Source organism: Medicago sativa, chromosome 3 (assembly GCF_051527215.1).
Source record: "Medicago sativa cultivar Bolivia chromosome 3, Bolivia_mono, whole genome shotgun sequence".
In the NCBI taxonomy this organism is placed as follows: domain Eukaryota; kingdom Viridiplantae; phylum Streptophyta; class Magnoliopsida; order Fabales; family Fabaceae; genus Medicago; species Medicago sativa.
In genome coordinates this window covers 93,237,472-93,373,190 of record NC_140751.1, presented here as the reverse complement: position 1 = coordinate 93,373,190, position 135,719 = coordinate 93,237,472, and the positions used below count along the sequence as shown (strand labels likewise).

The 135,719-nt window shown below is 32.2% G+C and overlaps 12 protein-coding genes and 2 long non-coding RNA genes across 27 annotated transcripts; 7 read left to right on the top strand and 7 right to left on the bottom strand.

Moving 5' to 3' along the window:
* Positions 1-4,174: 4,174 nt before the first annotated feature.
* On the bottom strand, positions 4,175-5,479 carry LOC146942085 (uncharacterized). The gene is made up of 2 exons (XR_015033545.1): positions 4,908-5,479; positions 4,175-4,817 (listed from the first exon to the last, which is right to left on the bottom strand). It is a non-coding gene; the product is annotated as an uncharacterized LOC146942085 (long non-coding RNA).
* A 3,116-nt stretch (positions 5,480-8,595) lies between these two features.
* On the top strand, positions 8,596-14,527 carry THO5 (THO complex, subunit 5). Its single transcript, XM_085756051.1, has 8 exons — positions 8,596-8,940; positions 9,028-9,318; positions 10,141-10,477; positions 11,720-12,057; positions 12,170-12,420; positions 12,766-13,336; positions 13,417-13,551; positions 13,833-14,527. Exons 1-8 carry the CDS (start codon positions 8,695-8,697, stop codon positions 14,094-14,096), a joined length of 2,433 nt encoding a protein of 810 aa, XP_085612177.1. The 5' UTR covers positions 8,596-8,694; the 3' UTR covers positions 14,097-14,527.
* Positions 14,528-17,568: 3,041 nt separating this feature from the next.
* Positions 17,569-22,395, bottom strand: ABF2 (abscisic acid responsive elements-binding factor 2). Of its 10 annotated transcripts, none has more exons than XM_085756049.1 (5): positions 22,154-22,395; positions 20,436-21,596; positions 19,558-19,629; positions 19,407-19,436; positions 17,569-17,949 (listed from the first exon to the last, which is right to left on the bottom strand). In XM_085756049.1, exons 2-5 carry the CDS (start codon positions 21,564-21,566, stop codon positions 17,875-17,877), a joined length of 1,308 nt encoding a protein of 435 aa, XP_085612175.1. In that variant the 5' UTR covers positions 21,567-21,596; positions 22,154-22,395; the 3' UTR covers positions 17,569-17,874. The 10 variants fall into 10 exon arrangements, 2 of the variants coding, with proteins under 2 accessions (XP_085612175.1, XP_085612176.1); XM_085756050.1 differs by having other exon boundaries at positions 22,221-22,395; XR_015032572.1 differs by lacking the exons at positions 17,569-17,949; positions 19,407-19,436 and adding an exon at positions 19,815-19,912 and having other exon boundaries at positions 19,562-19,629.
* A 17,439-nt stretch (positions 22,396-39,834) lies between these two features.
* On the bottom strand, positions 39,835-49,585 carry LOC146942082 (DCL-like protein). 2 transcript variants are annotated; one of them, XM_085756048.1, is made up of 4 exons: positions 49,022-49,585; positions 47,492-47,606; positions 41,708-41,779; positions 39,835-40,169 (listed from the first exon to the last, which is right to left on the bottom strand). In XM_085756048.1, exons 1-3 carry the CDS (start codon positions 49,420-49,422, stop codon positions 41,729-41,731), a joined length of 567 nt encoding a protein of 188 aa, XP_085612174.1. In that variant the 5' UTR covers positions 49,423-49,585; the 3' UTR covers positions 39,835-40,169; positions 41,708-41,728. The 2 variants fall into 2 exon arrangements, with proteins under 2 accessions (XP_085612174.1, XP_085612173.1); XM_085756047.1 differs by lacking the exon at positions 41,708-41,779.
* Positions 49,586-51,711: 2,126 nt separating this feature from the next.
* LOC146942081 (Polyketide cyclase / dehydrase and lipid transport protein) lies at positions 51,712-55,176 on the top strand. Its single transcript, XM_085756044.1, has 4 exons — positions 51,712-52,146; positions 52,685-52,880; positions 54,153-54,284; positions 54,640-55,176. Exons 1-4 carry the CDS (start codon positions 51,842-51,844, stop codon positions 54,760-54,762), a joined length of 756 nt encoding a protein of 251 aa, XP_085612170.1. The 5' UTR covers positions 51,712-51,841; the 3' UTR covers positions 54,763-55,176.
* Positions 55,177-55,975: 799 nt separating this feature from the next.
* LOC146942080 (Thioredoxin superfamily protein) lies at positions 55,976-57,730 on the bottom strand. Its single transcript, XM_085756045.1, has 3 exons — positions 57,081-57,730; positions 56,747-56,800; positions 55,976-56,427 (listed from the first exon to the last, which is right to left on the bottom strand). The coding sequence occupies exons 1-3, from the start codon at positions 57,534-57,536 to the stop codon at positions 56,299-56,301; spliced, it is 639 nt and encodes a 212-aa protein (XP_085612171.1). The 5' UTR covers positions 57,537-57,730; the 3' UTR covers positions 55,976-56,298.
* Positions 57,731-72,222: 14,492 nt separating this feature from the next.
* LOC146942079 (Tetratricopeptide repeat (TPR)-like superfamily protein) lies at positions 72,223-75,061 on the top strand. Its single transcript, XM_085756043.1, has one exon. It carries the CDS (start codon positions 72,270-72,272, stop codon positions 74,451-74,453), a length of 2,184 nt encoding a protein of 727 aa, XP_085612169.1. The 5' UTR covers positions 72,223-72,269; the 3' UTR covers positions 74,454-75,061.
* Positions 75,062-85,751: 10,690 nt separating this feature from the next.
* LOC146942078 (Vacuolar import/degradation, Vid27-related protein) lies at positions 85,752-89,162 on the top strand. Its single transcript, XM_085756038.1, has 2 exons — positions 85,752-87,483; positions 88,633-89,162. The coding sequence occupies exons 1-2, from the start codon at positions 85,852-85,854 to the stop codon at positions 88,912-88,914; spliced, it is 1,914 nt and encodes a 637-aa protein (XP_085612164.1). The 5' UTR covers positions 85,752-85,851; the 3' UTR covers positions 88,915-89,162.
* Positions 89,163-89,412: 250 nt separating this feature from the next.
* LHCA5 (photosystem I light harvesting complex protein 5) lies at positions 89,413-91,115 on the top strand. The gene is made up of 6 exons (XM_085756039.1): positions 89,413-89,690; positions 89,795-89,927; positions 90,244-90,356; positions 90,461-90,565; positions 90,692-90,780; positions 90,868-91,115. Exons 1-6 carry the CDS (start codon positions 89,470-89,472, stop codon positions 91,008-91,010), a joined length of 804 nt encoding a protein of 267 aa, XP_085612165.1. The 5' UTR covers positions 89,413-89,469; the 3' UTR covers positions 91,011-91,115.
* Positions 91,116-91,862: 747 nt separating this feature from the next.
* LOC146942076 (protein WEAK CHLOROPLAST MOVEMENT UNDER BLUE LIGHT 1-like) lies at positions 91,863-98,231 on the bottom strand. 4 transcript variants are annotated; one of them, XM_085756034.1, is made up of 4 exons: positions 98,173-98,231; positions 97,844-97,981; positions 95,898-96,802; positions 91,863-94,040 (listed from the first exon to the last, which is right to left on the bottom strand). In XM_085756034.1, exons 3-4 carry the CDS (start codon positions 96,762-96,764, stop codon positions 92,163-92,165), a joined length of 2,745 nt encoding a protein of 914 aa, XP_085612160.1. In that variant the 5' UTR covers positions 96,765-96,802; positions 97,844-97,981; positions 98,173-98,231; the 3' UTR covers positions 91,863-92,162. The 4 variants fall into 4 exon arrangements, with proteins under 4 accessions (XP_085612160.1, XP_085612163.1, XP_085612161.1 ...); XM_085756037.1 differs by having other exon boundaries at positions 95,898-96,785; XM_085756035.1 differs by lacking the exon at positions 98,173-98,231 and adding an exon at positions 97,005-97,428 and having other exon boundaries at positions 97,844-98,104.
* A 6,975-nt stretch (positions 98,232-105,206) lies between these two features.
* Positions 105,207-109,962, top strand: LOC146942075 (laccase-15-like). Its single transcript, XM_085756040.1, has 6 exons — positions 105,207-105,473; positions 105,805-105,956; positions 106,045-106,289; positions 106,397-106,525; positions 108,377-109,327; positions 109,601-109,962. The coding sequence occupies exons 1-6, from the start codon at positions 105,342-105,344 to the stop codon at positions 109,729-109,731; spliced, it is 1,740 nt and encodes a 579-aa protein (XP_085612166.1). The 5' UTR covers positions 105,207-105,341; the 3' UTR covers positions 109,732-109,962.
* Positions 109,963-115,848: 5,886 nt separating this feature from the next.
* On the bottom strand, positions 115,849-116,740 carry LOC146942074 (uncharacterized). Its single transcript, XR_015033544.1, has 2 exons — positions 116,371-116,740; positions 115,849-116,284 (listed from the first exon to the last, which is right to left on the bottom strand). It is a non-coding gene; the product is annotated as an uncharacterized LOC146942074 (long non-coding RNA).
* A 9,253-nt stretch (positions 116,741-125,993) lies between these two features.
* On the top strand, positions 125,994-129,417 carry LOC146942073 (laccase-15-like). The gene is made up of 6 exons (XM_085756041.1): positions 125,994-126,149; positions 126,421-126,572; positions 126,666-126,910; positions 127,017-127,145; positions 128,025-128,975; positions 129,229-129,417. The coding sequence occupies exons 1-6, from the start codon at positions 126,054-126,056 to the stop codon at positions 129,357-129,359; spliced, it is 1,704 nt and encodes a 567-aa protein (XP_085612167.1). The 5' UTR covers positions 125,994-126,053; the 3' UTR covers positions 129,360-129,417.
* A 343-nt stretch (positions 129,418-129,760) lies between these two features.
* TIC22-IV (Tic22-like family protein) lies at positions 129,761-133,584 on the bottom strand. The gene is made up of 9 exons (XM_085756042.1): positions 133,182-133,584; positions 133,032-133,094; positions 132,357-132,431; positions 132,044-132,091; positions 131,627-131,686; positions 130,938-131,009; positions 130,385-130,420; positions 130,108-130,292; positions 129,761-130,029 (listed from the first exon to the last, which is right to left on the bottom strand). The coding sequence occupies exons 1-8, from the start codon at positions 133,494-133,496 to the stop codon at positions 130,203-130,205; spliced, it is 759 nt and encodes a 252-aa protein (XP_085612168.1). The 5' UTR covers positions 133,497-133,584; the 3' UTR covers positions 129,761-130,029; positions 130,108-130,202.
* Positions 133,585-135,719: the final 2,135 nt, after the last annotated feature.

Genomic DNA, 135,719 nt, shown 5'->3' with positions numbered 1-135,719 from the left:
AGAACGAGAAGATGCTAATCTATGGAGGACTAGTATAGGTTCAGATATGTGGAGAGATAGAGAACATGAAGTTATAATATTACAATGTAGAAAGTAATCAATCTCTTTGGATTTTTTTTTTTTTTACAGAAAAACATTAATCACTTTGTTAGTAAAATAATTTTCTATTGGTTTTATTTTTCTTTATTCAAACACAATTTATTTGTTTACTATTTTTATCATTCACAGTTGTAAGTTTGTTCTTTTTCCCCGAAAATTCATTGAGTCCTTTGAAATATTAAAATCCCATAAAATCCTTTGAAATCCTTAAAATTCAATGTGATAAATCCATTAAAATCTTGAGTGTATAAAGTCGTTTACATAAAAAGTCTTTTAAAATCTCACAGAATCAGTACAATCTCACAAAGTCTTTTAAAATCTCAAAGACTTTTTTTTTTTTAATTAAAATAGTCTTTTAAAATCCTAATCCAATACACCCTCTAAATTCATCTGTAGGACAACAATTTACAAGGACGGAAGCTGATGCCGTGGTAATGCATTCCATAATCCATTTAAGCCATAAGGTAGGAAAATTCATCTTTTTCATCACAACTTCAAGATAGGACCAATCTTTTTCATATTTAATGTTATTTAATGTAATTAATCTTTTTTTAGACCTTTCAAAAAATGTTATAAATCCTAAATTTTTATTCAATTAATTCTTTCTTTAGATTCTACTAGTATTTTTCAATAAGCATTTTATCATCATGGAAGCCCCTTTTGAACAACCGAAGTAAGTGGTGTATAGGGCACAACTATTTAATTTTCAAACTTATATTTATTATTTTCAGTTTTCACTAATCTCAACAAAAAAAAAAAAAAATTCACCGATAGAAACGTATAAGGCGGTGACATATTTTTAAGGGGGCGTTTGTTTCAAGTCATATTTGAAGATTCTTAATAATAGAAGATTCCTGATAATCTTGTTTTGTTCCTAAGGAAATTGAGAGGGATAAAGTTGTCATGAAAGTGAGAATAAAATCATTAATTACGATCCATAAATGTTAAGTTATTAGTTCATTCCTAAGAATACTTTAAATACTAACCAAATATATTTCCTCAATAAACCCGGGAATAAATTCTCATCCTTGTATTCCCAAAAAAATTATTTTTAGGATTATATTTTGTAAACTTGAAGCAAACACCCTAGATAATTAACGTATGCTAAGGAACCCGACTAGTATCAGTGCCTTATGTAATCGAGTTCCATATTAAATACAAAAGACACCTATCAAATACAAAAGGCATTTACTATTTTAATAAGGAAAATGCTAACAAGTGCCCTAAAGGCATTGTTTAAGCATCTAAAAGTAGCAATTTTTGCATTGAAAATTACTCCCTCTGGTCACATTTATAAGCAAAAAACACTTTTGTAGGTACATTGAATAATTGATGTATCTAACATATAAATGTGACTAGATACATCAATTATTCAATGTACCTAAAAAAGTGTTTTTTGCTTATAAATGTGACCGGAGGGAGTATACGGTTATGACTTTAAAAAGTGTTTGACTTGTATTTTCAAGACATAGTTTCTTTTTTTGGGTTCCTTAAACAATGCCCTTAGGACACTTGTTAGCAAGACCCTTTTAATAATTAGGGTATTTCTAACCTGTGCAAGATTGCACAGCTTAAGAAGTAATAAATGCCTAATTTTTTGTGTTTTTTCTAAAGTCTTATTGATGAGTCATTTAATTAACAATTTCTTAAAAACTGTTTTTTTTTTTTTTCCTTTTCTTTTCTTTCTCCTATTTTTCCGTGAAAGGCTCTCTCTCATTTTACAATTGCCAAAGAACCATATCACAGTACCTTTGCCATACATGATACATACAGCTCATTGAAATTTCAATTTTAATTAGTGATTCATGCAGGTTCCCATCAATCAATATATTACTCTACAATCAAATTCTAAATAAAATAAAATATTGTAAATTAGAGAGGAAAGAATCATAATCTTTAACATTGAGTAAAGAATCATAATCTTTAACATTGAGTTTTGTTTAATGGGCAAAAGAAAAACTGATGAAGATTAAGGGGAAAGGGACGAAACATAATTCATGGCAAATGCTAAAGAAAAATGACACAGAAAAATGGCAAAAGAAAAATGAAAAAGATTAAAACTGAAGGTCTGATACGTTACGACGTATTCCATTGGCAAATGCTAATATGAGAGAGAGAAAAGTAAGTTTTTAAAAAATGGTTAATTAAATGACTCATTAATAAGACTTGAAAAACCTCATAAAAATAAGCATTTATTACCCCTTAAGCTGTGCAAGATTGCATAGGTTAGAAAAACCCTAATAATTATAATATAATTACATCGACATAATTACCTTCATTTATCTATTAAAATCCAAGATCGATCTTATTAGAATTTTTAAAGGTTCATGTGAGCAAACATTATATATATATAAAAAGATATTATACAGCATATTCTTTCATCAGAGTGATTTATTCATCCTCCTCTTGAACAAAACAAGCTCTAACCTAATCATGGCGGAGATCCTTTCAAACAAACACACATCCACTTCTAACACTGCTGCTCCAGTGCCGTCGCCAAATCCACCGTCGTCGCCAAATGATCAGCCGAAGGAAACCTATACCATCATCCAACTGCCCTACAACCAAGTCTTTCGCACCCCTCCACCAGAGAATGCTCGTCTATTTGATGAATACACTCACCGGAAAAAACCTAGGTTCTGGTGTTGTTGTCTTCCCATTTGGACCTTTTGGGTCTTATGTGTTCTGCTTTTTATTTTCGGCACCGTTGCTTTTGTTTTTTTCTGGATTTTACCACGCATCGTTACTATCTTCGGTCTCGTGTCTTTTCATTGAAGATAACAGTAAGTTTAGATATTTTAGGCTTTTATGTTATTGGTTAATGGATAGCTTGAAAAAATGGTTTTTTTGTACTTGATCCGGTGATAAGAGCTGCTATCTTTTATTTTGTCCCTTTTATATTTTGAAGACTCATTTGTTTATCTGTTTATTTCTTACCAAAGATTGTTGCGAAAGAGAGGGTATAGGAGATATTATCCAAAAACAGAAACTATGAACGATTAGGGTCGCCTCTTTCGTTAGTTTGTATATCATCTCAATACAATACAACTTGTGTTTAGAAATTTTCTATGACATTTGCGATCCAATGTTGTTAGGGTTGTGTATTAATTATTAAAATTGATAGGAAAATTTGTTTACATATAAAATGAAATTTCTTATTCGCATGATACACGTATTCAATTAGGGACATGGCTAAAATGCAAATTCAAGGAAATAACGGATTCCACACTGATCACACGAGTAACTAGTATGTGGTAAAGAGCAATGCTATTTATCAAGAAAGATTTTATCAAGAAATTTAAGGGTGATTATTCTGTCATGTCATTCTTAAATTCATCAAGAAAATTCATTCTTGATATCTAGTATTTTCCATGTGGTAAATCTCTTGTTACAACTCAATTCTCGTGAAATGTAAAATGGCTGGCAATCCATTATTACTCCATGATCAAATTCTCTTCTAATTCCTTTTTTCTACTTTCTTTTTTTGTAATCTGAGCACATTTACACTTTTTTTGGTCAAGAGCACATTTACACTTCACACTGCATATAAAAAAAATCCACGAGTTACACTTCACATTTACACTTAACAGCTAGTATTCCCTTATGTTAGATTGTTAGTCGAGTAAATAGCCAAAACCCCCCCTGAAATTGCAAGGTTCATCAAATACACCCCTGTAGTTAACGAAACATCAATTACCTCCCTGAAATTATCTAGTGTCTGTCAATTACCCCCCTCCGTTAATTTCCTCCATCCAACATGCTGATGTGGCCGTTAACTGCCATGTGGCACTGCCACGTGGTCAGAAAAGTCGACGTCATGCCACGTCATAGGGGGGTAATTGACTATATATATTTTTTTTTTTTGAAAAAAATCTGATTTTTTTTTTGTTTTCAAAATTAACATTTGTGTCATCCACTGACCTTGCAAATACCCCCCCTGAAATTTAACATTTATGTGCAATTACCCCCCTCAAATTTAAAATTTATGTAGCAAATTGCGAAACCAGATTTTCTGCACAACACAGCAACGGTACCTTAACTTTCACAATTTAATTAAAATACCAAACAATATTCATTTTGAGCAAACAAACACTCGTTGGAAAGCTTAGGGTGTCAACAATACAGATATAATTTTTGTTTTGAGATTAAATCATCCAATTGGTCCAGTTTAACAAAAGAGTAGGTATTGGTACAGAAACAAGACTGAAACTTTCCTCAAACTTGTAGGTAGCTTTTCTCCTACTACACTTAATAGAATTTAACAATTCTTGTGTCTAAACTGTAGGGAATTTTGTCTTCTTTGTAATGGTTCAAGTCCCACTCCAAAACGAATCATGTAACAGAAGCTATGGCAGTTTTTCCAGCAACATGTCCATACGAATTTTAGCCAATTACTCATAAAGCTTAACTGTAACCAAACTAACAATAGCAATCAATTCAACAACAGCACCAGTTGAAAATACCATAACAACATTCTAGTTTAAGGTGTTTAGATCACTATTTCTTCCAATTATTACCAACATTAAATTCAACTCTATATTGTCAAATTCAAGCTTAATGGAAAACTCACCTCAAGAGTAGCTTAGCTTCCATCTCATGCCAAAGTTAAAAACTCTGTCTCTTTTAAAGCTGATTGCCATTCACTAATCCTTAAATATTGGTTCCTATTAACCCAAGTCATCCACTTCAGCACCGAACACCACATACAAAAACACAACCTAACCAAAAATATAGAAATGGAATTTGGGAAAGAAGAATAGTTTTAGTTCAGCTGAAAAAGGAAATAAAGAAGGAAAAATCGAGCTTACCTTCCTTCGATTGAAATGAATTGGCATGGGTACTCACAAATAAGGTTGATTTGTAGAAGAATTGAAACTTGAAGCTTTGGTTATTGTGGATGAAAGTTGACCGAAATTGGAGAAGGGGAAAAGATCAAGCTAGTTCTAGGCTCATCTTGAATCATAGTTTATCATTATGTATTTGCATATATAATTGGTGTTAGTTTTTGGTTTAGAAATTGATGATTGAGGGAAGGAGGGAGATGAGCGTGAGACATAGAAAGAGGAGAGGGAAGGTTCTGGCTTCAGCTAGAGAAAGGAAATGAGAAGAAATGAAGGGAAGTGAGAAAATGAAAGAAAATTGCTTTCTTTAAAATTTATGTAGCAAATTGCTTTCTTCCTAACCACCGCAACCGCCGTCTCTTGTTTCTCCGGAACAACAACAATTGCTCGATCATTTCCCTCACACGGCTCAGAATCAATAGAATCCACCCCCAAATTAGGAGGGTTGAGATTTAGGTCAGGGTTACAACCATTAACCAAATTCTCCATTGAAACAGCAGAAGCATTGTTGGAATCATCGATTCCCATAAAAGGGTAAAGCGAAGAATGGGGTTGTTGTTGAGAATCTTGGATTTTAAATTTGAGGGGGGTATTTGCACATAAATGTTAAATTTCAGGGAGATATTTGCACATAAATGTTAAATTTCAAGGGGGTATTTGCACATAAATGTTAAATTTCAGGGGGGTATTTGCAAGGTCAGTGGATGACACAAATGTTAATTTTGAAAACAAAAAAAAAAAATCAGATTTTTTTCAAAAAAAATTAAATATAGTCAATTACCCCCCTATGACGTGACATGACTTTTCTGACCATGTGGCAGTGCCACGTGGCAGTTAACGGCCACATCAGCATGTTGGATGGAGGAAATTAACGGAGGGGGGTAATTGACAGACACTAGACAATTTCAAGGGGGAAATTGATGTTTCGTTAACTATAGGGAGGTATTTGATGAACCTTGCAATTTTAGGGGGGTTTTTGGCTATTTACTCATTGTTAGTCCCTTACGATTTTTTTGCGATCGTATAACTTATTTCCCATTCATGTTTACGTCATAAAAAATCCGCAATCAGTGCAAAAACAAAATCAGTGCATTCAATTCATTTACTTGGCATCTAATTAAATGGAGTTTTTTTTTTTTTGGTATTATATTAAATGGAGTTTTTAATGGTATGTAATGTAGGCAAACAAAATCAATACTCCATTTAGAAATTGATTTTGGTAGTACAAAATTAAAAATGGAGTTTCAGCAATAAATGGAGTTTTTTTACCAAAGCAATAAATGGAGTATTTAATGGTTTACGATGAAATTAAAATTAAGGGTCTTGTTAATTCGTGTCCTCACGACAATGGTTAAAGAAATAAAAGTAGTAGTTTTACATTGGAAATTACAATTTTTTGACTTTTAAAAAGTTGAATTCATCATTTTTCAACAAATTATTTCTATTTATGTTTCCTTAACCATTGCCACAAAGGAACTTTTTAGCATTTCCCTAAAATTAATTTGTTCAAAACATTAAAACCGTGTGAATGCTTTATGGAAAATTGCTTTACTTCAAATCCTACAAACATTCAGCAATAACCACATGTGCATTTATATTGTTTTTTTTTTTTTAAGAAATTTATATTGTTGATATTCGTATTACTAACATCTATTTTTATTTTGTTTTCTTTAAATGCATTTTATAAAAGTACTGGTTATAAACAAATCTATATTCATCATCAAAATCAAAAGCATTATAAATTTTACAAATTTTTTAATTGATAAATTAGAATTACGTGTTTTTCGAGTTAAGTATTTTACATCAGAAAGTTATTTTAATGATTCAATTAAAAATAATTTTATAATAATGCTTTTCTGTTGCAAATATTGAGTATATCATAATGATTTTGTTATTTATTCCAAAGTTTCTAGACAATTTATATCTTACAATCAAAAAAATTATATGTATATAAATTAGTCACTAAATGAGTTTTTTTTTTTAAACAATTTTTTATCATTTACAATTATTATAACTAAATCTTATTTATCAAAAGTGTACTAAAAAAAATTCATTTTTCTAAACTTTTACCGCTAATAATAATGAATGTTGATTATTTTTTAAGATAAAAAATAAAATATTTAGTATGATTCTTTTCTTTTTTGTAGCATAAAAAAATTAGTATGAATTTTGTAGACAATGAAACAATATTTTTTCTTATAAAATGGTATTTCATAAAATATAAAAGTCGACAAATAAATAACTCTTTATATCATATATAAAAATAATTATTAATTTATTGATGAAAGAGAGTGAGAGTATTTGTACACTTTCAACCTGTGACCATATTGTAGAAGCTTTCGATTATTAAGAAAAAATTAACTTTTCTTTTTTATGATGACAAATGTCAATAATGAATTGTTAGATTAATATATACTCATTCATATGAGCTTGAACCAAAACCTCCTAGTCTCTGACACTTAGCTCAAACTAGTTGTGTTACTAAACACCTCAAAAAATTCAATTTTGTGACTATATATAAATATTGTTTTTTTTTGCTAGATAGACGAGATGGTAAAGCTATCATAAACAGACACAAGGTGGAGGTACCAAGGTTCGAACCCCGGTCATGACATCTGACCTAACAATTTCGGCATTTTTGCCAGTTGAGCTAGGACTTATGGGACTATATAAATATTGTTTTATTGTAACTAGATGGTCGCATGTTTGTTTATTATCCACTCACAACCCAACTTTTCTGAGGTTGCTAGCTCAACTAATTCAAATAAGAGCTTACTTCCCCAATTATTTTCTAACAAAAATACGCTTCTGAGTTTTCATCTCGGCCTTTTAACGAGTATTGTATATGTCTATTGGAATTGTCATCGTACATCAGTAGCACATGTTCATACATAAAATGGACTTTGCAATATCATTTATAAAGTTAATTGCAAAATCACTTCTCATGAGAAGCAAACACTCCATTTGCACTTAAAGACATGCAGTTCTGCATAAAAAAAAAAAAAAACAAGAAGTAAGGACTCGTTTGAAAGGACTCGTCTTCACAAACCATCATTTCGTCGACAACTATTTCCTCTTCTTCTTATCATTTAAAAAGTAAGGTTTTCTTCCGGTTATCCTCTTGTTGTAGTACCAGAGAATACACACAAGATGTAGAGAAAGACGAGATAAGAGTTGTTAGAAGCATAAATCCATGCATGATAGTCGATAGAGATCTAGGAGGTGTTGGGATGAGCCTCCACAAGCTCTCAAGGAAACCCTATGAGAGTTTGGTTGGAATTAGCAATGTACTCATTTTGTTTGAGAATCTTATATTTGACTATTTACACGGTACTTCCTCTAATCCTATATATAAATAAAAGTTGAATTAACAAAAAAATGATACAATTGACACCAATTATTTGTGTCAACCCTCATAAAACGAGACTATGGTAATTAGAGTTGTTGTGAGATAAATATAACTCAAATAAGAATTGTTTTATCCGAAAATCAAATTTAAAATTCAAGCTCTTCTAAACAATTCGTTTGTAGTGAAATTTATTAATCATTAGAGTTTGATCGGTCAATTAACTTACATCAATTTTTGTTGATTTATTTTGCAGTATTAGCAAGAGAGTAGTTATACTTATTGCATAATTTTATTTTATTTTTTTTTGTCGGAATTCAAAGCTTTTGCATAAGCTGATTTTTGCTTCAAAGGGGAAGAAGAAAGAAAAGGGTTTTAGGTCAAGCAGAGAACAAAACAACAGCGAAAATGGAAGACGGTGAGATAGAAGAAGGTTCAATCGCCATGGAAGAACAAAACGAACAAGCCTTTCCCAATTCCTCAGAAGATTCCAAATCGGATGAAGAATCACCCTACGAATTGCTTCAAAACAGTAAATCTTCCATTGAATCAATCATCTCCGATATCCTCTCCATCAAAAAAGAAGCTAAACCTAAACAACTCCTTCGCGATCTCGTTACTCAAATGTTCCTTCACTTCATCACTCTTCGTCAGGTACCTAGGGTTTATCCAATTTCACAATTCAACTAATAAATTACAGTTTCGATGATTTTAATTTTTGTTTTCTTCTCAATTTTATAGGCGAATCGTTCGATTTTGATCGAGGAGGATCGGGTTAAAATGCAGACGGAACGCGCGAAGGCGCCCGTGGATTTTACGACTTTGCAGCTTCATAATTTGGTGTATGAGAAGAGTCACTATCTTAAAGCTATTAAGGCTTGTAAAGATTTTAAATCGAAGTATCCTGATATTGAACTTGTGCCTGAAGAAGAGTTTTTCCGGGATGCTCCAAAGGATATAAAGGATTCGGTTTTGTCTAAAGATAGTGCTCATAATTTGATGCTCAAGAGGCTCAATTTCGAGCTATATCAGGTGAATATAAGATATTCTGTTACAAAATATTACCTTGAATATTTGGCATTTTGTAATTAGCTTAGAAGAAATGTGCATTTTATATAGGTCCTGTTTGGATAAACAACTTATTTGCAGCTTATAGCAAGTGCTTATCATGATTAGCAATAAGTGCTTATCTATATGAAATTTCTATATCAAAAGATAAAATAGTTAAATTATTTTTGTATGAGCTATAAGCTGTTTTCATAACCTATCTTAGAAAACTTATGAAAATAAGCTGAACACAACTTATGAACAATGCCATAAGCTGTTTTCATCAGCTCTCCCAAACAGTCTCTCAAAATTTATTCCAGCATATAAGCTCAAACAAGCCAATCCAAGCAGGCCCATAGTATTTAAATTTCAAAGAGAATGTGATATTGGCAAAAGTTTATATCGCATTTCTATACGCTTTTGTCCTCACCAAAAGATTTGTGTTGATAAGCCTGCTATTGTGTTAGGAAAGGATTGTAGGATAAATACAGGGTTGGCTTGCGTTAATCTATATTTTTCTAGACATGTACAAATTTATATCCAATCCAAAGTTACTTGATATGTCGATATTTTGTTGTAAAGTTAAAAGTGTGCATTGTGTGACCTGTCGATCAAACTGAATGTGGTGTTATATCAGGTTGGTTTGGCTTTAAGTATGCTGGTTGTGCTATTTTGAAGTTTAAAGTTTCTTACTCTCCTTCATTCATTCATCTTTTAGAGTTGTATTGATAATCTGATTTCTTTATGTTTTCATGCAAATTGCATTAAATATCCTTACAATTCTTCTTATATGCAAATTTGTATCAGCGTAAAGAGCTCTGCAAACATCATGCAAAACTGGAACAGCAAAAGAAAATCCTTTTGGAGACTATTGCAAACCGAAAGAAGTTCCTGACAAGTCTCCCTTCACATCTTAAGTCTCTTAAGAAAGCATCCTTGCCTGTACAAAACCAGCTAGGAATTACGCATACAAAGAAACTAAAGCAGCATCATTCAGCAGAGTTGCTTCCACCAGCTCTTTATGTGATTTACTCACAGCTATTGGCTCAGAAAGAGGCCTTTGCAGAACCTATTGATCTGGAGATTGTAGGAAGCCTGAAAGATGCTCAAGCTTTTGCTCGCAGTCAAGCCAATAAGGACACTGGTAAGTTATAGCTGATACGTGAATTTTAACATTCTCTGGATATACTATATGTTACCAGTTCTATTGCCGCTGGCAGTGTATATTCTGACACCGGATTATATTTATATAAATGGTGGATTCTAAGCTGAGGGCTCTATTAAATCCCTTGCCGGTGAACCAGTTAAAAAATACAATTAGATCAAATCTCTGGTCCATATATGTTACAAATTAAAACGAGAACAACCAAAAAATTCCACACATAATCTTACTCCCACATCTCTCATATGCGTGATTGTGTTCGTAGGAGTACCAGACCTTAAATCTCTAAACCTATTTTCCATATGTGGGAAAGTCGTCTTCGAAATTAAGAAACCCCTTGTCAAATTACTTCATCGTCTCATTGTAAATCAGTAATGCTCAAGTTTCCCTTGAAATTTAAATAGATTCACGGCATTTGCTTCATGTGGGGAACACTAGGTCTAGTGTGACATCAAACATTTGGGGCTGTTTTTAATAGTAGTCTTGAAGCTTCGTCAGAAATTAAATGCTTTTTTCTACTCAAAGTCTCTCTCTTTCCATCATGGACAAGCATATTTCTTCCCGGTAGAGGAGAAGCATGAATAGGAAACTTCTTGGAAAATACAAATAATTTTTATAAAAAAAATCAATTAATGTTTGAAGGAAGTTTTAAGAAAGAAAACAAAAAGGAGGAATGAAAAGGTTTTTTTTATCAATGTTGATGGATTCAATTGCCATTTGGTTAGCAAGATTGCAAGGTGAGAGAGAAAGAAAGTGATGAAGAAAGGAGAGGCAGAATTATTGTGGGCTGCAGTGTAAATATTCTCATTTTTTCTTTTAATAAATATAGACCATTGGTTCAATCTGACGGTGATTTTTTTCTGCTTCACCGGTGATGGACTTAATAGAGCCCTCACCCTAGAAGCCACCTATATAAACATAATTTTTTACTATTTAACTTCAAACAAATGTATCACTCCAAAGGTATTATCCAGCCAGGACATTGTTAGCTCTTGAAAGTTATAGATACTTGTAATGCTAAAATCAAAACAACAAGTTGAAGAAAGGAAGTTTATGCCTTCACTCTGTATGCAATCTTTCTATGCAAGTACATTATGTGGCTCTATAATTTCTTGACCATTTGAATATCTTAATACTGAATCTTAAATTTATTTGTTATTTTCTTTGACTCAACTGAAAGAAAAAAAAAAATCAATATGATGTGATTTTATTTTTACTACTCAGGCATTTCCACTGTCATGGATAGCTCCAAATTGGAAGATGATGTTCACGATGATGAAGAAGATGGTCAGAGACGTAGAAAAAGGCCAAGGAGGGTAGAAGTCAAGGAGAGCCCTGACCAAGGGGGTATATTCAAAAGTCACCCACTTAAAATCATTATCAATGTGTATGAAGATGAGTCTTCTGATCCTAAGCCTGCGAAACTCATTACGCTAAGGTTTGAGTACGTGGTGAAGTTGAATATTGTATGTGTTGGAGTAGAAGGATCTAATGATGGTCCTGACAATGACATCTTATGCAATTTATTCCCCAATGATACAGGGCTCGAGCTTCCACACCAGGTTTGAGTGCTTTCATGTCATGGGCATGTTCTTTATTTAGCTATCAGCGTATTTGATGAATTCTCCAACTCAATATTTATCTTCCATTTCTTTCATTTGAATGGTGATGCAGTCAGCTAAACTCTTTGTTCAAGATGCTATGGCGTTCAATACTCAGAGAACTTCACGTCCTTTCAAATGGGCTCAGCACCTGGCAGGAATTGATTTCTTGCCTGAGGTGTCTCCACTGCTTCCCGCTGATAACAGTGAAGCAGCCAAGAGTGAAGATGTTGTATCTGGTCTCACATTATATCGCCAACAGAATCGAGTAGAGACAGTTCTGCAGAGAATTCGCTCAAGGAGAAAAGCTCAGTTGGCTCTTCTGTGAGTCACGGCTCTAGCATGTTTTCAATATTAGAATTTTAGAATACCAATGACCTTTTCATGATGTTCAACATAAGATAATATATAACTTGATCAACCTAAGATTTTCTATGGCCTTTGTTTTGGTTATGTTTTCATTACTGACATCTTAGTAATGTTTCTTCGTTTGCCTCCCTGTTCTGAATCATTTTAGTGTTTATGCTGCATGTTAGATTTTTTTTTTTTTTTTCCAGTTCATTTGCAATAAATCCATTATATCTCCAAGAGTCCCTAGTTTATCTTGCTTATCGTTGTAGTTGGGCATGCTTAAGTTAAAATTTGTGGAATTCTTTGGCTGGCTTACAGGGAACAGCTAGAATCTCTTACAAAACTTGAGTGGCCTCTTTTGTCCTGCAAAAGTGTTCCATGGGCTTTGCACACTCCCTTGTGCAAATTGGATGGCTGGTCACCTATAAGAGCCCTACCTGTGCCTAGTGAAGTTTCGTCTCCGGCTATCATAGATAAAGAGGAGCATGTTCAGGAATCAATGGATGTTGATGTAATTGAAAATTCCGGTGTCACAAAAGGAGAACTGGATAGTATGACGGAAGATGGCGAGCTTCCAACTTTACTTCCAAAGAGGACTAAGTTTGATCATTCCAAGCAAGCTAGCTTAATTTCAAAAAGCATCATTCCTTCACTTAATAAAGTTAGGTCCCTGAGTTTCAAAAAAGGCGATGATAGTTCTGATTTCTTGCTGGATACTGATAGTGATTTTGATGATACTGCACAAATAGAAAGTGAACATGAACATAGCGTATCTGATTACTGTGCCACAAAGTCTCTTTCGTGGATGGATTCTGGTGTGAAGGAATTTTTCCTTGTTCTTAGCAGAAAAACCAACGCAGATGAAAGAAATGTGAATCTAGAAGCCAAGGTAAAGAATCATCCCTTTTTATCTACAAAATTTATTCAAGGATCTATTGGCGTTTCCACCTAGATTTTATTTTTTGACAGATCAAGATCAGTATGGAATATCCTCTAAGGCCTCCTCTTTTTGCATTGAGTTTTTGTGGTAGACCTTCTGGGGAGTACCATATTGAGAATGATGGATTGGAATGGTACAATGAACTTCGTGCAATAGAAGCGGAGGTAAGTACACAATGGTTCAAGATGTTACTCTGGTAAAATCATTGGACTGTATCTTGTGATATGATTTCTTCAAGGAATGGGTCTCGTATAATCACATGTTTTTTTGTTCTTGATGGGAGTCTGGAAGCCATTTTCCCCTTTACTATAATGTCCAAAGATAAAAAAAAGTTAAATAGAAGAGAAGAAAATCACCTAATATACCTGCATCATCACAAATGTTGCTGTTTCCTTGATTTCTCCAACTCACAGTACCTATTAATGTTTTCATTTCTAAATTGTAGGTCAATTTACACATGCTAAAGACACTACCTGTTACTGAACATAATTACGTATTGGCTCATCAAGTGAGTTGTCTTGCCATGTTGTTCGACTATTATTTAGATGACGGGTTATCATCTGAAAGGACAAATTGCACTACCTTGGTTGATGTTGGCTTATGCAAGCCTGTTAGTGGTGGGTTCTTGGGCAGATCTTTTAGAGGAAGGGATCACCGGAAGACGATCTCCTGGAAAGACACGAAATTTACTTCCAACTGGCCCAAGTAGTGGTAGGTTCCTGGCTAGATCTTTCAGAGGAAAAGACCACAATACCGATATTCTGTGAGGACATTGAGTGCACTTTTAGCCCGTCATCATTCCTTGACTTCACATTTTAAAAACTGGTCTGAGAAATTGCAGTTGCACGGATTTAAGTATGCTAGGAGGAATAAAAAAAGTGGAATTTCTAACTACCCTACCGTGATGAAAACTGTTGAGCTGCAGCGACCCTAGTAATAGGTTCATTCTTATTTATTAATTTTACTTCAATACGGCTTTCCTGGTACTAGTATTGTTTTTCACAAAAGATTCCATGATTGTGGTTTATAACACATACAAGTTTAGCTACATCATTGAATTTAGTCGGACAGCTATGGTAGGATGTAATGTGGATTTATATTTAAAATTCTTTACAATTGTAGTTTTTTTTTTTCTTAAAATACACCCCAATTGAGTTTTCATATCGATCTTTAGGATGTCAATCTTGTTTAGTTAACATTTGGATGAGCATTATCTAATACAAATTTGATTTTTTTTCTTATCAATTACAACATTTTATGTTTTTCTGAATGGATTCATAACCTGTTTGAATCGATCAACAAAGGAAAACATTTTAGAAACCTGCCAAACAATGGCAAATGCATTTTATCCATTAAAGAAAAGATATAATTACAATTAATATATAATTAATTTTAAATTTAAAAACTCAATTATCAATACCAGATAAATCACAAACAATCAATTTCTCTTATTCTCATGAAATGAACATGACTTGTATTAATTATTACTCTTGAAATCATCATCTTCAATCACGAACACCGCTACTAACACATGCATGAACTACCAATAATACTTATCTCACTCAATTTTCGTGTATTAAATATAACTATTTGAATCATGCGTGTCACGTGAAAATAAATATTATATATAATATATGCTAGAAATCTAAAATTGTTTTAAATTTTAACTCCTCTTATATTTATGTACTTACTCCGTTTTAAAATGAGTGTTGTTTTAACAAAAAAAACTGTTTCAAAATGAATGTCACTTGCATTTTTCAATGTATAATTATTAATTTACTATCAATTGTACCCTCTAATTAATTGAGTGCACACTACTTCCAAAACATTACATCAATAGTAAATAAAGCTAGTTTAGTAAAATTTTCATGTCATTCGACATTATTATTACATTTCTTAATTTGTGTTTAAAAACCTTAAACGAACGACACTTTTGAAACGGATGTAGTTTTATATACTTCCTCCACTCTAAATTATGTCATTTTACAATATCAAGGAATCATTAATGCTAATTTTCCTATTATGTCCCTTACTATTTATTACTTTGTCTTTTTCAATTCTCTTAATTTATGTTTTTCATACCTTTAATAAAGGATATTTTTGTAACACAACTGACAATTACTCTTTTCTACATAACATTAACTACATTTCTTAATCTATATGAAATTTCTAAAGTGACACATCATTTGGAACAGAGGGAGTACTACCTCTGTCCCTATTTATAAGACCCTTCTGACAAAATCACGGGAATTAAGAAAGTTGATATCTCTATTAAACTTGTTTGTAATTACTATTGTTTTTACCATTTTATCTTTAAGAGAGTTAGAATAAACAGGGGTATGTGTGTAAAGAAAGAATTAATGTAGTTGAGAATAACAAAAGTTCTTATAAAAAGGGACTTTTTTTTTTTCTTTCAAAAGTGTCTTGTAATCGGGGACGGAGGTAGTATCTATTTATCACCCCCTCTGTTCCTTTTTAATTGTCACATTTTGACTTTTTACACAAACCAAAACAACAAATACTTTTACTAAGGATAATAAAGGTAAAATAACATTTAATGATACTTTGGACTTTGAAAATGACAGTTAATTAGAAACAATTTTTTTGTGCAAAAGTGGCAATTATAACGGAACGGAGAAGTATCTATCAATTAACTGATTTTTTATTATAAGTAATCGCTTAAAATTTGTAATTTTCTATTATTTTATACACAAACATCAACATCATTAATTATTTAATTAATTATTTGTTCTCTCGTTTATTCATCTATTATTTTCTATTTTCTTATCTTTCTTTTATTCATTTAACACAAATGTGTAAAATAAAAAACATTTTACGACCACACAATTACAAAAAATATACTGTTGCTCATCTAACTCTTAACATACATTATTGTGTGCCCTACTATATATATTTATATATAGTATAATTTATGTATGAATTACTAAAAATATTTGGGACGGTCGCTCATCCCAACCGTGCTCAGGGCCACCACCGATTGAATCATATCCTACGTCAATAAACATGAAGTCATTGATTGGCGGTCGCCCTTCCCAACCGGGCCATCACTCATTGAAAATCAAATCCTACATAGTCATGGATGATGGATTAAGGAGAATTGTGTTCACCATAAACAAATATTTCACCTTCTCACAGAATTAAATACGGTGTAAAGGCATTTTGCACACCCTCTCACAGACGATCTCCTGCAAAGACACATGAAAGACTTTATGTACACCCCTCTCACGAAAGATGATCTTTAAAGGGAAAAGACCATAATCCTGATCTCTTATGATCTTGCGATGACATTTCACTTCAAATTGCTAACAATGCAATTAGAAATTAAAAAATATAATATTCAACCTACTATCATTCCTTACTTTACGGTTAAAAAACGGGTGGAGAGACTGGTAGATTTTGAAGGGTCATTTCAGGCCTAATGATGTTTTATACATAAATCCAAATGTGATTTTTGCTATTAACAATTATGATAAAGTTATTGATATTTTTCTGTAGCATAAAAGGGGCCGACCCCTCAACAAAAACTGGAAAGAAAAAAAAAACCTAAAAACCCTCAAAGTCAATAAAGCAACATAAGCAAAGCAATGAACAATTTCAATCACGATTGTCATAATCCATTCGAAACCCAAAATTTTGCAAAAGAATTAGCCAACTATTAAGCCTCTAAAAAGATATAAGATAAGCAAAGCGAGCAACAATTTTAATAAGACGATTGTCGTAGTGCATTTGACACCCAAATTTTGCAAAAGAATCAGCCAACTATAGCCTCTGAATGATATAAGAGATCCAGAGTTAACCCACTTGGGTTGACTTGGGATCTGTGTGCGCTCCTCCTCGAGGTCTTTGTCGCCAAACCATAACAAGGGTGTCTTATATTGCAACATTTATCAATGAGGTCACAACCCTATCCGAATTATATTTAACCATTCGTATAAACTGAACCCATAATTTGAAATGACCACGTTTCAGCCATAGGGCCCGTAGTGATGAAATATATCATGATTATTAATATGGTTAATCGGTGTAGTGACTAAGGTCATGAAACTGACAATGAATTACTCAAAAAAAAAAAAAAAAAAGGTTATGAATCTGATTTTATTATTGCCTGTGAACAAATTATACAAATTAAATATGTGGATTGATAAATAACTTGTAAGCCATTGGCCCAAACTCATGGATATGCATTAAATAGAAGAAGTACGTACAAATATTTCACTCACGGAATCAAATCCAGTGAAGTGTTCTGCACAAGATTGTCTAACCAATGGTGGCATGACTTTGGACGCAAACTGAAACATATTCTCACGTTACTGTGCATATCCTCCCTAACTATGCAAACTGTTAGCAAGACATCAAAGTTTTCAAGTGCTAATCTAAACTACAAAAGCCTCAATCTACAGAAAAACATGTATTTATGTGTATTTACAGAATGTTTTTAACTGCGGAATCATAATCCAATCTTCAATCTACCATGGACCAGTTTGTGTTCTTCTTAAGCATTTTCTCTTGACTTCTCGTTGCAAATTCATCATTTCTTTAACCTGCGATATCAGCAAATGCTAGACAATTCAGTACTAAGGTGGCATCAATTCCTAAATTAAGAATGTGATATGGTCCAAAAATATGTTTTAACAGAATGCAGATATGTAGGACGCTAAAACCATGATTCATGATATGTTGACCTGACTTGGAACTTGCTGCACATGTTTTGGAACGAGTGTAAATGGTCTAAAAGTATGTTTAAACAGTAAGAAGATGCCAAAACATTCATAAAAATATAGTAGACATCACATGCTAGCTCATAATCACTCCTACTGTTCTCATACTGAGAATGCAAAATTGAGCCTAACATATGCTAATATGACGAAACAATTAGAATTGTGAAAGTTAGCTATAGATATGCAAAAGGAAATACAAAAGAAAGTATACCCAAAATTGTGATTTCATGAGAAGGGAAACCCTAGACTAGTTCTGGAAATTCAGAAAGCCTTAATTCACATTTCCAGCTACAACTAACAGAAAGAAATATAACCAAAATTTATATGAGAAAAGCAATCTCAACCAGAAATGGGTTAATAGTAATGCCAATTTTGCTTTTGAGCATAAGGAACTAATTTTTATGGTTCGAAATCAATGAGCTAAAAGAATCATCTGCACGAAGGTTGGATTGATATTCTTTCTCTTCAAGTGGGTTTCAGTTTGGTAACATGATGTTATATCAAAACATAGGCAAACATTAACTAGTGCCCTTAGGCATTAAAAATATATCAAAAAACATGGATGCGTAAGGAATTAAAAATATGATTTGTGTTAATTGAAAACTGTAGCTTTTGAAATTACTAATGCATGAAAACTTGCTCTATACTGATTCTTTAAGGGCACTGGTAAGTGAGACCTTTGAACATATTTCTTACTAACTATGCAAAATGACCATCAAATCATTCTACAACCATCAAGTGAATACAAGACAGAAGATAAAAAGTGGCATAAGACAAAGGCTCAGTACTAGAGAAAAGCACTTACTACATTCTCGCAGAATATACGTCGATCGGTATTTAATCAAATAAAATATAGATAAATTTATTTTAATATTTGATGGCATGTGATAATCAAGAGTAGAACCTAAATTAGGTATCAGTTCAAACAGGTATATTATCAAATCACCACATAACACCAAACCGACCGTTCTTATTTTGAACCTGACAAGCACACAAAAGTGCCTTGATTAGCATAACTTCTGACCAAATGTTATCTTCACAATGACCTTTGTCGAACCCTCTATTGCTCTTGGCGGAGGGTGACAAATTAGCATGTTATATGAAGGAACCTATTCATGACTTCTTAACCGATTAGTCACAAAACAGGGCACAAGGACACTGCTATGTGTTCTAGAAAAACTAGAGACTTGTACAGTTAAGGTAAATTCAATCAAATGCACGCAATGACTTAAAACCAAGAACAAATGATTTTCGGCGATTTCTGTGAAAGCTGAACTTACTTGATTTTTCTGAAGTTCCATGATTTCTTCCTGCAGTATTCAGAATAATGGTCAATTAGAGAGTGTTTTAATACAATTGACCTTAAGCCACAAATTCATGTAGAAATGAAAGCCTGCGTCTGTATGTGAAATACGGAATAGCCATAAATACCTGCTTTTTCTGAAGTTCTTCATTCTCTTCTTTTAACTTTGCAACTTCTGCTTCCAATTCCATGGTATAAGCCTGTAATGAATGAAAATAAAAATGTGATCAGAACTTACAGCATATATCTTAATACATTTTTACAAAATTTCAAAACTGCACTTCATTCCCATGTCATGTTCCCACCAAAACCCATTAATATATGCTTTTGTGGATCTGATGATGATCGAACCGCAGTTAAGTTCCCCAGTCAGTTGCACCATTACCTTGTTAAAACCTGAATCCTTACAAATTGTCATGACTGTAACTTCCCAAAAATCTTTCACCTTTCATCAGGTCAGATCGCTATCATATTACCATTCTGCTGCACATACACAGCATGTTCACAGAGGATAAAAGCAGAATGTCAATGGCTGAGTAGTATTCCTTGTACTATAATCATAACATGACTAAAATCACGAACACATTCTTTTGGTTTTTGAATTGATTACATATTCACATATGTTACCAAACCCTATTAATAGTGAACTATCTATTATATTTTCACAATAAAGAGGAACTCTTCTCACCTTTCTGTTACTAGAAGGTAAAACCTACAGTCTGCACTGACTGACTTTCGATTGTATCGCTCAGACCAGTACATGGAGAATGCAGTTACAAATTTAAGTGACTAACAAGCACGGCTTGTCATCAATTTTCGATCTAGACTCTTTGTATATCGAGAGGAGTAGACATATATAAGGGAACAGATACTAGGAAAAAATAGTTGTATAAATTAGTATTCTTGAATCCACGTAATTGTTCATTTGAACAAGTTAAAGAACTTTGATTGCTAAATTTAGATCAATAAAAATCACAATAACAAGAACGTAAGTCAAAAAATTTACCTGCTTGCGAGCCCGGGATCTAGCAGCTGACTCCCTATTCTTGATCATTCTTCTCTGCCTCCTCTCAATTACCTTCTCCACAGCTCCATTACCTTTCCTCCCTCGCATACCACCATTAAAAACATAAGGAACCGGCGACACAGAAGAAGTATCACCGTTACTCTTTCCCATTTTATCACTAGATATCTGGTTAGCCGGTGAGACAGCACCGATTTGAACAGCGCCTGGTGCCAAACCAACCATACCAATCCCTCCACCTTGCACAAGATTACCATTCAATCCTTGATCAGGAGAAAGCCCTACAATTCCACCTCTCATTCCTTGATTATTAGACAAAGGCATCTGAGTTGCATAGTTCAAACCAGGTTGCTTTGGAAATATTTGCTGCTGCTGCTGTTGTTGATGCTGCTGTTGAAGTTGCTGAAGTTGTTGATTCTGATGTTGTTGCTGAGCCTGAGACTGTGAATTCTGCATCTGTTGTTGCTGATTTGTTGATCTAATCCCATTAACATTCAAAGGCAAATTAGTAGGACTTTGAAGACCAACAAGTGGATCATCATTACCATTAATTCTACTACCATTCCCCATAAAGCCAGCAACTTTATTCATCTGCTGAGCCTGAAAAGCCAAACCCAAATTACCATTATTTCCAACATTACCAAGATCAAGAAAAACACCATCATTTGGCTTAGCATCTTCTCTAACAACACCAGCTCTAACCAAAAACTCTTCCAAAGTCATCTCCCCCAAAGTTGGTTGTCTCTGAGTCATTGGTGCAGCCAAATTAGGACCACCATAATCCTTAGAAATATCCTTCCAAACCTCATCAACTGTTTTCTGACTAAGAGTTCGCGGCAGCGTCAACGAACCTTGTCTTTGCAAATGATTACTAATAGCTTCTTCACCACCCATTGTTTGAACCTCTTCAGCACTCCAAATATTCTTCAACAATTCATCCATGTTCATTGACCCAAAATCTTTTCCAGAACCTCCCATACTGTTCATAAATTCATCAACCGTCAGCGAATACACCGACGGTTGCCTCGTCAGCGGAAAATTCCCCGCCGCTATCCTCCCACCTCCGTTGCCGGCGGAGGCTCCTTGATCATTCCCAAAACCCTTGAAATTCATTCTTCTAATCACTTCCAATTTTCTTCAAATCTGAAGCAAAACACAACCATAACCTCATCTAAATCACAAATCTGAATCCCCTAATTCTCAAATTTCAAACATAAGCATAAAATTTCAAGAAAAAAAATATATTTACATCTAAGTGATTTTTTTTCTTCTTAAAAAAGAAATACAACAAAAAATTGCTGAGCTAAGATTGAACTAATCATAAAAATAAAAACAAAGTGCAGTGTAATTTAAACTAAAAATGCATTTTGTAGTTTTAAGGTAAAAACATAAATTGGTGTAGTGTTTGTGTTTGTACAACGTTGTAACAAGAGTCTCGAGATTCTGTAATTAAAAATAGACCAAAATTTGAACGCTAATGCAAAATATCTTTCTCGAGAAAATCTAGTGTTTATGTTACACAAGTTCACACAACACTTATTTATGTGTGTATTTTGGGTAAGGAATAAAATCAGAATATAAGAATTGAAGAACGAGAATGGAAAGAAAGTTGAAAATTAGGGGAAAACAAACAAAGAGAAGAGAAATCTGGAGAAAGAAAAAGGGATTAAAATTAAAGAGAGTGTACAAAATATACATACCTGTGCTGTGATATTATTTATTTTTTATTATATGGTTTTATTATTTGAATTTGTTTGTGGTGATTACCTGATTTGGTATGTATGTTTTTGGGAAAGTTTTTGTGTGGTGTGTGGTGGTGGATTTGGTTTGGCTGCGTTCCTTCTTCCTTGGTTTCAACACCTCTGCTTAATGTGACAAGTGTCCTAATGTCTCTTCACACTTTCTGCTTTCTCTTTTTCCACTTTTCTATTTCTATTTCAACACAATTTGATTTGGACCACATTTTTTTATACCATCATACTCATAGTTTTAATATTATTAGAATTAACTGGAACTAATTAAACTATGTTAGGGTCCCCTAACAAAAAATAAATAAACTATGCTATTGTTGTCATTGTGATTATGATTTTAACTTGTTACTTAAAATTAATACAAAGAATTGCTTCTTGTTTGTTTACAATGGTGGTTCTCTTTTGAGAATGCTCATCTATATAATGTAACGTAATATGAGTATGTTTCGTGTCTATGTTCATTCTTAGTGTAGTTTTTACCGATGATGAGAATTAAATTAAAATAAAAAAACATACGTAAACAACACGCTCTTGAGGTTTAAATTTTGTATGATTTTGGTCATGTGAAAAAGGATGAAGAAATTAAGGAGTTTTGTATAAAATATGAGAAATTAGGAGAAAAAGGCATAATAATGGAGGTTGCATACTGCCGACCAGGGTACGTGTACCAATGAAAATAGGTTGGAAGTTGGTAGGGGTATGATGTGACAGCAACCAATAATATTGTGCTTTCTGTTAGAATCCTAGCCGTACACGTTTCTCCTAAAGTTATGGTCAGCAATTCATGCTTTCTTTAGATAAACAAATTTTCTTCTTTAGAAAAAATCGAATATTCTCTACTATTTTTTTCTAAGGCAATTAATATAGAAATTATGCATTGCAAATTAGTGAAAAGTAGAATGTTTAATTTTATAAATGTCAAAAAATTGTTGTTTTTAATGAAAATTTCCTATTTTTGACATCCTTAACCATTGTCCTTAGGGCACTGGTTAACAAAAATCTTCTTTTTTATAGTGGTTTTAGTCTTTGTGTCATCGACTAAGGAGTAATTACAACGGTCTCTTAATGTATTAAAATTTTAAAATAATCTTGAATGTGCATTTCATTAATCAAAATAGTCCACGACATCAAAACACTTCGTCAATATTATTATATTAGTCTTTCAATATACTTGCTTTTTGTCATATCAGTTTTTATAAATACATGTTTATTGTCATTTCAACCCCTATATGAAAATAGTATTGTGAATATTGAAGGATTATTTAGGTACCATAAGCTCGAGGGATTAGTTTCAAAGTTATGCGCGCGGAGGATATCTGATTTACTACAAAATGACCAAAATTTTCTTCTCGTCGATGTAGTTCATATGATGAATATTTAATATATTGAAACCCCCGATTCATGTATTTTTAGTATTTATTAGGGTAAATTTTGCTACTAAACTAACTAATTAAAAATAGAGCGTATATTCCCTGGTCAAATTTCATTCCCTACTTTTGTAAGCATGGTAAGAACATCATAAGAACTTTTACCATGTCTTGTCAACGAGTTTTAATAGAAACTTTGTCTTGGAAATGCAAGACTTTACTTTTGTCTTAACACTAATAACACTGATTTTTAATGCATGGAAATGAAGACTTTATTTTTGTCTTAGCAATAATTATGCTAATTTTTAATGCAAACTTACCTATTAAAGAACTTTATCTAAGGTCTTAAGGGGCATTCGTTACCATATACACCATTCGATTATAAGCAAAAATTAACATTTTAGATTCATTTATTAAATAATGTATATAGTCTTTATTATAAACCACGTACATCATTTAATGAATAAATCTAAAATGTTGATTTTTTACTTATAATAGTGATCGAATGGTGTACTTTAAAATAAAAATATCGAAAATCTTCATTTCCGTTTTACACACTTAAAAACACTCCATCTTGAAAGTGTCACTTCTATATTTGGAATTTGTTTTTTATTCTTTGGGGAAGTCGCACTTGATAGAGCCAACATTGTTTTCTTAGGCAATATTATGTCTTTCACTCTTTCTTTTTCCTCAACAATTAGTTCTCTTAAATTTAAAACTTAACAAAAAAGTATGATTTGGGCTTGATTTCTTCAACATAAGGTCTGTGGGCCGTGACGGTAACATGACATCCTATATGCTATTGCTGGCTACATTTTTTTTATTAAATTGTGACAATAATTGTTTTTAAATGAATTAATTTTATAAAAGTGAGTTGAATTTCCTTAAAAATATTAAGTTAGATGTGAAGTGATTTATCTGTGTATTATTTAAGTAAAAGTTGATTGAACCGTAAGTTTAATGCTAAAATCAATTGTAGAAACAAAAAGTTACAAACTTTAGCTTCAAATAGAATTAATTCTACAAGAAAAACTTCAAAAAAAATTCTACAAGAAAAACCAATTAATTGAAATCAATTCAAACATGATAAAATCAATTCTACAATATTTAGAATCACTTTTCACCCTCCAAAATTGAAACCAAACATATGCTTAGTTTGTTGGAGATAATCAAATAGTATCACTCTTTGTTTTCCAATACATAAATGGATCATAATTGTTAGGTAGGATGTCGTAATCGAAATTCAACTTCAGCTCATTCATTTATGTGTGTGAATTTCCAATAACTATAGTCATTTCATTTATCTAAAAAATGCAAAACTATTTATGACCTTTTGTTTTTGAGGAATAATAGCTTTTCATTCCAACATTGGAGAAAATATTTTTATTCAATAGCTTTTCCATTCTTTTGATGTATTGATAGGTAGATAATTTCACCATTTTGCACAATTTTAATTTTTTCCTTCTCGTGAGAGAAAGGAAAATTGTTTTTCTGAATCTCATTATTATTTTTTTTACCATTTCTCCGTAATCAAATAAAGATATAATGTATTTTTTTTTCTTTTGTTGACATTAGATTTCAACTTTCATGTTAAATAAAATGAAGATAATGAAAGTTGTTTTCTCATAACTCACTAGATCTCACGGAAGAGGGTCATTGATCATTCATGGTTTGGTAAGGGGTTACATAAAATCCAACTTGAATCTTCCGATGATTTATTCTTTATAGATTTCGTCAACTACTTGAACTCAATCAATTATCACGAAGAAAATGAAAGAGAGTAAAAAAAGAAAAGAAACATAAGGTGAGATTTGCCAAGCATGATGATAAAAAAATTACAAACATTTTTTTTGGTCAAGCAAAAAAATTACAAACTTTATTTTAATTAAAAATGAGTTGAAATAAGTGTTTAGACGTACTCATGTATAAATAAATTGGATAACCAATTGAGTTTAAATCACGTTTGGAGGCAAATATTTTAATCCTCAACTTCAAACTAAAATCCAGTTCAAAAAGAAAAATTAGATCCATAAGAAAACAGTTAAACTCCAGCATAACAAAAGTTTACCAAAAAAACATAAAATTATTTCATCTCCTCTAAAAAATAAATAAAAAATACCATCTGTCTTGTAAAATTACCATTTCATTTTTAAATAAACTATAAAAATAAATGAATGAGTGTAATTAACTTTAAATAAACTATGAAAATAAATGAATAAGTGTATTAAATCTATCAAATCATCTCTATTTCCCTGATGCACGTAGTCAACCGCTGTTCAAGTAAAGTCATAGGGGTGTTCAAATCCAAACCGATCCAAAATAAAACCGCAAACCGATCCAAAAAAACCGAAAACCGCAAAAAACCGAATATATTTGGATGCGTTTGGATGTTGTTTTGTAAAAACCGCTAAGATCGGATCGGATTTCGGATCACTTTTTCAAAACCGAACCAAACCGAACCGAACCGCAAAAATAAATATTAATACTTATTTATTCTTTTATTAGTATTATAGATTGCATTATTATGTTGTTTGTTAAATTTTAATCTTATACATTGCACTAATTTAATCTATATTATTATTACTTCATATGTTTCAAAAATAATCGATAATTTTCATACTATAATTTTATTTTTTTAATATATTTTGCATCAAACCTATTATTTTACCGTGTTTGTGTAATATTAATATTAATAAAAAAATTATATTCTTCAAAAAAGAGTAAATAAAAAAATATATTTTGCATTTTGGACATCCAAAAACCGATCCAAATTAAACCGCATATATTTGGATCGGTTCGGTTCGGACTTTTTTAGAATACTCATCCAAACCGAACCGAACCGCATGTGATTTTTATTTTGGATCGGTTGACATTTTGCCTCAAAACCGATCCAAACCGCACCGCGAACACCCCTATAAAGTCAACAACCTCATCCACCCAAATTTAAATTTTATACTATCATATCTTCCAACAAGAGGTTGATTTTTAGAGTTCTGGTTCCGTAAGTCTGCATGCATACACACACGAAAAATATTTATAGTTTTTGAATGCTACTATCTCTTTTTTTTCCTCGTCAATCTATCTTTTTTTTTATTCGTAGACACAATAAGAGAGTCACCGATTAGAAACACACATACATAAATAAAAGAATTGGAGTTCAAATGTTGATCACGATGTCCAACCGATAATTTTAATATTTATTTTTTTTTTGGTCAGGATAATTTTAATATTTTTATTAGTTGGGTATAATTTATGGACTTCTTAAATGTTATTTATTGCTAACCAACTTATAAATTCATGTGTATTAAAAAAAGTTTTTTGTTTGCTTTGAGTTGGGGAAAAAAACGAAGAAAACCTCTGTGAATAAACAAGTTAGGTGGCGTTTAACATGGGAAAGTATAAAACTTTCCCACCATGGGTCAATTAATCTTTACCATTAGATTAAAAAGAAGTATAGATTTTATCATGGTTTTTCCACACTATATTATTTTCTTTCACTATCACATTGTCTTCAACATCCGGATCTCAAAATTTTCACTCACTTTCAATGAAGAAGAACATCAATCTGAAACAACAACATCTTGAGTCCTTATTCTTACTTGTTCAACAACTGACTAATAAAGTTCATGGTGATCAAAATGGGTTTTTTCAACATGCTCTAATAATGAAGAAAATAAGACAAACCCAGATCAGAAAAAAGCAAAAAGACAAGGTTTTTAGAATGAAAACAAAGGAAAATGAACAATAACTAATGTTACTTCCTTATGATAAGTAAACCTCATTGCAACAAGGAGCATGAATCTTTGAGGAAATTTGAATCAAAATGAAAGCTTTGAGAAAAACAGTTGAAGAATGAGAAATGCCCATATTTCATCTTCCCAAAATCGAGATGTTCAATCACAGAAAGGGTGCAGGAGAGTTGAAATAGATTTGTTTGAAGGAGAATTGCTGGTGTGGTGCTGGACAGGCGGTGGTGAGAGAGACCAGGAGGAGAGAGAGAATGGTTTGGGAAGATAATGAAAAAAATCTAGTGTTGAGAGAGCATCATAGTACTGTGTACTTTATTTGATCAAGTGGTTAAAACCAAACTGACCCATGGTGGGAAAGTATTCCCCTTTCCCATGTTAAATGCCACCAACAAGTTAAACATGCAAGTTTTTATTGGGAAGTCAAGTCATACATCCACATTGGTAGACTTGTCCAAAAATTTAAAAGAGTCACACACTAATTGGGAAAGTTTATAAAAAGTGACACGCTTGTTTTAGGATTTAACTAGAACATCGACCCGTGCAACGCACGGGTCCAACCAATGAAGAAAAGCGACAAATAAGTTATATCATCTAATTGGGTTGTATTTAATAGTTCCATAAGGAATATGATGTATTACATAATTAGTATTAAGTTGACATCGTTAGAGTATGACATCATTAAAGTACAAATAAGAGACATGAACAATTTATGCAAACACGTTCTTGGATTTACATGGACAATTTACAAAGCAAATTTTTAATACATTAGAATATATAACTATCTTTGATTTTTATAAACTCTAAATGGGAATGAAGATAGTGGAGGTCAGATGTTTGAGACATGCTAACCTCTAAGGCTTAAGAGAGGTTACACGTTCATTCAACATTATATACTTAAAATAAATGGTTTCAAACATATACATTCAATCATAGTCAGGTGTGCTTTACCATATGACCAACTAACTTACATTAAAAAAGGATAACTAATGATAGAAAAGTATCTTGGCCATTTTCAGATTGAAATTCCATATGGATGCATGTTAAAATCATAAAATAAGTTGAACTTTTTAAAACTTGATCGTACTATTAATGTATGCAAACTGAGTTGAACTTGTTCAAATTTGAGTATTTTAGATCCTCTAAATTTATATGTGGTGACCTGCTTAAACTATATATTATGTGATGTCCGATAATTGTTAACTTGTAGCTTTGCTTCTATCTCAGCCTGTTTGATGTCTTACAACTTTGCTTCTATCTCTTAAAATCATAAAATAAGTTGAACTTATTTAAATTTGAGTATTAACGATGTATCCAAACTTTGTTTAACTTATTTAAATTTTGTTTGCGCTATGTCAGCGCATAATTTTTTTGTCTTTTATATTTTCTTCTAACACTATATCAGATGGAATAATTTGCAAATACACATCAAAATAAAGGTGGACATATAACTTAACGCAAAAAAGACATATTCATTAGATTTTCTGAGGATAAGGAAACATCTTACACGTTACTGAAAACTTAAAACAAAAATACATCTCTAAATCATCATTGGTAAGTCTGAGATTAAAAACAAAAACAACTTAAAAACAAATAAGAAAAATACATAGAACTAACCACATCTGAATCTCATGTAATACAATTAAAATTCGATTTTATCTACAACTTGAAAAACCCCAATTAGAAATTTCTAAAACATGGATTGACTCAAAGAAAATATGGTGTATCTAAAATACCTCAAAAAAAAAAACGCACACATTTCCTTGACTATGCTGACCCGTGAGAGGGTGAAGATGATTTCTGTTGAGGGGGTTAAGCTTTAATAATAAGAGATAAACGTGAGCATATGAATGACATTCATTGCGTGGCAAACGGTTAGAAGGTCAAATGTTAGAATTTATTGTGTGGTAAAAGAGTATTTAAAAGATTGATCTTAAAGAAGAAGGTCAAACAATTGCATTTAAACGAGGAGAATTTTTTTTGGATTTGATGTGAATGAAATTCATTGCGTGACAAAGGGGTGATAAGGTCAAATGTTAGAATTTATTGTGTGGTAAAGGAGCATTTAAAAGATTGATCTTAAAGAAGAATGTCAAACAATTGCATTTAAATGAGGAGAGAATTTTCAGATTTGATATGAATGGTAAAAGTGCATTTAATGAATGACAAAGGAGTGAGAAGGTCAAATGTGAGAATTCGAAATGCTTTAAGGACATTTAAATGAGAAATTCAAACAATTGAATTTGAAATGAATGACATTTATTGCATGACAAAGGGGTGAAGAGGTCAAATCTGCGAATTTATTAGGGATTGCTTGACCAGACAAGCTTTAGAAACAAAGATAATTTGACTTGAACCATATTATTTTAATTTGCAATATCGTTTATTTTTTAAAAAAAAATTATTTAATGCATTTCTTTTATTTGAACCGTGTTTATTTTTTTTGAAACCATATTATTGAAAATTTGCAACCATATTATCTTATTTTCCAACCGCGTTCTATTATTGAAATGTTGCAACCATATTATTTTATTTTCCAAACAACTGTGTCCTTAAATGAAATGAATTGCCAAACAACCTGAATTTAAATGAATTTATGGCGTGTATTAAGGGTTTAAATGAAATGAATTGCCAAACAAGCTGAATTTAAATGTATCTATGGCGTGTATTAAGGGTGAGGAGGTCAAACCTGGAATTAATGCTTTAGAAATGGGAGGGAAAATTCTAGGTTAATTTTAGGGTTAGGGTTAGCTTGACCTGACAAGCTTTGGTAAGTAAGATTTATGGCGTGTATTAAGGGTTTAAATGAAATGAATTGTCAAACAACCTGAATTTAAATGTATTTATGGCGTGTATTAAGGGTGAGGAGGTCAAACCTGAAATTAATGCGTTAGAAATGAGAGGGAAAATGCTAGGTTAATTTTAGGGTTAGGGTTAGCTTGACCTGACAATCTTTAGTAAGTAAGATTCTTATGCAGTAACGGTGTAAAATGTTTTTATACATACATCTAATTAAATCATATAATATATATATATATATATATATATATATATATATATATATATATTTAAGAAACTAATCACTTATTCTTAAAGCTTATTAGGTTAAGCTACATCTAAACCTAATTATTTCCCTCTAATTCTATGCCATTTAATGCTAATCCCTTAAACCCTAAAATATTTCCCTCCTACACTATGTCCAATTTGAATTTCAAAATTTTCTTAAAGTTTGTTATGACCCCTCCACTTCGTCTCCATTTATTAAGGGACGGTGCAATCAGTATTAGCCAACCTTTTCCATTATCTTTGCATTTTGAAATTCAAATTTGTTGTTACTTTCAATGCAAAAAATCAACAGCTCAAGGCTGAGGCTTTTATTTTGGTCCACGTTCAATTCATTTCCACCGTCTCACCATCTCTGATCTTTCTCCACCAAACCCTTCCTCTATTAATGCTTCTTCTTTCTTTTTCTCTGCACCAAACCCTTCCTCACCATCTCTGGTCTCTCTCCACCGTCTACTAAAATTTGTTGCCTCTCTCTGTGATGTTAATTGTTTGATTGATTGAACCTCTGGTGCATTTTGGTTCTTTTTGTGTTGTTTGGGCTAGCTACGTTTCTCTAAAGCCTCAATCGTGTAAGCCATCGTCCTCTTTGGTTATCCTATTAATTTCAATTTTTATTATTTTTCGTTCCCAAACTAATTTTTGAAAATTTTGATTTGGGGATGGTAGCATAAAGAAAGATATATTTTATTCATTGCAAAACTAATATAAAGTGAATGTTTGTCAAAGCCTGCTCATTGTTATGTTATTTATTTGCCCCGTGTTATGTCCACGCCTGCCCATTTGATCAATACCCCACTTGAGTCTTCTTGCTCTTTTACTCATACTCCATTTGAGTCTATTCCGATTCCTATTATTCTTTTGTTATTCCAGTTTGAGAGTTTTTATTGCTGCTTTGATCTCTGTTTGCAATGTATTCTTTTTTCATTCCATTTTGAGAGTTTTTGTTGATGCTTTATATATGCATATAAAGTTGATGTTAATATTTTTTTCATCTGTAATCACTGATGAATTTCTCTTTGTCCCTACAAAATTAAATGAATTTGGCTTGCATAAATTCTACACTATAGTTTGGAGCTTATCAGGTTATTATCTTTGGTAGCTTTAGGTTTGTGAATCAAGTAAAAATGATACACATATCTAAATTAAGCATCACTTATTTGTGAGTAGTATATAAGTTTGTTTTTCTAGAAAATATCAATGCTCTTACACCATAGAGGTGTTTATGTGTCAATTTCTTTTGTGAAATACTCCCTCCGGTCACTATTATAAGCAAAAGTTGACTTTTTAGGTTCATTCAATAAATGATGTATGTGGTCTACATATAGACTACGTGCCCGTTTGGTTCAGCTTTGAATATAATTGATTCTGAGAGAATTGATTCTGATAGAATTGATTCTGACAGAATTGATTCTGAGAGAATTGATTTATGTTTGGATACAATTATGTAGAATTGATTAAACAAAATGATTTATGTTTGGATGCAATTATGTAGAATTGCTTTTGAATGTATAATTACTAAAATAGACATAGCTAAAGGAGAATTGATAAAGAATGAGAATTGATAAAGGGCAATAAAGTAAAATAACGTGTTGTAATAATAAAATATACAAACCTATACACGTTGTTCAAGGAGAATTGATTCTAGAAAAGCTAGAAGCTAGGATTTTTAGCTTCATGGAGAATTGCTTTTGGAGGACAAAAGCAATTCTGAAAAGCTGAACCAAACACGTTGTTTTTGGCTAGAATTGCTTTTGGCACTGTAGAGAATTGATTTTGGGCTAGAATTGCTTCTCAGAAGCCAAACCAAACAGGCCCTACATACATCATTTATTGAATGAATCTAAAAAGTGAACTTTTGCTTATAATAGTGACCGGAGGGAGTATGTTTCTAAATTGTATTTCTTGCAAAGTCTTCAAATTTTCCACTTCTCTTTCATTCCCAAATTGTTAGAAGACATGGACTTAAGAGGCAGAAAAAGAGAGAACATTTAAAGCATCAGAGATTGTTGAAACAAGACTTGCTTTTGATTGATATAGGCCGTCAATAATTTGATTTCTATACATTGGCATCTACCTTTGTTTAACTTTTGGGCCACTATCATGTTGCTGAGGAATACTTCCCATCAACCATTTATATATGGACTACATGTACACATGAAATTTATACTGCTCCAAAATATTGTGTAATTCTTCCTATTTCATGTCACTTGCAGTTTTATTTTTCTTTTGGGAAAAATTGTCCAAATGTACAAAATTTATCAATCTTGATCGTGAACAAACCACATTTTCCAAGTTTTATGATTCTTATCAGGTTGACTTATTTGGAGATCTTTGTCACTGATTTATATGTTATGTATTGGAATAACTTTTATTCATTTATCTTCCTATAAGTTTATCATTTTTTTATATTGGTTATTTTTTTTATAGACAAATAACATCTTAAAGAGATGCAATATTCTCCACCGATCTTAATTGTAAGTTTCCATTGAAAAAAAGGTTATGATTCACTAGGTGTAATTGTCTATACCCCCTCATGAATACACGCTTAATAATTCTAAATTTATAATTTGTATTATACCTCAGAAAGTTAGATATTAATATATCTTTTATTTAGATAAAACAAGGGTATTAAAGTGGTAGTTAGACATCTTAACTATTTACTTTGCAATGACTATTAATAAGAGTCAAGATCAATCACTTAAACATGTTGAAATACATTTGCAAATGTTTATGTTTTTACATGATCAATTATACACTTCAATTTCAAGAGTTACTTTAAGAGAAGAGTTGATGATATTGATAGCCGATAAATATGGGGAATATAGTAACGTAAAGTGTCAAATGTGGTCTATAGAAAAATATTTCTTAATTTATGATAACTAATGATGTTTGTATGATTTTCCAAACATATGAATGTGTTGGGTCACGAGGCACCATGCAAGTGAGAGAGATACTAAACTTTAATCCAAAATCTTAAGGCAATGAGATTATGAGTCCTCTCACTTATAGTGTTCAATCTCGAATTTTCTAAACAATGTGAAACTTATAACTCACACATAAAAATGTTAAGAATATTATCATATGATTAATGTTAATACATATTTATTAGTGTATTTCATAGTCGGTAGGACCCGTGCGTCGCACGGGTCGAAAGTCTAGTATATATATAAAAATGACGATTTATAGTGTGATTTGATTGATTAGATACATTTGTAAAAAAAAATTGCGCAGTAAATGAATAGAAATTAATCTCCTTGTTTTATAAGCTGCTTTTTTTTATCAAATAAATTATAACTATTAATTAGAATAAATACCTTTTATACTACCAGTGCTAAATGTGAGGGGTGTATTGGAAAAATATAATTATCATATTTAGCAATATTGAACTTTGTGGATAATTTGACTAATTTGGTGGGGCATAGGAAAAATTCAATCCGGGTGAGCAGTGAGCACTATTGAACTTTCAGTATTTTGCTAGTAAAAGAAAATAGTTTTATTTCAAAATTATTTGTTTTCTCTCAAAAAGAATACATGTTTAAGAAATTCAATATAAAATGATATTTTTCTTTTATTACAATATATATCTGAGTGTTTTTTTATTTAGGAAAATGATAAAAAAAATGCTTATGAATTATGATTATTATATTTGTAAGTTTGAAAATATTTCAACAGTATAAATTGAATTTGAAAAACTTAACTAAACCCTTTTTTCAAAACAATTTTTGAGTTCTCAATTTTGGAGAGATTCTATATTACAAAAAATTAACTCTTTCATACAAGTTTGGACCGTCATTTTTTCGTTTTCATTTCTTCCTTCATTTTACAAAATGTATTTCTTTCTCCTCCCTTTTAAACTCTCAAATAGGCTCTAACAATCTTTAGCAAAATACCGTCGTTTTCAATGGGATTAAAGCGGACAAAAGTGGTTCTTAGTAATCTTTATCCCATCTATGATCTACTATAACCTTTTGATTATATAAATTGATCTACTATAAGTTTAGTAAGTGCCTAAGTGGGTACCCATATCCATAGATAGTGAAGTTTGCTTCATTGATATTGAAATTGTCTTTGCGTAAATAAAGACAAACATCTTTGTTACTTCCGCGTGAGCAAAGGCACTAACCTACCAATATTTGCCACAGTGGGGTTGGCTTTGGCCAATGGCTGTGACTGAATTTTGTGGTCACTAGCTCTCAATTTCACACCCAAGTTTACTCTTGATTATAACGCAAAGAAAGAAAAACACATCGATTAGTTGCCAACAAGATTATATGGAAATGGAAAAGAAAAAGCAACAGAAAGTAAACAAATATAGTTATAAAGTAAAGGTTAAGGATGTGTTTTGCCAAAAACTATTAGATATATAGCGGATAATTTCCTTTAAAAAAAATATATATAGTGGGTATTTAGCAGATTGTATGAATGAGTTTACAACAAACATATTTAGATTCTAAAAAAAAACATATTTGGATGTTTTTTTTATTTTTCTACATTCACTCAACACTTTATTTTATTTCTCTATCACACTTCTTATCATATTACCAACATATCACTTAACTCTTTTTATTTCTTTATCTCTTAATACACAAGATGGATGGTTGTCCATAGACAATTCCAAACATATAGCTAGAGAGCATGTCGTTGAGCATATTAAAAATATCTTAGATTAAATAACTTAATTAATCAATTATGTTTTTTTATTGTTACAACTAATTATGTAGATTAACATAGCCAATAATTATGAATTATTAATTATTAATATATAACATATTAATTATGATGAATTGTTGGTTAATAATATTTTGCCGTTTAAAAAAAAAATTATGATGAATTGTTATTAACCATTAGTCACTTGATGAATATGTATGGGCCTTGATATGGACCATGTAATGAGTTGATCATTATATCATGTCGATCCCAACCTTTGTTATGTAATTCAATCGTCACCACGTTAGCAATTAACCTACGTGAAAACACATAGATCAAGATGATAGTTTACTCTTCGTAAAAAATGATAAGATTTACTCTTTTAATATAGACAAGTCAATAGCTCGCTCTTATACTACCATTCAGTCAATCAACATGTCTTTGGTACATATACGATTCTTGATTATTATTTATGCAATATATATGAACAACAATTAATGCTACATTTCTTTTTTGAGGGAGAACAACAATGATACATGTATACCCTCATATTTTCCAACACTTATTTAACATTTCATTTTATCTCCACCCCTCCCTTCCTACCACATCACTCTCATCATTTTCTCTCTTTCAAAGTATATACACCCATATGGAGTGTTAATCAAACATTTTCCATATTTGAATACATGATCTATAGTATGTACCGATATAATTATTTTGAACGAATCTATATGATTATTGTTATATTCAAATCCTTCAAACTGATCCACTCCATTTGTTTATAAAAAAAGGAACTTAATCAGAATAGGAAACTTTTTATGATCTTTTTTATCGTGAAATTCAAGGGAGCTGTTGAAATTGACTTTGTGCTGATTAAACTAGACAAATTATAATTTAGTTGTATATCACCTACTGTTCTAAGTTCAATGCACGTTAGACTTTTTTGTTTTTGTCTTTTACTTATTTATTTTTTGAATATTAAAACGGAGCCTAATCGAGAAAGCTACAAAATCACTCATAGAAAGGAGAACCTCTGGCTTTTCTTAAGAATAGAAATATATGAATATAATTTTACAAGGTTTACATCAATCTGCCAGCGATTGCATGTATCCAAAAGAACGGCACGAGGTACTTGATATCACCAATGAATATTTGTATATTTTTAGTTTGGGGGTTTGGATATTCATCATTTTTATTTATTTATTTATTTTTGAGCAAAGATTCATCATTTTTATTGAAGTGTGTTAGGTTTAGATCTTCGACCACACTTTAGCTATGTATGATGTCTCTCTTACAAAGAAAAAAAGCCACTTTGTTTAGGTTATTTTTTTAAAATATTCTTACAAATATATTTGCATGATTTTATTAGATGTATATGTAAAAAAGTTTTGTCATGTACAATTTTTTTGTCAAGTAACCCAGCTAATAGGTGAATATATGATATGTTCGAGGTTCGAATACCAATTGAGCTAAACTCACATAGACATACAATGCACAAAAATTAATCTCTTTCTTAATTGTTGAATGGATTTCATGTTGAAATTAATCTATATCGAATAAAGGAGTAGACATATATTATGCCCCTTAATAAACTGTATAATTAATTAAGAATATTTTATAAAATCGGGGTTTAACGGTATATCATGAGCATCTTGATCTATTTGTGGTACTAGAAGTATCTAAAGTGACATTTAATAAAAAAAGAAGTGCCTAAAGTGGCAAGATATGATTTGATCTCCCAATAATAAACTGAAATTTAATCAGTTATTAAAGGAAAGAGATGTACCCTATTTCAAGTCATGTGGTCACTTAGCTACCAACCAACTAAGGAATAGTCCAAACTTGTTAGGACACCTAGGCCCTATTTCCACCAAAAAACTCAACCAGGAATGTACAGGTGTCTCATGAAGAAGGGAGTGACAGGAACTGTCAATTATAGTCCATTTTAGTTTTTTACATTGCCCATTCAAAAAGGCACCAAAAACTGGTTTATAATAGACGACAGCATATTGTTATTGTTACTTGTACTCCCTCCGTCCCGGAATAACTGACCTATTTTCTAAAAAAAAGTGTCCCAAAATAACTGACTTATTTCAATTTTCAATACAACTTTCATCATTCCCAATACAATATAACACTAAATAATACTACTTTTATCATTCCCAATACAATATATTCCACTTTCCCTTTTATTTATACACTTTTCTTAATCTGTCTGAAAAACCAAAGTAGGTCAATTAAACTGGGACGGAGGGATTAGGGCCAACAATGTGGGGAGAATGCACGTGTCGAATTTCAATGTATCCAACCCAACACTTCGCTATCTGAACCAAAAAGTGCGTTCCACATGCACAAAGTAACATTCATCATGTTAACAAATTTTGGTTGATTTATCTTCATTGTGAACATCAGCATTGCATCTTCTCTAAGTTTTGAAGTAATTTGGACCGTATATTGAGAATTTGAGCACCTCTTTTTTATTACATTGTTATACTGTTTATATTTGTTGAGTCATAAAAAGTATGAGGATAATCGTATTACATTTTGAACAGTTATACAAGTGAATTGGATAACAAATCTTTATTTAAAATTTGAAGGCATTAGAAATATATGTCATCACATGTATATGATACTCAATATTATTGGTATGTTAAGTGTAAGCATGAATTCCACATTTGATAATGAACATCATGGTCGTCTTAACTCTTCTCATCCTCCAACAATTCACTTTTCCATCCTATGTGGTAAAAAATAAAGTGATAAAAAAAGTATCGATTTCAGTTAGAAATGGCTAAATGTCACAAAAATGGAATCACCAAACACTTGGCTGAACTTACATTATTGTCCTTTTAACCACAATGTATGGTCATGCAGGCTCTTGGTTGGTTCAAATGACAAATTGCGGGTACTGATTGATTGCATTAGGATGGGTTCCCATCATCAAGTACTACTATTATCCGTTGTATTTTAATTTCGAATAAATCAAGAGCCAGGGATAAATGAGAAACTGACACCTCCATATTACTAATTTTGGCATAGTTTATCCTAAAGAATCCCCAAAAAAGGAAATAAAGCCCAAAGCATGTTGAGAGGATAATAACTTTTGTTTTGAAAAGGATAGAGGATGATAACGACGTTACAAAATACAGAAAATCAGCCTATTTAATTGATGCTTAACTAATAAGTTTTGCAATCAAACATGGTCTTTAAATCAAGGAAACAAATAATCCTTAAGCATATGACAATCTTTAGCTTTGCTTAAAAGTTCCTTAGATTTATTGGATCGTAACTTCCTATTGCACAAAATCTATAAGGAGTTACGACCATGGACGGATCTCAACAGGGCATGGTGTGGCAAGTGCCACACCAGTTTTTTTTGTTATTTTTTTTATATCAATTCATTGTATAATTTTACTCATATATTAATACAAACATTTAATTTTTTTATGTTTATACATATGTCTATATATTTACTCATATATTAATACGGTGGTATATTTTTCTTGTAATTTATACAAGTGTCTATATTGTTACTCATATATTAATAAGAGAACCTTTTTTTTAAAGTTATACATGTGTCTATATTTTTATTCATATTTAATACAGAAATAATTGTTTGTACAATTTATACATATGTCTATATTTTTATTCATATATCACTACATAGGTCTATTTTTTATATAATTTCTACGCAATTGCGAATTGCTTCCAAAAGAGAGCGCAACACGCTCACCCGTCCATATGCACGGGTAGCCTGCTAGATGATTTGATTCATCACTTGTAACCTATATAGAACGAAATTTTCTTAGAACAATCAGTAATTGTATAATTTTAGTTCATTTTCAACAAATAAAAAATAGATTATTTTCTTTGTAATTTTGGTAGCTACAACTATTTTCAATATAACTTCTTATTAAATTTAATATTATTTAATTGTTTGAAAAAAAAAATTTGCCCCACTAATATTGTGGGGCCAGGTCCGCCCCTGGTTACGACCCAACCGTTGTTTTTAGGATCAAAGCCTAACTCCCAATCAACTTATTTCAAAGGTTGAACAATATGAGAGGAAGCAACCACCTTGTCAAATTAATTTCTCTGTTTAACACAATAAACAGTTTTTATGAGCCAACCCCCGGTTTATTTTTTGTGATTATCGAATCAAATGTCCTTGAAAAACGACCAAGTACTGCATTTTCACATTTTAATTATTTTGACCGTGTATGACAACGATCAAATTGGTACTGATGTTTAATGATTCGACAACTGATAACTTAAAATCCGAACACATTCAATTCTTCCTACAAGCAACCATCCATTGTATGACACTTGTAAAAATTAATAATACTACACAAATCATCATTGAAGTTTATAGAATGCTTTGGAATCGAAATAAGATAGGGTCATGTTAACTTGTGCCCTTAGGGCACATGTTAAGCAACCCAAAAGTAAAATTGTTTATTAAATTTTGTGCATTCAATTAGTTAAAAGTCAAAAAGTTAAATTCAAATACATTAATTACAACAAAACATTTCTATTTTTACTTCTTAACTTGTGCCTTGAGGGCACAAGTTAACATTAACCAATAAGATAACATCTCTTCCTGAACAGCATAACAGCAATGGTATATTACAAATAAACTAAACTTTGAAATTAACTGAAAGGAACACTGTCATCAAGGTCTGGATGCATAATCCCCGTTCCCATAATTTTAAATCATTGAAAAGATATTGCCAATAATAAAATGGAGTAATTCGCAGCATCCGCGGCGATTAGTGAGTTGTTAAATGCTAACCACTCTTCTGAATTCCAAAAATTTCTATATTATTTATTTTCAACCTTTAAAATAGTCTGCTAGCTATCAACAATAATAGTACAAGAAAAATGGAAGGGGTGAAAATAATGTTAAAAAAAGGAAACTATAATTCTAACATAAAATGTTACAACAAACAGAAGATATTAACTTCACAAATTACGACTCCGCTTCCTGAAGTGCCTGAGAATGAAACTGTCTGCATATAATGGATAATTCTTTCTGATCAAGCCCTTTATGCATTTCCAATATGAAAAGTCTACCAGCTCTCCATCTTGTCGCACTATGAACATACACCTAGAGCGATCAAAATTGGGATGGTAGCCAATCTGCAGCAGGAAAAGAGAAAACTCTTCATCAACACATAAACATTAGAAACTCTTGTAATTACCCTGAAGAAAATAATTACCCCGAAGAAAAACCAGAACAGGTAGAATTTTAACGGGCACATAAGTGCAGTAATGCATATTTCATTATACACATGCAAGAAAGTTACAGAGCAGAAGTGAACAATTGGACTACTCAAGATTAGAAAGCAAAATGGGTAAGACACTTCCTTAAGTAAGGTAACACCATGGACTGATTTGACCAGCTGCAAATTAGAGTTAGAAAGCGTGGATACAACGTGAGATACGGATAGAAATTTTTACAGAATATAGAACACGGAACTACTGGGAAAACAAAAGATACAATTAGCATAAAGTTAATACAAAAACACATCTAAGATTAGAAGAGAAGATCAATGTGTTAAATGTTTGCAAGAGTCATTATAAATATAACAGAATGCAGCCATTTACCTAATTATTACAGCATTATCATCAGAGTAAAAAAAAACAGCATTACCATTTGAATAAGTATAACTAGAACTCTAGAAGTGTCAACGAAGTGCCTGATACTAATGTGTCCGACATAGGTATGACACGGCACCACTATTTTGAAATGTCTGTGCTTTTACTGGGGGGTTGATACTTGATAGTGTAGGCCCAACTGAGGTTACGAGCAGGCGAAAAAAGTGTAGAAGGACGAAAGAATATGCTGGCTCTTATTACGAAATATGTAGCCATTAGATGGAGATTAAGGATTACTCTTATTTGTTAACTGAATTACTCAGATGTAGGGATACATTCTCCTTGGGAAACCGTGATGTGATAATCATTCAAAAGACTCTGTATTACCAAAATTCATAATGCATTTATCATGTCAATTCCTAACTATCATGGAATGAGAAGAAGGTCGAGCAAAGTAGTTGAATTTGGAACATCAAATGAATCAAACTGCTAGAGAAGGCAAAATGAAGGCAATTTCAAGATGAAGATCCTGAGAAAACCTATCTATAGCAGAGGGTTCATACATTACAAACCTTAGCAACATGCAAAGTGTATTTTGCAATTACTAAGGATTATCCAACCAAGAAGTGGGAAAACTATCCAAATAGGTTTTATTCTTAAAGTTTAGCAAGGGATCCACCTTGTCCGAGGAGTCCAAAACTAGTACATCTGAGCCACCAGAAGCTCGTAACGGGGGGCCTGAAAGTTCCCCGTCATGGGTTCCTTAGGTTGAAATACGGTCATTGCTTATGTCGTGGAGGCCTTTTCAGCCAGAGACAAGAGTCTTGAAATGTGTTTGAGTGATGATCTCACAGTCAATGAACACGGAGGTGAGGAGAGCGATTTCACGTGTATGGACGACTCCATTGTCAAAGGGAGGAGTTCACACAGAGAGTGCCATTTGGTTGAGTTTTAACTCTGTTCAACATGAGGAAAATCCCGGCCCCAAACCATGAAGGTCAAGGGATTATTAAAAACAATCCTGGTTTTGATAGAAAGCCAAGGAATCCATAATTTTATTGCCAGTGGATTTGTTTTACCTGTTACCTCTTAGTACACCATCATACTGAGTGCATTGGGGTAGGTGACAATTCCAGGTAAGTATGCAATCCCTGTTATAGAAGAACGCAGTGGGTAAATTACATGGGACAGATTAGTTTTTCAAAATTGACTTGTGGGCAAGTTACCATCAAATATGGATGCATGAGAAGGAAATTCCCAAAACAAGATTCCGACCTCAACATAGGCATTACAAATTTTCGGCTATACCGTTCAGATTGACCAATGTACCAGCCACATTTCAATGTGCTGTGAATGTTGTCCTGCATCCCTCTCTTATGGAAATCTGTGCTAGTGTTTTTCTTCAACATCTTGGTATGTGGTAGAACATGCAAGACTCACTTGACGCAAGTTCTGTCCACCTTGCAAAAAAAAAAACTTCTACAATCTGTAAAAGTGCTGGTTCAGGACGAGGCAGAGTGACTGTCCCGGGACTCTCAATCACATCATATACAAGGCGGGGTTACTATGGACCCATGTAAAGTGAACTCCAATCTGAGCTGGCTAGTTAAGAACAGTAAAAGCCTTATGGTGGATTATTGGTCTTGACATGCTAATATCAGCGGTTTGTACATGATTATTACAAAATTGATAAGCCTGTGACATGATTGTCGAAGAAACATGCTTTTGAGTACACTGGGGTAGCAGAAACGACATTTTAGGTGTTATAACAAGCTGTCACTACATTGCCGGTGTTGGCTATGCTAAATTTCACACAACCATTCTCCATCGAGTGCGATGCATGGGTTGAGGTTTAGGCGCGGTCATTGGAGTTATTGCACAAGGTAGGCAGCCTATAGCATTTTTCAGCAAAGTGTTACCTTACCTCCATCCTCCGTCTCCAAGTAGGTGCATCATGCATGAGAAAGAGTTGATTCCCTTAGTAAAGGCAATACAGCACTGGCAGTCATACTTGCTTGGGAGGTTATTCACATTTTATGGGTCAGCGCCTCAGCAAAGTCTCAAATTTCTACTCAACCTTTGAAGGATTGCCACAGCCCACAGGTACTTAATTGGCATTTACCTTCATTGAATTGAAGCCACTCTACAGATCACCTTATGGTGAAACGGAAGAATGATCCTTGGGAGAGTCCCATCCTCATGAGAGAGATGGGAACAGACAGAGGTTTACTACACCAAATCAGAGAAACTGGTTTGTAAGTTAATGGGTGAGTATGACATTGCGTACCAGGTTGGCAATTCTAATAAGATGGTTGATTCTTTGTTTCTGAGGGATGACAAATAGGTCGACCTGCAGGATATTCCTAAACCTTATTGGACAGATTATTCTCATATAGTGGAGGAAGTCAAGGTAGACCTAGATTTGAAAAGGATCATCGAGGATCTAAGGATCCTAATACTCATCTCCAACATAGTTTGGAGCAGAATAGGTTATACTACAATTTACAATGGTGGATTAATGTTGTTAAAGCTATAGGGTTTTAGATAAGGAAGGAAAAGAAAGCATAGAGACTTTGAATTATGAATATCATTTGATATGATTGATGATTATGTTTACATACAAAAAATTCAAGCACTAAACCCTTAATTATATACAAAACTCCAAATCCTAGTTAAACAGAGAAACTAATCTTGATAATAACAACGAAATATGGAAACTAATCTTAAGATATAATTTAAGGATACTTAAAATACAAAATTAATCATGAGTTAATCTAAATACTAACATAATATAATGATATTGAAAGATATTTTCATATCTTCAAATACTCTCCCTCGAGCTAAAGCTTACCACACTTAAGCTTGTTACAGACGTATCATTTGAAAGAGAAATATAATCAAATCATATATTTCATAGTGAAGATTGGGAAGGCCAAATCATATCTAGAACAAGAGCCGAGACCAAATTTCTGTTAAGCAAAAGTTGGGGCCAGACCACAATTCGGATATAAAAAAAAATGGTGCCAAATGACAAACAAGACAAAACTGGTACCAAACTGCACCTGAGACAAAAATAATGCAAAAATGCAAAACTAAAACTGAGAGATCTCAAACACAGTGGAAGATGATACGACAAAGAAGAGATTCTAAACATGCTAGATAGATGACACAATAAAGTGATTCTGAACACAGTAGGAAGATGGCATGGGATACGAGAAAATCTAAACACGCTAGAAAGATAGGGCTTCAAGACACAAACAAACAAAATTTAAGATGGATGAAATGTGCGTACGACTAATGAGAAAAAAAGAATTTCAAATTTTTGTTTGGCTTAAAACTTTGGAAAGCTCAGCAGCACAATAGAAACAAGATGGCTCACAAAGGGTGGTGCTAATCTAATGCCATTTTGATGTTATAAGGTTTTAGATAAGAAGGAAAAGAAAGAATAAAGACTTTGAATTATGATTATGATTTGATGCAAAAATGTTAAGCACTAACTTGTATCTACACTAATACAAGATTCCAAATCATTATTATATAGCGAAACAAAACATGATAATGACTAAGAAATATGAAAACTAATCTAAATAGATAATCTAAGATATCATGGCTACCAGTGCTAATCTAATGGTTGTAGTTCGCCATATCCCAGTGGGTACCATGGCTACTCTACGAGTTTCATCCAACTTGGACCGAGGAGCCCTCAGGATTCAGTCACACTTATCAGAAATTTGCACAATCCTTTAACTAGGTCGGAACAAAAGGTGAATTATTTGTTTTAGTGGCATCTTGCCACATTTTCTAGTGGAGCAACTATGGTGCCTCTTCCCCAGAAATAATGCAACTATGGGAAGGATTTCACGCCAACAGGCTGTAGCGTACGAAGGGTTAGGACACCATCTTAGTGGTCGTGTAGATAGACATAGCAAGCACACTTATTTCATATCCATCTAACATTTGCTATCTGCATACAGGTCACAAAGACCTTTGCTAGGAAAATAACGTGTATGATTGGTGTCCAATGTCCCTATATCAATAATGAGTATATTTATGAGTAACTTTCAGAAGGAGTCGGTTTGTTGGGTTGCAAGAGGTGACATTACAGATGAGCACTGATGACACTCTGTCATATCACATTTTTATAGTCTTTTTAGTTAAGTTTCAATTCTATTTTATTAGTTTAGTATCTTAATTTAAAGTCATTTTAAATAAATTGTCATTTTCATATTCATTGAGTCAAATAGTGTATTAGTGTGGTCAACGGTTAGATGAAATAAGGAAGGTGTGACACTTTGTAGTGTAATGGCAAAATTACAATAGCATAATTATTTTTACAAGAAACACACGTGCAGCAAGCTTGGTAATTGAGAAGAATAACAAATGGGCCTTAAACCCATTGGACATTGGTGACCCGAGAGAAAGGAAGAAAGAATGAACTAGGTCACTTAAAAAGGAGGTTACATATCTTTATAAGGGGCCGCACACACAAAAGGAGAAGGAAATTTTTTTGGTACTGTACATACAGAGAGCAAAACCACGTTTTAGGGAGAGCCGCACAAGAGCTTCACGTTTTGCATCCATGGAACAGAGGCGGCAGCAACATCATTTTGGGAGAATTTTGGTTTGCCATTTCTAGAGAAACACAAAGCAAGTGGTTTAGGAGTAGATTCAACTCAAGATCGCTTTGGACACGAAGGATCTTGACATGGAATCTTCATCTTTTCTTCATCTCTTGCATAGTTTACATGTCTATGTGTAGCTATCATCTACTCTTGTAGTATTGAGGTAATCAAACAAGCTATTATGTAATCTTTTGATCTTTTAATATATAAGGTTCTAGCTTATTAATTCAATATTGTTGTTATTCTTGTTTTTAATGCTTTCAAAGAGATTCAAGATGATTTGGACACGAACTCTTGAATCTAGAACTAGAATAACAATCTATCTTAAGTTATATCACTCTTGACAAGTTTGTAAATCTTTGATAATCACTTTTAATCAAGAACTTAATGCTTTCAGATACTTAATCAGGCTGGACACGGTCGATTAAGTTATCCGATCGACTTTGTTATCTTTTAAGGGATTTGGACACGAATGTTTAAACGATAACTTAGAAATAACGGTATCGCTTTGGACACGAAGGATATTGTAGAAATGATTGTGATAATATTGGTTATAAAGCTAGAATCTGTTAATCGATCGAGAAATTGCAGTTGTTACGCTTGGTTGAGTGTCTCTGATCCCAAGCGAAATGGTCCTATCTCTTCTATATTTATTTTATGTCAAATAGTTTATATAGTTTACACAAACACACATTTTAAATCCATACACTTAGATCAATATTGATTGTTGAATGGCTTGAATATCGCGCTAGTCCCTGTGGAGATGATATACACAAAAATACTTACTTTTGATTGATAGAAAAATACTACATCAAGCACAACCTATCATCCCGAATTTGATGGCCAGACTGAGATGCTAAATTAATTTTGGAAACCTGCGGGCACTGTTTCACTTCTGAGTAGCCCAAAGTTCGGCCCGATTCCCGCTATTGGGATGGATGATAGTATAACACAAGTAATCAGTTAAAATTTATTGCAGAGAGTGTCCGTGCATACAGAGGAACAAATACCTCAAATCTTAATTAAATGGCAAGGAAACCTGAGGGATAGGCTACATAGAAAGGGGGAAATGAATATAATTTCAAAATGATGATTCTTAAAAAACCTATTTATACTAGAGGCTCATAAATTGCAAACTTGAGCAAAAACTATTATTAAAGATTAGCAAATCAGGTACTGTGCAAACTACCAAATTAGGTTAAAATTGTAAACGATTGGTATCCTCTAGAGTGTGGGGTGCATTTTGTTAAGTGTGGAGTGGATATCTGTTGATGAACAGATCAATCGCATGAGTTTTCATAAACTGGTAGCAATCAGATAGCACTCTATGATTTAATAAAAACTAACTCTTTTGGTTGCCTCGCCAATAGCTAACAACTTGCACTTTAACCAGTTATTGGGACCCCACTTTTGAAGGCAAATCCTATCATTTATTGGAAAGACCATACAGCAAAGCATTTTCAATTTCAGGGCTGCTATATATCGCGAAGGAATCCTTCACGAATATACCACGAAAGCCTATTTTGTTATATTTTTTATTTATAACATAATAATATATGATCACATACTTAACTTAGTAAACCAAAAAACACACGGTATTGTTGGGTAATGAGTAACCGCTTTACCACCGCCAATGAAATTGTCATCTTCTTTTGAAGAGGAATGCATTTGCATTTGTATAATCTTTCCTTCTAATCATATAGTATCTTCAGACTTTGTATGTGAATGTTTAGGAAGGAAGAAAAACACATGTCTAAACGAAAGCTCATTCACCTCACAAAATCAATCAAAGATATATATTATCATGAATTTACTTTACTTTAATTTTATCCTTCTCATTGTTTTATATGTTCATGTAATTTATGTGTTACTGCTACCACCATATGAAAGGTGAACGTCATTTTGGAGGAAGAAACAAGATAACTAAGAGTCTAAAACCAATCGAAAAGTGAAATGCAAGAGAGAGAAGCAAATAAATATGCAAGTTGCAGTGTGTCTATTAATTCGTGAGACTGTCGTGAAATAGTGTTTCGCGATAACTAGCATTTTTCTTTCAATTTAATATTAGATCAAGGGTAAAATCCTTTCAGTAGGCAACAGCTGATGCCGTGCTTAATCCGATAGATTGCTAAACCCAAAAGTATTATTTTTATTGCACTAAAAACAGGTAATATAAAGAAAAGCCTTTTGTCAATTGAATAATGCACATGCTATTTGTGAGATTGAAAGAGAGAGATATACCGTGATATAATCGATTCCACATCCAATCTTTTTCTGAGATTCAGGGTGAAATGGAAGGAGCTTCTCAACAATGGTTTTCTCGTGCTCTGGGCTTAGTCTATCTCCATTTTCATATCTAGTGCATGAAATCACAACGAGGTATTATAAAATATTCCAAGATAAATGAAAACAGAACATGTGCATCCATGAAAATAATTAACAAGGTTATTTTCTTCAGAAGTACTATATATTTTTTGCATACAGAGACTGATAACTAGTAAGTTATGTTGAGTTTGGTCCCTTCTTTCCCATCTTCACTGCATTGATTATTGCATACATAAAACCATGGACGACGGATTGCCTTACTTGCCCAGTGCCCATTGCAGTGGGGTTTGGACCAATACAGTCCTGATATTGCCGCAGCCATTTTATATTGCCCAGGTATTGCATACAACCTTTGCAATATTGAATGGCAAAAGAAACTGACTCATCTGGCACATAACACAATGTCAGACAGTCATGTTCACCAAGAAGAGGCCATTTCAAGCATCATATCAGTACTCTTCTCTTAGAAATTGAGGTTGGGTCCAACACAACCCCACAAAACGGATTTGTTCAAGCATCATGTAAGTACTCATCTCTTAGAAATTGAGGTTGGGTCTAACACAACCCCACAAAACCGGCATGTGAGGTGAGGATTGCCCCCAGTTATAAACATTTCTTCAGGTCATCTCTCATCCAATTTGGGACTTTTAACATTTTATGTAGCAGTATTTTTATGTATTGAACCCTCTGTATGCACTATGCGGTTATGGGGTTAATAAGTTCAAACATCCTGTTTTAAATACAAGAGGTGACAAAGAGTTTAAATTTATGGATGAAATTTAACAATCCCTAACTAAATGATACTTCCAACTTTCTTAGATACTATGTCTTGTATATTTATCTTGAATATTGTTATACTTCTTTCATTCTTTCTCAATATAAAGTTCTGAAATCATATTTCACGAAGGAAGCAACATGGAATTTGAGTGCTTGTCGACATTTTTACTGCCCTCAAATTTAGTGGTGATTTAAGTGATTGGCGTCATGTTTTGAGGTAGATACACTCATATGTTAGAGCTGGTATGTGATAAACATTGAGTATGATTTGGAGCTTTTGATTCTAGAATTGATTTTAACACTCAAATTTATTGTTCAACTCACTTTTACATAAATATATCTTGACATAAATCACTTTACCTTCAACTTACTTTTAGCCAAAATCAATTCACTCAAGATCAATTTTGTCAACTTAGAATCAAACATACACTTTGGAGTTGAAATAAAGAATTATAAAAAAAATGCATTCACTAATCCACCAAAATCTTTCTCAATAAATTGGATACCATTCAACATGAAATCAACACCAGTTGAAGTATCTAAATCCTTCTGAATAAATTCAACATCAAATCATTATAACTAGTTGAAGTACCTAAATCCATGATAATAAAAAAAAGTAAAAAGAAATAAAATTATCCATATATAATTGAGGGTTAGGTTAGAACTTACTGTCCAGAATGAAGGATTGTTCTAACAAAACCAACCAAAGGAACGGTATCTTCCAAAATCTGATCTTCCCAATCAACCCACTTATCTTGTTCATCAGTACTATCTTCTTCTTCTACTTCCTCTTGTTGATAGGAATAGCTGCTCTGTTCCTCCACAATTCCTCCTTTACCTTGTGAAAGAACCGGTTTCCCTTGCAAATTGTTTTGAGCTTCAGAAGAAGAAGAAGAAGAAGAAGAAGAAGCTACTTTGAGGGAAGAAGAGAAACGAGAATGAAGCAACTGTGGTTTGTTTTTGGAGTAGAAAGGAATGGATAGAATCAAACGAGAAGAACGAAAAGAAAAAGGATTTTTGAAGGAATGAGCATGCAGTAGTATTTTTGTGTTGGATATTGAAGAAGCCATGTCTTCAGTATTTTGCTTTTGCAACTAAGTTCTCTAACTCAGTTATTATTTATTGGACATTGTTTTGGTTTCTCAAACACTCGCTTTCTCAGTTATTGTTGCGAGGTGGAGAGTGTTCCCTCGCGATCTTTGCAAACATTACCAACAAGAAGATAAACTAGCCACCTAGCTACCCTACTTGCCTTATTTTTGCATTTGTTATATTTTAAGGGAAATGTTAACGAGTGTCCGGGCACTCTTTAAGCACTTTAAATGGTAAGTTTTTTTTATGAAAAGTTGTGTATTTAATGCATTAGAAATTGTAATAGTTAACTTCTTGAAGTAATAATTGCTAAATTTGGGATCCTTAAAGAGTACCCTGGGAGCACTCCTTAACAAGACCCAAAAATGGCAAATGTTAGCATATTAATTTGAGTCTCGTCTTTATTTTTGACGTTTTCTCGTAAATCATATTAAAGCTAATTTTTTAATGTGTTGTATTTATTAAGAGAAATGATATTTTGACAACCACTTTTTGACAACTTTTGGACAACTTTTTCTCTCATACTCACATGATATTGTTATCATCTCTCTTCCTTTTTCTCTCTCCATTGTTTTTGACCGATAAGAAGTGAGAAAAACGAGGTTGTCAACAAAGTTGTCATCAAATAGATGTCAAAATATCATTACTCATTTATTAATGATGTCAAATTACATTTAATGATGTGATATTGTTGACTTGAACAAAAAAACAAAGGAATTTCAGAAGAATAAGTTTACATTCGAATAATGAAACCAATTTTTTTTAAACAATATAATTTCACATCATTCTAAAAAATACCATGAAATAAGATAATCAAAAGTGTATTTATTTACTTTTATATAAGCTAAATTAGACATAGATGACTCATAATAAATATGGGATCAAAAGAAATTATCGTACGATAAATAAATATTTATAAAATATACATCAACTCATAAGCATTAAGCATTAATGTCATCAATTTTCAATAAAAAAAAGTATTAATGTCATCAATATTTAAGCACAAAATGAAATGTTGTAAACACTGTCGTTGTATATTCAAATTCTTTTCAAAAAAAAATCATTGTATATTCAAAAAATAAAATAGAGCCTTAACATTTACTACTAATTATAGTGTTGTAGGATTTTTTTTTTTCTTCATTTTCATCGCTATAAAAAATATATCTTTCTACGTACACCCTCCGGTCATAAATATAAGCAAAAATTCACTTTTTAGTTTCATTCAATAAATGATGTATATGCACTATTAAATAGTCCACATACATCATTTATTGAATGAACCTGGAATGTGAATTTTTGCTTATATTTGTGACCGGAGGGTGTATTTGTCTAGATAATCATTCAAAAATTTGTCTTATATTTTTTATTTTATTTTATCCTACTCAAAATTTATAGGAGAGAAAATCCTTTCAGGGTCTAAATTTGTATTTAGTGGGGGGCATTGAAGACAAAAACACAAATATCTAATATCTGATGATAATCAACACAATAAAAAAATTCCTTAAAAAAACACAATAAAAAAATATATAGAGTGTATAAAAGTCCCCAAATATCTTAGCCGTGCATCTTACACTTTTTTGCCATTTAAAGAATTGACCACTCAATTTCGAATACAATACCTATAATATTTCAAAACTAATCATTCGAATTTTGCAAGACTTTTTTTTTTTGGAGAGATTTGCAAGACTTAAATGAGCTACAAACTCTCTTTAAAAAATTTACATTGTTAAACATACCCAATAATTGATTCAAACTTATAATACTGTTTAAACTAAAAAAGACTCGTATCATCTCATCTAAAATACTCAATTTTTTTTTGAAGGATAAAATACTCAATTTTTATTGGCAACAATGTAAAAGTAAATTAGTTTATAAATAAATTCAAACGATTAATAAAATAGTTAATAAACTTTTTTTTGAATAAAAATAGATAATGAACTTTAACTAACAACGAAACATTTGAGAAAATTTAAATTCAATTATTAATTAAAATAATTTATGGTTATTATTTTTGTTAAATTAAATAGTCTAAGAACTAAAAATTCACTTAAATAAGTAAAGTGTCGGAATTTTTGGCTTGAGTGGATTTGATTAATTATTGTTTATGAAAATATTTACACGTGTATGGTCCGTAGTCAACTAAGAACAGCGTTGCGTGGCAGTTCACGTCATGTATTACTGCTGACTCACGCCAATAAACAAATTAGCCTAAATAAATAAATAACCCACCGAATCTCTTATTGCCCAACAATTTCGCATTTCCTCTCATTTTTATTTTACAAATTTTCCCCCAATTCTACGATTTTAGGGTTTCACAATCTTCCAATTTTGAATCCCAATCCCTAATTCTCATTCAATTAGGTTAAAATTCCCCCAATTTTTTCCTGGTTATTGACAATGCCGCCATTTTTGTCGACCTCAAAGGCACTTCGCTCCTTAGCGACACGTAAAACTGGATTCAATCAATTGATTAGGTCTACAAAAAGCATTGAGAAATTGGATGCATGTCGATGCTTTTCAACCATTGCCTTCAAACCCAGTCATCAAATTCATCCCTTTGGCTCTCGCATTGGAGCTTCCCCCTTTACGAGAAATTTTGTTACTAACAGCTATAAAGCTATTCAATTGAGGCAGTTTATGGGAGTTGGAGATGGTGTTGAAGGTGTACTCTCCAAAACTTATGAGGAAAAGCGCGTTTTGGGGTAACACCGTGATTCTACTTTTATTTTTTTATTGCATAATAACATAAATTTGTGACTTATGTGAAGATTTTCCATTGTAGCTGGAATTTTGTGAAGTTGTGCTGCTGATAGCTGCATCTTAATCAGAATTTTTGTTAGTGATATTTAGTTTCAATAGGTGATTCTGCTTAAGGTTTAAAGTTAAATTTTTTCTACCATCATCATTATCCATCCTGCTTTATTATGTGATTGAATTCAATCCTTAAGTTATATTATATTGGGATTTATTTGGTTTGTTAATATTTTGATGTGCCAAGTTATGTCATGAAACTCCCAATTTAATTTCCTATAAGAGTTAAAAAACTTTATGAATTTGAGCGTATCTATGAATCGTCGTATTACCCTCGGCTTTTTAAACATTACTGTTGGATTTAGAATATCTATAGTTTGTTATCGTTTTCATTCCTGCATCTATAAGCTAATATACCCATTTTCCACAAAAAATAAAATAAAAAAGAAGTAGAAGCTATAATAGCCTAACACACTCATTGATCATTAGGTACACTCCAGAGCAATTATTTGATGTTGTTGCGGCTGTTGATTACTATCATGATTTTGTCCCGTGGTGTCAAAGGTCAGAGATAGTTAAACGTAATCCAGATGGATCATTTGATGCTGAGTTGGAGATTGGATTTAAATTTCTAGTTGAAAGTTATGTTTCTCATGTTGAATTGGAAAAAGCAAAGCGAATAAAGGTATTTGACCTCCCCTACTGTTTTTTTGGTTGCCTTTTAGTATTTGTCTGACAGAATGGATCAGAAATAGGCAACACAATTCCACATAAACAATAAAATTATCCTACAAGCATCACTTTGATGGACAGAAACATTTTTAAACTAGGAAGGAAAGTGCAGCATTTTTAAGCTACATGAAGTGAAACAGAAACTATGTCTAGGTGTTAGCAATTTCTTACATATTAAAAGAGAATCAAACCATGTGGACCTGTAGATGGCTTAAACTCTGTTCATTTAATAAATAAGCTTCACAAGCTCAACTTACTACAAGTTTGGATGATATACCTATTCCATATAATTATAAAAAGATCATATCCAAATGCGCCTTAGGAAATTGTGAACAATCTTCAAAGGAGTGCCTGCACAAAGTTTTATAGTTTGAAAGTGAGAATCTTTTGTATGGGTGATGCACAATTTCATCTCCTATTCATAACTTGATCACAACCAATCAACTAATTAATCAAGAAGTGATTAGGTGTTAATTTGAAGCTAATTCCAGGATAACAATCTGCAGCTAACCTGTAGCCTAATTATGGCCGACTATATAATATACTCCCTCCGTTTCAAAATGAGTGTCACTTTAGCCAAAAAAATTGTTTCAAAATGAATGTCACTTTACATTTCCAATACAACTTTATTTTTTTCTTCCAACTTTACCCTCTCCAACTTCTCTCACAATTTTCAATGCAACTTTAAGTTTGTCTTTTTCTTATAAAGTAAGGGCAGTTTAGTAGAAGTATTATGTCTAATGATTATTTCATTTCATTCCTTAATCTGTGTGCAATTGGCTAAAGCGACACTCATTTTGAAACGGAGGGAGTATATTCCAAGTTTGTAGCATAAACAATAATGTGGATCGTTAATTCCTTTAGTCACAATTGCTTTAACCAAACCACCATTATATATGGTGCTTAGATGAGCATTGGCATATGAGATGGAGATTTGCACAGCAGAGTTTATCACTTCCACTTTATGTTATTGCCATCGTTGTATCTTTATAATTGCTAGAGTGCTGATGTGGCCTTGATCCTTTCAAAGAAGATTCAATGTTTTATATTATATATGGGTTTTAGATTCTTTACTATCAAACCAGTGCATGGCTCAACTGGTTGATCGTGGATGGACCTGTAGTTATTGTCTTGGTCTTCATTTCTCCTTTTTTATAGAAAAAAATTTGATAGCTGAATTATCTTTTCATTTCTATTGATTTGTCTGGTATATTTTTTTGTACAGACAACTGTGTCACAGAGTACCCTCTTTGATCATTTGATAAACATATGGGAATTTAGTCCTGGCCCGGTTCCAGGAACTTGCAATCTCTATTTTTTGGTGGACTTTAAGTTTCAGTCACCGCTTTACTCTCAGGTATGGTTTTGTTATCATCTATTTCACCTCTTCATCTCAACTTGTTTTTTGGTGTCTTTATGCTTTGCATTGGAAATCAATCCTTATTCAGCTTGTACCTACATTTTTTATTCTCTAACTCTGAACCTTGCACGTCCTTCATTTTCTGTGTTTGTGTATGTTAATGAAATGCTAATCAAATATTGCTCTGTAGCATTACCAGCGTTTCCTCTTATGCACCTGCATTTATAAATTATATCCATACAGTTTTCTACGTAACTCACTTCATTAGAACACTGCTAAAACTACCAAGGCTGTGATCATGTTTTGTATTTCATGTTCATGATTTATCTTATATTCTTTATGGGTTCCACAGATTGCATCAATGTTCTTTAAGGAAGTGGCCTCGAGGATGGTTGGTTCATTCACTGAGCGTTGCCGCTTGATATACGGACCAGGAGTGCGGGTGCTCGAGAACTCATATGGACATAAGACATAAAGCATTTTTTCTGCAATTAGTTTCTTGTCTTGGACATAGTTAAGTTCGATTTACAGTTTCTGCATCAATTGGGTGGGTTTTTTATGGTATGCCTGCTCAATACTGAATGATTAACCAGTCCTCGTTCTATTCGTCAGTGATCTTTGTAATTTACTTCGACGGATTCTACAATATGCTGTGTACAATCTTGAAAGACATCAAATTAACACTATTTTTTTACAGTTTTGTTGATATTATTAGGTCAATGATATAAAAGTGGAGTTGTTATTGAGGGGGAAAAAATATTTGTCGCGTAAATGTGCGAAATATTAGTGCGAAATAGTTGGGTGGGTAGTGCTTGTAATTGCCACACGAAAAAAACTGTTGTTCTAGTAGCATATATATAACAATAACAAAACCTTTTGTTGTTGTGCATTTCGCAATGTAGTAATCTAATGGATTGCTTAAAAAGGAAAAGCCTCTGTTGTCATTTTATACTGAGAGGGCATTTGGAAAATAGTTTAATAAATCTCATTTTCAATAAACACTTACAACACTTGTATCATATTAGAATTTATGTAAGATATATGCTTGATTTCAGCAAGTAATTTGTGTTTGAATATGCATGTTGGAATGTTACTTGTGTTCTCGATATTTTTTTATTATACTCCCTCCGTTTTAAAATAAGTGTCGTTTTAGGCTTTAACTCACAGATTAAGAAATGGAATAAAATACTAATTGGATATAACATTTTTACTCAACTGCCCTTACTTTATAAGAAAAATGCAAAATTAAAGTTGTATTGAAAATTGTATGAGAGAAAAGTTGGAGTAATTATTGAGGGTAAAGTTGGAAAAAAAATTAAAGTTGTATTGGAAATGTAAGGTGACATTCATTTTGAAACAATTTTTTTTGGTTAAAGTGACACTCATTTTGAAATGGAGGGAGTAAAATAAAACTCAAAAGGATGAGAATAAAAAAAAAGTGTATGGAAGTTTCAACAAATTATTTCAAGAAATTCTCATCTCTGTAACACTCCTCAAACTCATAAAACTAGTCCGCCATGGTGAAGTCGTCATCTTTCGTTTGGCCAATAATCCTTCCAAACTTCCTTGCATGATCTTGGAGATTCAATTATCCTTCTAACTTTTGAAAAAGTTCTAATAAGGATTGTTTATTGTATTATTACAGAATCATATAAAAAAGAACCTACATGGAAAGTATACATATCAAATACAGAAATCATGACAGCTGGTAACAATTAATGTAATAAACTTTACATATACTCATTTGAGTTTTGAATCACATTCACAGCCAGACTCATCTACTAATCTAGTATCCGCAAACATTAAAAGGTACCATTACTCTTTTTTCTGGTTTTACAAACTCTACACTGGATACTTCCCAACAAAGTGAATTAGGCTGACAGGACTAAAGTATTTTATTTTTCTGAGTAATACAAAATGTTGTTTAATGAATATATTGTCACGCACAAAGACCGATTTATACGTACAACAGTCATCGAAGGCGCTGTGACACCATCCCTTGAGCTCGAAGTTAGCTCAAAATATCTTCTGCTTCAAGAGATGAGTACTTGAGGATGGCAGCAACAATCCTTTCTTTGTCTCTGGTTGGGAATGCTTCCAACAGTTTTCCATCTTTGTAGAAGTGGAAGAGAGGCACTGCCTGCATTAGTTTGTGATTATTATTCAATAAGTTGATTTTGGTAAAAATGATGCACAGTTAGATATTTATAGCATGTAGGGAGAAGATAAAATTATCATCAATAGAGTAATATAGTTTTGAGAGAGTAATCAACATTACGCATCAATTGAATGCATCCTAAGAAACAACATTATCCATCAATTGAATGCATACTAAGAGAGTAATCATGCTAATGAAGCATCTAGATTTTAAAGACAAGTTATTATTAGACAAGAAACATGAAGATGATACTGATGGCGGATACATGCTAGTCTGAAATCAATAAAAGAGAAATAAATACCCTGATTCTAAGTCGTTCCGCAACCTCGGATTCTTCATCATACTCATCAATTACCTGCAATAAGAGGGAAGTGATAACTAAGAGTCTAGATAAAAGTTAACATGCTCAGTTTAACTATTAATCAGATAAAATCTCTAGTTTGAGAGTCAATGATAAAGCAAATAATGATAATACAAATGTGATACATTGGTTTTCTATTTATAAAAAACAACTCATTGAACTAACACAAATCACCGCTAACAGTTTTTAATCCATAAGTCACCAACTAATTTGTAACTAATAGTAACCAACCATAGACAAACTGAACAGTTAACAACAGATATAGAATACTTACATTATGCTTTAGAAAGATAACAGGAACATCATTGCTACCAGATTTCTTGCACAACTTTGCAAAACCCTGCTCAATATACTTGCAACTTCCACAAGAGGTTCGGAAGAAATCCACCACAACAAGAGATCCAGTTCCTTTAGACTTATCTAGAATTTTCAAGAACTCTTCATCAGTCTTGAATTCTCTCACACATTCAACTGGACAGACATCATCATCATCTTCATCAGGCAAGCCTTGTTGACATTCAACGGGATAGAAATTGTACCTCATTTTATTAATAGGTACCATTTTTGTCCCACCAAGATATAGTTTTCTATGACTGTGGTTAGAAACCAAGCTAAAAACTAGATTGGAAATTCTAGACTGAGGTTGTTTGTTTAAGTACAGATCTAATCTGACACTTAGAAAGGACTTTGTATGCAGAATATTCTGCTGCTGAATGACAACTAGTGACATACCTTGTATGGTTAATAATCAATAATTTATTGATAAGCTAAGGGATAAGGTGTCAGTGTAAAACAAGGATCATAGGGTAAAATGATGAACAATGAGTACTAACCAAAATGAATTTTCCGAACATATGATTCAATGGAAGAAGAAGGTGAACTTAGAGCGTTCATGTTGGAATCCAAAACCGCGCTTTTGCCTTTGTGATATCTGTTCAGAACACCATAACAAAACTACAAATCAGGACATGACACGTGCACTCTCCCATATCCACGCTCTGTGGATATTTTTTTCTTGTTGTGAATTTTTATAATTATTGTTATTATTTGTATCACTATCATCAAGTAGTTATAGTATATTTTCGTCAAAAAAAAAAAAAAAAAAAAGTAGTTATAGTATATTTGTCAAAATGACAAAACTTACATCTGCCCCTGCTTAACCTGGTATGATGTTATCCACTGAGAAATATTTATTTTTTGAAAAAATATTATATACTTATCCTTGTCAAAATTATATTATATATTTATTTTTGTAAGGTTGCTTTTTATTATTGAATTACTGAACATATATATATATATATATATATATATATATATATATATATATATATATATATATGTTTATTATGGATGAACCCCCCACTTTTTTTGTCAAGAAAAAATCCACTTATTTTAATTTTATTGTAGTTGATCTTGAGTATTGGTTAAATATGTTCAATTGTTCAGAATTGCAATCCATTTACTTGGCTACAAGGGAAACTATTTCATTAGAGCGATGAAAATGAGAGTGAGAACATTACTTTGAGGTCGTATATAGCTCCAAGAGATTGAAAGGAAGATAAGTTGGAAAGATCTATAGCTTCCCTGAAAATAGCAACGGATCGACAAGGAAGAAAAATTAAGGTTTATAGGCATCTTCCCTCATGCCAAATTTGGCAAGAGGATCTTAAATCTCTTTGAGAAACAGAAGCATTATTATGTGCCTATGTTTGTTGTTCAAGTCCCACATCGACGAGTACAAAGACTAGTGTAAGTTGTGAGGTTATAAAATGTGATTCATTCATTCGCTCATTATTACACCAATATAGCAATACTGTGAGTTCATCACTTATAGTGGCACAAGAGGATTTTTGAAAGAGTCCTCAATTGAGGTTTGCACTTAGGGGACATTGAATTTTGGTGGTATTTTGTTTATTTATAGATATAATATCATCAAAATTAAAATGCAAATGTATCTTATGTGTCGTCCTCTGTTGAGGGGCTCTTTAATATATTAGTTTAATTTTGTTATAATAAATAATGAATTATAGGTAATAGTTAGGAAAGAGGGGCGTATTAGACTAGGATTTTAAAAGAAAATTTTTGTATAAAAAAAGTTTTGTGGATTTTAAAAAACTTTAATTTTTTTTTAATGATTTTTAAGATTTTAAAAGATTATTAAGATTTGTAATTGGGATTTTAAAGGATTTACATATGGCGTTATTTACTCAGCAACTTAATGAAAAATCAATCCTTTATATGCTTGATATTTTTCTTTAATGAAGTTCACACATAGTAATGAAAGTTCACACATACATGTTTTCAAAATTGAATTGGGAAACTATTAACTTTATTTTATTTTCATTGACTTTGAATCGAGAGTATTTTGAATTGATACACCTATATAAGCTCTCAAACTTGTGTTAACTGTGTTAATCCAACCCATTGTATAACAACAACTACTAGAGCTATTTGTTCAAAAAAAACAACTACCGGAGCTATGGCTCTCTTTGGTAAACCCAAAAAAAGAGCTTTTAGCTCTTAGCTTTTAGCTTATAAGCTCATTTTACAAAAAAGCTCTGTTTGGTAACACTTTAGCTCTGTTTGGTACAACGAGCTTATAGCTTATTTCAGGAGCTTATAAGCTATTTTTCAGAAGCTACTTCAAGTAGCTTTTGAGCTTATAGCTTTTAGCTTCTCATTTTTTCTTCCATATTTACCCTTATTATTCAAAGCAAAAGCTATCAGCTAATTTTACCAAACACTTCAACTAGCTTATCAGCTAAAAGCTATCAGCTAGCTTATCAGCTATCAGCTAATTTTACCAAACAGAGCCATAATATCTCTCTCCTCTAAATAGAATATCGAGACAGAGTGACTCAACAACATTATTATTTGAGACGATGTTTGGTAACATATAGTGTTGATATTTTTATTTATTTGAGACGATGTTTGGTAACATATAGTGTTGCAAATGAGTGTACGTTATAACTCAAACAGATATGTTGTTTATTACTCCCTCCATCCCGCAATACTTGACCTACTTGGTCATTTCACACAGATTAAGAAAAGTATAAAGATGAAAGAAAGAGAATGATATTTTTACTGAATTGCCCTTATAAGTAATGATTACTTTTAAGTAATGATTACTTTCTTTGTTCCACTACAAACTTTTACATGGAGACCACAAAAAGTATTTATAAGGGTAAACTTGTCAAATTAAGCTTAAAAATTTGAGAAGGTCAAGTATTGTGGGATAAATTTTTTTTCCAAATAGGTCAAGTATTGCGGGACGGAGGGAGTAGCTCTTTTCCATAAGAAATTCAATTTTAGATTGCAACGTTTTTCACAACATGACAGAAACATTTGTTCATGGCAAACTAATTACAATTAGTATTATCATTGGTTTACATTGGTGACATTGTCCAACCACAATGTCATAAGTGGTTTTTCTTCTTTCTCTTTCATAATGTATTTTTATTTTATGTACACTTGTGACATTGTGGTTGGCCAATGTCACCAATGTCACCAACCACAATGTCACCTAAATATTTTCCCATTGGCTTGATATTTTTCATCACACATTGGCATTGAAGCTAATTACTTCCACATAGAGATGCCAAGATTCGTGGCCGGTTCTAAAGTTCTATATATGACCCATAAAAGCTATACTGAAATAATCTCTTTGATCTGACTTGGATAGTGAAATTTTAAATGATTTGAAACATATGAAAGGAAGAAGAGAGAAATTAAACATATTTGTGAATCGGGAGAGTTGTGACAACATGCTATTTGTAGAGGAACAACGAATCACAAGTAACAAAAGGGGGTTATTGACAATTGACATACTGTATTAATTTGTGGGCATATGTTCTTTGGCTTAGTCCTATATCGGCTCGTGCTACAATTAAATCAACCAACATTTTTCCTTTTTTTTATTTTTTTTCTTTTGTTGAGATTCTTAAATCCTCCCCGTCTTTGTATTTTATGGATATAAATCTTCCTTATTATTTATTCAACCTTTAACATGAGATGATCATAATCAGGGTCGTATTTGAGTTAGGTGAGGAAGTCGACCGTCCTAGCCCTCTAAAAAATAGTCTAAAATTTGGACCCCAAAATAAAATAAAAATTAGTGGTCATTAAGTCCAAAACAAAAAATAATACTTAAATTCTAAATGGAGGTGTCATGTTGATGTAAATGATTTTTTTTTTCTGAATTAAAAGTGTTGCGATTATTGATGATCTAGAAATGCTCCTTTTTTTTTTTTTTGAAAGAAATCTAGAAATGCTCCTAGAATCGTTTTATATGAATATTTGGATATAAAATTAAAATTCAATGTTTTTCGTATGAAGTTTGATATTTTTATTAGATTTTTTAAAGGCTTTTTTTTATTAGATTTTTATTATAGTTTTATTAGATTATTTTTTAACGTAATACACTTTAGAAATTAAAATATTTTATATATGGGTCCTGGTAACCAGTGCCCCCGGGGCATTGGTTAAGCATACCATAAAAGGGAATTATTACCATAAAAGGAAACTGTTTTTGACTTTATTATAAATTAATTACACAATTTCAATGCATTACCGGTTAGCATTCCCTTTTATATATTTATTAGTTAGAGACAAAATTGCAGGTTCATCTTAGGCCACTAAAAACTCAAAAACGGGCTTAATCATAATCTAACATTATCTCGTAGAGATTCACCAGAGTCGGACAACCTTTAAGACTCATATAGCGCTAATAAATGTCTTTATTGATTCCGTTAAAGAGATCCTCACGTTGACAACATGAGTTGAATCTACACCCCTTTGAAGTATGATCCAACTTCTTTTCAACTAGACCAACCTATAACATAAATATTTTATTTTGATGATAAATTAAGAGGAAGGACAAATTTTTCTCATATGTTGATAAATTTAATTGACTAAAAAATATCACTTAAGAAGGAAAAAAACTTATAAAACAAAATTAGGCGGATCAAGCAGAATAATGCATGATTTTTCACTTGTGCCAGTAGCATTATGTGGTCATACCATTAATATTGAGTATATTGGTTAAATCTCTCATCAAGTAAGTGTTCAGGATTTCAATCCATTCGAATTTAGCAACTACAAAGGGATGTTATTTTGCTAGGACCATTAGAAAGGAGAATGAGAACATCAGTGAATTCAAAACTGATTGAATTAATGGAACTTAAATAAATATGATAGGCCCAGTATTGGCATGGCTCAAGTTTGAAAAGAACACAAATTTCTTTCATCTAAAGGCTTTCTAAACAGAATACCAAAAAAAATAGTGCTTCCACAAAAAGAGGCATGTGGCTGGTTTAGAGTTCTATAGGACTTAAGAAATCTATACGTGAATATTCATTTTGTTTTGCTTTAAAAATGGAAATTTAAAATGATTTGAAGCAGAGAAATATTAAACATATTTGTGAATTGGAAAAATTGCGAGGCAGGCGAAACACTAGAAAGTAGAAACAGAGGTTACTCTTAGTCTCACATTGGCTGGTGCAATGGTTGAACCAAGCTGCAAACGTTATAAATAGAAAGAATTATTACCATTATTAAACATATTGGATCTAAATACCTTACCTCAAGTAGAAGGTGTTGTTTAGAAGAAGATTGGATGTTTAATATAGAAATTAAATTTATTTGACATCAGTGCACTTCTAAACATCACTTTGTAGCTGCTTATTAGTTCAATTTCATCACTATTGATTTACTAGAAAGAAATAAAGTAATTAAAAGAACCATGGAGATCTTGATGACATTGAAGTGGCAAACACGTTGAGCCACAACCAAAAGTGGATGAATTGGAGGGCGTTGGGATAGCCACATCAGGTTTGAGTCACAATTTCTTGTATATTGCTTTCATCTTCCAAGACCCAAGAGGGTGAATATATAGATACAACTTACTTTACACAAAACAGGAAATGTTCTAAATAATAAAAAACAAACAGGAAATGTTATAATCAAAAACAAATATCTCTACTTTACATATGTAGTCAACTAAATAATTAACTACAATATCAATTAGCAATTATAACAAGTAAATCCTAATGATATGCATACACATTTGATACATCTGTCATTTTACGAGGATCGCGCGATGTTTCGAAATGAGTTTGTATACTGACACCACAAGATGAAATAACATTTTAAACGTCGAAATTTAAAAGCTACAAAATGTAGCTTCGGATGCACATGTGTATACAATGTACTCATCGCCAAAACAAACATATAAGTAATGGGTTGATGGCATTGAAAGTAATAAGTAAGCAAGCAACAGAATAGACATTATGGATGTTGTTAGTTGTAATATTATTTTGTTATAGAATGAGAACATTACTTTGAGGTAATATATTACTTTGATGTGATGACAATGGTTTAGTAATACAATGATGAGCCAATACATAACAAATTTTTTGACTAAAAGCATCCTCAGCTAGCATCGAACAATCGAGGGTGTTGAATAAGTAACAAGATCTTTGCATACATATTGAAGATAATCTTCTCAAGCATCTCTGTTCACATGGCATTGAAACTTATTGCTTCCTCAGAAACAAAGGCCAAGACTGTGGCTTGTTTTAAAGTGCTATTTGATCCATGAAATCTATACTAAAATATTCTTTTTGACTTGCTTTGGAAAATGAAATCTAAAATGATACAAACTATATATGAAATCCAGAAGAGAAAGATTAAGCATGGAATTGTGAGACAACAGGATTTTTGTTGAGGCATTGGCGAAATACAAAGAGAAACAGAAGCATTATTATGTGCCTATGTTTGCTGTTTAAGTCCCACATCGGCTGCTACAAAGACTAGTGTAAGCTGTGAGGTTATAACATGAAAGAACTTCCTACCTTGTAGGTCACAGATAGTGGCATGAGAAGATTAATTTGTAAGAGTCCTCATTTGAGGGTAGAACTTGGGTTATGTTAAATTATGATCACAATTGGTGATATTAATTTAACATGATCGAGGTGCCTCTTTCAAAATAGAAGGCTTTGTAATATTAGTTTAATTTTTGTTATTATGTTTGTTTTACAACATCATTATGTTTTTACTTCAATTTCTTTTAAATAATCACCTTGTTTCTATTTTGAGACGTTTAACCACTTTGTTCACTCAAACATTTTGTCTTCAGATTAAATTTCTCATACTTTTCTTGTCCTTAGTTAAATTTTGTAAAATTAATTTGAGAAAAATAATCAATATTCTCTCAATAATTAAACAAATCCACCACACCTCCTCGATCTAACAATCATCTTGAAGATGTTCATCATGGTCGGACAAACATTAAGAATTAAAGAACTATGACAAATGTCTTCACAGATTTCATCAACTAAATTCTTATGCCGATAACATCAGTTGAATTCATGATTATGAGTTGTGATTGTTGTTAAGTGTTGTTGTTAATGTCATTTCATGGTTGTTAGGTGTTGAAAATGATGTTTATCATAAGGTGTTGTATTTTCCACTTTACTTGGTTTATGAGAAAGTGTATGGAATTGTTGGACTATGTTGTGTAGTTGTTGTGGATTAATGTGTATGTTGCAATTGATGTTGAAGATTGTTGATAAAATGGTGATGACTCTTACTTGAATTGTGATTTTGTTGAATGTATGGACATGAATACTTGATGATGCAATTGTTGTTGAATTAGTCAATGTAATTGGAGGTGTACTTTTACATTGTCGTTGGTGGTTGTTTATGTTGTAAGTTGCATTATTAGGTCGTTGTTGTATGTCCATGCATCATACACATATTGAGTCATATGAGAAATGTAAAAGAAGGTGTACTTTTACATAGTTGGTTGTAAGAGGAGGTGTACTCTTACTTAAGATGTTATGTTGGCATCTAACGGTTGTTGATATGGTACCACATGCATATATGTGTCGAGTAGGTGCATTGCATATTGGCATGATGTCGTATTTGTGACATGTGAATGATGATTGTTGGTGATAAGTGTGTTTGATGAGTACATGCTTGATATATTTGGAATGGTTGAATGTGTATATGAAGGTTAACTGCTCTTGTGAATGATTTGAGACTTGATTTTAATTTATTCATGTCATATTGTTATATATTTATTATGATTGATGTAAAGCTAACCTCCAGTGGTTTTGACCGCCTACCTGTCTGTATGGATGGGTAGACGCTATGCAGGAGTAGTTCGCTTTTGGTGAGTGCTTGGATAGCGGGAGCTAATCTCCGTTATCGGTTTGGACTCGTAGGTTTAGGCTCTGATTAGGTTGTCAGTGTCTTTATGCTTTTGTTGGATTTATTTTATTTTGAGATTTGACCCACTTGTCGGGATTTGGATAATTTATATGATGATGTGTATTGACCATGGCATATATATTTTTGGAGATGTATGATTTGTATCCGTTGCGATTGTTGAGATATTTTTATATATGCATGTTGTTTTGGATTTTGTTGAGACGTAGCGTCTATTTCTTGAATATATGTTTTATTCGCGTGTTTTATCGTTTTAATAGAAATAGGGCATTACAAGTTGGTATCAAAGCCTGGCGAAACACTAGAAAGTAGAAACAGAGGTTACTCTTAGTCCCACATTGGGTGGTGCAATGGTTGAACTAAGCTGCAAACGTTATAAGTAGAAAGAACTATTACCATTATTAAACATATTGGATCTAAATACCTTACCTCAGGTTGAAGGTGTTGTTTAGAAGAAGATTGGATGTTTAATATAGAAATTAAATTTATTTGACATCAGTGCACTTTTAAACATCACTTTGTAGCTGCTTATTAGTTCAATTTCATCACTATTGATTTACTAGAAAGAAATAAAGTAATTAAAAGAACCATAGAGATCTTGATGACATCGAAGAGGCAAACACGTTGAGCCACAACCAAAAGTGGATGAATTGGAGGGCGTTGGGATAGCCACATCAGGTTTGAGTCACAATTTCTTGTATATTGCTTTCATCTTCCAAGACCCAAGAGGGTGAATATATAGATACAACTTACTTTACACAAAACAGGAAATGTTCTAAATAATAAAAAACAAACAGGAAATGTTATTATAATAAAAAACAATTATCTCTACTTTACATATGTAGTCAACTAAATAATTAACTACAATATCAATTAGCAATTATAACAAGTAAATCCTAATGATATGCATACACATTTGATACATCTGTCATTTTACGAGGATCGCGCGATGTTTCGAAATGAGTTTGTATACTGACACCACAAGATGAAATAACATTTTAAACGTCGAAATTTAAAAGCTACAAAATGTAGCTTCGGATGCACATGTGTATACAATGTACTCATCGCCAAAACAAACATATAAGTAACGGGTTGATGACATTGAAAGTAATAAGTAAGCAAGCAACGGAATAGACATTATGGATGTTGTTGGTTGTAATATTATTTTGTTATAGAATGAGAACATTACTTTGAGGTAATATATTACTTTGATGTGATGACAATGGTTTAGTAATACAATGATGAGCCAATACATAACAAATTTTTTGACTAAAAGCATCCTCAGCTAGCATCGAACAATCGAGGGTGTTGAATAAGTAACAAGATCTTTGCATACATATTAAAGATAATCTTCTCAAGTATCTCTGTTCACATGGCATTGAAACTTATTGCTTCCTCAGAAACAAAGGCCAAGACTGTGGCTTGTTTTAAAGTGCTATTTGATCCATGAAATCTATACTAAAATATTCCTTTTGACTTGCTTTGGAAAATGAAATCTAAAATGATACAAACTATATATGAAATCCAGAAGAGAAAGATTAAGCATGGAATTATGAGACAACAGGATTTTTGTTGAGGCATTGGCGAAATACAAAGAGAAACAGAAGCATTATTATGTGCCTATGTTTGCTGTTCAAGTCCCACATCGGCTGCTACAAAGACTAGTGTAAGCTGTGAGGTTATAAAATGAAAGAACTTCCTACCTTGTAGGTCACAGATGGTGGCATGAGAAGATTAATTTGTAAGAGTCCTCATTTGAGGGTAGAACTTGGGTTATGTTAAATTATGATCACAATTGGTGATATTAATTTAACATGATCGAGGTGCCTCTTTCAAAATAGGAGGCTTTGTAATATTAGTTTAATTTTTGTTATTATGTTTGTTTTATATTTGAAGGGAAGGAATATGTTTTACAACATCATTATGTTTTTACTTCAATTTCTTTTAAATAACCACCTTGTTTCTATTTTGAGACGTTTAACCACTTTGTTCACTCAAACATTTTGTCATCAGATTAAATTTCTCATACTTTTCTTGTCCTTAGTTAAATTTTGTAAAATTAATTTGAGAAAAATAATCAATATTCTCTCAATAATTAAACAAATCCACCACACCCCCTCATTCTAACAATCATCTTGAAGATGTTCATCATTGTAGGACAAACATTGAGAATTAAAGAACTATGACAAATGTCTTCACAAATTTCATCAACGAAATCCTTATGCCGATAACATCAGTTGAATCCGCGCACACCCTTTTGAAGAACGAGTCAATTTTTCAACTAGATCAAGCTATAACATTTTGTGGTCATACCAATAACATTGAGTATATTGGTTAAATGTCTCATCAAGTATTGCAATCCATTGGACCTTGAATAAAACTGAGTTGATTATAAAATGATTTATGTTAGAATCAATTTATGTAAAAGTAGATATGACATGTAAAAATCAATTGTAAAAGTCAAAAACTATAAATTCTAACTTCAAGTAGAATCAATTCTACAAATAAAATCAATTTTTCTTAAAATCTAAATATGACAAAATCAATTCTACAATCTCTAAAAAAAGTACCTTTCAAAATTGAAGCTTCACGTCAGGTAGGTAAGTAAGATTAATGTTCAAACTGCTCATATCAATTCACCTAATAACTCAAAATAGTAATATCTCCACAATAAATCCTACGTGAATTACGGTTCATGTTAAAATTCGACCATAGAGCTCAGAATTATTACATCTCTTGAAATGCATCATCTCAAACTTATTAACCAGAGTTCACCAATCTGCACTCATCGTCCTCTATGATATCCAATGGTTCTTCGAGCTAAAAAAAACCTACACATAAAATCATACTAAAAACTCCTGGTCCTAACAGCTTTAGAATGTATCACAAGGGCCGAAACCACTCAACATAAAAACAAACAAATATCTAATTACCAAAGATTATTGTTATGCACTCCTATTTTCTTAAATCAAGCCCCTAAACAATCCAGTGATATAAAATCCATTGGCTAAGAGGATAATTAAAATTAGACAATTTGCTTGTTAGCCATTTCCAAAACGAGAATTTTATTTCTTCCAACAAGTCTTTGTGATCCTTCTATCTAATCCTTTTAGGTATTCCTCTACATGATGGCTTACGTTTGAAAAGAACACAAATTTATCTTCAAAATATGGGTAGACTCCTTTCTTAACAATGATGAACCAATACATTATAATTGAGGGTGTAGAAAAAACAACAATAATTGAAAACCACCCTCAGCACCGAGTTTCACCAAAGAAATATGCAAAGCCTTCAAACAAACTAGGCTTTTTTTTTTTAAGAGATTATGCAAGGGACTTCAAACTTTCCTCCTTCTGTAATGTGATTTTTGAATTATAAAAATATCTTTCTCTATATAAATAACTAAACAATCATTTAACTGGTTATCTCGCACACAATTTCGCATTTGATTCTAGATAATATTCATATTATCAAGAAAGAATTTGAGATATATGATGAAATGTTTGGACCAAAAGAGAAATAAATTGTGATAAGTGTGGATCATATGATCAAAATATCAACTATTAGTACATTAGACTACTAAAAAAAAGTTGTTTCTAAATTTTTTGTGTAGGCACAAGCCCACACATGTACCAACATGCATCCGTCCCTGCTTAAATGTACATATGTAGTCAAACTAAATAATTAACTACGATATCAATTAGCAATTATAACAAGAATCTCATATCCTAATGATATGCTTACACATTTGATACATCTGTCATTTATGAGAATCACGACGTTTCGCAATGAGTTTGCATACTGACACCACAAGGTGAAATAACATTTTAAACGTTGAAATTTAAAAGCTACAAAATGTAGCTTCGGATGCACATGCGTTTACAATGTACTCATCTCCAAAACAAACATATAAGTAACCGGTTGATGGCATTGTTGGTTTAATATTATTTTGTTATAGAGTGAGAACATTAGTTTGAGGTAATATATAGCTCCAAGAGATAGAAAGGAAGAGACTTTGGCCAGATCTCTATTCTAAAAACTACTAACGGATTCACAAGGAAGGAAAATGATTTATAGAGTATAGACATCTCCCCTGCTGCAAAAATTGGCCAAGAGGATCTTAAATCTCTAAATCACAAAAATAATCTTGAATAGGTAACCTTAGAGATGATGGAATAGCTTCCTACATTGGAGTCAGACTTGGCAAACTAATAGAACTTGAAGAAATGTAGTAGGCTAGGCCAGGTGTTGTCCTACATCATGGATTAAGTTTGAAAACAAGAAGACAATTTATTTCATTCAAAAGAGATCCCAACAGAAGAAAAGAAAATGGGGAGACTCCTTTCTTGATGTGATAACAATGGTTTAGTAATACAATGATAAGCCAAGACATAACAATCTTTGCATACATATTGAAGATAATCTTCTCAAGCATCACAAACAGTGCTTTAACAGGCTTGATATTTGTCACTTCACATGGCCCATTGAAGCTTATTGCTTCCTCATAAACAAAGGCCAAGACTGTGGCTTGTTTTAAAGTGCTATTTGATCCGTGAAATCTATACTAAAATATTCTTTTTGATTTGTTTTGGAAGATGAAATCTAAAATGACACGAAATATATGAAATCCAGAAGAGAAAGATTAAACATGGAATTGTGAGACAACATGATTTTTGTGGAGGCAGTGGCGAAATACAAAGAGAAACAGAAGCGTTATAACGTGCCTATGTTTGCTGTTCAAGTCCCACATCGGCTGGTACAAAGAGTAGTGTAAGCTGGGAGGTTATAAAACGAAATAACTTCCTTTATTGAAGGACATAGATAGTGGCATAAGAGTGTTTGTGAGAGTCCTTATTTAAGGGTAATACTCGGCTGATATAAAATTATGATGACAATTGGTGATATTAATTTCATGTCACTTAGGTAGTATCCTTTAAAAAGGGGCTCTATAATAGTTTAATTTTTGTTAATACTTAATAGGTTTGTTTTATGGGTCTTGTTAACATGTGCTCTAAGTGCATTGTTTAAGCCTTAAGGAACCCACAAAAAGAAATTATGTGTTGAAAATACAAGTCAAACACTTGTTAAAGTCATAATGGTACAATTTTCAATGCAAAAGTTGCTACTTTTATATGCTTAAACAATGCCCTTAGGGCATTTGTTAACATTTTCCTTGTTTTATTTAGAAATTGTTTAATTTTTGTTAATAAGTTTGTTTTAACTTTTTCTTCAAAAACGAAAGAAAAGTTTGTTTTAATTTTTGTTTATTGGTTTGATTTATTTTTGAAAGGAAGGAATATGTTTTTATAAAATCATTATGATTTTATTCCGTGAGTTTATCTCAGTTGGTAGGGATATTGCATAGGGGTTCGAACTCCGGACACTCCACTTTTTCACATTTAATGTGAGCTCTAGCCATTGCACTATTTGACCAAAAAATCATTATGATTTTACTTAATTTTTTTTTAAAAAAATCATTATGATTTTACTTAATTTTTTTTTAAAAAATACTTCATTTAACTTTTCTTTTTTGAGACGTTTAACCTTTTTGTTCATGATTAGTATATTTTCTCAATCATTTTTTTTCAGATTTAATTTCTCATATTTTTCTTGTCCTTAGTTAAATTTTGTAAAAAAAAAAAAACATACAAAACCGTTTTTCCAAAAAAATTGATCTTACAAACGGTAGGTGTTGTATGGGATTGGGTATTTAAAAGACTAACTAGTCAGAGGAAAATACTTATTTTCTCGAAGTAATTTGAGAAAAATAATCAATATTTTCTCAATAATTAAACAAATCCACCTCACTCCCTCAATCTAACAAACATCTTGAAGAGGTTCATCATGGTCAAATACTTGTTGTTTTTTTTCTTTTCTTTTTCACAGGAATTATTATTTCCTTTATTTTTAAAGAGAAGAGTTATTATTTCCGTCAAAATTCAAAAAGAGATGGTGGATTAATTATTGGGAGAGGTTCAACTAAATCACGCACCGTAAAGATGTAACGTAACGGTTAAGATTGGCTAGAAATAGAAATAAGAACATTTGCACATTCTCACACACAATAATGCCCTTGTATCTCCAACCATGAATGCTCTAGATGAAAGTAACCATAATAGTTTTTGGACGACGGTTCTGGAATTTTTCAACATAGAGAGAGCAAAACTAGCAAAAATGAGTGTCAAAAATCCAACTAATGGCCGATCCAAACGATTCAAGAAACTCGACATTGTGAAACCACTCTTCATTGGATATAAGTATAACCACCAAAGGAGAAATATTGCATTATGTTGCTTCTCACGACAATTACCACAATTGCAAAACACATATACAATCATCAAGATCAAGAGGACCGATGCTCACAACACATGAATGATTAAATGAGTTACATGAAAGTGGTGATTCATTACATAAGAAAATTATTATTAACAATAATTTTGATAATAATAATAGTTTATGTTAATGTTCTATTATTATTTATTAGTATGGAAAACAAAATTCAAGAATGTCCGATATGCTGCAGAGAATTTTCTTCAAGTCATGCCCTTTGGTGGCATAAGAGAACACTTTTTAAAAAAAAAAATAATCAAGAACACATGTTATTTGAGCAACAATAATTGCAACTCTTACAACAAACACTCAAGTTTCAGTTTTTGTGAATTTGAAGACAGTTTGCTGAATAAAAAATGCAAGTCTTAAATTTGTAAAGACCTTTACTTTTTTTGTAAGAGACTAAATTGATACCATTATTCAATTTAAATGTAGTTTTGATCTCTCTTTATTCAATTGATACCTTTTTTTGACATTTTTTTTATTATTAAAAGAGAAGATTAATTAATACTCCTTCCTTTTTAAGATGAGTGTCGTTTTAGTTGTTTATACACATATTAAGAAATGCAATGATTAAGATAAAGAGAATGGTTATTTTACCAAATTATCCTTATTAACTATTGGTTAGTTTTAAAAGTAATATTTTGGAAGTAGTGTGCAGAGTATTAATTGGAGGATACAATTGAAAAGAAAAAGTTATTATTGCATTGGAAACTGAAAGCGACACTCATTTTGAAACAAATTTTTTTGGCTAAAGCGACACTCATTTTGAATCGGGGGAGTACTATTTTTTATATGTTAGTTTGGTCTTTGTAAGCTTAACTCATGCATAATATATCAAGATTGGGTTCAAACTCCAAAAGATTATATCAGCCTTAAGCAAAAGTTATGACGTAGTTATGAAATGAAGTTTACCTCCACAACGATTCCCTGCTGCCTCAGAAGCAGACCCAATCTTTCTCTGTTTCACTCTCTCTTCCAAAATGCGACGAGCCCTGCACTTGTTATATTTCGCCAAATTTTACAGGCTAACGTGAACCCAAATGAATTCACTTTTTCATTACTCATCAAAGCTTGTCTTTCATCTCCTTCTTTCATTCATTGTTCATCAACCGCTGTGTTACAAGCACGCCAGATTCAAACCCAATCTCTCAAACGTGGCGTTAACCAATTTATTCATGTTAATACTTCTCTTATTGATTTGTACATGAAACTTGGTTTTACCTCTCATGCACGCAACATGTTTGATCAAATGTCTTACAGAGACGTTGTTTCATGGAATGTATTGATTTGTGGGTATTCGCATAATGGGTATCTTTATCATGCTGTTCAACTCTTTGTAGACATGTTAAGAGATAGTTTTAGGCCTAATCAAACTACAATTGTTAGTTTGTTACCTTCTTGTGGTTGTTTTGAGCTGATTCTTCAAGGTAGATCCATTCATGGGTTTGGAATTAAAGCTGGTTTTGGTTTGGATTCTCATTTGAATAATGCTCTTATGTCAATGTATGCTAAATGTGATGATTTGGAAGCTTCCCAACTTTTGTTTGGTGAAATGGACGAGAAGAGTGTTGTTTCTTGGAATACTATGATTGGTGCCTATGGTCAAAGTGGTCTTTTTAACAAGGCTATTCTTTGCTTTAAAGAGATGCTGAAGGAAGGTTTCCAACCTAGTTCGGTTACGATAATGAATCTTGTATCGGCAAATGCATTTCCGGAAAATGTTCATTGTTATGTTGTCAAATGTGGCTTTACAAATGATGCTTCTGTTGTTACTTCGCTGGTTTGTCTATATGCAAAGCAAGGGTTCACATATATGGCGAAACAGCTTTACAAATATTATCCCACAAAAGACTTGATTACGTTAACAGCGATAATCTCTAGCTATTCTGTAAAAGGTGATATAGAGTCTGCGGTTGAGTGTTTTATCCAAACTATTCAGTTAGATATAAAACCAGATGCAGTTGCTTTGATTGGTGTACTTCATGGAATTACTAATCCTTCACATTTTGCTATTGGATGCACTTTCCACGGTTATGGTGTGAAGAGTGGGTTGTCTAATGATTGTTTGGTTGCAAATGGGCTAATAAGTTTGTATTCTAGATTTGACGAGATAGAAGCCGCTTTATCTCTGTTTTATGATATGAGAGAAAAACCACTGATCACATGGAATTCTATGATATCTGGCTGTGTGCAGGCTGGAAAGTCAAGTGATGCCATGGAGTTGTTCTCTAAAATGAGCATGTGTGGGCAAAAACCAGATGCCATTACTATTGCTAGTCTATTTTCTGGGTGTTGCCAGCTTGGTAACCTGCGGATTGGAGAGACGCTGCATAGTTACATTCTGAGGAACAATGTGAGGGTAGAAGATTTTATAGGAACTGCTCTAATAGACATGTATAGCAAGTGTGGAAGACTAGATTATGCTGAAAAGGTATTTTATAACATCAAGGATCCATGTTTGGCAACATGGAATGCCATCATATCAGGTTATAGTTTATATGGACTTGAGCAGAAAGCTTTTGGTTGTTATTCTAAACTGCAAGAACAAGGGTTAAAACCAGATAAAATCACCTTCTTGGGAGTTTTGGCAGCATGCACGCACGGGGGATTTGTCTATTTAGGACTGGAATATTTCAATGTCATGACTGAAGAGTATGGTTTGACGCCGAGTCTGCAACATTATGCATGCATAGTTGCTCTATTAGGTAAAGAAGGCTTGTTCAAGGAAGCAATTGAATTTATAAACAAAATGGAGATTCAGCCCGATTCTGCTGTCTGGGGAGCTTTGTTAAATGCTTGTTGTATTCAACGAGAGGTGAAGCTTGGGGAGTGCTTGGCAAAAAAATTGTTTTTATTAGATCACAAAAATGGTGGATTTTATGTATTAATGTCAAATCTTTATGCCATTGTTGGGAGATGGGATGATGTAGCAAGGGTGAGGGAAATGATGAAAGATAGTGGAGGAGATGGATGTTCAGGTGTTAGTGTTATTGATGTGATTTCTGTTGATGACTCTAATAACAACTTAAGCCCAAGTGAAGTCTATTTGAATACAAGCACTTGGCAGCATTTGTGTCTATATTGACTTCATAATGCATAACCGCCGGGATATATTTGATGTGTCTGTCCATAATTAGAATAACAGATTTGGATCATGCAAATAAGCATCACCTAGAACGAATTTTAAGAGTTGGCAAATGTTGTCTGGGTTGAACTGTACGAATAAAAATAAGATGGGAAGAAACGATGAATAGAAACTAGGCAAGCTTGGTCTTTGAAGCAAATTGTTAATCCTACTCAAAAGTTACACATAGAGAAAGCAACTACTGTGGTGACACTTTCCTTATACAAGTACCATGAGCTTAGAAAACGCGCCGACGAGGAAGAAGAGCAAGCCAATACGTGGTTTGCATGTAGCTGCTAATTTTGAAGTTGAAATAGATGAGGAGGATGTAAAAAAAAAAAAAAAAGCAACAAGGCACCGCGGTAACGCTGATCAATGAGAAGTAGGAAAAGTTGATAATAACACCTTATCTTGAAAGCCAATTATCCATACCACTCGGACATTATGTCATTGGTTATTGTGAAACCACCACCGTGCAAAAGCACTCACATGTAAGCTCTTAAGAGCATCCACATCCATCATACACACATGACATTCTTTAAATGAGTCGCACTTGTTTTTATATATTATTTCACACTTTTTAATTATTTAAACAACTTAGCTACATTTTCTAAATCACGCAACCTATCAAAACTCTAAAATATGTCCTACCAGACCCCACTTTATACCTCACATCCATATTTTACATTAGTATAATTATTGCAAAATAATGGAAATTGCATGGCAGAGAGAAAATAAAGTTTTTCCTCCACAGACATGCTTTTTAGTTAGAGAACCCATTACAAAGCCAAACATTCATGTGACATTGACGTAAGTGTTTCAGTAACCATGAATGAACTCAATAAAGCAACCGATAATGGTGCTCTAAGTTACTATAACTTTCACCACCACCACCCCACCCACAAAGTCACATAATCCTAATCCAAGAAACAAAAACATTAATCACCAAATGCAGAACAAATCGGTCCACATAAAATTTCTTCCTGTCATTGTTACATCATTCATAAACTACTTTTCACCATTAAATAAATAAATTTTACCATTAAACTAAATGAGATTTTTTTTTTTTGAAAGACATTAAACTAAATGAGATGTGATATGATTTATCGATCTAACAATGTAAAAACATTTGTGTATGGTATAAAACCATTTCATTTATACATATATATTAGACAAAATCTATTTTGTGGTAGTATGCCTTGAAAGGATGATTGTAATTTGTAAACACAGTGTGATTGAAAAGAAGAGAAGTTCGTTAGACTTGGCAAACTGATAGAATAATGATGAACCAATACATAACAAATTGTCTTCACTAAAAACATCCTCACAATGGAATAATTGAGGGCGTTGAAAAATTAACAATAATTGTGGGTGTCAAAGAACTAGTAACAACAATAACGAGGGACAAAATTACTCAACCAATTGAACACCATCCTCAACATGGAGTTTCACCAAAGAAATATACAAAGCCTACGAACAAATGCGATGTGCTGGCCATGGCGTTTGTTGCACTCAATAAAGGAGTAAACCTTTACTCTAATCAACTAAGCCACATTTCATTTGTTTAAATTGTCTGATCCTCCTAAAATATAAAATGGTCATTATATTTAAAAGAGAAGTATTTTTTATTTTATTTTTATAAAAGATAAATGTTTAAATTTTCAAGATACGAGTATAAAACTACCAACATTATATTTTTTAGATTTCTTAATTTACGTCTTAAGACTACAATTTAGCATCATCAAGATAAAAAGACTGCAATGTGGTTTTTAAATTCATCATCAAGATCATTGCAAATTTGCTAACATATTGAAGATAATCCTCTCAACCCAGTAAGCCACTTCAAATTTGTTACCGAGGGACTAGTTACAAATGGTACTCTCATTCATTTTGCTTGATATTTTCCATTACACGTGACACTGAAGCTATTGCTTTAGCAGAAAGAAAGGCCATGGCTGTGCCTTTTGTTTGTCCGAGTCCCACATCGGTTGGCGTTGCTGTTAAAGTAAGCTTGTAACCTTATAAAAAGAAAGGACTATAGTTATAGATAATATTTCTATTGAAGGTTTCTTTTATTTGGGCTTTTTTTCCATGGAAAACATATGAATTGATAATGTTATGTTATTCAATTCAATTCAGTTTTCAATTCTACGGTTCAATCTCGATTAAGAAATCGCCTATGTAAGTATAACTTTTAGTGTATATAATATAATGAAAAATTATATGGTATACCTAAAAATTTGAATGTAAAGCGTGCGAGTGAAAACAAAACACGCTGAAAAGACTCGTTGGTTTGTGGGGTCAGTCGGCAATCCTGAAAGCAGTCGGGGATGTTACAAAATGGTATCAGAGCAGACCTCTCCCAGTACGGTGTGGTTTGGGGACGAACCAAGCGGAAGCTGGTGGGCATGTAACACCCACGGCTGACGAGAGAAGGGGAGTGATCGCCGGTGCACAAGGCACGACAATGAGCGGCTCCCGACAGCTTATAGAGGAACCGAATCACATCGGAATGAGAGGGATCCTAAAGCCGTGTAGGTATGAGACTACATGGTTAAAGGAAGGCTTATAAGAACTGTTTGGTACTACCTATATCAACAAGATGCATCTTCTTTTTGGTAGCACATTCCATAAGAACTCCACAGTTAAGCGTGCTTGGAGGAGTCTTTGGATGGGTGACCTACCGGGAAGTTTCCTGGTAAGCGTGCGAGTGAGGACAAAACACACTGAAAAGACTCGTGTTGGCTTGTAGGGTCAGTCGGCAATGCTTAAAGTCGTCTGGGATGTTACAAACACCAAATTCTTAAATTGATATTTAGATATTTGAAATCAAATTTTGAAAAGATATCACCCTTGAGCACAAATTATTAAGTAATTATGAAATGAAGTTTGCCTTCACAGCGATTCCGTGACCCAGTAATTTGTAATGAAACTTGGTTTTACCTCTCATGCACGCCACATGTTTGATCATATGTCTTATAGAGATGTTGTTTCATGGAACCTATTGAGTTGCACAGTTATGGGATGAAGAGTGAGCTGCCTAATGACCGCTTAGTTGCAAATGGGCTAATAAGTTTGTAATCTAGATTTGATGAGATAGAAGCCACTTAATGTTTGTTTTATAGTATGAGAGAAAAACCACTGATCACATGGAATTCTATGATATCTGGCTTGTGCTGGTTGGAAAATCAAGTGATGCCATGGAGTTATTCTCCTAAACGAACATATGTGGGCAAAAATCAGATGTCATTACTATTGCCAGTCTACTACTATCTGGGTGTTGCCCAACTTGGTAATCTACGTATTGGAGAGACGCTGCATAGTTACATTCCGAGGAACAACCTGAGAGTGGAAGATTTTATAGTAACTGCTCTAATAGACATGTATAGCCAGTTTGGAAGACTAGATTATGCTGAAAAGGTATTTTATAACATCAAGGATCCATGTTTGGCATTGTTGACCTCCATCTATCAGGCTATAGGGACTTGAGCATAAAGCTTTCATTTGTTATTCAAAACTGCAAGAACAAGGGTTAGAACTTAGAACCAGATAAAATCACCTTATGGGGAGTTTTGGCAGCAAGCACGGCAACACCGGGGACTTGTCTATTAGTATTTAGGATCGGGGAAGAGTGGTTTCCATGTTCTTAGTTCTTCAAAGTTTTCACTCTCCAACTATAGACGATGTATTAGAAGGGATCCCTACCATAAAAAAAATGCATGGACAACAATTATTATTACCACAATGATCATTCAAGTTATGACCATTATATTCTCAAGTGTGACATTTCGATCCAAAACTGTTTGGGTAACTCCACCATAATTTTGATGATTTTTTCCCGTAACTTCTCTCCACCAAAGTTTTATTCAAGAAGTGTGTGTGACACTTAATGTTGATACATCCTTCAGTTGAGATTTAAACATTGATTCATCACATTGTGAGAGTCTAACATTTTCCGCCAAATCAAATCTATTGATATAACTGTAAGAGATAATTATATGCCTAATCAAACTACAATTGTTATTTTGCAACCTTTTTGTGGTTGTTTTGAGTTGATTCTTCAAACTATCCATTCATGGGTTTGAGATCAAGTCTGGTTTTAAACTCAACTTGATCTAAATAGACTTTTCTATAGGATGAAAAATAATTCTCTCAATTTATTTTCTCTCAAATTTTCTTTAGTTTTAAATCTCAATTTTTCATCAAGATCTTTTTTTCAAATTCTCAAATCCTGCCCTCTTTATATTTTCAGGGTATATATCTTCCACATTATGTACATCAATTTTCTTTTGACAAACTTAACTTGACCTTTAAACATGAGAGGTTCCTAATCTTAAAGTTAGGTCCCAGATGTTCGCAGAGTAAAATAGAGTTTAAAGTTCACAGAGGTCTTTACATATTCTATGTACATAAGTAAAATCCATGGCCTTATGCAATATGAGTCAACTTCTTATTAACTAGATCAACCTTTGACGTACATATTTTATTTTGGTGATAAAAATCAGAGGAAGGAAAGTTTCTCATACATAGATGGACTTAATTGACTAATAAAATCAGTTAAGAAATAAAATCTTATAAAATAAAATTATGTGGATCAAGTGGAATAATACACGTTTTTTCGCTTGGACCAATAACATTGTGTGGTTATACCATTAATATTGAGCATATTGGTTAAATCTATTCATTAAGTATTCAGGATTGCAATCCATTCGACCTTGGCTACTATGAGTAAACAATTTCACATGGACCAATAGAAATGAGAATGAGAACATCAGTGAAGTCAAAACTGGGTGAATTAACGGAACTTGAAGAAAAGTATAGGCCATGTATTCTCCTGCAGCACGAGCCATGGCTTCAGTTTGAAAAGAAGAACACAAATTTGTTTCATTAAAAAGGCTTCCAAACATAATACTAATACAAATCAGGCTAAAGTGCACTTTTCCCCCCTTATCTTTCAAAAACTTGCAATTTTGGCCCCCTAACTATGAAAACTACAATTTTGGTCCCCTAAGTTTTAACCCCATTGCAAATTTGGTCCTTTTTGTCAATTTTGACCGGTCAATGCCCATGTGGCATGCCACGTGGGTAATTATTAAATTAAAAAAATAAAAAAAGCCACTTAATCATTTTTTAATTAAATAAATAAAAAATCTAATTAAAAATATTAAAAAAATCAGGAAAATTGAAAAATTAATAAAAATATTGAAAAAAATTCTGAAAATATTAAAAAATTCTGGAAAAATGAAAAATTAATAAAAAATAAAAAATTATGGAAAATTGAATAATTAATAAAAATGAAAAAATTGAAAAAATATGGAAAAAATTTAAAAATTCTGGAAAAAAAAATCTGAAAAAATACGGGAAAAATTTAAAAATTCTGGAAAAATTAATAAAAATAAAAAATGATTAAAAAAATAAAATAATCTAATAAAATGAAAAATAATGAAAAATTCTAAAAAAATAAAAAAGATTAAAAAATTCTGAAAATATTAAAAAATTCTGGAAAAATCAAAAATTAATAAAAAATTGAAAAAAATATTAAAAAATTTCGAAAAAATTAAAAAGATTAATCATTTTTAAAAAAAATGAAATTTTTGAAATTAATTTCGAAATTTTCATTAGTATATATGTCGACTTAGGTTTTTTCAGTGCATTTATTTTCAAAAAAAATTCCGGGAATTTTTGTGTATTCATAAACCCGAAATTTTTGTGTATTTATAAACCGAGAATAAGGGAAAAAATATGTGTATTTATAAACCGAGCTTAGGTTTTTTGTGTATTTTTCAAAATTTCGAAATTTTCATTAGTATTTTTTCCGGGAATTTTTGTGTATTTATAAACCGGGAATTTTACAATGAAAATTTCGAAATATGCATATTACAATGAAAATTTTGAATTTTTTTAAATATTTTCCAGAATTTTGATTTTTCATTATTTTTCATTTTATTAGATTATTTTATTTTTTTAATCATTTTTTATTTTTATTAATTTTTCCTGAATTTTTAAATTTTTTCCGTATTTTTTCAATTTTTTTCATTTTTATTAATTTTTTAATTTTCCAGAATTTTTTTATATTTTTATTAATTTTTCATTTTTCCAGAATTTTTTAATATTTTCAAAATTTGTTTTCAATTTTTTTTATTAATTTTCATATTTTTTTTCAATTTTTTTATTATTTTTCATTTTCCAGAATTTTTTAATATTTTTTATGATTTTTTTAATATTTTTAATTAGATTTTTTTTATTTTTTTTATTAGATTTTTTTAATGAGAAATTAGGCGGATTCACTTCATTTAACCGGTTTTTTTTTGACGAAAACAAAACGATATTCATTCATTCAAATCGATAGAGTACATCAGATACAAACATTGCTAAAAACGTAAAGGGTGAATCTGTGAACAAACTCACAGCACCCAAGTTATTAGCATAAAACGGCAAAATGCCTACAAATAATATGATAAAACCTAAGTCACCGAAATTCATATGCTTCCGGATCTGCAACGTTGACGCCCAAATCATTGGTTGAATTTGTAATTGACTGATGCCGATCTTTCAATAGGAACTAAACGAACACCGCGACAAGACGCGAAATCAAACGCGGTACAAGACGACAAACAACACAACGCCGCACTTAGACGACGAAATCACAAAAAAACACAAAAGAAAAAATTTGATATATGTGAATACCACTTATTTAGATTGAAACAAAAGGGAAAAAAGATGTAGAGGGGTGATTCTAGGTCAAAAAATAACCTAAAACCACCCCTCCTCGACGAACAAAGGAGAAAGAAAGTTTAGAGAGAAGTTGCAGTTTCTCTCATTTAAAAATGACCTAAAACAACCCCTAAAGACATTTCATTTAACCGGTTTATTGGTTAGTAATACAAATAGTGCTCTCTTTGGCTTGATAATTTCCATTAAATATGGCATTGAGCAACCACAAAATGAGAAGGCAAGGCTCGTGGTTGGTTTTAAAATTCTGATATTTTTACATGCTTAGGTAGTAGTGTGGTGGAATGATACAATACGATGGAAAAGGTGGCCATGTGAAAAAAAGTTTATCTTTATTCTTGGTCACCTCTATTGTTTCAAAATGAATGTCGTTTTATCCAAAAAAATTGTTACAAAATAAATGTCACTTTCAGTTTCCAATGCAATAATAACTTTTTCTTTTCAATTGTACCCTTCAATTAATACTATGTTACATTACTTCCAAAGTATTATTTTTTCTTTAATGAAAAACAAACCAATAGTTGATTAGGATAATTTGATAAAATTGCTATGACATTTGACTACTTTATTCCATTCCTTAATCTGTTTGCAATTGGCTAACGCGACACTCATTTTGAAACGGATGGAGTATTGTATAACTAGTTAAATTTTTATTATAATTTTGATATATCTTTAAATCTGTAAGTAGTTTAGACAAAGCTGATGAAACTGAAAATTCAAACTGTATCAAACCAAAAAAGTAACCTATCTTGTTTGGTTCAATTCAAAACCGAATTGAACCAGCCTAAACCGATCTAGTTTGGTTATCGGTTTATAATTTTGAAATCCAAAAACAGATGAATCAAACTGATGCTAACCTCACTCCCTATTTTAAATATTATCCTTTCTAACACACACTTATGATTAAGCTCAAAATTAAAGTCTAACATAAAATACTCCTTAATTCATTCACTTTCTGCCTCTATCTTCACTTTAATTCCAACATTGAAGATACTTTCATTTGGTCTGACGAGACACAAACCTTATTAACTCTCAAAGCAATGCCATTGATGTGCACATAAGGAGTAGTGGAACAAAGGGGCCAAAGGATGTCCAATGCTATACCAAAAGGAGGAGTCACCAGAGCCTCCATGCCAATTGAAACCATTTTTGAGAGTATTTTTGGCTTTCATAATGGAATTCCAGGTAGGGGAGGGGAACCAGGAATGACAATATCTTTGGCTTTTAGTTGACCTTTGTTTGGGTCAAACAAATGCAAGTTGTTTTTTTTTTTTTTGTCCTTATAATTGTATCCAGATAGAGTATTTTAGTAAAAAAAATTACAATTTTTATTTTACAATAAAAATACAATTAATTAACATACTGTAAAAATATACACTACGACTCTTATTATAAAACACTAACACAATTATATACACAATGTTTTTTTTTTTCACAAACTTAAATCGACCTTTAAACATAAGAGGTTCCTAATCTTAAAGTTAGTTCGTAGATGTTTGCAAAGTAAAATAGAGTTTAAAGTTCGCAAAGTCAAAGGTCTTTACAAATTTTATTTACGAGATTCTCACGTCGGTAAGATAAATATAATCCATGAACTTATAAAATATGAGTCAACTTCTTACTAACTAGATCAACCTTTGACACATGCATGTACTTCATTTTGATGATAAAAATCAAAGGAAGGACAAAATTTCTCAATCGTAGATAGACTTAATGTACTAAATAAAATCACTTAAGAAATAAAATCTTATAAAATAACATTACGTGGATCAAGTAGAATAATACATGCTTTTTCAAAACTGGGTGAATTAACGTAACTTGAAGAAATATGATAGGCCATGTATTCTATTGCACCATGGGCCATGACTTCATTAAAAAGGCTTCTAAACATAATAATACTAATAGAAATTAGGTGGATTCACTTCATTTAACCGGTTTACTGGTTAGTAATAATTACAAATAGTGCTCTCATTGGCTTGATAATTTCCACTAAATATGGTATTGAAGCAACCACAAAATGAGAAGGCAAGGCTCGTGGTTGGTTTTAAAATTCTGTATATGATCCATGAAACCTATACTAAAATAATCCTTTTGATATGCTTTAAGTAATGATAATTTCAATGATTTGAAATGTATGAAAGGAAGAAGAAAAAGGTTAAACATATTTGTGAACTTGAAGAATTGTGACGACAATCTATTATTTGTAGAAGAACAAGCGAACACAAGAAACAAAAAGGTTATTTGTGTGTGCATATGTTGTCTGTCTAAGTCCCACATCAGCTGGTGCAATGGTTAAAGTAAGCTGGCAATGTTTTAAAAAGCTGCTCATTTCTTCGAATGGAAATTACGTAGCAATATAGTGAGGTCTACTGATATTGGATATCAGGAGTAACACGATAGGTTGGTTGAAGGTCTGGTAAATATAAAAGAGAAATTTACCTTTTATTCAACTGTCCTTCAACTTCCTATCATGTTACTGTATAATTAGTTTAATTTTGTTTTTGAAATCTCCATCCATTACCGGAATAGGAGTTTTGCGATGGCTAGAAATCAAGAGGAGAAATTAGTCAAGCGTAATCTTTGAATGAATAGTTAATCCTACTCAAATGATACACATATAACATTAATTCATAATATATGAAGGTTATAGGCAAAATCTTTATCGGACGGAAAAGGGTGTAATGACCAATTTAAAACTAAAAAATATCTGATAAATACGTTAAATTTAAAGACTTCTAGATACATCTGTCCAATAAATAAACCGTATGTTTATGGGTTAAATAGTTTTTCCATCCATAAAAATATAGTGAATTTTGGTGTTTTCGTCATTTCAATTTTTGTTTGTTTTATTCTTTATCCTTAATGGTTCCATTTATGTTCATGTTAATATCAAATTTATGACATTTTTATGTTTGAGATATGTCTAAATTATGCTCAACTTATGTATATGTCCATATTATATTCATGAAGTGTCAAAAACATGTTAAAAATTATGTTCATTTAGGACAAAAAACGAAACATAATATTTTGAGAGGACAAAGACATCTCTTTTATAGGGACTAAAATTAAAAGGGTCATGTTAATCGGTGCCTTCGGGGCACTGGTTAAGGAAACTAAAAAAATGAAGTTTTAAAATGAAAGTAATACTTTTTATGTTTTTAAAGAGTTGATTCCTTAATCAGTGCCTCGGGGGCACTGTTAACATTACCCAAATTAAAATTTCACACGTATACACGGAAAATTTATTCAACCCTATATTTAGTCTTATCCAAATGATATCACAATATGTGAGTTTTATTAATAAGTTGTATGTATACAATCATAAAGTGGATCCAAGTTCCATTTCTCAACATGATCATTGAATTTCATTGGAGCATGCTCTTAGTCAAAGATCATTGATCATCAAATTAATCTTAATGTGTTGAATGACCACTATTTTATTTTTTTGAGGAAAAATGACCACTATTTTATTTTTACCTCTTTCTCTAATGTCTTAGATGCTAACATGTGTTTTTAGGATATTGTTTAAACGACCAAAATAAATCATTTTAAATAGAAAATTGTGTATAGATCCCTTTATTAGATGTTTAACTTATATTTTCAAGACATTTTTTTTTATAAATTCCTTAAACGATTTTTCTAAAAAACACATGAAACATGATCTTAATCTTTATGTTGCTTCAATTGCGACCGTTAAATCGGCCAGACTATTGAAGCTAATGTAAATAGTTGGTGCTTAAAGTACTAAATTCAATACATATGATGCATTGGTGTAGTGGTAAAGTTATGTTTTTTACAATAAAAAAAAAAAGGTACTAAATTCAATTAGTACTTTTAAAAAATCAAGCCATTGCACTACGCATAAAAAAAAGAAAAAAATAAACCACAAAAAATGAAATTAGTTTAATATTTTTCCTCAATTATAACAAAAGAATATTCGCAAAGAATATTCACATTTTTAAGTTTAAAATATACCCCGTTCGTTTATAAAAAAAAAGGTTTCTAAAAATTATATTTAATATCATTATTTTTATAATTTTTTTTCATTTTCAATATTATCCTATGTAACCAAAATAAAATAAAATATTCTCCTCCTACTAAAAATACTATCAATGTATTTTTAACACAAACTTATTTTAAAAAGTTTTATTTAAAGATGTATTATTTAAGAGAAATTGAATTTAAATGATAAATTAAATAATCTTTAATCAAATTATCCACTTCTCTATCGAATTATGGATCACTAAAATTGATTTCTTATAAATAACATCGTTAAAACAAGAAAAATACAACTTTTTTTTTTTTTTTTTTTAATAATTTGAATGGATACTAACTGTTTTTTTTTTTTTTTTTGTTGACAAAATGTATACAGAGTGGAGTAAACATTTCACTAAGTTCACCGTCCAATAAAATTCCAATAAACCAAACATCATCCACGTGCCTCTACGCCGACAATGGGGTCCACATCACAAACGGCTACATCTCAATCCTATTCATAAACCCTAAATCAAATCCAAATCAAAAAACACTCCAATTTCAAATTTCGAACTTGGCGCTCTCATTTTCCTCTTCTTCTTCTTCTTCTTCTTCTTCAATCTCCGATCAAATCCTCACCGGAAAATCAAAAATGGGTGGCGCTCACAGCCGCGACGGGTTACTCGAAAGTTCCGATGAAGAATACGAAGAAAATGAAAACGAAGAAGCGAACTACGAAGATGCAAACGAAGGAGAAGATTCAGAGAAAAGAGTGAAAACTCCGTCATCTGTAGATGAAGTTGAAGCCAAACTCAAAGCTCTTAAGCTTAAATACGCTGTTAAAAATCAAAACCCTAACGCCGTTAAGCTTTATCTTCACATCGGTGGTAATTCCCCCAACGCAAAATGGGTAATTTCTGAGAAATTTACTACTTACTCTTTTGTTAAAACTCGTTGTGTTGGTGGAAACAGCGATGATGACGAAGATGAAGAAGAAGATGGTGATGATGATGCTGATGAGGGTTTTTGGGTTTTGAAAATTGGTTCAAAAATTAGGTCAAAAGTTGGTGGTGAAATGCAATTGAAAACCCTAGCTGATCAGCGTCGTGTGGATTTTATCGCGAAAGGTGTTTGGGCGATGAAATTCTTTACGGAACAGGATTTTAACGCTTTTTTAGTGAAGTTTCAGAATTGTACTTTTGAGAATACGCATGGGTATGAAGCTACTGATGAGAACAAGCTTAAAGTTTATGGTAAGGATTTTCTTGGGTGGGCGAAACCGGAAGTTGCTGATGAGTCGATGTGGGAAGATGCTGATGATAGCTTCTCAAAGAGTCCTGGTTCGGCCACGCCAGTGAGAGCGAGTCAGGATTTGAGGGAGGAATTTGAGGAAGCTGCAAATGGTGGGATTCAGAGCTTGGCGCTTGGTGCTCTGGATAACAGTTTCTTGGTTGGTGAAAATGGTATTCAGGTTGTGAAGAATTTTGCAACTGGGATTCATGGAAAAGGGGCTTTTGTTAACTTTGGTGGTGGTTCGTCGTCAACGTCGAAGTTGGTGGATTGCACTCCTAAGAAAACGCTTCTCATGAAAGCTGAGACCAGCATGCTTTTGATGAGTCCATTGGGTGAAAATAAACTTCATTCAACAGGGCTTCACCAGTTTGATATTGAGACTGGTAAGGTTGTGACTGAATGGAGATTTGGTAAGGATGGTACTGAGATTACAATGAAAGATATCACCAATGATAGTAAAGGTGCTCAATTGGATCCATCGGGTTCAACTTTTCTTGGATTGGATGATAATAGGCTTTGTAGGTGGGATATGCGTGACCGTCATGGAATAGTTCAGGATCTTGCTGACTCTAACTCCAATATGAGTACACCTGTGTTGAATTGGGCACAGGGTCATCAGTTCTCTAGGGGGACAAACTTTCAGTGCTTTGCTACAACTGGTGATGGTTCTGTTGTTGTTGGTTCTTTGGATGGAAAGATTCGGCTGTATTCTATCAACTCTATGAGGCAGGCGAAAACCGCCTTTCCTGGACTTGGTTCACCTGTTACTAATGTGGATGTAACTTTTGATGGAAAGTGGATTGTGGGAACCACGGATACCTACTTGGTTGTTATCTGTACCGTGTTTACCGATAAAGATGGGAAAACTAAAAATGGTTTTGCTGGTAGAATGGGAAATAATATTGCTGCTCCAAGGTTGCTCAAGCTCAACCCTCTTGATTCGCATCTTGCTGGAGTCAATAACAAATTCCAAAAAGCTCAGTTTTCGTGGGTGAGTATATCATTTATGCATGCTTGTTTATGATTGTTTCCACTGTTGTCTTGTAAATTAAGAATGATGGTATCATCTATTGCTGTGAATTATCAACTATTATCTTCTTTTTGTGTGTTAAGTGCTTGCCCATTATCTAAAGAAAGTATCTTATGCTGTAACATGTGTTTTCGGGCTACTGACTTTATGTGTTTCATTAACTGTGTTGCGATGCATAATACATTCACAGTAATATTACACAGTTGTCAGAACAATTAGTTTGTAATATGTTGTTATTTGCAAATTGCTTTATGAGATGCTACCACATCAATAGCACTGCATTATATGAATACATTTACTATTGATAATATTGGGCAATGTTTTCTTGTATCGATTCAGTAGATGGATTCAAGCCTATGTTTTCACCTAATAATTTTACCTCTTATTTTCCATAACTTGCTGTATTGTTCTTAATTTCATTTTGCGAATTGAGGCATTGCTCTTGAACCTGTTAGCCAAATATGCTATCATGCATTGATGATGTTTGAAATTATGTTCTGTATTGGTAACAGTATTAAGTCTGTGAAGAAAATAGTAGAAGCTGTCTGCTTGGCAACAGAATAGGAAGAAATAGAAATATCCCAGAGTCTTGGAGAGGCATGGACTCCCCCATCAATTTCTTCACTCACTAATTTCCTGCTTCTCTTTTGTTTTTCTTCCTTCCCTTGCTTCCAACACCCCCTTTCTACCACCTTTAGGCACTACACCCCCTTCTTTTCCTAAAATACAGTTTAGTCATCTTAAGGCGCACCCTAAACCTAACACATGCATTGAACTTTCTCTATTGACATCTTATTTGAATGGTCTTTCAACTTTCTTCTATATGCTTTTTTTTTGAAAAATTACACTTATACAAACTCTTCACTTCTGTTTAAATATATCCCTTACTAAGAGTCCAATCCGTAATCTTATCGGTTTTATAGTGGATGTCATGTTTGCTGTTGCTGAAAACAGAGATTTTATAGTTTGGCATAGTGTTTTTTTTTTTTCCTGCAATTTGATTGTGTCTGTTCTGTTTCCACATCTGCTGAAAAATGTGTTTTTTGTTTGCATCTTCTGTATTCTTGTGGAAATACATTTTATAATGAATTTAACTTCTTGGTAACTCAGGTGACAGAGAACGGGAAACAGGAGCGACATATAGTGGCTACTGTGGGAAAGTTCAGCGTGATATGGAACTTTCAACAGGTCAAAGATGGATCTCATGATTGTTACCGCAGCCAACAGGGTCTAAAGAGCTGCTACTGCTACAAGATAGTTCTCAGGGATGACTCCATCGTTGAAAGCCGGTTTATGCACGACAAGTTTGCAGTCACTGATTCTCCTGAGGCTCCATTGGTTATAGCTACCCCAATGAAAGTTAGCTCATTCAGCATGTCCAACAGGCGATGATAATTCGTGACACAACTATCAATTAATTGTTAGCTATTGTAGCTTAATTAGTGACATTTTCAGATGTTTCATTTTAAAACTTTTCATTGTATGTACTATGTAGAATGTTTAAGGTGTAGTTGATGGGGAACTCAAATCAGCTACCTACGGCTGTCAAATTGTACTAGTATATTTGGTTTTGTTGTAAGCTAACGCTTGTTGGTCCCAGAATTCTACCTTTTATAAAATTTACGTTTTACTTTTCTGAATTACTATGACCTTGTTTAACGCTATGATGGTTGGTACTGCCTTGCCTTCTATGTGCTTGCTTTCAAGTTACTATTTGAATATGAAATTTTAAAAGGTCCGCAGAAACTAAAAGGGATGTGGAGGCTTTAGAAGCGGACGTTTATTATCCAACCATCTGATCTCACTGGATAAGTGGGCCCATGATTTCTCATCTTTGTTTTTTACTTGAACTAAAACAACATAATAATACGTATGTGGTTGTGAAAGAGTAACAATATTAAACAATTGATTTGTAGTCCCGGGATAGGAGCGGATAATTAGAGAACAATGGTTGCACTTGCAGCAATAGCAAGAAGCTTCCATTTCCAGCAACATTCTTTAATCAACAGCAATGTCATTGGTAAACCTTCAACAGCAGGACACCACTGGCTCAGGCCTGCTGCTGCAGGAACGGGAGTCACTCCACGTTATAAACAAATTTGTGCTGCAGCACAACAGCGACCCACATGGCTCCCGGGACTTGATCCCCCGACCTATCTTGATGGAACGTAAGCCATTACGCCTCTCTGCATTTTGACTCCTAAATTCATCTTAAAATGCCAGTGCTAGTTCTCTTTTCAAGTTATAGTAACGTTAAGGGTAACCTTTTCAGTCTGCCTGGAGATTTTGGGTTCGACCCACTTGGACTTGGAGAGGATCCTGAAAGCTTAAAGTGGTATGTGCAAGCAGAGTTGGTTCATTCTCGCTTTGCAATGCTTGGAGTCTTGGGAATTTTAGTCACAGATGTGAGTCACGCAACTCTTAACATAATTTTTCACATTTCATAATTCCAGTAACGTTTTTTATATTGAGAGAAGCTTTACTATTAAAACACACGCGCCGCATATATATAATCAAAGTTTTGAATAAAGGCCTGCAAAGCTACGATGATCTAAACTGCAACATAATGGTTTTATATTGAGGTTGGATTGGCCATGTTTGGCTGTGATTCTCTATCAAGGATCGCGAGACAGCTGTAACTGTATCACAAGTTCACAACCGCTATTTAAAATCATGTATACGATGGACATTTCATCCTAAACTTGTTATCAATCTATGCAGCTACTTCGCGTCGCAGGAGTTAATGGCATACCAATTTGGTTTGAAGCTGGTGCAGTAAAATACGAGTTTGCCAACACAGGGACACTCGTCGTTGTTCAACTACTCTTGATGGGGTAGGATTTTAATCACTGGCTTCCAACTTCTGGTTGATGAGTTGAGCTTCTATGTTTTCTATATCATTATAGGACATGTGATTTATTAACTTTCACTTGCACAGGTATGCTGAAACAAAAAGGTACATGGATTTTGTTAGTCCTGGATCTCAAGCTAAAGAGGGTTCCTTCTTTGGATTGGAGGCTTCACTTGGAGGCTTAGAGCCAGGGTATTTCCATTTCCGATAACCGTACAAACACACACTTGTGCACACTTTTGAGCCGTGTTTTTCTTTTTTCTTCGTTATTCACAATTGTAAGCTAGTTGAGGTATATAATCTTGTTTCAACAAATAGGTACCCTGGGGGTCCTCTGCTAAATCCTCTTGGCCTAGCTAAAGACATTAAAAGTGCTCGTGAATGGAAGCTTAAAGAGATCAAGAATGGTATATTTTTTCTCAGTTTTTCATTCTTTGTCTGTTAATTCATAATCTCCAAGCTTGTTTTCATAGTTGCAAATATTCTTGTTACAGGGCGACTTGCAATGGTAGCAATACTTGGTATCTTTGTACAAGCTTCAGTGACTCATGTTGGACCAATTGATAACCTTGTGGAGCATCTCTCAAATCCATGGCATAAAACTATTATTCAGACCCTTGCAAGTTCTAGTTCTTAGTTGTAAAACAAGTAAATGTATTAGTCTTATGGAACTTGGACTGATCCATAAAACAAAATTCTTTCTTTAAGCTTTGGGAGGTGACTCAAATTCTGATCCCTAAAATGTTTTCCCCTTTAAATTTTCATTTACAGTTCATATATTAACTAAATAACAAACTTGTGTAACTAATAATTTTCCTACATCATGATACTTTGTTCACTGTGGATAGATTATAAATCAATGATATAAGTTCGATGCCATATTAATATATGTATCAAAATGAAATACTTATATGCGAGTCAACAAAATGGCCATTTTCATATACGCTTTAAGATCCATTCAACCGGTCTTTCTACTTTATTGAATACATGAACGAATATCTAGACCTATGTGAAATCAACCATTTCTACTGAACTATTTATCCTTAATCGCTAGGATATATAAGCATTCTTATAATGAAGTGTATGTTGATTAAGTTCATGAAAGTAGATGATCCGATGATTATATTGATTTTCCAAAAATTAATGTTATTGTTAAATAAGGACAAGGAAATTCAAACAGAATAATGGATAAATATGTCATTGAAAACTCATCAAAGTAGTATCATCAAATGATCCAGAACAGGAACCTTCCCGAAAACAGCTTTAAAAATTATCAAAAGAGATTTATGACTTCAGCCTTTATGTGTATATTCCATGCATCAGAAGGTCCACAACTAGTGAACTGTGAATGGGTCCCATTGAGAAAATTCTTCCTAGTATCAATCAATATAGTGAGTTTTGGGCAGCACATACGATGCCATTCAAAGTGCTTCAAATCACAAACATGGAATTTTTTTTTCTTTCATTCAATCGAGTCTCAAAACAAATCTTTACACAAGCCGAGGTTCAATATATCTGAAGACTATACACAATATAAAATCATCTTATTTTCTCATTTCCCAACATAGACGAACCTATTTTCTTAAGTCCTCACAAAACACTGAGCAGGAAACCGTATACCATCCATCAAGTGAGTATAATCCAATCCGTCAAACCATACACAAATCGATCACCGTGTACTGGCACAGTACAGCTTTTGGTAATCCAACATTTCGAGTCACTCAGATCTCCAAAAGGATGGGAGGCAAGATAACTGCAGCATAACAATGCACATAATTTCAATTTGGGATTACCCTGACTTGTTTGAATGTGTTTTTCTTCTAGCAAAGAACATCATAACCCGTGGGAACAACGATTTCTTCTTCTTTTTTCCATGTTTTGATTCCGGTGATGATCCACCTTCATCTTTTTCTGCATGCATATAAGTCTTCGGACTTGACAAATATTGTGCAGGATTAGTTGCATACTGGGACCGGTCAAAATTATTTGCTTCCTTACCCCCCTCAAAACTAGACCTGGGGCTTTTATTCTGGTTAACCACTCCTTGGCCAGACTCACCAGCCTTTCTCCGTTGCTCATTTTCAGCTCTCCACCTTCTAAGTTCTTGTTCTACACCTAATTTACCTTCCTTTGCCTTCTCAGCTTTTTCCATTGCCATCTTCAAGGATTCCCTTCTAGCAGCTATCTCTCTATTCACTTCATCCAACTTCTCGAAGGATTTCAGTTCAGACTCCTTAGCTACCTCAACTTCAGAATTAGCAGCTGCAATCCTTGTATTGGCTCGCTCTTCTGCCTCGTGAGCTCGTTTGCTAAGCTCATAGTACTCATCCAAAGAAAGTGTAACCCCACTGGACGGGTCCACTTCATTTTTGCTTCTATTTGCTTCACTCTCTTGCAATGCTTTAATTGCTGCTATTGCCAACTTTTCAGAAGCCTTTGCAGCCTCTATCTCCTTTTGAGCTGCAAGTAACCTGCTTTCCAAGGTACTTACTCCAGCCTTGGCTTGTTCTGCTTCTGCCTTTACTTTCTGCAGTTCTTCACGAGCTGCTTGAGCAAGCAAGTTGGCCTGATTAGCCTCTTCAGCTGTTAGTTGCAGCTTCTTTGGAAGTTCGGTCATTTGTTCTTTGGCTTCTTTCTCCTTCATTTGAACCAAAGCTATTTCTGATCTAGTCTTGTCCAATTCAGCTTCTAGAGATGCAACTGCAATGGAGGCCATTCCCTCTCTTTGCCTAATCGAGGCAAGAGATGATTTTTCTTGTTCCAGTTCTGATTTTAAAGATGTAGCAGCTAGCTTCAAGCAACTAACCTCAGCATTTGCTTTCTCTATGTTTAGTTTTACCTCCTCAAGTTCCTTTCTGGCTGATTCCACGGCTGCTTGTATATCTGTGTGTGTCTTCTTTTCTGGTTCTTCTTGGCCTCCTTGCGAGAGTTCATCATCACCTTCTTGCTTTAACTTTGATTCCATATAAACAGTTAATTTAGCTTTCAAATCAAGCAGCAAACCAGAGGCTGCTTCCAGTTTAGATTTGAGATCCTTTGCAGACAACATTTGCTCATTGATTCTCTGGAGCTCTTCTTCTGCCTGTTTAAGTTCCTTCTCCCAATTGAGTGAATCTTGATCTCTTGCCATGACTGTTCCTATCCTTTGTTCCTCTGCTTCCAAGTGTGCAGCATGAGCAGTCTCTAATGACTCTTTTGTGGCTATTAGTTCAATAGTTAAATCTTCCACTGACTTCTCTACTTCCTTGGATGCTGTAACTGCCTCCTCGGCTTTCTTAATAGCTTCATCTCTATCAGTCACTAAGGAAGCATATTCCTTACGCAATGCATCCAGCTCTTCTTTCACAGCTGCTAAATCTGTAATAGCTGCCGTATACCTAGCTTTAGCAACTTCCAGTTGTGCCTTGGCTGCAACGCTAGATTCGTCTGCAATACCTTGCTCCATCTCTTCCACTCTGAGCTTTGCAAGTTCCGAGTCCTGTCTTGCCTGTTGCTCTTCAGTTTGTGCTCTCTCTAGGTTAAGCTTTAACTCTTCTATAAGTCTCTTGGTGCTGTCCAGCTCCTTTAGTACTTGATTTTTCGTCTGTTCAGCCGTCTCTGCTTGTTTTCTGTATTCTGGTATCTCTTCATTTGCTTTATCAAGTTCCTGTTCTACTAGATTGCGCCTCTGTATATCCAGAAAGAAAAGAAGAAAAAAATATGAAGTTCGCTACAGCTCCAACAGAAAATCAAGCAAGGTAAAAGAAGAAACAATTGATCCTCAGTACAGCAGGAAGCAAAAAGAACGTTTTATTACATCAGTAGGATCCATATTGAGATGCAAAGTATCTGTAATCAAATCCCTAATTTGTTGCAGTTCAAAATGCATTGTAAGGCAAGGAAAAACCATAAACAGTTTCCTTGGGAAAAACCATACAATCATAGTTTCCTTGTATTTTACAATTAGTATCAGCAAAATAATTTTAGCACGTTTAACACTTAAAACCAAGGTAATCAAAACTGGACCGGACATTGAACCAGTGTAGGCACGGGTTCAAGGTTCAAAGGTTGGACAGGGTTCGACCAGGGTCAGACCGTTTTCTCACATGTCTTCTCTTTCTTAATTTTAACAAATATATTGATATAGTTATAAAATTTTGGCATAATCTAATTACTTTTTTAATACTTATTCGTATATGAAAAAAGTATTGGTTTCTCTGCCAAAATCATAGTCCAACTTCCCAGGATATATAATAGTGGTAATTAGTAGTAACTTATTTTTGGGTATAGTGGATAGTACTGTGTATAATAATAAGTGCTTTTCTTTTAATGGCTGTATAATCTTAAGTGTCCTTCTAGGTTCTAGCCACTAGGGTCTCATGACTAATTACTACTAGTCGAACTTCCTAGGATATATGACTAATAACAGTAGAAATTTTGCTTTTAAATTTCTAACTCTACATCTGTCATATGCATAGTCGTAGTCCTGTGCACATCTTATTCTCCAAGTGTCTTTTTGTTAATACCCACGTCTACCCTCCTCTTCTTCTCCCTTCTCCAGTGTATGCTTTCACTCATCCTCCCCGCTCTTTCTCTTGTTAAAGAAAACACTGAACTTTTCCTTTAAGAAGAAAACGCAGAACAAGCTGCCGGAAGCTTCAAAAGCCCCGTTTTAGTACATTTTTAGATAAAGAAAAATTTGAGTGGTCCAACCTATGGATCCGGCCCAACCGCCACTTTTGCACGGTTTTAGCGGTTTACTGCCCGGTTTAACAACAGAGTGGTTTTCAGTACCAAACAGACCAGACATAGGTCCAGTTCCCGGTTCAACCGGCCGATCCGGTTTTCATTACCTTGCTTAAAACGGATCATAGCATTAATAATTCCTAGTTAATATGATGTAACACACATATTGACACTAATCTAATATCACAAAATTACAGGTATTGTACTCTGATTTCATAGATTTGAAATATAGTATACAATTTGCTGCTTCTCCAGAAAATTGATAGAAAAATACTAGTAAAAGAAAAGGACAATTTGTATCTTAAGATTTAAAAGAAAATGCCAGAATAATTAATTTGACACGTACAGCTTAAGCAAAGCCAATTTTGATTATATGCTACATAAATTGCGTTGAAGAACAGCAAATGCAATGTTACTTCTCTGATATATGTGTGCATGCAAGTAATGTGTTATTAGGCCTATAATATGACTTTGGTTGGCACGTGATTTCACATAATTATTATCATTGTCAGCATGCAAACAGCCACCAAAGCACGACTGCAACTGCCACTTATAATCAAATTGATACTGAAGACTACTGTTGTTCTTTTTTCTACCCCATAACAACATTTGCCTCTTGCCTATCCTTTAATAGATATTGTATAAGCTTTAAGAAGAAACCCCAATATTCAACCTAATTCTCTCCTTGAAAAGAAATAAGAGTAATAGGATTTGAAATTTTATGCAAGAAGTGTGAAGAAGGTAAATTCAAAATAATAGTCGCACATAAAAGATGAAGACAAATGCAAGACATATATACCTCCACAGTCTGGATTCGATGAGCCTTCCAATCGACAATTCCTCCAAACTTAGAAACAGCTTCCTTGACAGATTCGAATGGAGGTGTGGTATCAATAAGACCTCTTTTTACATCAACCTGCTTGGTTTGGGCGGGTGAGTCAACTGCTCCAGAAGACATCTTTACTTCATTAAGATCATTTAACAAATCTTTTGTTTCAGAAGAGGAAGCTGAAAGTCTAATCTCATTATCTGCAGCGACATTAGTAACATCAACCTGCAATTCATGCTGGTCAGAGATATCTTCTGGAGCACCTGGTTTAGAATCTTCAACCAAATTTAGCTGGTCGCTTGTTTCTGTCACATCCACTGTATCATTTGGAACTGAAGCTGAATTATCTACAGAAACATCCTCATCTTGTATTATAGTTTGACCATCAGAAACATTTGGCAACACTGATAATTCAGGGAGCTCATTTACTGTCAAGTGAGAGCCAGACTCCACTTCTCCGTTACTAAGTGGAATTGGAAGTTCTGAGGAAGATTGATTATGTGGTGGGTTTACCACTTCGGTATTTTCTTCAGAGGATTCCATCAGTTGTGTCTCAGTAACTTTTGTAGAGCACTCAGAGAGTAGATTGTCTTCAACATGTTCTGCCAGTGGCTTGTCTTCAACGTGTTCAGCCATATGTGTCTCTTCAGTAACTTTTGAAGAGGATTCAGAATCAGAGGGCAACATGTCTTCAACATGTTCTGCTAGTGGTATCTCTTCAGTAACTTTTGAAGAGGATTCAGAGGGTAATATGTCTTCAATATGTTCTGCTAGTGGTGTCTCTTCAGCAATTTTTGTAGAGGAGTCAGAGGGCAACTTGTCTTGAACATCCTCCATTATAAGGAGGGCTCGGGAGTGCTAACAGCGGCAAAACTCTAAAGAACAAATTGATAATGAAAATCAGTTGAATGTAAAATCAAAACCAAAAGAAGTATTATAACAATACTGAACAATTATCAATAAAAATCGACTGAATACAATCAGAATTAAATTAAAATAACAATATGTGAGTTTTAAATTTAAGTGGATGGCTTCTCCCAAAAACAAGAGACAAATTGAGAATTAAATTGTATGTACCAGTTAGGTGTTTTTCTTTTCACAAACACTACTTTTCTTTGGCAGTTAGATGAAATTATTTCAAGGTGTAAGCTCGATGGCCTGAAATAATGATGTTTCCCAAGTTTTCAGTGTCTGAATTTGCAGGACAGACCAAGACTTTTTTTTGTAGGGATAACTCTAATTTCACAAAGAGATTAAATCAAAACTGAATGTGAACGGTTAATGGTATGAAACAACAACATCCTAAAGTTGATAGATAATTTGGGTTTTAAGGATCTCAGTGAGACCACATAGCAACCACAATTGTGATCACAAGTAATTTTTCTCTGCAATTTTCTGCTATATCCAATGATCACAACAAAATCATGACCGTGACGACTATTTAAAACCTTTGACAAATGCAGAGATCTCGTTACAAAAGCTCTTTCCCCTTAAGTTCCAACTACAAGTAAGTAACTGCACTTGTCAGATTATTTAAGATCTTACAGTTCTTGATGATATGATTGTATTCAACATATATTCTCTCTTAATCTATGAAGCACTATCACAGACCCTAACACGACACTGACACGTTGACACAAACGACAAAATTGAATATAATCACAATTCACATGTGTGAGTATCGTGCCGGTGCCGGTGCGGATAAGTATTGTGCTACACAGCTATAAATACACTTTTCCATAATAAAATGCAATTTCCAGTAACAAAGACCATAACATACATAATAAATCGATAGATAAATTAAAAAAAAAGTGATAATTTAAATTTAAACAATAATAATAAGAAACAGAAAATAAACAGTGCATATATCTATTTTGAAATCCAGATTAAACCTATAGCACTAATCTATAACTAACCTTTTCGTAGACAAAACACCTTCAACCGTTGATGTTCGGAAAATACACGAGTGAAAGGAAACGGTATAGAAGAACAAAAAAACAAGCGATTTTAACAAATTCTGCTTCAATTGTTCAAAATCAAACTTCGCAAAACACCTGATTAGGAAGTAATTAGGGATGAGATTAAGCGGAAAAATTGAAAGAGAGAATTTGATTGATATTGATACTAATTATTAGAGGATGAAATTAAAGTGAGATTGTGGAAAAGTAAAAGGAGGTGGAAAAGAAAAGAAAAGAAAAGAAGGAGCTAAAATTAGAACACAGAAAAACACGGAAGTGGACCCTACCCCAGATTAGATCCATCATCTCCTCCTTCTTTTTCTCAATCAAATCAAATCTCTATTCTATTCTATTCCTTCAATCATGCACATTATTTTCATTTTATCATTTTAGGTAATAATATTAACAATCTTTATGAAACAATATAAATGTATACTCAAAAATAGAAACAAATATAAATATGAATATTTTTTATTTAAAAAGTATTAATACTAGTATGAATCTTTTTCCCATGTGAACATTTTTTGCTAAAAAAGCATAATCCATTCCATTGGTGTTTTTACTTAAAACCCTTTTCTACTTCTTCTTCCATTTTACTTTTGTGGTGCTTAGTTGTTTCCTTTTGTCTTTTTTTAAAAGGAGTAGTTTCCTTTTTTTTTTTTTTAATAACAAGGAGTAGTTTCCTTTTGTCTTTTGTCGTGTATTGAGATTGAAATAATTCATAAAAATGATTGCTCATAATAATGTAGTGAAAAGAAATATTGGTTCATTAAAAAATATTTCCTCTGGCTTTAATTATAAAGATCTTTACAAAAAATTATTTGTTCATAGATACTAACTCCGTTCCTTTTTAATTGTCACATTTTGACATTTTACATAAACCAAGATAGTCAATGATTGTTACTACTTTTGATGCAATAAGTTGTACTTTTACTATAATGACCTTATTCATTTAATATCTCATTTCATATATTTCTCTATCCGCAATAAATAACTAAGGATAATATTGGTAAAACAGCATTTAATATTGCATTGAACTTTGAAAGTGACAGTTAAATAGGAACAAAAAATTTCTTCAAAAGAGACACTTAAAAAGGAACGGAGGGATTATCACAGACCCTAACACGACACGGACACATTGACACACGGCATGGTTTGTTTCCATTGTTGCATTGCATGTGCAGCTTTCCACGATGGGGCAAGGCAAGGATGTCTCAATTTTTTATTTTTATTTTTAACAAAAATAAAAAAATAAAACGATATTCATTCATTCAAATTGATAGAGTACATCATATACAAACATCGCTAAAAGCGTAAAAGGTGAATCTCGTAAAAGGTGAATCTTCGAACAAACTTACAGCACCCAAGTTAATAGCACACAATGACATAATGCCTACAAATAATATGATAAAATCGAAATCATCAAAATACACATGCTTTCGGATCTGCAACGTTGACATCCAAATCATTGATTGAATTTAGGGTCTTGTTATCTCGTGCCCTTAGGGCACAAGTTAATGAATCCAAAATTAGAAGTTTTTCACATAAAAAAAAAACTTTGACTTTAAAAAGTTGAATAAAGTTTTTGAGAAAAAAAGTTGAATAAAGTTGAATGCACAACTTTTAAAATATTTATTTCTATTTTAAATTCTTTAGCATGTGCCTCAAGAGCACATGTTAACATTTGCCTTAAAGATATAATTGGTTTTGCGGAATTTTGACCGAATTGATTTTGATATAATTGACTTTGTCAAAATTGAGTTAAAATTCAGGTTTGAATATGTTAATGCAGAATTGATTAAATAAAATAGATGTTGTTTTGATCAAAATTGCTTTTGAATGTATAATTACTAAAATTGGCATAGTTACATTCAAACAAATGGACGTAGTTGATTGTATGTATTCAATATAAATGTTGATATATTATTTAATTTAAATAAATAAATAAATTTTTTATATTGGGCCTTTGGCCCTCTTTTGTACAAAAAAAAATCTATATTAATTTAATAAATAATAAATACAATCATGACCATAAACATTTTTTTGTTTAAATTAAATACAAAGCAAAATCTTGCAAGGAAAGTGGTTGACTTTATAGAGAAAAATAAAATAAAATAATGGATTGTAATCAAATTAAAATTGTAACTTTTAACCATATTTGTTTTTGAAGATGAGAATTGATTTTGATGGTGTAAAAGCTCAATCACACGCTTTCTCATCCGTTGATATGCTGATGTGGCCCCGGTTGTTATGACTTATGACTAGTAAGTTGTGATTTTGAAGTTTCCAGAGAAGGGATCTTGAACAAGAAACAATTGGAATGGAACAGTGTGAAACAAGAAAAGGAGCATAACACGGTTCGGTCGATTTTCTATCAACTTTTTTTTTTGGGGTAAATTTCGCCATCAACTAGTAGATCCAAAATAATTAAACCTTCCTGTCAAAAATGATAGTTATGAAACTGTAAATGTCTTTATCCTTCTTATATACTCCCTCCGGTCTTATTCATAAGAAACATTTGACTTTTTTGATTTATTGCATAAATGGTGTATTTGGTCTATATTTTAGACAAGATACATTAATTACACAATAAATCTAAAAAGTCAAATTTTTCTTATAAATAGGACTGGAGGGAGTATTACCGGTCAAAATTAATGTGTTTTATTTGTTAAGATAAAATTAATTAAAACCTTTGTTTGTATTTATATTTTTAATATTTTATATATTTACTGTAGAAAGTGAAATAATTTAACCAATAATTAATTTTTAGACTTTGGTTCTCTTAAAAAAATTAGACTTTGGTGTGTAGTATAATGTGTTTGGGCTGACCAACAAGACCAACAAATGCCGAGTAGGTTTGACCTCTGCAACATGACAAATCAAAGTTTAAATTTTAACAAATAGAGATTACTTATATATAGCATCCATATCGAATATGATTACTTCTCATATGAAAGGGATATTGTGAAGAAAAAAAAACATGGTTGCGTTGAGTTGTTTTTTTTTTTTTTTGAGGAATTTGCCTTGAGTTGTTGATGTGGCTTAATGAAAACCACTTAGTAGTGGTTATGGAATCTAATTAATTTGGGTTCCTTAATCACTTATTTTGATTAAACAACTATTACGTAAATGGTTCCTCAAAAAACTATTACGTAACTGGCATCACCTAATACTAACATTTCTTGCAGTGATTTTAAAGAGGTTCAATCGATAACAACCTTGCTAGATAAGGCCATTTCAGGTCTATACGCTATTTTCATGATAAGCTCATAATTACTTGATGAATCACTCTTAACTTTACTTCCTATACTTATACTTATATCATCGACCTAGGACTAGCGAGTAAATGTCTACCTAAGTTGACAATGGTGTTTTATCATTTTAGTTTTTTTCCCCCTTACATTTGGCAATTAGGAGCAACATCTAAATGGGAAGATTACAATGAGAATAGGGCTTCACACTTCTCCACTCTCCCCTTTTTTGGAATATTTCAAATTTGACGAAAAATTATCTGAAATGTTTTATTCGATTGTAGATTATGCACTTAATTTGAAGGAAAATTTCACTTAGTAGTGATTTTCAATCACATACCAAATGATTTTTTTAATGATTTTGAACTTCAAAATAACGTGATATATGGATTTTTTTTTTCTTTTGGATTATTTCAATTGTTTTGTTTACTTTGATCTTTTTCTATCATTTTGTTGGCAGGTGAAAAATGATGATGTATCATTTCAGAAAAGCAGAATAAAATAAATTTTGTATCTACTCTTAGCTCAGTATGAGAGTAGATATGAGACGTGAAGAATATGGCTTCATTTTAAACAAAATAAGAAATAATGGTAGATGGATTTTCATATCTATAGTATTAATTCATTTCCTATGTTGCAGTTTAATTTGAATCTATATTTTACTCTTTTTAATTTGTTTGTCTGCTATGTTTTATTTTTAGATCCATTTGGTGAAATTGATGGCCATGAAAGACAATTTTTGGATGTTTCCTATCATTTTGAAACTAGGAATTTTTTGCACAAAAATAATATCATTTGACTTGCGTTCCTTATGTGTATTTTTGTGGTAGTGATAAAAATGTTCATTTGTGTGCAATTTAGACATGGGATCTATTTTAAGTATAAGTTATTCACATGCCATACATGACAAAAATTTATTTATTTATTATACTAACTACTTACGTTGAATCTTTCTTTGTCGACTAAAAGGTATTCAATGGCATCAAATCTCATGTTGCAACCTCGCGTATTGTATCTAGCCTTTGCCTCGTGGATATATTACAAAATGTGCCAGATAAAAATAGGACAAATGTAGTCTTTACAACAACCATAACTTTTGGGAATCTGTAAGAAAATTTTAATATGAGTGAGAACCTCATAGCATTTTTTTTTTGTCAAGTCATATATTGCCTTTATATTGGCTTAATATAAGAGTTAATGTAAAAGGATAATAAATTTGTGCCAAAATTTTTGCTCTGTTCAAATTATTTTCTGATAACAAATTCAGACATATTGAGACAACGATAGAAACCTCTTTCGTAAATCTAATCGGCTTCAAACAATAATTGAAAACTCAGGTCACATCAGAGGCTGTTTGCAAAATAGAAGAAACATAAATCAATTAGTGATATTAAAGATATGCACACGTTATCTTTACAGACTCTAACATCGATGTTACCATGTGAATCACAGTAAACGTCAAACAATTTTTAGGAGCTTTACAAATTGATTGAAGAGTAAGGGAATTAATGAGTTTAAAAATGGTGTTTACAAGAATTTGAGTTTGTATCAAGAGAATAAAAAATTGAAAGATAAGTGTAACATGCTTGAAGAATTTATTCGCAATTGAAACCAGAAAACCACTCACCTAAATCATGACGAACTAGAAGAAAGAGTTTGTTTGAATCGAAATGGTGAGTACTGGACAAAACAATGCATGACAAATTTTTAAGGTTGGACAATTTTTTATCATGTGCGTTGTTCGGCGCACAATAAACAACACAAACAAAATAAGATAAAATTTACTGCAATACTCTTTATAAATCGATATATTAACAGATAAGATAGAGTGAGAGAGATAGAAATGAGTGAGATGGGTGAGAGAAAGAGGCATTGGGGGGAGGGAGACTACATGAGAGATATGAGAGAGATTGGGGTGGAAATAGAGAGATAAGAGAGATACGAGAGGGACGAGAGCGGATATATGAAAGGGATAGAGAGAGAGAGAGCCAAAAGAGATAAGAGGGGTCTGAGATAAAAAGTGAGAGAGAGAGAGAGAGGTTGGTGTAAGAGATAAGAGATAGGAGAGGGATGTAAGAGAGAGAGAGAGAGAGAGAGAGAGAGAGAGAGTTAGGGGGAAATGAGATGGAGATACAAGAGGGAGGGAAAATGAGAGTGAGAGATGAGATAATAGAGAGAGAGAGAGAGAGAGGCGAGGAGAAATAGATGAGGGAGTGGAGGAGAGAGGGAGAGTGATAGAGCGAGAGGGGAGAAAAATGAGAGAGAGAGAGAGAGAGAGAGAGAGGAGAGAGAGAGAGAGAGAGAGAGAGAGAGAGAGAAGATTAAGGGATGAAATATTTTTTTTATTAGAAAATAAAGGGGTATTTTTATATTTTAGATAGTCTACACTTGAGAAAAAATATAGGGTTTAGTGAGGGACAATTTCAGTTTTCACCTAAAAAAAAAGTTTTTGTTCTTTAACTTACCCCTAATTTTGTCCAATCCTCTGAAAGGGTTTTAAATTAAACACATCAAAACTCCAATCCCTTATTTTTCAGCAAATCAAACGCTAAAAAAACAATAGAAAAATTTGATGTTTGGTTTTGGCTGGTGAGAGAAAACGAAATAAACTTTTTGAGTTTTTCAAAGAAAACCCACATCGTTTTGTAAATACATGTACATCAAATCATTAATCATCCTTGGTCTGGGGAAGTTTTCTAAGACTTTGTTTGGGAGTTTGGAGGGGAGGGGAAGGAAAGACTTTGGTGGGACAAAAATATAGTGGGAAATTAAGAAATCTTTCACATTTTTTAAAAGAGTATTTTTTTTTAGTGAGTGATAAATTAATGCTTAAGATTAATATATTTTTAATTTTTAAAAATATTATAACAACATATTAAATTTGAAGAATTCACATAAACCCTCCCAAAACCCCCAAAACCCTCCTCCAATACAATATTTTAGTTCCCAAAATGAGGAGGGTTTTATATTTTGAAGAAAAATAGCCCCTCATAACCCCTCCTCCCAATATCCTCTATTTTTTCCACTTTCTCCTTCCATTTTTTTTCCAAACCCTCCCCTCTCTTTTCCTCCATACTCGCAAACAAAGTCTAATTGTCCAACTTGGTTTTACTCAACTATTGTGATAGTTCAGTAAGATTTCAGTTTAGAAAACTAAAGTATGAACAATCCTAGCTAATTTGTTGCTAATAAATTGAATCATCCTCTTAATGATTATCTAACGGTCTAGATAGAATTATTTATAAAAATTTTAAATTATTTAATATGGTATATAATTAACAACTAATTACATTCGAACACAGATATGTTACTGCATGCTAATCAATTTTGTGTGAGACTAATATGAATTTTTCATTCAAAATCTATCATATTTGTGTTTGAACATGTTTGATAACATTGATATATTTTTATTCAATGACCTTTTAAAACATGTATAACTAAATTATTATCCCGCTCCTCTCACCCAAAAGAAATAAAATTATTTTTTAATAGCGGTTTATTTACCCGTGCTTGGCACGGGCTCCATACTAGTTTTAACAAATAGAGATTACTTATATATAGCATCCATATCGAATATGATTACTTCTCATATGAAAGGGATATTGTGAAGAAAAAAAAACATGGTTGCGTTGAGTTGTTTTTTTTTTTTTTTGAGGAATTTGCCTTGAGTTGTTGATGTGGCTTAATGAAAACCACTTAGTAGTGGTTATGGAATCTAATTAATTTGGGTTCCTTAATCACTTATTTTGATTAAACAACTATTACGTAAATGGTTCCTCAAAAAACTATTACGTAACTGGCATCACCTAATACTAACATTTCTTGCAGTGATTTTAAAGAGGTTCAATCGATAACAACCTTGCTAGATAAGGCCATTTCAGGTCTATACGCTATTTTCATGATAAGCTCATAATTACTTGATGAATCACTCTTAACTTTACTTCCTATACTTATACTTATATCATCGACCTAGGACTAGCGAGTAAATGTCTACCTAAGTTGACAATGGTGTTTTATCTTTTTCGATGGAAAATGTTGTTTTATATTAATAAGTGTGACAGTGAGGCTGCACCAAAATTTGAAGATGGAAGCACGAAATTAAATCCACTTCTACTAATTAAGCTCTTCACTTCAAATATAAAACCCCTTCAACACAAATGCTTTCGTAGCCCAAGAAAAATATTTGCAAATAGCATTGAAGAGCAATGTTGAACACATTTTCTTTCATGAAAATGTCGTTTTACAAAGAATTGTTCCTCCAAATTCTGTTGATTTTCTCTTTGATTGCTCTTAGTTCCCAAACTCGTTATCAAACAAGGAGTCACTATAATTTTGTCGTGAGTCCTATCATTTTGTGACAATTACTTAATACTCTCTAGCATACTAGTAAAACATTATGTAGCATAGTAGCTTCCCTCAATTAAAAATGTAGCATAGCAGCCATAACCCTAATTTTCATGTTTTAAAATGTTTCCGCAAACTAAAGTTGTTGCATGATTTGGCCTTTTGAGCGGAGAGCTAGTTCTATGCGGCATTTTTTTCACCTTGAATTGTTGCATGAAAATAACTAGTCTGTAATTGAAATACATTTCTATACTATCTGTCACATATATACAACGTTATCTTAATTAGATCGTATTTTAATTTATATTTTGTTGCAATTCGCAGGTGAAAGAAGCCCGTTACACAAGACTGTGTTGCACAAAAAGCATATTGACTGTGAATGGAAAATTTCCAGGACCAACTATAAGAGTCCACAAGGGTGATACAATCTATGTTAATGTTTATAACAAGGGAAAACATAACATAACTATACATTGGTATTGATTTTTCAATCATTGATGACACATGCAAAACACATGATCACAATGTATGGAAAACTAATTATATTCTTAAATATATGACCAGGCATGGAGTGAAGCAGCCAAGGAATCCATGGGCAGATGGTCCTGAGTACATAACTCAGTGTCCAATCCAACCTGGAGGGAAATTCAGACAGAAAGTGATTTTTTCAGAAGAGGAAGGGACTATATGGTGGCATGCTCATAGTGATTGGGCTAGAGCAACTGTCCATGGGGCTATCAATATATATCCTACAATAAATAGTACTTACCCTTTTCCTGAACCTGATGGAGAAATACCCATTATATTTGGTATGAAAATCTTTTGAAGCTGTCATTGATCATATATATAAACTAGTGTACAAATTTAAGAGAAAAAGAGGGGGGAAATTAAGATTTTATTTAATTTATACATGTAGGTGAATGGTGGAAGAATGATGTCAACAAGGTCTTGACAGAATTTCTTGAAAGTGGGGGAGCCCCAAATTCATCTGATGCTATCACTATTAATGGTCAGCCAGGAGATTTGTATCCCTGCTCCAAATCAGGTATATGCATCAAGATTTTTTCCCTTTAGTAATTATTTTTTGTTTGAGTAAATTAAAAGGATAGTTTATTATTATTTTTTTTCCTGCGATCACTACTCTGTTTAATTAGATTTTTTTTTTGTTAATAAATAAAAATTAAAAGATATTTATTTTGTTGGTAAACTAAAGGAATAATATTTTATGTTTAATACCGTTTAACAAAAAAAAATGGTTAGGTTAGCAAAATATATTGTTAGCAAAGAAATTGATTAAAATAAAAAGTATAAATTTATACTAAGTATTTTAAAAAGCAAGCAAAAAATATGAAGTTGAAGAAAAATGGTAGCTTGTTATGAGCTGTTAGATTTGTCTGTGAGTGAAAAATAGAAGCAGAAAAATATGAAATGTAAAATGTAAGGTATAAAGAGAACAAATCTGAAAATGGTAAGATTAAATGGAGAGATGTTGTTCAAATATTTGAGTAAAAAAATGCAACAAGAGTAGAAAATGCAACCATGAGATTTACTCTATTAAATTGTGAGTGAAGAAGAAGATAATTAGTGATTAAAAAATAAATGAAGGTTGTGAAGTGATGAAAATAAAGTGAAAAGATGGAAGAAAGAAGAAGAGAGGAGAGAGATGTTAATTCTGAGATGAACAAATAAATTAGACAAAATGAGAAAGAGAGCTAAAGTTTTTAGAGCCAGGATGCTCTTCATTTAGGATTCTATTCATTTTTCTATATGAAGATGATTCTATTCATTTTTTTTTTCTATTTAAAGAAGTATTTTTTTGACGTAATTATTTGAAGAGATAAAGATAAATAAATTTGAAAAAAATATAAATGATTAATGGTGGTTGGACCCACTTAATAGTAAGATCCATTATCTATTTTGTTTTTTTATTTATTTTGTATATATCTATCTAAATGATATCCTTTATTTATTTTGAAATTTAATTAAATTGAAAAGGTGGAGGAAATGAAGGAAAAATGACAATGAAAATGACCAAGTTATTCTAAGTTTAGATATATGGGAGAAAGGAAATGGGTCTCTGGTCATCCGAAGTTGGTCGTAAGGTAAATATAACATGATCAAAATTTATTTTACCTAAAAATCAAACTCGGGTTCCCTCAAGAATCATATTTATTGAAGTAGTTGAAAGAGTACTTATAATTTTTATTGAGAAAATATGTATTATAGTTTTTAATGATGTGAAATCATAAATATCATGTATATTTTTTTTTGTTCAATAATATAATATTATATTAAAGTTAAATATATGTATATAACCATTTCTGATCCGACTTTAAAATCTCGAACCCGTGAGCACATTAGCTAATTGTCCTGTCTTGTCTTAATTACCTCGACTTTTATGTACATTGTCGGTACATAGTTTTTATTAAACTTAAACAAGGCTACCAATAATACAATGGTCTAAGTGGAACTGCACTCAGATCTTTTAAGTAAAGTCTCGAGTTTGAATCTTGTGAATGATAATACGTGGTTGAGAGGGAAGACCCTACTAAAAGCGATCAATCATATTCTCAACCTGAGCTTAATCATCATAAAAGTCTAGTGCATACTTCACACTAAGCGTGTGTTTGTTTCCACGTTTCTCTTTTTTTTCTCGCGTCCCAAGACAATTTCACCGTGATTTTATAAATCTAAAATGGCTAACTTCTTCCGAGTCGTACGTTTGGCAGTTGTTTCAACGTGGAAACAAACAATCACTAATAACATAATTGCTCATAAGAAAAAACTCTTAAAATAACCATTAATCTTGACTCTCTAAGAAATATATGTCATGTTTCAAACATTATTGTATATTAGATGTTTGGCTCTAAACGTTGGATTTGCTTTTACTTTTCAGAAACATTCAAGCTAAGAGTAGAACAGGGAAGGACATATCTTCTACGCATGGTCAATGCTGCAATGAATCTTATTCTCTTTTTCTCCATTTCTAAACACAAACTCACTGTTGTTGGTGCTGATGCTATTTACACAAAACCAATGACAAGAGATTACATTTGCATATCACCAGGACAAACAATGGATGTATTGCTGCATGCCAACCAAGAACCTAATCACTACTATATGGCTGCAAGAGCATATTCAAGTGCAGCAGGATTAGAGTTTGATAATACCACAGCCACTGCTATAGTACAATACAGTGGGAGTTATACACCACTTTCAACTCCTTCATTACCTTATCTTCCCAACTATAATGACACACAAGCAGCTTTTGACTTCATCAGAAGCATTAGAGGCTTACCTGAGAAATACCCCCGTGAAGTCCCACAAAAAATCACCACTCATATAATAACCACAGTTTCTATCAACACCTTTCCATGTCCCAATGACCAATCATGTGAAGGCCCAAATGGAACCATTTTAGCATCTAGCATGAACAACATAAGTTTTCAAACCCCTAGTAAATTTGACATATTAGAAGCCTATTACTATCATATCAATGGGGTGTTCAGAAAGGGATTTCCTAGTTTTCCACCTTTCATATTTAACTTCACTGCAGATAGTTTCCCTTTGACCTTGAATACACCAAAAAGAGGAACTAAAGTTAAAGTTCTAAAATATGGCTCAACAGTGGAACTTGTTTTCCAGGGGACAAATTTGGTTGGAGGAGGGTTAGACCATCCCATGCATCTCCATGGATTTAGTTTCTATGTCGTCGGATACGGGTTTGGTAATTTCAATAAAAGTAAGGATCCCATGAATTACAATCTCATTGATCCTCCACTTTTGAATACTGTCTTGGTGCCTAAAAGTGGATGGGCTGCCGTTAGGTTTTTGGCCTCCAACCCAGGTATGTGCTCTAGTGAATTTATACACAGTAAGCATCTTTGTTTTTCTTTAAGGTAATATGATCTTTAAGTCACACTAAGTTTCTTGTAAAAAGGAAAAAAGAATCATAAACAAGAACCATAACAAATCATTCTATTAGCAACCCTTGTAAATGGCATTGCATATATATATAGTCCTTATATTTAACTATTTTTTTCCATTTTTCTTAGATCAAAACTCATTGTTGCACTAAATTATAACTATTTTATGTATAAATCTGTTCATTCAATTGCAGGAGTATGGTTCCTGCACTGTCATCTAGAACGCCACCTCACTTGGGGCATGGAGACCGTGTTTATTGTGAAGAATGGCAAATCCTTGAATGAAACATTACCGCCTCCGCCACCAGACATGCCCCCATGTTGATTAATCTTTTAGACTTTTCTTATGTATGCTGTGACAATTTTATGTAATTCAATAGTTTTCAATTTCAGTCATTTAATTTTGAGTATGTGCTTCTAGAATGTTGAGTTGGCAAGGTTGTTATTGGATTCCCTTGGTAGTGGCAATGATTGGAGAATTGTTGTAACCAACTTTGCTACAAATAGTCTTGATGATCAATGAAAGAAAGGGTATCCAATTTAATTTCAATCAAAATTCTTTCTCACTTTACAACTCTGATTTTCAAGTACACTTGAACCTTTTCCATCAAGTAGTATTCAAAAGCTACAACTCCTAGCAATGTTGTGGTTATTACCATAATCTTTCTTAACAATCTAAAAATCCATCTCATATGTAGACGTAAATGACTTTCTTTACCCCGATCACTCATAAGTCATAATACATAACCTCATGTGTTAACTGTTAAATTCAACTGTTCAATCCTAATTACTTCGTTATCGAATATGCAAAACTTTTAATAAAATCTCGATTTGAATTTTCTAAAAATTTGGGTTTGTATATTTTATTCATATTTAATTGTCGTTTTTAAAGTTTAATACAACTTTAAATATTGATGTGTCAATTATATCATTAACTATTAACTTCAAAGAGAGAAATAAAGAGAATGCGATAATAAATTATTAAGGGTAAAATATATAAAATGTAAATATTGGTATCAAAAGTAACAATATTTACTTTTTTGAGGAATAAGTAACAATAATTATTAATTATCTTTTTTTTTCTTACCAAACTAGTAACATACCCGTGCATCCGCATGGGTACTGGTTGGTTGTGGGTGATTTTGTGTAGTTGGAACCCAACATTATGTAGTTGTGAACAGTTTAAATTTAGACCATTTAAAAGTTAATTATTATTAATTTTGTAATTTATAGAATATGTATATAAAAGTGTTTGGGATAATTTTGAGTAGTTTGAACTCGCTATTATGTATTAGTCAATGACAAATTATACTGTGTTTAATCTATTTCTGAAATTTTAGTCAATGCTCACATATCCCGTGCATTTTATTCTATGAGGATTCAATATTATTATAGAATTGAAGTGAGGTGATATTATAAATAGCATAACTAAATTGTTTTAAATGACAACTTGTCATGTAAATCAAGGTTAGTTTAGTCAATGACAACTAATCCCGTGTGTTTGATTATTTTTGAAATTTTAGTCGATGCTCACTTATCTAACGCATTTTAGTTTGAGGGTTCAATATCATTATATAATTGAAGTGAAATGATATTATAAATAGCATGAACATTTTAGCATGAACAATTTTTTATAAATGACAACTTGTCAAGTAGATCAAGGTTAGTTTAGTCAATGACAACTTATCCCGTGTGTTTGATTTATTTATGAAATTTTAGTCATTGCTCACTTATCTCGTGCATTTTAGTTTATGAGGGTTCAATATCATTATAGAATTGAAGTGACGTGATATTATAAACATCATGATCATTTTAGCAGGAACAAATTTTTAGAAATGACAACTTGTCTTGTAAATCAAGGTTGGTTTAGTCAATGACAATTTATCCCGTGTGTTTGATTTATTTCTGAAATTTTAGTCAATGCTCACACACTCGTGCATTTAATTTTATGAGGGTTCAATATTATTATAGAATTGAAGTGAAGTGATATTATAAATAGCGGGAACATTTTAGCAGGAACTTTTTTTTTATAAATGACAACTTGTCCTGTAGATCAAGGTTAGTTTAATCAATGACAACTTATCACGTGTGCTTGATTTATCAATGACAACTTATCCCTTGTGTTTGATTTATTTCTGAAATTTTAGTCAATACTCACTTATCATGTGCTTTTTAGTTTATGAAAGTTCAATATCATTATAGAATTGAAGTGAAGTGATATTATAAATAGCAGAGACATTTTAGCAAGAACAATTTTTTATAAATAACAACTTGTCCTGTAAATCAAGGTTAGTTTTGGCAATGACAACATATCCCGGGTGTTTGATTTATTTCAGAAATTTTAGTCCGTACTCACTTATCTTGTGCATTTTAGTTTAGGAGTGTTCAATATCATTATAGAATTGAAGTAAGATGATATTATAAATAGCCGAAACATTTTAGCATTGACAATTTTTAATAAATGACAACTTATCATGTGTGTTTGATGTATTTCTTAAGTTTTATTAAATGCTCACTTATCCCGTGCATTTTACTTTATGAGGGTTCAATATGATTATAGAAATGAAGTGAGGTGATATTAGAAATAGCTCGAACAATTTTTTATAAATGTCAACTTGTTATGTAAATCAAGGTTAGGCTAGTCAATGACAACTTATCATGCATTTTAGTTTATGAGGGTTCAATATCATTATAGAATTGAAGTCAAGTGATATTATAAATAGGAGAGACATTTTAGCAAGAACAATTTTTTATAAATAACAATTTGTCCTGTAAATCAAGGTTAGTTTTGGCAATGACAACATATCCCGTGTGTTTGATTTATTTCATAAATTTTAGTCCATACTCACTTATCTTGTGCATTTTAGTTTAGGAGTGTTCAATATCATTATAGAATTGAAGTAAGATGATATTATAAATAGCCGAAATATTTTAGCATTAACAATTTTTAATAAATGACAACTTATCTTGTAGATCATGGTTAGTTTAGTCAATGACAACTTATCATGTGGGTTTGTTGTATTTCTTAAATTTTAGTAAATGCTCACTTATCCCGTGCATTTTACTTTATGAGGGTTCAATATGATTATAGAAATGAAGTGAGGTGATATTAGAAATAGCACGAACAGTTTTTTATAAATATCAACTTGTTATGTAAATTAAGGTTAGGTTAGTCAATGACAACTTATCATGCGTGTTTATTTTATTTCTGAAATTTTAGTCAATGTTCACTTATCCCGTACATTTTAGTTTATGAGGGTTCAATATCATTATCGAATTGAAGTGAGGTGATATTATAAATAGCAGGAACATTTTAGCAGGAACAATTTTTTATAAATGACAACTTATCCTGTCAATCAAGATTAGTTTAATCAATGACAAATTATCCCGTGTGTTTGATTTATTTCTAAAATTTTAGTCAATGCTCACTTATCCCGTGCATTTTAGTTTATGAGGGTTCAATATCATTATAGAATTGAAGTGAAGTGATATTATAAATAACAGGAACATTTTAGCAGGAACAATTTTTTATAAATGACAACTTGCCTGGTAAATCAAGATTAGTTTAGTCAATGACAACTTATCCCGTGTGTTTGATTTATTTATGAAATTTTAGTCAATGCTCACTTATCCCGTGCAATTTAGTTTATGAGGGTTCAATATCATTATAGAATGGAAGCGAGGTGATATTATAAGTACCAGGAACATTTTGACAGGAACAATTGTATTATATCATAGGTTGATTAGTAAATCAAGGTTAGTCTAGTTAATGACAACTTATCTTGTGTGTTTGATTTATTTCTAAAATTTTAGTCAATGCTCACTTATCCCGTCCGTTTTAGTTTATGAGAGTTCAATATCATTGTAGAATTGAAGTGAGGTGGTATTATAAATAGGAGGAACAATTTTTTATTTTATTTTTATAAATGACAAATTGTCCTGTAAATCAAGGTTAGTTTACTCAATGACAACTTATCCCGTGTGTTTGATTTATTTATGAAATTTTAGTTAATGCTCACTTATCCCGTGCATTTTAGTTTATGAGGTTTCAATATCATTATAGAATTGAAGAGAGGTGAATTTTTTATAAATGACAACTTGTCATGTAAATCCAAGGTTAGTTTCGTCAATGAGAACTTATCTCGTGCGTTTGATTTATTTCTGAAATTTTAGTCAACGCCCATCTGTTCGGCACATTTACGCTGCATTTGAAATTTTAGTCAATGCCCACTTGTCTGATTCATTTCAATTATCTACGAAATTATATTAAAAGTCCACTGAAATTGTGCTTTTTATGGTTTATAAGTGTTCAATATCATTGTAGAATTGAATTGAGACGATAATATTCTAAATAGTTTAAACGTTTTAGCAGGAACAATTTCTTATAAATGACAACTTGTCTTGTAAATCAAGGCTAGTTTAGTCAAAAACAACTTATAACGTGTAATTGATTTATTTCTAAGATTTTAGTGAACGCTCACTTATCCCGTGCATTTTAGTTTATGAGGGTTCAATATTATTATGGAATTGAAGTGAGGTGACATTATAAATAGCAGGAAAAGTTTTTTTAAAATATCGTGTATCAACTATAAATATCTTTGATAAATTAAAAATTAATAATTATATTAAAATTTGTATCAACGATAACTTGTCCACATTTATTTTTTATTTTTAAATCTTTATCAAGATCAATTTGTTTTCTATTTAATGATTTTTTTTGTTTATCTGTCATAAATCTTTTTGTGTTAGATAATTTATATCAGTTCATAAATCAATAAGATGTAATGAAAATGTGTTTAGTAATGTATTTATTTTGATCATTATTATTAGATAAAAAAAATCATATTTTAAAGTTTTTGCTCAATGAATTGAGATGACAATTATTCTAAATAGTTTAAACGTTTTATAGTTTCAAATAGTTTAAAAATCAATTTGATTTTTCTAAACTCTTTAATTTTATATTTCCGCCATCTTAAAATAATCGTCATTGTTTTGTATTTTTTTTATCTGTGTTAAAATAATTGTCACTTTCGAATATCAACGTAATATTTATAATTTTTTTCACTATTACACTTTTATTTATTAATTTTCATCTAACTTAATTATACCATAATTATAATTAATAATGATATTTAGTAAATGAAATTTATTCTATATTTTTTAACATACTCTTAATGTTTAAAATAGATTTTATTATTTACTTAATGCACTTAAACGCACAATATTCCTCACCCACACATTTTTCATTAATTTTATTTAATTTTTTCTTTTATTCTTTCAACTCACACCACCACACACAAACACTTCATTTGATTTTATTTTTCTCTCTCTTCCTCCTCACTTATCAGAGAGTTCTCCCTTTCCTCAAACAAACCCTAGCCGCCCCTCCTCCTCCTTCCATGGGTTGTGGCCGCGCCCCACCACCATTTGGCTTCCAATGTCTTTTAAACATAACCAATCTCATGACATCATCTTTTATTTCCTTCTCATATGTTTCGTTTTTGGAAATCATCACATTGACACTGTAGCAGCGGCCAAAAGCACCATTTTTGACCAATTTTGATTCTCATCTATGGAGTTTAGCAGTAGATCTGGAACCTTCATCATGTAAGCTTTCTTTTAGGCCTATTTTATCATGATTTTGGCACTTATTCTCTCACACATGCAACAACAAATCAAAGTTTAGATTTTGGATCTCAACTTTGTTGGATATGTAAATTTTGGACAGGATCTAACTTCATCTTTTTTTTTTTGATTTTTTATTATTTTTTAATAGAAGACTTAAACTCTGTTGTATGATGTTTTTTACTGTTTAATTTTTTTTAGGTTACCCGTTTAATTTTATTTAAACTCTGTTGGAGATGTTTTCAAAAAAAATAAAAACCGAAAAACTAATTGTATGTTATATTGTTTATTCATGTGTCTTTATATTGTTTACTAGAACGCCGACCCGTGCAACGCACGGGTCTCACGGGCCGGAATAATTTGATACATAATAAAACGAATAATTAATAAAGTTTTTAGTCCCTATAAATATATCAAATTTAGTTTTTAGTCCTCGTAAATTTTTTTGATAGATTTTGGTTTCTATAAAAAATTTCAGCACGTAGTTTAGTCCCTATTAAATTAAAATTTATTTAATTATGCTTAAAATTTTAAATTTTTTAATGATCTGTTACATACTTGTTTAAAACATTATAAAATGTTCCTTCGCTTAAACACATACTAAGCAAAGGCAAGCATACTAACTTGGTTTTATCAATCTGTACTTTTAATTTAACATGTGAATGCGTGGGATCTAGGTACTCAAGCCAAATCAGTATTGGGTTTTCTTCATCAAGCATACCAACTTGGTGAATGACTATCTAACATTCAGAAAAATATTAACACCTTCCGGAGGTAAATCTAAAAATAAATTTCGTACATTTAGAGGTCGAAGCGCTAATAAAAGACAATGATAATAAATTGTTGAATTAATACTTATGGCAATGAATAAATTTATTTAGGTGGACTGGAAAAAGTTTCCTTAGCTAAGTAAATATAGCCGACACAGCAACTTGAAGAAAATTAAAAACCAAACTGTAAAAAACAAAAGGAAAAAACACAGATTATTTAATGTCTGATTTATGCAGATTGAAGGAATTCGATAACAAAGCAAACGGCTCTAGCATTCGAGCAAGCTAAACATCTTTGTCGTCCTTGTGCTCAATTTTGACACGAACAACTCTGGTAGGTTTTGTGGCCGACGTCTGGCCAGCTTCATCATCATCAACAGCCACATAGTCAATGCTATTAGAGGACCTCTTAGCACCTGTTTTGGTGGTTGGTGTGTCAATCACACATGTATTGCTGCATGAGTCCTCAGCCTCTGGTACATCCTGCAGACATTGGCGGCAAACAATTTGATCAATTGTGTTACGGATTAAACCTTTACGGACTCATGAAAGATTAATGTAATAATTACCATCTGAACATTTGAATTGTTTGGCGCAGCACAATCCACACTAAGCTCAACAACAGATCCATCGTCGGGTTATTAATTGTATTTGTTTCTCTACTGACTTTAGTCTCGTAGAGCTAACGTGCCTGCATGCACCTTCCATTCCACCGTAAAGACTCATCGCCACTGTATCAGAACACTTTTCACCACTGTTGCCTCCATTGATTCCTCACCGAACAGATCAGTTACCATACATTGATTGATTAGTAACTAATTTAGTAAGGGAACCATAGTTTCAATTATAAAATTAAAAAAGTATACCAAAAATTATATTAGGAGAATACCAGCACACAGATTTGTTAGCAAACAAATGAATAGTCACGCAACCGTTTAAAATTCCTGAGTAAACTTAAAAATGTCGTGATTTTATAGGAACTAAACATATTTATTTATAAACATAAAATTTCATTAGATATAGATAAAAAAACTATAAATTGTAATAAGTTAAATATAAAGTATGCAAATAAATTAAAAATTAAAAATATAATTATGTCTATATATACTATATTTTATTACCGTGTTTTTTAAATTCGTTTAAATATTATTTTAATTAATGGTTAAGAAAAGGGAAAATTTCTTATACGATATTTAGTGTGACAATAACAATAGTTAAATATCATAGTAATATGAAATCATGAATATAAATATGAAAAAGGGCGACAACGGATTATACCCATGTTGGAGAATCGACTTAAACTAAACAATTTTAGAAGCTACTATGCATGTGTTTGATTATGCGGTGACCAAAATTGAGTTTGATTGAATTGATTTTATATATTTTTTTTGAAAAATAAAAGAAGGATTATATTAATTGGAAATGGATCCCAAATTTCTTTTGGATTTTCTTCTACCCAAATCTTATTTAAAAGACTTAAACGCACTTTTGGCCCCTAACTTTATCATAGTTGCAATTTTGGTCCCCTATTAAAAAAACCACTTTTTAACCCCCTAAGTTTACCCATTTTTTTCAACTTTAAGGTCCCCTTAATCTTGACTCTATCAACGCCCACGTGGCTCATCACTTAAGTGAGTTGGACGCCACATGCATTATTTTTCAATTAAATTTAAAAGAAAAAGCCACATGTGTATATTATAATTAAAGAAACAAAAAAGAAAAAGGTAATGGGAAGGGGCGCACGTGACAATCTTCATCTAAAACACAAACAACGATGTCAGCAGTTCAACATCTTACAACATGAACAACAACAAACCACTTATTATCAAAAGAAAAAAAAACTATGGTCCTCTTTAGAAAGAATTTATCAGGCCACACTCATGCTTTCTCACCTACCATTTCTTCTTCTTTTTCATGGATAAGAAAATTCAAGGATGAAGGTGACATTCACAGCCATGGTCATGTGTATTTATAGTTATACCGTATGAAAGAAAGAAGTAACAAACAACACCTTTGTGTTCTTAGTAAAGTGGATGAAAAAATGGGGGGAAAAAATTAGGTTTAGGGTTAGCTTTACGGATTAAGCATTTACCACGGTTTAGGGTTTATTTTTATCGAGAGAAACAGGTTTAGGGCTTCGTATATATAACCAAAATATTTGCTTCATAAAAAAAAAGGCGAGGATAAGAATAAAATTTGTGCGATGCATTTTTTTAGATGGAATTTGTTATGTTAAATTGCAATCGTAAAAGTGTAGAAAATATTTGTTTCAAAAAAAAAGGAGGATACGAATGAAATTTGTTAGGTTAAATTTTTTTTTTTGAAAGGGAAATTTGTTAGGTTAATTAATAAATAAGGATTTGGATGGCCAAAACTATAGGAAAACAAATTTCGGATTTAAGTGAATTGATAACAAATTTCGGATATGAACAAAATTATAATTAGAGATAAATTTGAAATAGTTGTTTCGGAAAATAGAAGAGATAAATACGAAATAGTTATTTTGGAAAATAGAAGAGATAAATATAATATGATCAATGGCTAAAATTGAATGGCGCCTAAATGCGCAAGATCCAATGGCTTAGAAAAGTGGATGAAAAAATGGGGGGAAAAAAAATTAGGTTTAGGGTTAGCTTTACGGATTAAGCATTTACCACGGTTTAGGGTTTATTTTTATCGAGAGAAACAGGTTTAGGGCTTCGTATATATAACCAAAATATTTGCTTCATAAAAAAAAAGGCGAGGATAAGAATAAAATTTGTGCGATGCATTTTTTTAGATGGAATTTGTTATGTTAAATTGCAATCGTAAAAGTGTAGAAAATATTTGTTTCAAAAAAAAAAAAGGAGGATACGAATGAAATTTGTTAGGTTAATTTTTTTTTTTTGAAAGGGAAATTTGTTAGGTTAATTAATAAATAAGGATTCGGATGGCCAAAACTATAGGAAAACAAATTTCGGATTTAAGTGAATTGATAACAAATTTCGGATATGACCAAAATTATAATTAGAGATAAATATGAAATAGTTGTTTCGGAAAATAGAAGAGATAAATACGAAATAGTTGTTTTGGAAAATAGAAGAGATAAATATAATATGATCAATGGCTAAAATTGAATGGCGCCTAAATGCGCAAGATCCAATGGTTTAGAAAAGTGGATGAAAAAATGGGGGGAAAAAAATTAGGTTTAGGGTTAGCTTTACGAGTTAAGCTTTAGTAAATAAGATTTGAGACCTTAACCCTTGTCCAGTCCAAATCCGAAAAATATTGATATGACTGAGATGATTTGAGTTTCTTGTGCTGCTTATATTGTTTTAATTGTTAATTATCGTTCGTTGCAGATATTATGGCAGACTTTGAGCTTCATATCAACAAAATCCCATGATTTGTTTAAACCTCTCATTTTGTTTCTATGTTTAAAATCACCATTGTTTGTACTGATAATGGCATAGATTTATATCACTGTTAATGTTATTGTAAGTTTAATAGCTTCAAAATTTCACTGTGTGTTAAAAGCTTCTTTATCTCTCTTTTACATACACTGTGTGTTTTTTGGTCTGACATTTAATTGCATACAAAATTTCTACCACACATTGCACCGCACAAAATAATTACCACAACTCAATTTATTATTATATTTTGCCAGAAACCAGTAATCTTTTTTCATCATCACACATCCATTTTTCATCAATGGCAAATCAACTATTTATTGATTATTATTTATAATTTTTTACCAAACCAAATTCATCTCCCTCAACAATGGCAAATCAACTATTTATTTATCAACTCATTCCACTCCATGTTTCTGCCAAATCAAATTCTAACAAAAAAGTTCAGTTGTAAATTTTGTTTTCAGGCCATTGTGGTCTCTCTTTGGATGCACCACAACTGAACTCTTATATATATATATATATATATATATATATATATATATATATATATATATATATATATATATATATATATATATATCTTTTTTTCATAACAATTATAATCACACAAAACATATCATATCGAAACTCTCATAATCAAACTCTTTCCTCGTCATTTACTTAGGCATGTCTTTCTTTGTAGTTTCTTCGAGGAACAACAACACCATTCGAGTTTCCTACAAAAAGAACAGAACAACAAAATCTTCATTTGAAGGTGAGATATGGAAATAATAATATCAACAAAAAGGTACCGTAACCGTTTTCCTCATCATTTATTTATGTTTGTTAAAGATGATAGGAACAACATTAAAAGAAGAATGATGAATGCATATGTTTAGATAAAGAATTGGTGTTATTGTCTTTTACTCACCCTTGCCCTTGTTGGTTCATCAACACATATATACTACATCTATTGAAGAACAAAAAGTATTGAAAAAGTCACATAAAAGATGATCTTTTATGTAGTATATGTGTGGTGATGAACCTAAGCAAAAAAAAAAAAAAAAACAGTAGTAGTTTGCTAATGATGATATGAAAACCATAAAAAAAGAATGAAGAATGCATATTTGTAGATAAAAAATTGGTGTTATTGTCTTTCACTTACCCTTGTCCTTGTTGGTTCATCATCACATATATACTACATCTATTGATGAAGAAAAAATATTGAAAAAGTTATATAAAAGATAATCATCTATGTAGTATATGTGTGGTGATGAACCTAAGCAAAAAAAACATGGTAGTTTGTTAAAGATGATATGAACAGCATAAAAAAAGAATGAAGAATGCATATTTGTAGATAAAAAATTGGTGTTATAGTCTTTTACTTACCCTTGTCCTTGTTGGTTCATCATCACATATATACTACATCTATTGAAGAATAAAAAGTATTGAAAAAGTTACATAAAAGATGATCTTTATGTAGTATATGTGTGGTGATGAACCTAAGCCAAAAAAAAGCATGGTGGTTTGTTAAAGATGATATAAGCAAAATAAAAAAATAATGAAGAATGCATGTGTAGATAAAAAAAGATGTTATTGTCTTTAACTTACCCTTGTCTTTGTTGGTTGTGCAGAGATGAAAAACTTTCAACTTTCCTCAAGAAAAAAAAATCATTTAGTGATTGGAGTTTAAGATTACGAACAAAATGATTGAAGATACATGAGGAAGTAAATGCAATTTCAAGTGAGAGAGAGAGAGAGAGAGAGAGAGAGAGAGAGAGAGAGAGAGAGAGAGAGAGAGAGAGAGAGAGAGAGAGAGAGAGAGAGAGAGAGTTTGAGTTTGAGTTTGAGAGCCAAAATAAATTGACAGCCAAGCATGTAAATATTAGTAACCGTGCAGTTTGAATCACATGTTCTCTCTAGTGGATCTGTTTTGAAAAAGGAAAATATATTGTAATATGTAGTGAAAATCAAGTTTATATTACATGACATCATTAGAGTTAGATGACATAATTTTATTAGAAAAAGTAATATTTAGACATGTTTTACCCTTTAAAAAGTGACGTGGCATAAATTCATTAAAGGTTAAATTTGTGTTTTCCACAACATGTTTTGTTCTTATATTAAAGGAGGATATTTATTAGTGATCTTAGTACATGTAAAAAGCAACAAAACGAAATTTTAAAAAACGGAGGAAGTACTTGTCTAATGAAATCACTATTTTTTTATATCATACTTCCAATTTTTTTTTGAAGAAGCTCATACTTCCAATTTTAAAATACCCTTATAGTATTTTTATAAAAAAAATTATATTCTATACAAAAAATATCCTCAAAAATAGTAAGTTGATATGCCAAAATAATGAGTCGTATATATCTTCTATAATGTGTCTGAATGAACAATTTTTTTGAGGTAAAGTAATTATATAAGTTAACTTACATTTTTTTGTGTAAATTTCATTGTTTTTTTGATAAATTTAATTAGAGTTTACAAACAATTGCAACTTTAGAGGATTTTCAAAATAAATGGATTTTGTGAATATTTTTTCAAAATTAAATTGAAGAAATTTTAAATATCAACTAAGAATTTCTTTCTTATTCTATATAATGTGAATCTCAAATTGATCATTTTGATTATTTCAAATTATGCAGATTGGTTCTTATATGTTTCAAAATTTACACATAGGCTCATATTTGTTATTAAAATTTTACAACTTATTCCCTATATTTTTCAAAATTTAAAAGTGGTCCCTACAAAGTTTCAATAAATTACAAATTTGCCCTATAAATTTTCAAAAATAAAAAACTGTCTTAGAAAATTTATTTATTTATTTTTAAATTGGTCCGTCAACTTTTTGAATATCTAAATTTAAGTCTTTTAAAATTATCATTTTGTATCGCTTTTGATTATACGTTTACATTTGTATTCCAAAACTTAAATTTTATAAAAATATCCCAGTAGAGTTTAAGAGTGAAAAACTTCAACCTTTCCCATGAAGCTATATAATCATAGGAGCTTGGAAAAAATCCTCGATGGAAACATCTAGGGATAAAGTAGTAGCGTAATACCACCTGACGTACTTGAGCCAGGCTTCAGTCCAAGATCTTAGAAGTGTCATATCCTCTAAGTACTCAAAAGTCTCAGACTTATAAGTACTCATACAAACTATGCGTCCCTTATAGAGAGTCGATAGAACGATGTCCATTCACCTTATTTGATGTAATAGTTATATTAAAACGTAAAAATATCTGATATTTTTACGTTTTAATATAACTATTACATCAAATAAGGTGAATGAACATCGTTCTATCGACTCTCTATAAGGGACGCATACCATATACAAACTATGCGTCTCTTATAGAGTCGATAGAACGATGTTCATTCACCTTATTTGATGTAATAGTTATATTAAAACGTAAAAATATCTGAAATACCATATACAAACTATGCGTCCCTTATAGAGAGTCGATAGAACGATGTTCATTCACCTTATTTGATGTAATAGTTATATTAAAACGTAAAAATATCAGATATTTTTACGTTTTAATATAACTATTACATCAAATAAGGTGAATGAACATCGTTCTATCGACTCTCTATAAGGGACGCATAGCTTTGTTTGGAGGATCAGAATTCATAAAGCTTTGGAATTGGAACAATGTTGAAAGTGGACAAGTTGACATCATCCACTCGTAAGGGCGATTTGTATGCATTTGTGTCCAGATAGATTTTGGTAAAAAACAATTCATCCCAAAGATTAGAGTCAATGTCCTAGCACTTGTAGAAAAATATAATTAATATAATCTTAAAAATTAAAAGTGACAATAGACAATTTTTTTAAATGTCAGTTACCATAGGACAGCTGTGAAGCCCCGATACTTCAAAATAAATGACGTACCGTATCCCCTGCGTATCCTGCACCGATACCTGTCCGATACTTCCCGATACGTATCCGGAAAGTATCCAAATATTAAATTTTATTTTTTTAAAAATTAATTATCCGATACTTTCCGATACGTCCCGATACACACGGATACTTGTGTTTTTTATATTATTTTGATTTCTGTTTTTTTGTTGTAAAAAATAAGAATAAAAACAGTATATTACTATAATATATATACATTTCCTTTATCTTTCTTTGGTGCCAGTACGACCCACACCACACCACACAAACAATTGCATCTTTCCCTTTCTAAGAAATTAGGGTTTCAACTTTTTCTTCCAAAGTGGTCGCCGTCCACTTTGTCCACCGTCGAAGTCTTGGTATCAGACGACTTTGGTATATATTGCGTATGTAATTGACTAATGACCACTCTCTTAATCGTCAATATTATTTATATTTATGTTAATGTGCTACGAGCCTGGTTTCTTGTGTTTGTTAATATATTTGCATATTAAAAAAATGATTATAATTATATTGTACATTTAATTATATAATTTTTTTATTAACGTATCCCAGCCGTATCGTATCTTGATTTTTGAAATTTTCCCGTATCAGCGTATCGGTGCAGTATCGTATCCGTATCGTATCTCGTATCCGGGCTTCACAGTAGGACAGGTAGTATTTTCTTCATAAATCTATCTGAGTCATAAGTTTTGTTGGATGAATCTACTTTAGGATATTTGCACACGTGACAAATACTAGGGGTTAATTTTTATTCAATCAAATCACATCAAAGTGTCACATTTATAGTTTAGTTTATAAAGTATTTTAAATATCTGCACGGCGTTATTTAGTTAAAAGCATTTGTAATAAAATGTTCAGTGGTGTGTATAAATTAAATCCCAAATTTTATCTACTACATTTTTTTTTAAGAAACGTATTTTGTTTGAAAGAAGAAACGTATTTGACTTGGTATGGGAATTTTTTTTTTTGACGTTGGTATGGAATTTATTTTTATTTTTTTTGGTACAAGTTGGTATGGAATTTTATTGTTAGAGATTTGGGTGTGCTACGATTATGAAAGACACACTTTCATTATCAGCGCCATTCAATGTTTTGTTTAAGATAAATGGCAAAACAATCATTAACTCACAAAAATGGTGGTACCGGATCCAAACTCTGATCATGATATTTGGCTTAATAATTTTGACATTTTTTTACAGTTTTTTTTTTGAACAAATCAAAATGAAATATATTGCAACAACTAAAAGTGAATCACCCCGCACAAGGTGTGCTAAAAGTGATGACTCACTCACAATCAGTTACAAAGATATGACCCCTATGAAAAGGTCGCCAACCACCAAGGAAAAATAACGAAAAATTACATGACACCCATACAAAAGAGAGGGTGTCGCCACCAGTCATGATAACAATACCCTAAAGAAACATTATTCGAAGACAACCATAAAAAGGAATTCAGCTTAATTTTTTCTAGAATAATGAAAGAATCAGACACCGCGCATTGCTAAAGATACGGTTGTTCCTTTCCTTCCATAATGCCCAAGCACAAACAAGCCAAATAACCTTTAAATGATGATGAACAGATCGCGGCATTGCCGTCAAGTGAGTAAACTGAAGAAAAAAAGTGATCAACAAGAGATCCAGGAAAAACAAAAGATATGTCGAGCCAATGACTAACCAAGTACCAGACAGTCCCAAATACCTCGCAATCAATGAATAAGTGAGCCGCATCGTCTCGATTTTACCACACCCTCCGACACATAAATTATCTTCAGGTTGTATAGCACGACGACGCACCAAATTTGTTTTACTTGGAATTCTGTCCTGAAGAAGACATTTTTTTTACAGTTGAGTTAGAACTTAGACAATATTCAATGTTTACTTACTATTTAATATTTATTCCCAATTATTATATTTATTCTTTGGTGGTGTGACCGGTGTTCGAATCTCAAACCTTACATATATTATGTACTGTTTATATCAACTAAACTCACGAGTACAATTATTGTATTTATTCATTTATTTGGATTTTGATTCCAATGAAGGAAGTGTTTATATTTCTACAGTTTCAACTCATTTGAATTACAGTCCATATATATTTCTACATGTAAGTTGTAATACATAGCATATATTTTCCATTAAGTGGTTTTGGCCGATAAGGACCGAATTCGAAAGTATTAAAAATTCAGACCTAATATGTTGATTAAAACAAAAAAGATCAGAGGTATCAATTTCGTAGGTGTAAAGTAACTCCATTATGGCCAATTAGCAGTTAACGCGGCTTTCTTTGTTAGTGCATGTTGTTGACTATTGGAAAGTGTTCAGATGCGACGATTCAAATTTATTAGTGGTTGTTCAAAAAAAAAAAATTTATTAGTGGTGCTTATTTGTAAGTTTTGCGTTTAATTTCAGCAATAAAGCAAGTCCAAAACTGTTTAGGGATTTTTTTACACCTATTTTAGTTTCTTCCAAATTAATACATTATTCTTTGCATTACGTATAGATATTCAATAGTTTCACACAAAATTTATAGACATATATAATGAAAGTCAATTTTTTTAATAATAGTAATTGTCTTGATTAAACAATCTTAATTAAATATTATGTGAGTTGGTTCACCTAATAACCTTACTAAATAAGGTTATGCTTATGCCAAAACTCAAACCTTACTAAGTAAGGCCATCAATTGGATATAAACGCTGTCTACATAATCAGCTCAGAATTACTATTGATGAATCACCCTCATTTTTCTTTGCAATACTTATATCATAAGCCTATTGAGTTAATTAATACATCTAATTAAGCTAATATCTTGTTTTATCTAATTAAGTGTGACGGTGAGGTTGCACCAAAATTTGGTAAATTGAAGCACGTAAAATCCACTTCTATAAAACCCCTTCTACACAAATGCTTTGGTAGTAACCCAAGAAAATTATTCACAATAGCATTATACAACGAGTTTGACACAGTTTCTTTCATGAAAATGTCGTTTTACAAAGAATTGTTCCAAATTTTGTTGATCTTTTCTTTCGTTGCTCTTAGTTCCCAAACTCGGAGTCATTATAATTTTGTTGTAAGTTCAGTTATTTCGTGACAATAACTTAATAATACTACATTGTATAGAAATAATAGATTATTAGTACAACGTTATGTAGTAGTGGCCAAAATTTGAATATATTTTTGCATGTTTTCCCCAAACTAAAATGGTTGCATGAATGAAACTGCCTATGCAGTAACTGAAATAAATTTGCATGCAACTATTTTTCACATATACATACAACACAACTGTGTCGTAGTTTATATATAGCTGATTATATATAGTATGTGATTGATTAATGTTGCAGGTTAAAGAAGCCAGTTACACAAGACTGTGTTGCACAAAAAGCATATTGACTGTGAATGGAAAATTTCCAGGGCCAACAATAAGAGTCCATAAGGGTGATACAATCTATGTTAATGTTTATAACAAGGGAAAATACAACATAACTATACATTGGTATTGATTTTTTTCCAATCATTGATGACACATGTAAACACAAAATGTATGGAAAACTAATTATATTCTTAAATATAATTGATCAATGAGCAGGCATGGAGTGAAGCAGCCTAGGAATCCTTGGACAGATGGTCCTGAGTACATAACTCAGTGTCCAATCCAACCTGGAGGGAAATTCAGACAGAAAGTGGTTTTTTCAGATGAGGAAGGGACCTTATGGTGGCATGCTCATAGTGATTGGGCTAGAGCAACTGTGCATGGGGCTATCAATATTTATCCTACAATAAATAGCACTTATCCTTTTCCTAAACCTGATGGAGAAATACCCATTATATTTGGTATGAAAATCTTTTGATGCTGTCATTGATCATATATACAAACTAGTGTACAATTTAAGAGAAAAAGAGGGGGGAAATTAAGATTTTATTTAATTTATACATGTAGGTGAATGGTGGAAGAATGATGTCAACAAGGTCTTGACAGAATTTCTTGAAAGTGGGGGAGCCCCAAATTCATCTGATGCTATCACTATTAATGGTCAGCCAGGAGATCTGTATCCTTGCTCTAAATCAGGTACATGCATCAAGATTTTCAAAATTCTAGTATAGAAATGTAAGATTATTTTAATTTTTTGAATAATCATTTGATCATTAATAACTTTGAATCTTGAACATTTTATGTTTAAATTAAATGGTACGTAGGTAGAAATAATTTTAAGTTCATCTGGATTATTTTAATTTAAATGGTAGAAATCTACTCATCCTATTTTCTTAAATATAAATAATTTTACAAAATAAGAAATACTCAAATATTCTTGTCAAAAAAAAAAAAGTACTCAAATATTAAATAAGAAATACTTATTTACATGTCATATTGAAATGTGACACATCAACGGATGGAAAAAAGAGTAGTGATATATTGACTACCTTATGTGGCAAACCCTCAATTCTACACCCCCATGTGACATGTTTTGAGGGGAAAAGAGAGAAATGGAATGATAAAAGGGAAGAGAAATAAAGAATAAAAAATATCACATGGGGTGGTATATGAGTGGTATGGGGAAAAAAATGGTGTCATCCCATAATTATCCATGAAAATATGGTGAGTTTGTTTTTCAAAATCGACAAAATTAAGGGACTATAATTGTTGAATTAGAAATAGGGGGCGAAAACCTTGATTTGTTAAAACATGGGGATAAAAATTGCTGATTTAAAAATAGAGAGAATAAAATAAAAAAAATTGTTAAAATATGGGGACCAAAACAACAATTAAACCTAAAATATAGTTGGACGTTAATGTAATCCTTTTGACATTGTACCCATACATAGTCATTAAACTCTAAAAAAAAATAACCATTAATCATCAAGTCTTAAAGACATATATCCCTTTGTTTCAATTTTTCTTGTGAATTGGAAGTTTGGCTCTAAAGTTGGATTTTCTTTTCTTTTTCAGAAACATTCAAGCTAAGAGTAGAACAGGGAAGGAGATATCTACTACGTGTTGTTAATGCTGCAATGAATCTCATTCTCTTTTTCTCCATTTTTAAACACAAACTCACTGTTGTTGGAGCTGATGCTATGTACACCAAGCCAATGACAAGAGATTACATTTGCATATCTCCAGGACAAACAATGGATGTATTATTGCATGCCAACCAAGAACCTAGTCACTACTATATGGCTGCAAGAGCATATTCAACTGATAACGCAAGAGTAGAGTTTGATAACACCACAACCACTGCTATAGTGCAATACAGAGAGAGTTATACTCCAATTTCAACTCCTTCATTACCTTTTCTTCCCAACTATAATGACACACAAGCAGCTTTTGGCTTCATCAGAAGCATAAGAGGCTTACCTGACAAATACTCCCATGATGTACCTAAAAAAATCAAGACTCGCATAATAACCACAGTTTCTATCAACACCTTTCCATGTCCCAACGGACGATCCTGTGAAGGCCCAAATGGAACCATTTTATCTGCTAGCATGAACAACATAAGTTTTCAAACCCCTAATAAATTTGACATATTAGAAGCTTATTACTATCATATCAATGGGGTATTCAGAAAGGGATTTCCCAGGTTTCCGCCATTTATATTTAACTTCACTGGAAATTCTTTGCCTATGACCTTGAATACACCGAGGAGAGGAACTAAAGTTAAAGTTCTAAAATATGGCTCAGCAGTGGAAGTTGTTTTCCAAGGGACAAATTTGGTAGCACCGTTAGACCACCCCATGCATCTCCATGGATTTAGTTTCTATGTTGTTGGATATGGGTTTGGTAATTTCAACAAAAGTAAAGACACCAAGAATTACAACCTAATTGATCCTCCACTTTTGAATACAGTGCTTGTGCCCATAAATGGATGGGCTGCTATTAGGTTCGTGGCTACAAACCCAGGTATGTGTCCTATAGTAAACATCTTTTTTAAAGGCAAGGTGATATCCTAAGTCACCATACATAAGTTTATAGAAAATTGAGGGACATAAACCAACATCCATACAAAATAACCAAGAAACATTTAGAACTGATCATTTTTTTACTAACCTTTGTATGCGGTACTGCATTTATACTATAATTTATTTTTTAGTTACTTGTTCCATTTTTCTTAATTCAAAACTCATTGTTGCATGAACTGTGGATTCAATTACAGGAGTATGGTTCCTGCACTGTCATCTAGAACGCCACCTCTCTTGGGGCATGGAGACAGTGTTTATTGTGAAGAATGGCAAATCCTTGAATGCAACATTACCGCCTCCGCCACCGGACATGCCCCCATGTTGATTAATCTTTTAGATTTTTCTTATTCATGAACTATAATGAAGTTTATACTTTATAATTACATACATCTGTTTTATCAACAAAAAAAAAATTACATGCATTTGTATGGCCCTATAAATCATGAAGGCAAGTGTTTTTAAATTTGAAAAAAAAAAAAAAAAAGAAGGTCCAATTTGATTTTATCTTTTAATTAAAATTAACCACTGAGACGAAGAATATTACTTATTAAGTTTCATAACTCGTGAACTTTCGAATCCGTTAGATCTCTAAACTTGTCAATTACTTGTAATTGGATATCTAAACTCGTCGATTATTTGTAATTATCCCTCTTGACTTTTTAACTGATAAGGTTCAGAAGTTCAATTATAATTTGTTTAATTCATTGACATTTAAAAACCTCCAAATAGTTCAAACACCTGCAAAGTAATTAAACTTATTCTTTCCAAATCCATATCCATAGACCTCCCTTAACTCGTGCAAAAGTAGAATTTAAGCAATTAGATAACAAGTGTTGCCAAAATGAAAAAACTGTACATGAATTGGTAAGAACAATCTCATACGTGTAGTATTTAACATACTCAAAAATCGCAGTTCCATGGGACCCTTAAACTGAAATAAACATAGCCCGTAATGCCCTCTCACATATATCCATTGTAAATCCTTAAAGCAGTATCTGCATGAAAAGGAATTTCAATTGAATTGAGAAGTAAAGAAAAGAAACTATTGTAAGGGAGAGGTCCTGACATCTCACCAGCTGACAAGAATGAGTCAACAATAACATTCAATTTGCTCAAGAAAACCACATAAAACTATTACTATGGTTAGCTTAAGTTTGCTCCCACGGAATTAAGCCTTAATTTCTTGTATATGTTGAGAACGGCTTTTTCCAGGGGGAATAAAAATCAAATCATCCCATCCGGAATTCTTTTCACTCATCTGCAATGTGGAACATAAAGAGAGAATTATCAAAATCCAAATTGCTTCCTATATTATTAACTATACCAATAAGCAAACTTTACTATTACTACCTCCATTTTTTTAAGTACATCTTCGAAGCTACCAACCTGTTTAATTATCATAATTGAACAAATAAATAAGAAATTAACCTTCAAATGAATGATAAATTATAAAACAACAAACTCTAGCATGCAACTTTTCTTATCATTTGAAAACTCTGACAAACCAGGTATCAAGCAGACTAACAAAATTGAAATCAGAACATAAGGATCATGTGATTACTCAAATCCACAAACATAAATATTTCCCTGTTTATTCAAGAAAACATGTTTCTCCCTTTTCTCCTAACATTTTCCATGGAAGAAAGATCACAAAAGTTTACACTATGAACTATAGTCTCATACATAGGGTTTCAAATTGTTATTTTCGCATGGAAACTGCCCATCCAAAAATGTGTTTTTATCCATAAAATTAAAGAAACATAAACAAATCATACCATTTATAGCACTAAAACAAATTATTGCTTCAGCATAATTGTTTTCAAGGTCATATAGTTTCATACAGAGCAACAAGTTTCTGACAGACACTAACAAAAACAAGAGCAAGAGATGAGAGATTCTATACCATTATTTGCTTGGAAACTCCAGGACTTTTAGATACCCTGGAAACCTTAGATAGTTCCTGTTCAATATCTTCCTGTCCATTTAACCAACAAACAAAAACTATCATATGTTTATATTCCATCAAGCTACATGCCTAACTAAGATTTAGGGTTAATTGCACTTATGGTCCCTCTCTTACTGCCAATCTGCACTTTTGGTCATCCTATTTTTCATTTCATTCTAGCCCATTAGTCAAGTTGTCCCTAAATGTTTAACAATGAAGATGATGCGGCAGTCAAATGCTGACATGACATTGAACATGTGAAGCTAAGACGGCCACCGAGTGTTTTTTGTATTACACACGCACACACATCCATACTTGCTATATTCCGGTAGCCCATTAAGTTGGTGTAGTTGTTAAGTATGTTAGTTTATATAGTCATATAAGCATCATATGTGTACAGCAGACAAGTAACACCATATCAGCACTCTATAGCCATGTCGTTTCACGTATTCAATGTCACGTATTTGACCGCCACATCATCATCATAGTTAAAAATTGGATGACAACTTGACAGAGGAACCAAAATTGCGTAATTAAAAATATCGAGGGACAAAATTTCTAAATTAAAAATAGAGGGACAAAATTGCATATTGACCATAATAGAGGGACCAGAATTGCAGTTAAAGAGACCAATGGGTTAGACAAACCTTAGAGAAATATACAGGGCAATAACGTTTATTCTTCTTCTTCACAACCAAAAGTTCTGACTGTAAGCAAATGTGATTATTAGTCAATAGGTTAAAAATTAACATGATCAATTACTATCAATATTTTCACATATTTATATCAGACTCCAGATGGGCAGATACTAAAATAGTTTGATGGTTTTTAAGCTGTTTGCCAGTCTTGGAATTTATATGTTACATACCATGCATTGGCTGCAGTTAATTACTTGGCAGTAAGTTCAGTGAAAATAAGATATTATGAATTCCAAACTTATAGCTACTGATATATACATTAACGAAAAGACAAACACATGTCAATTTGTAACTCCTGCCCACACCCTCAACATTCCCCAATTAGTCCTCTAAAGAACTGGAGACTGCCAAAGTAAGAAAACATACCTGAAAAACAGGAACTCCATCAAAACCTTCCTTGCTGGCGGCTCTGAGCTGATAAACACAACGAAAATGAAATTAAACACAATTCAAGAGTTCAGCACTTGAACATATATGCTACCTGTTCAGTCACAGAACTAATTCCCACGCCGCAACTATCATGCATATTACGAAAGCCTATTTTCCTCCATGATTTACATTTAAAACTGATAAGACTTAACTCATTCCATAGTGACACTGCTATAGGACTCAGATGATGAAAATACTAGTTTTGGTTTTAAGTAATATGTTGTGTGCAACAATTATAACCGGAACTAACCTCCAGTGCATTCCTTATTTGAAGTGGATCTGGTAAGAATCGGAATGCAATACCTTCAACCTTCAACAAGTATACCTATAACACAGGCAGAAAAGTTGTTACAGATACAGGATAAAAACCATACTTATTATGCTTCAAAAAGTATCTGATTGCAGGTTCCCCCTTACCCGTTATTAAAAGTAAAGGTGTGACATTCATGGTTGTAGGTGCTATATGTCAGTAGCACATGGTTCTAAATGCTGACAGTAACATAGCCCATATAGATATGAATTCAAAGGGGGAAAATGTAGAATCATTTCATTGATACATAAATTAGGCAGTTATGGATAAAAAAAAAACTTATTTGCAGCTTACATACAAGCGCTTATGTATCAGCTTATATAAGCTATTTCTATAGCAAGAGATAAAATAAAGTTAAATTGTTTTTTGGATTACTAAGTCAAATTGTTTTTGTTTATGCAATAAACTGTTTTCATAAACTATCTTGGACAACTTATGAAATAAGTTCTCCCAAACGGTTTAACAAAATTTATGCCACTAAATAAGCTCAGATAAGCCCTTAGTGAATTAAAAGCAATCGAGTACGAAATACAGATTGGTTTCACACTTCACATCAACAAAATGTGATAAAACCAGCATTAGCAGGAGATAATTATGAAATCGAAAAATAACTACCTGTTCAAGAGTTATTGGAACAACCTTAGCATTGCCTCGAAATTCATTTTTCCGTGATCGAACCTAAAACAACGAGCAAAACATTATTAACAGCGTGAAATCAAGAAAATTAAGAAGAAAAAAAACAAATTACTGAGAGAGGAACGTTACCTGAGCAAGGAAAGCTTCAGCGTCTTCTTGGCGAAAGCAAAGCAATCCAATGGACTTAGCACCTTCAGCATCGGACATCAGAACGAATTCATTGTTGGAACTACTGACGGTGTAAACGGAGGTTCCGGCGAGGGATTTGGCGACGTTGTTGGAAGTTAAAGTGGCGGCGAAAGCGGGGTTGGTGCGAGTGTGAGATTGAATTAGGGTTCCGGCGAGTTTTTTTGTGTCTTCAAAACGAGTTGCAAGGTGGTTACAGTGTTGATGGATGAACCGCGAAAATGATAGAAGCGGATTCCACTGTCCTTGTGACTCCATTTTTGTTTCTTCTACAAATTTCTAAGTTCTAATCCTTTACTAGATCGTGGATAAACTATAAGCTCGGATTCTGTCTTAATTGTGGGTTAAGCGTCGAGTTTGTTTCAGCCCAATAGTTAATTCGAGTCGAGTGGTTAATCTCCATTGAGAAACAATTGATACATAAGACGAGTTCTTAGGTTTGATTTAACATTAGTTAAATTTCTTGTCGGAATTGTCAATTATCTTTTTCGAAATTGAACTTTGAGTGAATTGTCAATTATCTCTTCTAAGGGGGGGTGTATTCGATTAGGATTTTGAAGGACAATTTTTGCTTAAAAAAGTCTCAAAGATTTTAAAAGATTTTGTAGGATTTTAATGACTTTCATGATTTTAAAAGACAATCAGGATTTTCAATTTGGATTTCAATGGATTTACATCATAAGATTTTAAAGGATTTTAAAGGATTTTATGGATTTATAAGATTTCAAAAGATTTTATAAATTTTAAGGACTCATTGAAAAGAAATGATTACAACACACTCTCTATCATAATACTTTGAATATATACTCTTATTTTTTATTTTATTTTTATGAGAGATAGAAAGAGGGGGAAGAGAGGAGGGAGAGAAGGGAGAAAAGAGAGGAGATAGAGGGAGATATATATATATATATATATATATAGAGGGGGAGGAGAGGGAGAGAGAGAGAGGAGAAAAGAGAGGAGAGAGAGAGAGAGAGAGAGAAGGGAGAGAGAGAAGGGAGAGAGAGGAGGGGGAAAAGAGAGGAGAGAGGGAAGGGAGAAGAGAGAAGAAAGAAGGGATAAGAAAGAGATAGTAAAAACTTTTAAAGAAAAACAATCCCATGAAATCTTATGTCTTCATGAAAGACTTTTTTTTGTTAAAATTTCACTAGACAATCTCACAAAATCCATCAAAATCTAATTTATTAAACAATCTTTTGAAATTTGAATGATTTTGAATACCATGAGACTTTTTTTAAGTGATGAAAAGTCTTGATTGAATACCTCAAGACTTTTTTAAAATAACAAAAAATCTTGATTGAATACCACAAGACTTTTTTTAAATTGCAAAGAGTCTTGATTGAATACCACAAGACTTTTTCATAATTAAAAAGTCTTTTAAAATCCCTTAGAATCCTAATCCAATACATCCTTGTAACTTTCGTCGAAAATCTCTCTCGATTTTGCAAAACTTCAAAAACCTCCTTAATTTTGTCAAACATATGTTACACTCTCCTCCTCTGATTTTGCCATTACTCTCTATGACATGCAAAATTGATAGACATTTGAAAAATCATGGAGGTTTTGAAGTTTCGCAAAATTGAGGGAGTATTTTGATTGAAAGTTGCAATTTTGAGCCGGTAGTAATCGACTATTTACACATTGAACTTTTAATCATGTGCGTAAAAGACTCAAATCCCTTAGTATTTAGACTAGTTCATTGGTTATTTTATAGTAGTTCATTTTTCGCCAGTGCATGAACCTGATAAATAATATAAACGAAATGAATTTGATTTAAACATTTGAATTTTTAATTAATATTTGAAAATTGTTCCCTAATTAATTTTTATAAATTTCAATTTGGTCACTATAAATTTTAAAAAAGATTAAATTAGTCCTTGAAATTCATCTCTATAATTTTTCAAAATTTGTAAATTAATCCTTTTAATTTTACAAATCGTTACTCGAGTACCATGAGTATCAAGTGGGATATTGAGAAATTTGCTGAAGACAACGATTTCAAATTGTGGAAGGTGAGAGTACAAGTAGTCTTGACTCAACAAAAAGCATTAAAGGGTGATGGTGCATTTGTTGACCACCATATCACAAGCATACCAAACCGAGATTGGGACAAACGTAAAGAGTATGAATGTCTTGTGTCTTGAAGACAGCGAAGATGAGGGATATTGTTGTACCAAAGCACTACAACTGTGGAATCCTTGTGTGTTATGTTCTAATTGTGGCTGAGGAGATGCAAGGCTCGAGAAGCAATTAAAAGCAAGGAAATCTTCAAGAAGACATAAATAATCACTCCAAAGGTTGAAAGGGCTATGATAAAACTTGTGGAACTACCTAAAAAGCCCAGTGTAGTTGGATCTAAGGGCCTTAAAGAGACTAGAAGGAATTTTGAGGGTTCAAGAGGTAAATATGAAATCTTATGATAATACATGTGTAGTTGGAGGCAAGAGCAAGCAATAAGGTGGTTGATGGTTAAAGTGGCAT

What these genes read in the sequence shown, in the direction of transcription:
- LOC146942078 (XM_085756038.1), top strand. Translation starts at nt 85,852, where the DNA reads ATGGGTGGCGCTCACAGCCGCGACGGGTTACTCGAAAGTTCCGATGAA. An exon ending in AAAAAGCTCAGTTTTCGTGG is followed by an intron (nt 87,484 to 88,632) that starts GTGAGTATATCA and finishes TTGGTAACTCAG; the next exon opens with GTGACAGAGAACGGGAAACA.
- LOC146942075 (XM_085756040.1), top strand. Translation starts at nt 105,342, where the DNA reads ATGTTGAACACATTTTCTTTCATGAAAATGTCGTTTTACAAAGAATTG. An exon ending in AGAAATACCCATTATATTTG is followed by an intron (nt 106,290 to 106,396) that starts GTATGAAAATCT and finishes TTATACATGTAG; the next exon opens with GTGAATGGTGGAAGAATGAT. An exon ending in GTTTTTGGCCTCCAACCCAG is followed by an intron (nt 109,328 to 109,600) that starts GTATGTGCTCTA and finishes ATTCAATTGCAG; the next exon opens with GAGTATGGTTCCTGCACTGT.
- LOC146942076 (XM_085756034.1), bottom strand. Translation starts at nt 96,764, where the DNA reads ATGGAGGATGTTCAAGACAAGTTGCCCTCTGACTCCTCTACAAAAATT. An exon ending in ATCGAATCCAGACTGTGGAG is followed by an intron (nt 94,041 to 95,897) that starts GTATATATGTCT and finishes CTGGATATACAG; the next exon opens with AGGCGCAATCTAGTAGAACA.
- TIC22-IV (XM_085756042.1), bottom strand. Translation starts at nt 133,496, where the DNA reads ATGGAGTCACAAGGACAGTGGAATCCGCTTCTATCATTTTCGCGGTTC. An exon ending in CTGAAGCTTTCCTTGCTCAG is followed by an intron (nt 133,095 to 133,181) that starts GTAACGTTCCTC and finishes TCGTTGTTTTAG; the next exon opens with GTTCGATCACGGAAAAATGA. An exon ending in ATGTACTTAAAAAAATGGAG is followed by an intron (nt 130,293 to 130,384) that starts GTAGTAATAGTA and finishes TCCACATTGCAG; the next exon opens with ATGAGTGAAAAGAATTCCGG.
- LOC146942080 (XM_085756045.1), bottom strand. Translation starts at nt 57,536, where the DNA reads ATGTCACTAGTTGTCATTCAGCAGCAGAATATTCTGCATACAAAGTCC. An exon ending in TTATCTTTCTAAAGCATAAT is followed by an intron (nt 56,801 to 57,080) that starts GTAAGTATTCTA and finishes CTCTTATTGCAG; the next exon opens with GTAATTGATGAGTATGATGA. An exon ending in CGGAACGACTTAGAATCAGG is followed by an intron (nt 56,428 to 56,746) that starts GTATTTATTTCT and finishes AAACTAATGCAG; the next exon opens with GCAGTGCCTCTCTTCCACTT.
- LOC146942073 (XM_085756041.1), top strand. Translation starts at nt 126,054, where the DNA reads ATGAAAATGTCGTTTTACAAAGAATTGTTCCAAATTTTGTTGATCTTT. An exon ending in GGAGTCATTATAATTTTGTT is followed by an intron (nt 126,150 to 126,420) that starts GTAAGTTCAGTT and finishes TTAATGTTGCAG; the next exon opens with GTTAAAGAAGCCAGTTACAC. An exon ending in AGAAATACCCATTATATTTG is followed by an intron (nt 126,911 to 127,016) that starts GTATGAAAATCT and finishes TTATACATGTAG; the next exon opens with GTGAATGGTGGAAGAATGAT.
- LOC146942079 (XM_085756043.1), top strand. Translation starts at nt 72,270, where the DNA reads ATGAAGTTTACCTCCACAACGATTCCCTGCTGCCTCAGAAGCAGACCC.
- LOC146942082 (XM_085756047.1), bottom strand. Translation starts at nt 49,422, where the DNA reads ATGGCTTCTTCAATATCCAACACAAAAATACTACTGCATGCTCATTCC. An exon ending in ACAATCCTTCATTCTGGACA is followed by an intron (nt 47,607 to 49,021) that starts GTAAGTTCTAAC and finishes TTCATGCACTAG; the next exon opens with ATATGAAAATGGAGATAGAC. An exon ending in GTGGAATCGATTATATCACG is followed by an intron (nt 40,170 to 47,491) that starts GTATATCTCTCT and finishes TTCCTGCTGCAG; the next exon opens with ATTGGCTACCATCCCAATTT.
- ABF2 (XM_085756049.1), bottom strand. Translation starts at nt 21,566, where the DNA reads ATGAATTTCAAGGGTTTTGGGAATGATCAAGGAGCCTCCGCCGGCAAC. An exon ending in GATCCCGGGCTCGCAAGCAG is followed by an intron (nt 19,630 to 20,435) that starts GTAAATTTTTTG and finishes CATTCATTACAG; the next exon opens with GCTTATACCATGGAATTGGA. An exon ending in AAGAACTTCAGAAAAAGCAG is followed by an intron (nt 19,437 to 19,557) that starts GTATTTATGGCT and finishes TGAATACTGCAG; the next exon opens with GAAGAAATCATGGAACTTCA.
- LHCA5 (XM_085756039.1), top strand. Translation starts at nt 89,470, where the DNA reads ATGGTTGCACTTGCAGCAATAGCAAGAAGCTTCCATTTCCAGCAACAT. An exon ending in TGGGAATTTTAGTCACAGAT is followed by an intron (nt 89,928 to 90,243) that starts GTGAGTCACGCA and finishes CAATCTATGCAG; the next exon opens with CTACTTCGCGTCGCAGGAGT. An exon ending in GTTCAACTACTCTTGATGGG is followed by an intron (nt 90,357 to 90,460) that starts GTAGGATTTTAA and finishes TCACTTGCACAG; the next exon opens with GTATGCTGAAACAAAAAGGT.
- LOC146942081 (XM_085756044.1), top strand. Translation starts at nt 51,842, where the DNA reads ATGCCGCCATTTTTGTCGACCTCAAAGGCACTTCGCTCCTTAGCGACA. An exon ending in GAGGAAAAGCGCGTTTTGGG is followed by an intron (nt 52,147 to 52,684) that starts GTAACACCGTGA and finishes ATTGATCATTAG; the next exon opens with GTACACTCCAGAGCAATTAT. An exon ending in AGTCACCGCTTTACTCTCAG is followed by an intron (nt 54,285 to 54,639) that starts GTATGGTTTTGT and finishes TGGGTTCCACAG; the next exon opens with ATTGCATCAATGTTCTTTAA.
- THO5 (XM_085756051.1), top strand. Translation starts at nt 8,695, where the DNA reads ATGGAAGACGGTGAGATAGAAGAAGGTTCAATCGCCATGGAAGAACAA. An exon ending in TCAATTTCGAGCTATATCAG is followed by an intron (nt 9,319 to 10,140) that starts GTGAATATAAGA and finishes AATTTGTATCAG; the next exon opens with CGTAAAGAGCTCTGCAAACA. An exon ending in TTCGTGCAATAGAAGCGGAG is followed by an intron (nt 13,552 to 13,832) that starts GTAAGTACACAA and finishes TCTAAATTGTAG; the next exon opens with GTCAATTTACACATGCTAAA.